Source organism: Tamandua tetradactyla, chromosome 12, assembly GCF_023851605.1.
Source record: "Tamandua tetradactyla isolate mTamTet1 chromosome 12, mTamTet1.pri, whole genome shotgun sequence".
In the NCBI taxonomy this organism is placed as follows: domain Eukaryota; kingdom Metazoa; phylum Chordata; class Mammalia; order Pilosa; family Myrmecophagidae; genus Tamandua; species Tamandua tetradactyla.
Window position 1 is genome coordinate 14,315,402 of NC_135338.1, and position 144,179 is coordinate 14,459,580.

General features: G+C 36.8%; 1 long non-coding RNA gene across 1 annotated transcript; it reads left to right on the forward strand.

The window, feature by feature from the left end:
* Nucleotides 1-17,328: 17,328 nt before the first annotated feature.
* LOC143651821 (uncharacterized) lies at nt 17,329-109,431 on the forward strand. The gene is made up of 3 exons (XR_013160234.1): nt 17,329-17,463; nt 106,528-106,652; nt 107,478-109,431. It is a non-coding gene; the product is annotated as an uncharacterized LOC143651821 (long non-coding RNA).
* The last annotated feature ends 34,748 nt before the right edge of the window (nt 109,432-144,179 follow it).

A 144,179-nucleotide genomic window follows, 5' to 3' on the forward strand; every position in this document is an offset into this window, starting at 1 on the left:
ATAAATCTGATGAATTGACACCTTCCTTAAGACATTTCCTAAAATTGAGCCACAGAGTGTTACTAATTTTACAGTTCCTGTGTGTGTGGCTGATATTTTTGGGGAACACCACTTGAGTCCCAAAACTGAAATTGAAAGTTTACAATTTTCATTTGCACATCCACAAACTCAAAGAAGACTGTGGAAGGTAAGTTACCTATGGTAGGTCATTCTTGAAGAGAAAATAAAGATAAACAAGGAAAAGAGTTGCACAGGGGAGAAAGCCAGTATGAACTCTTGTTTACAGTTTTATTTCTGTTATTTGGCCCATTCAAAAGTCTAATACAATTTTTTTTTAATTTTATGATTTCTATGTGTGTTTAAATACATTTTTTTTTTCCAAATTGAGTTCAAAGAACACCATCTGGGTCCTATGGTATCTGGCTTGTCTGAATCTGTAGTGGACCCCAGAAAAGCCATGCCCTTTGATCCTCATTCAATATTGCTGGGTGGGAGCATTTTGATTGTTTCTATGAAGATGTGACCCATCCAATTGTGGGTAGTAACTTTTGATTAGATGATTTCCATGGAGGTGTGTCTCCACCCACTGAAGGTGGAGTTGCTTGCAGGAATCCTTTAAAAGAGGAAACATTTTGAAGAGTCTTTTTGGTAGAGCTACGTGAAAGCCAGCAGATGCTGCCTTGTTCGCCATGTGCCCTTCCAGCCGAGAGAGAAACGTTGAACATCGTTGGCCTGCTTGAACCAAGGTATCTTTCCCCAGATGCCTTAAATTGGACATGTCTATAGACTTGTTTTAATTGGGACATTTTCTAGGCCTTAGAACTGTAAACTAGCAACTCATTAAATTCCCCTTATTAAAAGCCATTCCGTTTCTGGTATATTGCATTCCGGCAGCTAGCAAACTAGAACAGTATCCCAGACAAAGACTACACTACTTCATTGCAAATAACAGAAGCCGTTTAAATTGGTTTAAGAGAGAAAGAGAAAGTTTATTGGAAGGACACAGTGATAACCCACAGACTCTAAGGGCTGAAAGTTCACAAACAATATGATGGGCATCATTTGGGTCAGATGTTTCTTCTGCGAAAATGAGAAGAGTGGGGTGTGTTGATTGTGAAGTCTGAGGCAGCGTCTTTTCTTTTGGAGGGGGGTGGTGCATGGTCCAGGGATTGAACCTGGGTCTCCCACAGAGAAGGGAAGCATTCTACTACTGGCCCACCCATGCACCCTGAGACAGCATCCTACAGCCAAGGGAAGTGAATATTTTATTTTTATTTTACTTTGTAACAAACTTTCTGTTCTGGAACAAAGTTAGATTTACAGAAAATGTGTAAAGGTATTTCAAAGAGTTCCCACATCACTGCGCCTTGTTTCCCCCATTATTAATAGCTTACATTGGTGTTGTATGTTTTGTCACAATTAATGAACCAATGTTGTTGGATACATTATTGTTAATTAAAGTCCATGCTTGATTTGGGTTTGCGTCGTTTGTACCTGTTGTCCTTTTTCTGTTTCAGGATCCCATCCAGGATACAACATGACATTTAGTAGTTGTAGCTCCTTAGGCCGCTCTTGGCTATAAGAGTTTCCCAGACTTTTCTTGTTTTTGATGACCTTGACAGTTTTGAGGGGTACTGGTCAGGTATTTTGTAAAATGTCCCTCAATGGGGATTTGTCGGGGTTTTTTTTTTCACAATTAGATTGGGGATTTGGGTTTTGGGGAAGAAGGGGTGCCATTTCCATCACATCATATTTTGTTGTTTTACGTGCACACTATTAACATGACGTATCACTGCTGATGTTGAACTTGATCACCTGGCTGAGGCAGAATTGTCAAGTTCCTCCACTGTAAAGTTAAGCTTTCTTTCAGCTTTTCCATATGTCCTATTAGGGTCACTATGTGCAGCCCATATTTAAGGAGTGGAGAGTTTTGCTGCATCTCCCCGAGGGCAGAGTTATCTACATAAATTATAAAGCATTCTTCTGTAGAGGAGTTTTGCCTGTTCTGGGGTAGCAGACTTTTTTTTTTAACTTTTTATTTTGAAATAATTTCAAATTTAAAAGAAAGGTGCAAAAATAATGTAATCCCTATACGGTGAACTCCAACATACCCCAGATACCTGGATACACTAATTTTAATATTTTGTCACCTTTACCCTTTCTCTTTCTCTTTCCCTTTTTCCTTCCCTTCCTTCCTTTCTCCCTTCCTCCCTCCCCCTCACTCTCCCCCTTTCTTTCTACCGGACAGTTATTTATTTTTGGAACTTTTGAGAACAGCTTACACACATTGCACTCCTTAAATATATAATACGTGTCCTTTAAACAGGGATATTCACTTATGTAATCACCTTAAATGCAGTTACCAAGTTCAGGAAATAGAACACTGATAATCAAGTTTACATTCTACATTCAAATTTTTTTATGAGCCAATGATGTCCTTTTGAGCTTTTTTCTCCTCCATTCTTAGATCCTATCCAGTATCATGTATTGCATTTAATTGTCATTATCTCTTTACCTTCTCTTTCTTTCTGTTTTTAATTGTGGAAACATATATACAACATAAATCTTCCTATTACAGCCTCTCCTACCATTCAATGGGATTAATCGTATTCACGATATTGCGGTACCATCACCACCATCCATTACTAGAGCTTTCCCTTCCCTCTAAACGGAACCCTACACTCATACTGCATTAAGCCCTCATTGCCCCTGCTCCCACCCCCTTGTAACCTGTACTCTAAATTCTGTCTGTATGAATTTCCTAATTCTATGATATATTCTTTGTAGTTACCATGGGACTTAAATTTAACATTTTGAGTCTGTAACAATCTTTGCTTTGATAGCAACTTAAATTCAATAGTATATATAAACTATGTTCTGATACCCCTCTGTCTCCCCACCTTTATGTATTTCTTGTCAAAAATTATACATTTATATTATAAGTCCAAAATCACTTATTTAATTGTTACATTTTATGCATTTGCCTTTAGATCTTATAGGAAATAAAAAATGGAGTTACAAATAAAAAATACAAGAGCACCGTCATGTATATTTGCTTGTGTTGTTAACTTTACTGGACACACACAAGACAGTGGTTCAAAGCAGTATTAAGAAATAAAGACTGGCAGTAAAGGTAACCATTTGGGTAATTACAAATACCAATTATTGCATTGTTTTGTTTGGTCTGTAACTCCATTTCCTGCTTCTTACAGATGCTAAAATGCAAATGCATGCAAACTGATGATAAATCTAGTTTTTGGATATACAATTTACAAAGATGTAAGTTGCAGCAAGTACAAAACAATGGGGGCAGAGGTGTACAGGAAAAGCATATGTGCATGCTATTGAAGTTGTTGGTATCAAATATATATATCAAATTTAAATATATAGCAAATACAGTTGTTATATATTTAGGATGTTACATTTTAAACCCAATGTGACCATATGAAAAAAATATATGAAAAATATATCCAGATAGAAATGTTGTACAACACAAAGATCAAATAAATGTAAAAATAGGCATTAATGGAAGAATTGAGGGGTAAAAAGGGGCATAAGACTTAAAAAGTTTAAATAGCAAAATGGCAGAAGAAAGTGACTTTAAATCATTAGCAACATTAAATGTAAAGGAATTATAGTCTCCAGTCAAAAGGCAAAGATTGGCAGAATGGATAAAAAAGCATGGCCCGGGGTGTGCCATTCTACTTCCTGAATGGAATGCTGCTTGATTTGTGAATCACCAGATAAAGCTGGGTGGTCCTAAACTATATGAAAAGCTTTTTTTTTTAAACAGTTTTGGCAATGAGAATGGGATCTGACAACTCTGGAAAAAATTAGAAGACAGGTGATGGTGCCCATTGAACCTTTTGAGTTCTCTATCCTCCCCATTATCTCCAAGGGTTTTAGGTAGTTTTTATTCTGATGCTTCCCTGAAAATACTTATAATCAGCTACAAGCCAGAGTGCTCCATCTTCAACAAAGAGAACTGTCTCAGAGACCCAGGGAAAGGACTAAGCCAGGATTCTGTTCAAACTCCTTGTCATCAAGACTGATGGTTGCTCTTAAGATAGCTGATCAAAAGGAAAATGAGAGTTTTCATTTTAGCTCAGTCTAGTGGACTGAGACCAAAAATAAAAATAAAAATACTAGACACTATGACTTGGAGGCAGAGCTGTACCCATAATCCACTCCACTGAACTTACTAACTTTCCCAGTGTGAATAGCTTAAGTCATTTTTTCTACTCTTATGTCTACAGTTACTTTACTCACCAGTTCTGGAAGTGATACTGCTAATGCATTTCTAAATATTGACTTCCTGTGCTCTGCCTTCCTTGCAAAATGGAAGTTGGCTAAAATATGGAAAATAATGTGCAAATACACATGCTCCCTGGGTTCATGGAGAAAAAACACTACTCCGTGCAGACCTGTGCCTGATACATGGTTGTCACTGGCATGTCTACAAAGGAAAACTACAATGACTTTACACATTAAACTCATGTCATGGACTTTTACAACTATATAGGACTTGAGAAACCATGTGACTTCTTCATCTTATGGATCCAGCCCAAGTGACATTTCGACTTTCAAGTTAAAAGCCATTCCTCTCTACATCTTTTTGGTACTTTCTGTAATCAAGCCAAACTTTGCCATCACTAGACATAGAGCCAATTTTATAGCAGTTTACTATCTGATGAAGAAGAGTTGAAGTATTTAAAAAACTCAAGTGTTTCATCAAATCTCCAACAGAATGAGGATTCTATAATCTTGTAACAATGGATATGCAAAAGACTGCTCCTTTGCCTCCACAGTGGCTACTTTAAAATGTGATTTCATTTTTTTAGGAAAAAAAAATGAGTATACTAAGAGAAGTCGTGGCTACTGATATGAAACAGAAGTCAGAAAATTACAGCCCATGGGCCAAATCTAACTTATTTATTTGTTGAAAATAAAGTTTCATTGGAATATACACAAAAATAGCATGCTGTCTCCAGGAGGGGCATCTAAAGTCAAAGATATAAATAGGACAAAGGTAAAAGGATGGAAGAATATATACTATATAAGTTGTAGTCAAAAGAAAACTGGGATTGCTATCCTAATATTGGACAAAATAGAATCTACATTCGAACAGTTACAACTGACAAAGATGGTCATTATATGTTGATAAAGAGGATAATTCACCAAAAAATGTGATGATTATAAATAAATGTGCACCTTAAAGCAGAGCTACAATATATAAGGAGCGGACACACATATTTGAAGGAAGAAATTGACAGCTCTACATTAAGAGTAGGAGACTCTAACAGACCACTTTCAATAATGTATAGAATGTCTAGTCAAAAGATCAATAAGGAAGTACAGAACTCGAATGACACAGTAAATCAACTAGACCTAACAGACGTATATAGAATACTGCACCCAACGAAAACAGAACACACATTCTTCTTAAGTGTACAGCAGTCATTCTCCATTATAGTCCATATGTTGGGTCATTAAAAAAGTCTCAATAAATTCAAAAATACTGAAATCATAGGGTGCATATTCCCTTACCACAGCGGAATGAAGTTAGAAATCAATAACAGAGGGAGAAATGGAAAATCCCCAAATATGTTGATATTAAACAACATACTCTTAGACAACCAATGGGATAAAGAGGAAATCAGAGGCAAAAGTAGGAGATATCTTGAGGCAAATGAAAATGAAATGCAACATACCAAAGCCTGTGGGATGCAGTAAAGGCAGTGCTGAGAGGAAAATTTTTAGTTCTAAATGTTTACATTAAAAAAGAAGGAAGACTTCAAATCAGAGATGTAGTATCAAAACGGGAAGAACTGGATAAAGAAGAGCAAACTAAATCCAAGGTAAGCAGAAGGAAGGTAATAAGTAGAGATAAATGAAATAGAAAACAAACAAAAAGTAGAATCAGCAAAACCAAAAGTTGGTTCTTTGAAAAGATCAATCAAATCAACAAGCCTTTAGGTATACTGACAAAGAAAAAGAGAGAGAGGATACAAAGAAGAAAAATCAGAAAGAGAAGGGGTACATTACTACCGATCCCACTGAAATAAAAGGAACTATAAGAGGCTACTATGAAAAAATGTATGCCAGTAAGTTAGATACCCCAGATGAAATGGACAATTTCTTAAAAACACACAAACCATCTACACTGAATCAATAAAAAATAGAAGATGGCAACAAACCAATAACCAGTAAAGAGACTGAATTAGTAATGAAAAGTTCCTAACAAAGAAAAGTCCAAACCAGATGGCTTCACTGGGGTATTCTATCCCAAGAAGCTCACTCTTTCAAAAAACTGAAGAGGAGAAAACATTCCCTAACTCATTCTATGATGTCAACCTCACCTTCCAACCAAATATAGATAAAGATACTGCAAGTAATGAAAACTACAGACCAATAACGCTTATGAATATAGATACAAAATCCTCACCAAAGTACTAGCAAACATTATCCACAGCATAATAAAAGAGTTATATGTCATGATTAAGTAGGATTTATCTCTGGTATGCAAGGTTGGTACAACATAGGAAAATCAATTTTGTAATATGTAACATATTACATTAACAGAATGAAGGAAAAAGACCTCATGATTATTTCAATGGATGCAGAAAAAGCATTTGACAAAATACAGCTCCTTTCTTGTTAAAAACACTCATTAGACTAGGAACAGAAGGAAACTTCTGCAACATGATAAAGTGCGTCCATGGAAAGTCCACAGTTAACATCCTACTCAATGATAAAAGGCTGAAATCTTTTCCCCTAAGATCTGGAGCAAGACAAGAATGCCCACTGTCACCATTGTTTATTCAACATTGTACTGAAAGTCCTTGCCAGAGCAAAATTTTGCCAGGAAAGAAAAAGAAATAAAAGGCATCCAGGGCTGTCCACGGTGGCTCATCAGGCAGAGTTCTTGCCTGCCATGCCAGTGCCCATGTAAAACAAAAAGCAAAAAAAAAGGGGCATCCAAATTGGAGAGGAAAAAATAAAACTGCTCCTATTTGCAGATGATATGATTTTATATACAGAAAATCCTGAAAAATTCACAACAAAGCTCCTAGAGAAAATAAATGAATTCAACAAAGTAGCAGAGTACAAGATCAGCACCCCCAAAATCATTAGTGTTTCTACATAGAAGCAATGAACAATCAGAAGAAGAAATCAAGACAAAAATTCCATTCACAGTAGCAACTAAAAGAATCAAATATCTAGGAGTAAATCTGATCAAGGATGTAAAGGACTTGTTCAAAGAAAACTACAAAACATTGCTAAAAGAAATTAAAGAAGATCTAAACAATTGGAAAGCTAGTCCATGTTCATGAATTGGAAGACTAAATATCATTAAAACATAAGTACTACCCAAAGCAATTTATAGATTCAATGCAATTCCAATGAAAATTCCAACGACCTTCGTTGCAGAAATACACTGAAACAAGTAGCTACAGAACAGATTTCATAATTTGAAATAGGTTACCATTGCACAGTTTCAGGTTTTCCTTATAGCTACTCTAAAACATTGGAGGCTAAAGGAGATATCAATATAGTGATTTAGCGGTCATTCTCATTTGTTAAATCCTATCTTCTCTGTTATAACTCTTCCTTCTCCTTTGATCCTTCTCCCATTATGTAAGGATCTTTAGGCTATGCCCTTTCTAACTTTTTCATGTTGTAAAGGGGTAACAAGAATGCAGGATAAGGGGCTGAAATTAGTTGATATTCTTGGAGAGGCTGGCCCCTCTGGATTTCAGGGTTTATTGAACCTAGGAACGCTCTGGAGGTAATGGTTTTCAAGAAAGTAAACTTAATGCAAGAAACCTTTATAGAGTTTCAATTAGAGCCCTAGTTATTCTTTATAGTTAATAGGCATGATGTTGGTTGGGGTTTGACAAACCATAGCTGAAGCTTACATAAGAATAGCCCCAGGGTGGCCTCTGGTCAACTGATTTTTTTATAAGATGAGAAAAATCACTCTATCAGGAAAGAATAGTCTCTTCACAAATGATACAGGGAAACATGGATCTCCACCTGCAAAAAAAGAACAAAAGGGAAACAGGATCCCTCCTCATACCATATACAAACATCAACTCAAAGTGAATCAAAGATCTTAATTGAAGGGCTAGAATTATCAAACTCCTAGAAAATGAAGTAGAGGAGCATCTTCAGGACATTGAGTTAGGAAATGGTTTCTTAGACATTACATTCAAAGCACAGCAACGAAAGAAAAAATAGATAAATGGGACCACACTAAAATAAAAAAGTTGGTCCTCAAAAGTCTTCATCATGAAAGTAAAACAACAATCTACACAGTGGGAGAAAATATTTGGAAAGCACACATCTGATAAATGATTAATAGCTATAATATATAAATAAATCTTTCAGCTTAACAAAAAGACAACATAAAAATGGGCAATTTTCTATTTGTAAAGCAGAATTGGAATGCAAGTGATCTAACTGTTGTTGGAAATTTGTTCTGGAAACTTGTTAATAAGTTATATGTGAGAAGAGGAAATACAAATGGCCAAAAGACACATGAAGAGATGCTCAATGTCCCTGGCCATTAGAGAAATGCAAATCAAAGCCACAATGAGATATCATCTCACACCCACCAGAATGGCCATTATCAACAAAACAGAAAATGACAAGTGCTGGAGAGGATGCGGAGAAAGAGGCACACTTACCCACTGTTGGTGGGAATGTCAAAGGGTGCAACCACTGTGGAAGGCAGTTTGGCGGTTCCTCAAAAAACTGAATATAGAATTGCCATACAACCCAGCAATACCATTGCTGGGTATCTACTCAAAGGACTTAAGGGCAAAGACCCAAACAGACATTTGCACACCAATGTTTATAGCAGCATTATTTACAATTGCAAAGAGATGGAAACAGCCAAAATGTCCATCAACAGACGAGTGGCTAAACAAACTGTGGTATATACCTACGATGGAATATTATGCAGCTTTAAGACAGAATAAACTTATGAAGCATGTAATAACATGGATGGACCTAGAGAACATTATGCTGAGTGAGTCTAGCCAAAAACTAAAGGACAAATACTGTATGGTCCCACTGATGTGAACCAACATTCGAGAATAAACTTGGAATATGTCATTGGCAACAGAGTCCAGCAGGAGTTAGAAACAGGGTAAGATAATGGGGAATTGGAGCTGAAGGGATACAGACTGTGCAACAGGACTAGATATAAAAACTCAAAAATGGACAGCACAATACTACCTAATTGTAATGTAATTATGTTAAAACACTGAATGAAGCTGCATCTGAGCTATAGTTTTTTGTTTGTTTTTTTGTTTGTGTCTTTTGTTTTTTTTTCTTTTTCCTTTTTTATATATATTTTTTAATTTTTTATTATTATTATTATTTTTATTTTTTTTCTCTATATTAACATTCTATATCTTTTTCTGTTGTTTTGCTAGTTCTTTTCCTAAATCGATGCAAATGTACTAAGAAGTGATGATCATACATCTATGTGATGACATTAAGAATTACTGATTGCATATGTAGAATGGAATGATTTCTAAATGTTGTGTTAATTTCTTTTTTTATTTAATTAATAAAAAATGAGTCATATTTGAACATTCTTAAAGTAATAATAAAAGGGCAAAAGACTTGAATAGACATTTCTCCATAGAAGATATACAAGTGGTCAGAAAGTACATGAAAAGATGTTCAATATCATTAGCCATCAGGGAAATGCAAATCAAAACCACAATGAGATACCATTCCACACCCTTCAGAATGACTGCTATTAAAACAAAATAGCAAGTATTGGAGAGGCAGTGGAGTAATAATGATACTTATTTATTGCTGGTGGCAATGTAAAATGGGCAGCTGCCGTGGAAGACAGTTTTACCATTTCCTGTAAGGCTAAGTATAGAACTATCATATAGGACCTAGCAACCCAAAGGAATTGAAGGTAGAGACTTGAACAGATATTTGTCCATGAACGTTCACAGTGTCATTATTCACAATTGCCAAGAGATGGAAGCAACCCAGTGTCCATCAACTGATGAATAGATAAATGAAATGTGGTCTATAAATGCAATGGACTATTATTCAACCATAAAATAAATGAAGTCCTGATATGAGCAATAACGTGGTTGAAACTTGAAGACATCATGTTGAGTAAAATAAGCCAGACACAAAAGAAAAAATATTGCATTATTGTATTGCTATGAAACAATTAGAATAAGCAAACTCATAGAATCAGGATCTAAAATATAGGTTATCAGAAGATAAAAAGGATATATGAATGGAAAGTGAAGGTTTAAAATGTACAGGGTTCCTACTTGAAATGATGAAAATATTTTGGTAATGGATGGTGTTGATAGGAGCGTAACATCGTGAATGCAATTAGCATTACTGAAATATATATTTGAGGGGAAATGTTAGATTGTATATATAGTAACTGAATAATTTTTTTAAGTACCCAAAACTGTGGTACACAAACAATGAATCCTAAATTGAATTATGGATTTTAATTAATAGTATGATTATTGAAATGTACTATGATCAACTGTAACAAATGTTTTACACCAACGCAAGCTGTTGGTGGTGGAGTGGTACATGAATCCTCTATTTAATGTATGATTTGTCTGTAGACCCACAACTTCTCCAATAGAGAAAAAAACTGGGAGGGGGGGAGGGGACAGGGAAGAGTGAATGTGGATCCTACCTTTCACTATACACAATGATTAATCCAAAATGGATCAACAACCTAAATTTAAGAGCTGAAGCTATAAAATCCTTCTGATAAGGGTTAATATCCAGAATATGGAAAGAATTCTTACAATTCAACGACCAAAAGACGACCCAATTAAAAAATGGGCCTACTAAAAAAACAAATAAAAATGAAAAAAAAATTTAAATGGGCCTACTATTTGAATAGACATTTCTCCAAAGAAGATATTCAAATGGCCAGTAAGTATATGAGTAGATGAGCTCTATATCATTTGCTACTAAAGAAATGTAAATTAAAACTATAATGAGATGCCATTTCACACTCACTAAGATGTTTATTATTAAAAGAAACTGAAAATAATAAATGTTGACATGATGTGAAGAAGTTGAAAATCTTGTACATTGCTGGTGGGATGGTAAAATGGTGCATCTGCTGTCAAAAAATATTTGGCAGTTCCTCATAAAGTTGAACATACAATTTCCATATGACCTGGCAATTCTACTCCTAGGTATATACCCAAAAGAATGTAAACAGGGAAGTGGATGGATATTTTTACAACAATGTTCATGGCATCGTTATTCACAATAGCCAAAGGAGGGAAACAACCCAAGTGTCCATCAACAAATGACCAGATAAATAAAATGTAGCATATACATGTAAAGTGATATTTTTCAGCCACAAAAAGAAGTGAAATGCTGGTTCATGCTACAATGTGGAGGAATCTTGAAGACATTATTTTGAGTGAACTAAGCCACACACAGAGAGATAGGTATTGTATGATTTCTCTTATATGAAGTATTTAGAATTAAGCAAATTCAAAGAGAAAGCAGAATATTGGTTACTAGGAGGGGTGGGAAGGTAGAATGGGGATTATTACTAAATGAGTATAAGTTTTAGTTTGAGACGTTAAAAATAGTCTGGAAATAGATAGTGGTGAATGTTGCACAGTATTGTCAATGTATGTAATGTCAAAGAATTGTCCACTTAAATGGTTAAAATGATTTCTACATTAGTATATTTTATCACAATTAAAAATAAATGTATTATTTTTAAAAATTAAATACATAAAAATGTAGGTTCTCAGTTGCACTGAGTATATTGCAATTGTTAAATATACATGTGACTCGCTGGTGGATATCATATGGGCAGTACACATATAAAATAGACAATTCTATTGGACAGGGCTGCATTAGACTTACACAATTGTGGAAGGACAAAAAGGAGTCCGTGCAAGACTATTGGGTGTGGTTCTATTGTTTGGCCTAATGTCACCTGGGACAGCCAGAATGACAGCCAAAGGAGAAAACCAGAGATGGATGCGTTCAAGAACAGACTGGAATCTACAAGAACAAACTGGAATTTATGAGGACTACTGGAGTACTCAAAGACAGATAGGTTCTGCATATCTCTTACTATCTCCAGCCTCGATAATATAGGTGTCCTATAGGAAAAGCTGGTACCCTTCACCGTGGAGCTGTGCCATGGAGAAGCTGAAGGAGGAGATCTGGCAGGAGCCGGAGGATCTGTGAGACTGGGAAGTGCAGCACACCAGCAAGGTGAGCAAGCAGATCAGGGACCATGTATGAGAGCTGACACAGTGCCTGGAGGTCTGCATTGTCCTTCAGGGTACAAGATCTATGGCTGCTGTTTCACTGTTGGCATCCAAATCTCAGGCAACATTTCTCTAGCGATCAGTGAAACCATAAAAGGGTTCTAGGGAACATAGATGCATGGATGAATTGACCTACCACAAAGCCACCACACAGGTCTGGACATCAAAACTGCATCTAAGGAATGGACAAGGGAGAGAAAGCCCTGCTGAGCACTCACTTGCGTGCACTCTCACGCACCACCACCCTGTACCCTGTACCTGCTTCTTTCATCAGGAAAGCAAAAAGTCTCCCAGAAGTATCTAGTAGACTTCCTTGCATGCTTCATAAGCCAGAATTTGGTAATGTAGCCACTTCTTAACTCCAAAGGAGGCTGATAAAGGGGGATATTGAGGTTTTCCAGCCTTTTCTAGAATAGAGGCAGGCAAGGGAGAAGGGGCTAGGAAAGGCAGTTGGGTTAGTCAACCAAGAATGTCTGCTGTAGATCTGCAGAGTGCATTCTCCATCTCTGCCTCCATTCACCTGGAAAGGATGTTAGAGCACACCTGTTCCAGGTCCTTTATTTGCATTTGGAGAAACTGGGGCATATAGTGGTTAAGTGGCTAGGACATTCAGAGTTGATTCAATAAAGTTAGAAGTATGGAAGCCTGATCATCATTTTTACATTTCAGTAAAATGTTTCACATACACTGTCCATTTAAAGGCAGAAAGGAGCACATGGCAAGATAACTTCCATCAATGCTACATGGCACTTGTCAATCACTAAACAAAATTGTTATTTTTTTGTCTGACAGATTGGTAAGGTTTGAAAAGATTGGAAATGCCCAGTATGATCAAGGACACATAGAAGAGGACACACTCATAGACTATTGGTAGGAATGTGAGTGGGTGCAATCCTTCTGAATATTATGAATATTCTTCCACCCCCAAATCAGAGGTATAGAAATGTATGGTCCCAAGGAGAAATAACTGGACCAGTACACAAAATGTTACACACACACACATGCACACATATTCATGCACACATACATAAAGAAAGAATATTCATTATTGTAAGAATCTAGAAATAAATATCCTTCTATCAGAGATAGGCTTAATAAATAATGGTACACTTATGCAATGGAATATACAGTCATTAAAAAAGATTTGTATCTATGCTTATTGACAATGATCTTTACCACATATTGAGTAAAAAATATGTATATTATACTATAAACATAGATTATATTAATAAATATTTGCATATAACAGCATTTAGAAGGATGATCAGCAAAATATTAATGGTAATTTCTCCGGGTAGTTCTTTCCTCTTTACACTTCTTTGGTTAGATTTATTCATAGGTATGTATTATCTCTATGTTAGAAAATGCAAGGAAGCTACTTTTTGTTTAGAAAAAAATTAATCATTGGAAGAAACAATTTTTCCTTGCGTGATGGCAGGGAGCTACATGATAATGTTTTAGTCTTTTTTTAGTTCTGCTATTTAATGAAGGGGAAAGTCTTTCCAGTTGGTGGAGGCTGATCAAGAAGGATGGAGGAGCTAGCCTAATATTTTTCACAGAGGTTTTGCAATTGTCTTTCTTATTTGGAGAATGGAATCTTTCATTCTTCAGTGTGCACCATATCTGATGAGATGATATCTTTCTCTACTTCAAGCAGCTGCCTTGACATTAGAGTCTTGACATCCCTCAGCATCTTCTTTAAACCAATTCTGTGCTATTGTCACCAGGAAGTCCCTCTGTCATAAAGGTAGCAACAAAGTCAACCAAAGGGTCAAGGGGAAAAAAAAGTAGTTAATCGAAACTAACTTCGAGACATCCCAGCTTTGAACTTAACAAATATGTTCAAAGAATGAAAGCTCCATGAGCTCTAAGTGAGTTGACAGGTAGAGAATCTCAGTAGAGAAATGGTAACTATAAAAAAGAACCAAGTGGAAATTCTAAGAGTAAAATTAGATAGCAGTTTGGGGTTAGCAGAAGGAGTGATTGTGAAAACTAATCAGATCCGGTTACCCTTTCTATGTCCTCATTGCTGTTATGCTCATGGAAACATTCTCACTCTTTCCATAAGATAGAAGGCCTGCAGAACTCTGGCTTCCTGCTGCTAGCCTTGTTTCTTTCAAAGAATCATAGGCCAGATCTCCCAAACCTCAAAGAGGGGTACAAGCTGACATTGTCCAGGAAACCTGCATCAGCATCTACGTTCTCCTGTTTCTTTTGAAAATCTCCATCTCTCCTTGTAGAAATGGTGACACTTTGGTTTTCTTCATCTTCTCTCTTCTGGGTCTTTTCTGTGCCTATGCTTTCAAATGTCACAAGCCAGGAATGGATCCTTGTGTTCTTTAAGTTGTTACATTGTCCTTTCTCCAAGGCAATAAGCATAGCAGAATGCCCTAGCTGCTGATAAAACTGGGGAATGATCTGGAGTATCAGGAAGTCCTGGACAAAAAATTCATAGGTTACTACGTCACATTATTATCATCTGGCTACATTTGCGTTCATGTAGGTGTGTATGTGTGTATCCAAGGCTTGGTGGGACTTATTACAACCGCACCAAATTGTTTGAGAAACAACTTGATAAACTCATTACAAAACCCTGAGTCAATAAAAAGTGCTTTACAAATGGATGGACAAGTACAACTGTTCTCTTGTCCTCATGCAGGAAATATCAGAAAGGTAAATCTATAACACTGCTTATTAGCACCAGAAGTTAGATCAAATGAGTCACTCTAATAATGGCAGGAAGGCAAACTACCTGTGAGTCTAATTTCCTTTTTCAGATTGATAGAGAGCAAAGAATACAATTTAATCTTGAAAATTATCCTATTGTAGAAAGGTTTGCTTTCAAGGCCAGAGCCAACTGTAAGGTATAAAAGCATATACACCACAACAGCAAGGCTCTAAGTTATTTAGCTTGCTTGTATAAAATAAAAACTCATTACAGACACTTTGAAAAGACAGAAGGAAGAGAAAAAGGCGCCCATGAATGTGTTAATCAAAAGTAGCCATTCCTTTAATGTGTAAAGGGCCCAGGGTTTCTGTTTGGGGTGAAGGAAAAATTTTGGTAATAAGTGGTGTGGATGGTAGCACATTATGCATGTGATTAATGCCAATGAATTGTATGCTTGGGAAAAGTTGAGATGGGAAGTTTTCTGTTATGTAAAGGTTGCCACAATTTTAAAAGAGAGACTAAAGAGACAATGAACTGCAAAACATGATCGTGGACTGGATCTAATAATGGAGGAGAAAACGCTCAAAGAATAATAATAGGACAGTTAAAAAAAAAAGAATACGAACTGTGTTCTTCATAGCAGTGTTAAATTTCTGAACTTGAAAACTGTACTTAAGGTGGTTGCAAAACCCAATGTGTGTGTTCTCAGATAATGTACATGGAAGTGTTAAGTGTTAGAGAAACATGATGTTTGCAACCTACTCCCAAATGTTTAGAAGATAGAGCTAGAGCTACAGATACGGAGAGTGAAAGGAAAGAAGGAAGGTAGGAAGGTAGGAAGGAAGGAAGGAAAGAAACATGGCAAAATGATAATAGTTGGAAATCTGGGTATTTGTTGGAGTTCTGTGTACTGTATTATTTTTGCAACTGTCCTGTAAAACTGAAATTATTTCAAAATAAAATTTAAAGATAGTGACAACATTTTGATGTATTTTCTTTAATCTTTCTTCTATACACTATTTTTTGGGGGTGGTGGTGTTTTCTTTGTTTGTTTGTTTCCATAGTTGTGATCATGCTGTATATGAAATTCCATATACTGTTTTTTAAAACCTAACATTATAATAAATAGCTTACATGAGGATATACAGGAAAGGCCTTAAAACTACTCTGTACTGAGATCTAGAAATTGCATTTCTAGAAACCTATCACCCTTTATTTATTTACTTAACAACAGTTTATTAAGGCATCTATTTACTGAGGCAGCACAGTCTAGTTTTAAAGGCATGTGTTCTGAAGTTAGACTGTTTTGAATTCAGATTTTGGTTCTGTCCTTAGGCAAATTAACTCACCTCTATCTGCCTTAGGTTCCTCATCTGTAAAGTGAGGATAAAATAAAACCTACCTCATAGGATGTAGTTTATCTCAGGGCGTGACACATAGCAAGCATGCAGCAGATGTCAGCTATTTCATTATTGAGCACGTGTTATGTGCCAGATTCCGAATACTGGAATGGTGTAGATAACAGAACTTTCGGTCAGGTGATGATGACAATAACAAAAATATCTATAAGACTACAACTCACTAAGGGCTTACTGTGTCACTAAAACTGTTAAAGGCTTTAAATACTTTATCTCAGTATCTTTATAACAATTCTGTACGGGGGGGTCAAGAATATCTCCCATTTTACAGATGAAGAAACTGAGGCTCAAAAGATAAATGATCAAAGTGATAAATGTAAGGGAGTTCCTTGAAATATTTTTAATAATATGTTAGCATTGGGAATAATCCAAATGTCAATCAAAACCTGTAAATACATTGTATGTATCTGTTCAACGGAATACTATGGGACTATTTAAAAATATATCTCTACATTTGTTGACTTGGATAACTATGTACAATGCTAAATAAATGAAGTGGTTCAGGAAACACTATGTATAATATGATTTAATTTTTGTAAAACAAACGGAGATCTATGGCTAGTAGACATTTTGTAGAAAAATACATTCCAGTATTTATCCTCTTTTCATAAATATTAAATTTAATTATTTAAGTTCAGTTTATTAAAGATCAGTGCTCAATTTTAAAACAGTGACTTTTTTATTACTTTAATAAATAATACACATTTAATATCCATTTATCAATTATCTAATTCTATACAATAAGCCACCACCAAATTTAATGGTTGAAGGCAATCATTTCATTTTTTCATGATTAGTGGTTCCATAATTTTGATCTGGACTCAGCTGGGTGGTTCCTGGGATTGAGTTTGCTGGGGCAGTCATGTGGTGGCTTGACTGGGGTGTGGCTGTTGTATGAGGCCTCAGCTAGCAGGACTAGCTGCTAGCTAGTCTTTCCAGCAGGCAAGTCTGAGCTTCATCCCTGGGGCATGGTTTCCTGAGAGGGCTCAAGTGGACACTGTAAGGCTCAGAATCGAAAATTTCCCACCATCCTTTCTGCTGTCTTCTGCCAGTCAAAGTAAGTTACCAGGCCTACCTAGGGTGGGGAGAGAGGCTCCATTTTTTGTGTGTGAAGTATAGTTTATATATAAAAAGACAATAAATTTCCAGGTACATTTTAACAAGTAGTTATAGAACAGATTTTAAAGTGTTTTTTTTATTGTTGTTTCCAGAATTTTACTTCAGATGTTGCTTAAACTAATGACTTATAAATAGAATACATAAACATGTCCCACATAAAGATATGTTGTTATAAACAGTATTGTTATAACAAGATGTATTCTAAGGGACAATAATTTGCTGTCTTTGTACAGGAAGGTTCCACTAGCCTACCATTAATAAATCATATTTCTTGAGGATTTTTTCTTCAGAGCAGTGATAAATTTCCCTGCATCTACCACTTTTATTTCATCTTTTATTTTATTTGAGCTGCTGCCTGGGATCTGATGCGAGAGACTTGGTTGTAGACTGGGCAAAGCTAACTGGAGATGGGAGTATTTTCTGATGCTTTGCTCGAAAGTACCCAACTGATTAAATTAGTCATAGATGGTGTCTTAGTTTCTTGGGGCTGCCACAGCAAATCATCACAAATGTGGTAGCTTAAAACAACAGATGTGTGTTGTACCTTAGCTCTGGAGGCTAGAAATCCAAATTCAAAGTGTTGGCAGGGCTGTGCTCCTAGAGGAACCTCTAGGGGAGAATACTTTACTTCTTTTTTTAAAAATTTTTTAATTTTTTAAAACATAGCAACATACATACATGAACTTTCTTACCATACAATCATTCCAATCTTGGTATATAATCAATTACTCACCATATCATCATATAGTTGCATATTTATCACCATGATCATTTCTTAGAACATTTGCATCAATTCAGAGAAAGAAATAAAAAGGAAAAAAGAAAAAGAAAACTCATACATAGCATACCCCTACCCCTCCCTCTCATTGACTGCTAGTATTTCCATCTCCCCAATATATTTTAGCCTTTGTTTCCCCTATTTTTCCTATACCTTTTAACACTCCCTTTCACTGATCACTAGCATTTCAATCTACTAAATTTATTTTAACATTTTCCCCCATTATTTATTTATTTTAATCCATATGTTTTACTCATCTGTCCATACCATAGATAAAAGGAGCATCAGACACAAGGTTTTCACAATTACACAGTCACACTGTGAAAGTTATATCATTATACAAACATCTTCAAGAAACATGGCTACTGGAACACAGCTCCACCTTTTCAGGCACTTCCCTCCAGCCTCTCTATTACACTTTAACAAAAAAGTGCTATCTATTTAATGCGTAAGAATCACCTCTAGGATATCCTCTGGTCTGTGTTTGGAATCTCTCAGCCACTGACACTTTATTTTGTCTCATTTCTCACTTTCCCCTTTTGGTTGAGAAGGCTTTCTCGATCCCTTGATGCTGGAGACTCCACTTCTTGATGGGAGAAGTGTGCACACAGGGAGGGGAAGAACTGCAGTGGTAGAATCTGTTATTCCTACATGAAATTCATAATTATTGCAATTATTATATTTGACACAATACTTTTATTTCCTTTAAGATGAAAATAAAAAATTATTGCCCACAGAAAATTCCACTTTTGGACTATACTGTAATCATATTTTGAGTTCCTGATTTATTCCTTATTGTTATAAAATAGCAATCACTTCACATAATTTAAAAATGGTGAAAAGGAGTCCTTTTATGTCCTGGAGTTTGAACGCTTCCATTTCTGTTGCCTGTCCCCAGGATTCAACATGTAGGATTACAACTAAGAAATACAAAATCTTCACTTTATCTTATCCTGAGCTTCCACTTTTCCTTCTTTCTTTTTTCCAGTCCTCACATCAAATCCAGGAGAAGGAGGGAAAAGGGCACTGGTTTAAGAAAAGCAACAGATAAAAATGTAATTCATTTTATTATTTGGAAATACAGATATATATCCCATAATTTAGTTTGCTTTGTATATATGTTGTACTATACAATAAGAAGTTAATAAAATAAAAAAATTGAACATTTGAAGGAAATTGTGGTTCCATTCACATACATAAAATTTTCTGAGTGAAAAACTGCATTTTCACAGAAAACTTTCCTAGTGCTCACTGAAAATTGTATGTATGTCCATATTGAAATCTGAGCAAAACACTGGCTCCATTCATTTTAACGACCATTTTTCAGTGAAAAACAGCATTTTCATAGAACACTTACCCAGTGCTCTGTAAAACTAGTAACTCAGATTTGAAAACTGAGGGAAATTATGGTTATATTCACATCCATGCACTTTGTTGAGTGAAAAAAGCATTTTTGCAGAACACTCACCTAGTGCTCTGTGAAAATTTTATGGAAATCCATTTTGAAAACTGAGTAAAATACTGGCTCTATTCACATTCATGCAGCTTTTTTGAGTGAAAACATCATTTTCACTAACACTCATGTAATGCTCTGTGAAATCAGTAGGTGAATCTGCTTTTAAAACTGAGTGATATACCCACTCCATTCACTCCTATGCACTTTTTTTTTTTACTTCCTTGTACTTTTATAAGTGAAAAGCCACATTTACACAGAACACTCACCTAATGCTCTCTGAAACTGGTTATTATGTCTGTTTGAGAAACGAGTCAATTACTGGCTTCTCTCACTTCCACGCATTTTTTTAAAAATGAAAAACAGCATTTTCACAGAACACTCACTGAGTGCTCCCTGGGACTGTCACGTAATTTCTTTTTGAGATCTGAGGAAATACTAGCTCCATTCACTTCCATGCACTTTTGTTGAGTGGAAAAAAGCATTTTTGCAAAATACGCACCCAATGCTCTGTGAAAATTTTGTGGAAGTTCACTTTGAAAACTGAGTGAAATACTGACTCCATTCCCTTTCATGCACTTTTTGAGTGAAAAATAGCATTTTCACAGTACACCGAACTAGTACTCTGTGAAAATGTGATTTAAGAAACTGTTGAAAACTGAGTCAAACAATGACTCATTCACTTCCTTACAATTTTTTGAGTGAAAATCTGTAATTTCACTGAACACTCACCTAATGCTCTGTGAAACTTGCAGGTTAATCAGCTTTTAAAACTGGGTGATACACTGGCTCCATTCAATTCCAAGCAGTTTTTTACATGAAAAACAGCACTGTCACAAAAAAAACTCATCTTGTCATCTCTGAAACTGGTATGTAAGTTCATCTTGAAAACAGAGCCATATACTGGCTCCACTCACTTCCATGCAAATAATGAGTGAAAAACAGCATTTTCACTGAACCTACACTGAATGCTCAGTGAAACAGAGATGTAACTCAGTTTGGAAAGCTGAGTGAAATAATTGCTCATTCACATTTATGAATTTTTTTGAGTAAAAAATGGCATTTTCTTTGCACACTCACCTAGTATCTCTGAAATTGGTTTGTAAGTCCATATTGACAACAGTTTAATACTCAATCCATTCACTCCCATGCAATTTTTTGAGAGGGAAGCATTTTCACAGAATACTCAGTGAGTGCTATGTGAAACTGGTTTTGAACTCGGTTTCGAAAACTGAGTGAAATACTGGGTCCATTCACACCCAAGCACTTTTTTTTTGGGTGAAAAACAGCCTTTTCACAGAACATTCACCTTGTGATCTGTAAAAATGGCAAGTAAGACATATTTGAAAACTAGTGAAATTCTGGTTCCATTCACATCCACACACTCTTTGGAGCGAAAACCCCATTTTCACAGACCACTCACCTGATGTTCCCTGAAACAAGTTATTAAGGCTGCTTGGTAAAATGAGTGAAATACTGGTCACTCTCACCTCCATGAATTTTTTTTTCAGTGGAAAACAGCATTTTCACAGAGCACTGATCTATTACTCTGTGAAATCATGATTTAAGAAATTTTGCAACCTGAGTGAAATATTGACTCCGTTCACTACCATGCAATTTTTTGAGTTAAAATCAGCATTTTCATGGGACACTCACCTAATGCTGTTAGAAACCTGCAGGCAAGTCAGTTTTTTAAAACCGAATGATATGCTGGCTCCATTCACTTGCATGCACTTTTTTTTTTTTTAGTGAAAGCAGCATTGTCACAGAAAACTCATCTTGTACTTTCTGAAACAGGTGTTTAATTTCACTTTGAAAACAGAGTCAAATACTGGCTCCATTCACTTCCATGCAAATATTGAGTGAAAAACTGCATTTTCACAGAAGCTTCACTGAATGCTCTGTGAAACAAGTATTTTACGTATTGTCATACTTTTCTCCAGTCCCTAATAAAAGACTTTATTGTGGCTGCTATCAGGCTTATGCCATACTAAACACTGTAAGAAAAGGGTAGCTTTTAATTTACTTTCATTGGTGATTTCAATGTTTTTTTATTTTATTAACTTCTTATTGTATAATACAACATATATACAAAGCAGAGAAATAAAAAAGCAATAGTTTTCAAAGCGCTCTTCAACAAGTAGTTACAGGGCAGATCCCAGAGTTTGTCATGGACTACCATATGACCTTCTCATATTATCCTTCTAGCTGCTCCAGAACAAAGGAGACTAGAGGGCTTAAATATTTTTTTTATCATGACAATTGACTTTTTACCTTCTTTTCTGTGAAGAATAACATATATGCAAAAAAGCTATAAATTTCAAAGCACAGCACTGCAATTAGTTGTAGGACATATTTCAGAGTTCGACATGTGTTACAATTCCACAATTTCAGGTTTTTACTTCTAGCTGTTCTAAAATACTGGAGACTAAAAGAGATATCAATTTAATGATTCAGCATTCACGTTCATTTGTTAAATCCTATCTTCTATGTATAACTCCACCATCAGCTTTGATCTTTCTATCCCTCTCTTTAGGGGTGTTTGGGCTACAGCAATTATAAATTTTTCATATTGGAAGGATCGTCACTAATGTGGGGTAGGGAGATGGAACTATCTGATGTTCTGGAAAGGCTAGGCTAGGGTTCAGGATGAGGGACCCCTCTGGAGGTTGTAGATTTCTTGAAAGTTACTCTTCCATGCTCAATTATTGAAAAGACTATTTTGTTCCAGTTCTGAGGATTTGGGGGCCTTGTCTAAAAGGATTTGACCATAGATTTGGTGGCCTATTTTTGCACTCTGAATTCGAATCCATTGGTCAATGCTTCTATCTTTGTGTCAGTACTATGCGGTTTTGACCACTATGGCTTTATAATAGGTTTTAAAGTCAGGGAGTGTTAATCCTACCACTTAGTTCTCTTAAAAGATGCTTTTAGCTATTCAGGGTCTCTTTCCCTTCCAGATGAACTGGGTAATGAGCTTTTCCAAATCTTCAAAGTAGTTTGGAATTTTGATCGGTACTGTGTTGAATCTGCAGATCAATTTGGGGAGAATTGATATCCTAACTATATTTAGCCTTCCTACCCATGAACAAGGAATGTCTTTCCACCCATTTAGATCTCCTTTGATTTCTTTTAGCAATGTTATGTAGTTTGTGTACAAGTCCTTTACATCCCTAGTTAAGTTCATTCCTAAGTACGTGATTCTTTTAGTTGCTATTTTGAATGGAATATTTTCCTTGACCGAATCCTCAGGTAGCTCAGTGCTTGTGTATAGAAATGTTACTGATTTTTTTCACATTAATTTTATATGCCACCACCTTGCTGAATTTGTTTATTAGTGCAAGTAATATTGCTGTAGATTTCTCAGGGTTTTCCAAGTGTAGTATCATGTCATCTGCAAATAATGGGAGTTTTACTTCTTCCTTTCCTATTTGGATGCTTTTTATTTCTTTGTCCTGACTGACTGCTCTAGCTAGAACTTCTAGGACAATGTTGAATAATAGTGGTGACAGTGGGCATCCTTGTCTTGTTCCTGATCCTAAGATCAGGAAGGGGGGAAGCTTTCAGTCTCTCTCCATTGAGTACGATGCTGGCTATTGGTTTTTCACATATTCCCTTAATCATATTGAGGTAGTTACCATTGATTTCTATCTTTTGGAATGTTTTTATAAGAAAAGGATGCTGAATTTTGTTGAATGCTTTTTCAACACGAATCGAGAAGATCATGTGATTTTTCCCTTTTGATTTGTTAATGTGCTGTATTACATTAATTGATTTTCTTGTGTTGAACCATCCTTGCATTCCTGGTATAAACTCCACTTGGTCATGGTGTATAATTCTTTTAATGTGTTGTTGGACTCAGTTTGCCAATATTTTATTGAGATTTTTTGCATCTATGTTCATTAAGAAGATTACCTGTAGTTTTCCTTTCTTATAGCATCTTTACCATTTTTGGTATTAAAATGTTATTAGCTACATAAAGTGAGTTAGGTAGAGTTCCTTTTTTCCTCAACTTTTTGGAAAAGTTTGAGCAGAATTGTTGTTAGTTCTTTCTGGAATATTTGATAAAATTCTGCTGTGCAGCCATCTGGCCCTGGGCTTTTCTTTGGAGGAAGATTTTTGATGATTGATTGAATCTCTTTATTTGTGATTGGTTTGTTGAGATCTTCTATTTCTTTCTGAGTCAGTGTAGCTTGTTTGTGTGTCTTCTGGAATTTGTCCTTTCATCTAAGTTTTTTAGTTTGTTGGTGTATAGTTGTTCATATTATCCTCTTATGATTTCTTTCATTTCTTCAGGGTCTATGGTAATGCACCCCTTCTCATTTCTGATTTTGTTTATTTGCATCTTCTCTCTCTTTTTTTTTCAGTCTTGCTAGTGGCCCATCAATTTTAATGATTTTTGCAGAGAACCATCTTTTGGTTTTATTGATTCTTTCTGTTGTTCTTTTGTTCTTCCATTCTTTTATCTCTGCTTTAATCTTCGTTATTTCTCTTCTATTTGCTTTGGGGTTAGTTTGCTCTTCTTTCTCAAGTTCCTCCAAGTGTGCTGTTCAGCCCTCTTTTTTTGTTATTTTTTATTTTTTTAATATAGTAATTTAAGGCAATAAATTTCCCTCTCAACACAAGTTATCCCATAAGTTCTGATAAGTTGTATCCTCATTTTCCTTAATCTCCAGATAGCTGCTGATTTCTCTAGTGATTTCTTCTTTGACCCACTGGTTGTTTAAGAGTGTGTTATTTAATCTCCATATATTTGTGAATGTTCTCATTCTTTGGTGGCTTTTGAGATCCAGCTTCATCCCATTGTGATCAGAGGAAGTTCTTTGAATACTTTCAGTATTTTTAAATTTATAAAGACCTGTTTTGTGCCCCAGCATACGATTTATCCAGGAGAATGTTCGTTAGCACTAGAGAGGAATGCATATCCTTGTGCTTTGGGATGCAATGACTTATTATATCTGTGAGGTCTAATTCATTTATCAACTTATTTAACTTCTCTATTTCCGTTGTTGATCTTCTATCTGGTTGTTCTATCTATAGAGGAGAGTGGTGTATTAATGTCTCCTACTATTATTGTTCAAACATCTATTGCTCCCTTCAGTTTTGCCAATGTCTATCTCATGTACTTTGGAGCGCCTTGATTGGGAGCATAAACATTTGTGATTGTTATATCTTCTTGGTGAATTGATGCTTTAATTAGTATATATTGTTGTGCTGGTTTGAAAAGATGTATGCTCCCTAGAAAAGCCATGTTTTAATCAAAATCCCATTTCATAAAAGTAGAATAATCCCTGTTCAATGCTGTATGTTTGAAACTGTTGATTAGATCATCTCCCTGGATGATGTGATTTAGTCAAGAGTGGTTGTTAAACTGGATTAACTGATAACATGTCTCCACCCATTTGGGTGGTCTTGATTGATTTATTGGAGTCCTATAAAAGAGGAAACATTTTAGAGAATGAAAGATTCAGAGAGAGATTTAGAGAGAGCAGCCCCACCATGAAGCAGAGAGTCCATGAGCCAGCGACTTTTGGAGATGAAGAAGAAAAACACCTCCCAGGGAGCTTCATGAAAACAGAAGTCAAGAGAGAAAGCTAGCGGATGATGCTGTGTTTCCATGTGCCCTTCCAGCCGAGAGAGAAGCCCTGACTGTGTTCGCCATGTGCTTTCTCACTTGAAAGAGAAACCCTGAACTTTATTGGCCTTCTTGAACCAAGGTATCTTTCCCTGGATGCCTTAGATTGGACATTTATATAGACTTATTTAAATTGGGACATTTTCTCTGCCTTAGAACTGTAAACTAGCAACTCATTAAATTCCCCCTTTTAAAAGCCATTCCGTTTCTGGTATATTTCATTCTGGCAGCTAGCAAACTAGAACAATTGTCCTTCTTTGTCTCTTATGATGGCTTTACACTTAAAGTTTAATTTGTCTGATATTAATACTTTCTTTTGGTTACAACTTGCATGAAATATCTTTTTCCATCCTTTCACTTTCAATCTATTTGTATCCTTATGTAAGATGAGTCTCTTTTAAACAGCATATAGCTGGATTATGTTTCTTAATCCATTCTGCCAATCTGTATCTTTTAATTGGTAAATTTAGTCCATTAACTTTCAAATTTATTATTGAAAAGAAAATTTTGAATCCACCATCTTATCTTTTTAATTTAATTGTTTGATCTATATATTCTTGTCCCTCATTCTCTTTGTATTATTTAAATTACCCTTAGTGGTACTCTTCAACTCTGTGTCCTTCTCCAGACCTCCTTCTCCTGTCTTTTTGTTTCAGCTGGCAGACTCCTTTCAATATTTCTTGTTGGGCCAGTCTCTTGTTGACAAATTCTCTCAGGACTCTTTTGTCTGTGAAAATTTTAATTTCTCCCTCAGTTTTGAAGGACAATTTGGCTGGGTACAGAATTCGTGGCTGGAATTCTTTCTCTTTCAGGATCTTGAATATATCATACCACTGCTTTCTTGCCTTCAGGGTGTTAGTTGAGTAGTCTGAACTCAGTCTTATTTGGTTTCTCTTGCACGTAGTAGGTTGTTTTTCTCATGCCACTTTAAGGATTTTCTGCTTCTCTTCAGCATTTGACAGACTGATTAGTATGTGCCTTGGGGAAGGCCTATTTGGATTTATTCTGTTTGGAGTTTGTTGAGCTTCTTTGACTTGTATATTTATGTCCTTTATGAGGGTTGAGAAGTTTTCGCCCATTATATCCTCAACTACACTTCCTAGACATTTGTTCCTCTCTTCTCCTTCTGGACACCAATGATTCTGATATTTGAGTACTTTTTTTTTGCCTATCCTTTCTGTGAGATTCAGTTCATTTTTTTCCATCTTTTTGTCATTTGTTTGGAGTCTTCAAAGTCAGTTTTCCTGTCCTCTGCATCACTTATTCTTTCTTCTGTCTCTGCAAATATGGTGTTGTGTGCTTGCTGTATGTTTTTTATTTTGTCAACAGTCTTTAATCTCCATGAATCTGCTTTTTCCTATATATTCTTTCAAATCCCTGTCTATACTCTTCTACTGTCTTCTTTATCTTCTTTACGTCATTTGCTGTCCCATTTATTTTATTAAGTAGAGTTGCATGAACATCTTTGATTAGTTGTTCCAATGTCTATGTCTCCTCTGGTGTTTTAATTTGGTCATTAAGCAGGGCTATATCTGTCTACATTGTGATATGCTTAATGATCTTCTGCTGTCTTCATGGCACATAACTATCTTGATTGATTTACTTTGGAAGTTTATTTCTTTCAGTAGTGTAAGGTTTTGTATTTGCTAGATGGTTGTACAGCAGGGAACATGGTACAGGGTGGGGCACTTAGTGCTTTGATTTTTTTCAGGGCAGGTATAGGTGCAGGTTGGGGATGTTAGGCTGATACTTGTGAACGTGGGTGCACAACATCCAGGGAGGATATAGTTGTGTGGGTGTACCAGTCTGGGTGGCATAATCCTGATGTGTGCTGTCCTGAGGCGTGGGGCTCTTTGTGCACATATATGGAGCTGTGGCAACAGGTTGGCATTATGCCTTCATGGATTGGGGGCAGATGTGACCCAGTTGCACAGGTCAGCACTTTCTCAGACCTGGGAAATGTGACTGAGGGCTGAGTGAATGCGTGGTTCTAGGACTGCTGTCAAGTGCGGTTCCCAGAGCTGAATGACATGACTGGGCCTAGTAGTGCTGTAAACTGATGTGCAGAGCTTGGAGGGGGTCAGTGTGAGGCTGTGCGATGCCATTTGCAGGGGTCATGAGTAGCCTGGGTATGGAGGTTAGTGGCTGCAGCATTTATTTGCTGGCAGCAGACTGCATGGAACAGGGAGGGGAAGGTAGGGCAGGAGAGTTGGGTTGGGCTGCTTTTGGGGTTGAGGTGTGGGGCAGGTATGTGCACTGGGGTTGGTGGGTTGGAGTTGTCTGGAGCACCAGGAATGGGAGCAGGTGACAAGGTTTGGGTGTGTCACTGTCAGGTGAGTCTCCAGTCATGGGGTTGCACTGGTGAAGGTAGTGCTCCCAAGGAACACAGCCAGGCTTTCTGCTTACTCCTGCCTCCTGTCTGTGAACTCCTGAAGGCTCTGCACTTCCATGCCAGGCTCCAACTTTCTGCCTCTCAGTTCAGTGCAGAAGGCTCTCCCAGGTCAACCACACTCCCAAATTACTGCCTCAGTCATCCTCCTGTCCCTTCTCTAACTTTTCCATGGAGCAGGGCTAATATCTAGCTAATCTATTTTGCAATCTTCCCAGAATTTCCTCTCAATGTTTCTTAAGTTATGTCATGGTCAGTTTCATGTGTCAACTTGGCCAAGTGGTGGTACCTACTTGTCTGGTTGGGCAAGTGCTGGCTTGTCTGTTGCAATGAGAACATTTCATAGAATTAAATCATGATCATGTCAGCTGCATCCACAGCTGATTCCATTTGTAATCAGCCAAAGGGGAGCATCTTCTGCAATGAGTGATGCTTAATCTAATCACTGAAAGCCTTTTAAGGAAGAGTCAGAAGAGACAGGTTTTCTTCCTGCTTCAGTTGGTGAGCCTCTCCTGTGGAGTTCATCCAGACCCTCCATCGGAATCATTGGCTTCACAGCTTGCCCTGCAGATTTTGGACTCTGCGTTCCCATGGTCATGTGAGACACTTTTATAAATTTTATATTTGCAAGTGTTTCCTGTTGATTCTGTTTCTCTGGAGAACCCTAACTAATACAATTTACAACTCTTAAAAACAAAGATTAGATGTAGGTGGTAGAGAAGGAAACCATAGTTGAAATGTTCCATAAATACCAATAAAGAGGGGGAACAGTGCTCTGCCTCTATTACCCCTGGACAAAAGACATCATAACAGTTGACTACAGCTCTTTTCTGTCTCTCATTACTTTCAATGATACAGAGGTCTTAATTTGTCTGAGCAATCATTATGCAGCATTTGGAAATTAACATATAGCTGCAAAATTAATACCTATTCTTCTCATCCTCAGGTAAAAGGGCAGAAATCAAATAATTACATGACATAATATTCTCCATACAAAAGCCGTACATGTAGGATAAGAAGTATCAGCACCTTTTGAAAATACAAGAGATTGTGCTAACCCTTTTACATCTTAAGAATTATACAGAAGAAATAAAATTAAATTATATCTCTACAAGAAACTATTCTCAAGATTTATCTGAATTGGCATCTATAGAGTTCAAAAGTATAAGAAAAAACCGCAATTGTATTTATATAAATCAAATAGTGATAAAACATTATTTGGAGGGAAAAAAACTTTCACTAAACATAATGGACTATATAAGAGAGATCAAACATAAAATAGTTTCTTTTAAAACTTCCATATCAGAATGGCACAAAGTTAGAAAAGTAGTATTCAAGGCAAATTAAATAATAAGCAGTCTTATTTAAAATAAGAGGCATATAATTCCATAAACAGCAACAAAATAATTATTCTAAAAAATGTCCCTATTACAGTCTGGAGAATATGAATGGAAGCAAAAACAATAGCAGTGGTCAAAATTTATACTTTTAAGTCTGAATAATATTATACAAAATAACATGAATAATTCCAATTTAATATACACTTGAATCATTTGCCACTTAGTTGTCATGCAGAAATGAACAAACAAAATGCTCACAGGAATCTATGAAATGCCAAAGTTTTTTAAAAAGTGGAAATTTTCAGACTATAAGTGCAGGACAAAAAAGGAAAAACAATCATACATGAGGGCAAAAAAGTATCATTTCAGATACTTTGGCCCATGTTGTTTAAAATATGCATCAAAATGTGCACCATTTCCCTATGAGAATTCTGTTACGGTAAACTGTTGCGCTTTAAAGGCTAGGGAGAGGAGATTGATCATGAGTTGAAAGAAGTAGTGCTTTTAAAGAATATTCAGTACACATTTTTAAATTAACCATGTCTTCTTCAAAAAACAGAATAATCAAGTCTTTATCATTAAGTTAAATGCACATGAACCTCCACCTTATAAATGTGATATATCAAATTGTGCTATAAATATATTTATATGTACATTTTGAGAACTATGGTATATGAAATAATATGATCATGACAAGGATTTTTCATCTACTTCAATGATACCATGTCTTTTTAGAAAAAGGAAAAGACTCAAGAAAATTATAAAATCCACAGGATTCATTGAAGGTATTCAATTTTTTTTTTTTTTTTTTTTTTTACATGGGCAGGCACGGGGAAACGAACCCGGGTCCTCGAGCGTGGCAGGCAAACACTCTTACCTGCTGAGCCACCATGGCCTGCCCGAAGGTATTCAATTTAAAGAAAGTATAATCTCTTCTTAACAACAAGCTAAAAAGAGAGGAAAAGTCTCAGTATCCTAGATAAGTTTTCTCTCATGTGGTCTTAGCTGATAGATGCTGTTTATACATGCCTGATATTGCTTTGGCTGCACTATATATCATCTGTTGATGAGACATGCCAATAAAGGCCATGTGCCAATAAGTCTGGCTGACATTGAACAAACTCTTTTCCAGGACTTTGCCCACTGTTACCAAAGTTGTAAGATATCAAGATTAAAATGAATATTACCCAAGTACTTGCACCGTATTCTGGAGAGATTTAATGTGTTTCCAGTTATATGCAGGACAGTTGAGTTCTGTTAGGTGAAAGAAAAAATGTGTGTTTTAGTGTTTTTTATTTAGAAATTAGGTTTTAAGCTGATATGTATAGCTGCCACATTGACAAGAGTGGACTGTCATGGTTAGGTTCATGTGTCAACTTGGCCAAGTGGTGATACCAGTTTGTCTGGATGGCAAGTGCTGATCCTTCTGTTGCAATGAGGACATTTCATAGAATTAAATCATGATCATGTCAGCTGTATCCACAGCTGATTCCATTTATAACAGCCAAGGGGAGTGTCTTCTGCAATGAGTGATGCATAATCAAATCACTGGAGGCCTTTTAAGGAGGATTCAGAAGAGACAGGCTCTCTTTCTGCTTTGGTCAGTGAACCTCTCCTGTGGCGTTCATCCAGACCTTCCATCGGAATCATCAGCTTCACAACCTGCCCTGTGGATTTTGGACTCTGCGTTCCCACGTTTACATGAGACACTTTTATAAATTTATTATTTGTGAGTGTTTCCTGTTGATTCTGTTTCTCTATGGAACGCTAACTAATACACTAATTAAGGAAACTAAATGCCTAGACACCAGCAAAAAAATAATGCATCATACTAGGAAAATTGAAGATATGACCCAGTCACAGGAACAGACCAATAATTCAAATAAGATATGGAGTTGAAACAATTTGTTCAGAATATTAAAACAGATGTGGAAATACTCACCAAAAATCAAATCAACAAATTGAGGAGGGATATAAAGAATGCAAGGGATGGACAAAAAGAAGAAATCAAAAGTCTGAAAAAACAAATAACAGAACTTATGGGAATAAAAGGCACAGTAATCATGGAGGTGAGAAGACAGTGGTATGATAAATTTAAGATACTAAATGAGAAAAACTGCCAACCAAGAATTCTAAATGCTGCAAAAATGTCCTTCAAAAATGAGGGGAAATTAAAACATTTTCAGACAAAAAAATCACTGAGGGAATTTATGACCAAGAGAGCAGCTCTGTAAGAAATACGAAAGGGAGCAGTAGAGACAGATAGGAAAAGATAGGAGAGAGAGGTGTGGAGAAGATTGTAGGAATGAACACTATCAGTAAAGGTAAAATGGGAAAAATTAGATATGTGATACAAAACCCAAAAGGCAAAATGGTAGAAGAAAATACTGCCTTTACAGTACTAAAACTAAATTTTAATGGATTGAACTCCCCAATCATAGGACTGGCAGATTGGATTAAAGAACAGGACACATCTATGTGCTGTCTACAGGAGATGAATTTTAGACCCAAGGACAAACATAGATTGAAAGTGAAAGGTTGGGGAAAGATATTTCAAGCAAACAACAATCAGAAAAGAACATGAGTAGCTATACTAATATCCAACAAACTAGAATTCAAATGTAAAACAATTAAAAGGGACAAAAGGACACTATGTATTAATAATAGGAGCAAATCAACAAGAAGAAATAACAGTCATAAATATTTATGTGCCAAGCCAGAGTGCCCCAAAATGCATGAAGCAAACACTGGACAGAGAAATAGACACATCTGCCATAATAATTGGAGACTTCAATTCCCTGCTCTCATCAATGGACAGAACATCCAGACAGAGGATCAACAGAGAAACAGAGAATTTAAATAATGCAATAAATGAACTAGAGTTAACAGACATTTATAGAACATTACAACCCACAACAACAGGATACCCCTTTTTCTCAAGTGCTCATGGATCATTCTCAAGGATAGACTATATGCTGGGTCACAAATCAAGTGTCAATAAATTTAAAAAGATTGAAATCATACAAAACACTTTCTCGGATCATAAAGAAATGAAGTTGGAAATCAATAACAGGCAGAGGGCCAGAAAATTCACAAATATATAGAGGCTCAACAACACACTGTTAAACAACCATTGGGTTAAAGAAGGAATTACAAGATAAATCACTAAATATCTTGAGGCAAATGAAAATGAAAACACGGCATGCCAAAATTTATGGGATGCAGCAAAGGCAGTTCTAAGAGGGAAATTTTTGCCCTAAATGTCTATATCAAAAAAAAAGAGAGTAAAAGTCAAGGAATAAACTGTTCACTTGGAAGAACTAGAGAAAGAACAGCAAAGTAACCCCAAAGCAAGCAAAAGGAAGGAAATAATAAAGATTAGAGCAGAAATAAATGAAGTTAAGAACATGAAAACAATCAAGAAAATCAACAAAACCAGAAATTGGTTCTATGAGTAAATCAATAAAATTGATGGGCCCTTATCAGGGTTGACAAAAAGAAGAGAAAGAATGCAAATAAATAAAATCATAAAAGGATGAGGAGACATAACTACTGATCCCACAGAAATAAAGGAGTTAATGAGAGGATACTATGAACAACTTTATGCTAATAAAGTAGACAATGTAGATGAAATGGACAACTTCCTGGAAAGGCATGAACAGCCAACATTGACTCAAGAAAAAATAGACGACCTCAACAAAGCAATCACAAGTAAAGAAATTGAATCAGTCATTAAGAAACTCCCCAAAAAGAAAAGTCCAGGACCAGATGACTTCACATGTGAATTCTACCAAACTTTCAAAACAGAATTAGTATCAATCCTATTCAAACTCTTCAAAAAAATTTATAGAGCAGGGAAAGTTACCTATCTCATTCTATGAAGCCAACATCACCACCTTACCAAAGCTAGACAAAGATACTTTAAGAAAAGAAAATTACAGACCAATCTTGTTAAAGAATATATATGCAAAACTCTCAACAAAATTCTTGCACATCGAATCCAGCAGCATATTAAAAGAATTATACACCGTGATCAAGTAGGACTCATCCCAGGTATGCAAGGATGATTCAAACATAAGAAAATCAATTAATGTAATGCACTATGTCAACAAATCAAAGCAGAAAAACCACACGATCATCTTGATTGATGCAGAAAAGGCATTTGACAAAATTCAACATCCTTTCTTATTGAAAACTCTTCAAAGGACAGGAAAAGAAGGGAACTTTCTCAACATGATAAAGGGAATATATGAAAAACCCACAGTCAACATCATCCTCAATGGGGAAAAACTGAAAGCATTCACCCAAAGATAAGGAATAAGACAAGGATGTACACTATCACCACTACTATACGACATTGTGTTGGAAGTTCTAGCCAGAGCAATTAGACAGGAAAGAGAAGTACAAGACATCAAAACTGGAAAATAAGAAGAAAAACTCTGACTGTTTGCTGATGCTATGATACTATATGTCAAAAACCCTGAAAAACCCACAGCAAAACTACTAGAGCTAATAATTGAGTAAAACAAAGTGCCATGTTATAAGACCAACACTCAAAAATCTGTAGTGTGTCTATACACTAGTAAAGAGCAATCTGAGGGGGAAATAAAAAAAATTCCATTAAAATTGCAACCAAAAGAATAAAATATTTAGGAATAAATTTAACTAAGGATACAAAAGACCTATACAAAGAAAACTACAAGAAATTACTAAAAGAAATCACAGATCTAAATAAATGGAAGGGCATACCATGTTCATGGATTGGAAGACTAAACATAATTAAGATGTCAGTTCTACCTAAATTGATTTATAGATTCAATGCAATACCAATTAAAATCCCAAAAGCTTACTTTTCAGAAATAGGAAAAACAAAACCCAAATTTATCTGGAGGGTCAGAGTGCCCCGAATAGCCAAAAATACCCTGAAAGAAAAATGAAGTTGGAGGTCTCATGCTACCTGACTTTAAGGCATATTATGAGCTACAGTAGTCAAGACAGTATGGTACTGGCATAAAGATAGATATACTGACCAATGGAATAGAATAGAGTGTTCAATATAGACCCTCTCATCTATGGACAATTGATCTTTGATAAGGCAGTCAAGCAAACTCACCTGGGACAGAACATTCTCTTCAATAAATGGTGCCTAGAGAACTGGATATCCACTTGCAAAAGAATGAAAGAGGATCCATATCTCACACCCTATACAAAAATTAACTCAAAATGGATCAAAGACCTAAATATTAGATATAAAACTATAGAAGTTTTAGAAGAAAATGCAGGGAAATATCTTATCAATCTTATAATAGGAGGCGATTTCCTAGACCTTACACCCAAAGCTTGAGTATTGCAGAAAGAAATAAATAAGTGGGAACTCCTCAAAATTAAACACTTTTGCACATCAAAGATCTTCACCAAGAAAGTAAAATGACAGCCTACACAATGGGAGACAATATTTGAAATGATATATCAGATAAAGGTCTAGTATTCATAATATATAAAGAGATTGTTCAACTCAACAACAAAAAGACAGACACCAAATTACAAAATGGACAACAGACATGAACAGACACTTCTCAGAAGAGGAAATACAAATGGTCAAAAGGCACATGAAAAGGTGCTCAACTTCCCTGGCTATTAGGTAAATGCAAATCAAAAGTAAAATGAGATATCATCTCACACCCACCAGAATGGCCATTATCAATAAAACAGAAAATGACAAGTGCTGGAGAGGATGTTGAGAAAGATGCACACTTATCCACTGTTGGTGGGAATGTCAAATGGGACAACCACTATGGAAGGCAGCATCATAGTCAGGTTCTTGTGTCCACTTGGCCAAGTGGTGGTATCTGTTTGTCTGGTTATGCAAGTGCTGGCCTGTCTGTTGCAATAAGGACATTTCATAGAATTAAATCATGATCATGTCAGCTGTATCCACAGTGTCTTCTGCAATGGGTGATGCTTAATCTAATCACTGGGAGCCTTTTAAGGAGGATTCAGAACAGACAGGCTGTCTTCCTTCTTTGGTTGGTGAGTCTCATGTGGAGTTCGTCCAGATCCTCCATCGGAATCGTTGGTCTCACAGCCTGCCCTGAAGATTTTGGACTCTGCATTCCCATGGTTGCATGAGACGCTTTTATAAATTTTATATTTGTGAGTGTTCCCTGTTGATTCTGTTTCTCTGAAGAACCCTAACTAACACAACTTGGTACCAGAAGTGGTTTTTCAGAAACAGAATCTTAAAAATGGGTTTTTATGAATGGTTTTCTACTCTGACTGGACTCAAAGGTACTAAGGACTCTGATTCCCATAATTAGAATGACACTCCCAATCTATGGAGTGAGTTGGAAAAAAAGATAGTCAAAATATCACATTTGATTCTCACAATGCTTCACTTGTACGAAGTCAGGCTCTGGGGGATACTGTTTTTGACACCTTTGCAGAGTTTTGTGGAAATAAGAAGTGTCATGGTTAGGGACACGTGTCAACTTGGCCAAGTTGTGGTACCTGTTTATCTGATTGGGCAAGTGCTGGCCTGTCTGTTGCAATGAGGACATTTCATAGGATTAGGTCATGATCACGTCAGCTGCATCCACAGCTGATTCCATTTGCAATCAGCCAAAGGGGAGTGTCTTCTGCAATTAGTGATGCTAAATCTAATCATGGGAAGCCTTTTAAGGAGGACTCAAAGGAGACAGGTTCCATTCCTGCTTTGGTTGGTGAGCCTCTCCTGCAGAGTTCATCCAGGCCATCCATCAGAGTCGTCGGCTTTGCAGCCTACCCTGTGGATTTTGGACTCTGCATTACTGTGGTCACGTGAGACACTTTTATAAATTTTATATTTGCAAGTGTTCCCTGTTGATTCTGTTTCTCTAGAGAACTCTAACTAATACAAGAGGTATAGTGATGTTGGCTGGTTGTTGTTAGATACACTGGATACATTAAGGAGTGAAAGGGATGGGCTTAAGGCTACAAATGAGACTCTTAAGTGCCGTCTGACAGATGTAGAAGTTTCTGCGAGTATCCTGAAGGAAAATCTTATTTCCTGTAGCCATACACTTGAGATCTCTGAAAATCAGACTCAGAATCTCATTGTTAGAGTAGCAACTTTATAACATAAACTGAAATCTCAATGTTGCATGGTGTCTGCCGATAAAGTAAGGACATTGATTGGAAAGGAGTGGGATCCTGAAAAATGGATGGTGACATATGGATAGATAATGATGTCAGGGGTGAGGTTGAAACCCTAGGTCATGCTGAGTCTTCTCTAGATAACCCTGTAATAGTTTGCCCTGAGGACATAGCCACCCCACCTCCAGCCTGCCTTGAGGAGTTGGCCACCCAACCTCTTCCTGAAGGGATTAGCCCTAGAGTAATTAATCCTGTTTCACCTAATGAAACTGTAAATGAATGCACTGAAGCCAGTGGCTTGGAAGATATTTCTAATTCATTCCATGACCCTCCTCCACAATCCCTCATTTCTTCCAGACCTATAACTAGACTAAAGTCCCAACAGGCCCCTAAAGGTAAGGTACAAATTCACACATGAGTAGATACATTATACTCCAAAAGAACTGTGTGAGAGTTCCAATTTATATAGACAGAAATCAGGGGAATATGTATGGCAATAGATTTTAAGGGTGTGGGATAATGGTGAGAGGAATATAAGGCTGGATCAGGCTGAATTTATTGATATGGGTCCACTAGGCAGAGATTCTTATTAAATGTTATAGCTCAAGGGGTTAGAAAAGGTATTAACAGTTTGTTTGGATGGCTGGTTGAAACATGGATCAAAAGGGGGCTGACATTACCTGAGACTGAAATGCCAGACCTGCCCTGGTGTAATGTAGATGAGGCGATCAAGAGGCTTAAAGAGATTGGAATGTTAGAGTGGATTTATCATGCAAAGTCTGCTCTTACACCCCAGGAATGTCCAGAGGATGCACCTTTTACCAGAAGAGTGAGAAATGAATTTGTGAGACTAGCACCATCATCCCTGAAGAGCCCTGTAGTTGCACTTCTCTGTAGGTCAGATACTACTGTGGGAACTGCTGTCACTGAGCTGGAATCCTTAAACACAATGGGGATGACAGGATCCTGAGTTGACAGAAGCCAGGTGGCAGCACTTAATTACCAAAGACAGGGTAGATGTGGCTATTATAATAGACAGCAAAATCAAAGCAGGAGCCAAAATTAAATGACTCTCAGAAATTTGTGGCATTGGCTAGTAAATCATGGGGTACCTAGAAATACAACAGAGGGGCACTCTACTAAATTCTTGCTTGAGCTGTATAAACAATAGGGTTTTAGGTCAAATGAGCAGAAGTCTGAACTAAATTACAAAGACACAGAGTCACGGCCCCTTAATCAATTTCCAGACTTGAGACAGTTTACAGACCCAGAGCCCCTTGAATGAAGGGGATACCAGGTCCTTTTGGGGGAGAACCCTGTTACACTGCCACAAATTTATACTGTTAATCTTCCTCCAAGTCTTCCCCAAGAAGACCGATGGCCTTTTACCAGGGTAACTGTACACTGAGGAAAAGGAAATGATCAGATATTTGGGGGATTATTAGACACTGGTTCAGAAGTGACATTAATTCCAGGGGACCCAAAGCATTACTCTGGTCCACCAGTCAGAGTGGAGGCTTTTGGAGGTCAGATGATCAATGGATTTTAGCTCAGGTCCATCTCACAGTGGGTCCATGGGCCCCCGGATCCATTCTGTAGTTATTTCCCCAGTTCCAGAATGTATAATTGGTATAGACATACTGAACAAGTGACAGAATCCCCATATTGGCTCTCTAAATCATGCAGTGAGGGCTATTATGGTGGGAAAGGTCAAGTGGAAGCCACTAGAACTGCCCCTACCTAGCAAAATAGTAAATCAGAAGAAATACCGGATTCCTGGAGGGATTGCAGAGATTACTGCCACTCTTAAGGACTTGAAGGAAGCAGGGGTGGTGATTCCCACCACATCCCCATTCAATTCTCCTATTTGGCCTGTGCAGAAAACAGATGGGCCTGGGAGGATGACACTGGATTATTGTAAGCTCTACCAGATGATAACTCCAATTGCAGTTGTTGTTCCAGATGTGGTATCATTGCTTGAGCAAATCAATACATCCCCTGGTACCTGGCATGCAGCTATTGATCTGGCAAATGCTTTTTCTTCAATAACTATTAGCAAGGATCACCAGAAACGGTTTGCTTTCAGCTGACAAGGTCAGCAATATACTTCTCTGTCCTACCTCGGGGGTATATCAACTCTCCAGCCTTATGTCATAATCTTGTCTGCTGGGACCTTGATCATTTCTCCCTCCCACAAGACATCACACTGGTCCATTATATTGATGAACAACATTATAATGTTGTTGGACCTAGTGAGCAAGAAGTTGCAGCTACTCTAGACTTGCTGCTAAGGCATTTGCATGTCAGAGGATGGGAAATATATTTTACAAAAATACAGGGGCCTTCCACCTCAGTGAAATTTCTTGGTGTCCAATGGTGTGGGGCATGTCGAGATATCCTTTCTAAGGTGAAGGATAAGTTGCTGCATCTGGTCCCACCTAAGACCAAAAAAAGAGGCACAATGCCTAGTTGGTCTCTTTGGATTTTGGCAACAACACATTCCTCATTAAGGTGTGCTACTCCAGCCCATTTATCAAGTGACCAGAAAAGCTGTTAATTTTGAGTGGGAACCTGAACAAGAGGAGGCTCTGTGACAGGTCCAGACTGCTGTACAAGCTGCTCTGCCACTTGAGCCGTATGATCCAGAGATCCAATGGTGCTGAAAGTGTCAGTGGCAGAGATGCTGTTTGAAGCTTTTGGCAGGCCCCTATAGGAGAATCACAATGCAGACCCTTAGGATTTTGGAGCAAAGCCTTACTATCTGCTGCAGATAACTACTCTCTTTTTGAAAAACAACTTTTGGCTTGATACTGGACCTTAGTAGAGACTGAACGCTTAACTATGGGCCACCAAGTTAACATGAGATCTGAGTTTCCTATTATGAAGTAGGTGTTGTCTGACCCATGAGGCCATAAAGTTGGGTGTGCATAGCACCACTCTATTGTGAAATGGAAATGGTATATATGAGATAGGGCAAGAGCAGGTCCTGAAGGCACAAGTAAGCTACGTGAAGAAGTGGCTCAAATGCCCATGGTCTCCACTCCTGCCACATTACCTTCTCTTTCCCAGACCAGAGCTATGGCCTCTTGGGGAGTTCCTTACAGTGAATTGACTGAGGAAGAGAAAACTCTGGCCTGGTTTACAGATGGTTCAGTACGATATGCTGGACAGCTGTGGCACTATAACCCCTTTCTGGGGTGTCCTTGAAGGACAGTGGTGAGGGGAAATCCTCCCAGTGGGCAGACTTTGAGCAGTGCACCTGGTTGTTCATTTTGCTTGGAAGGAGAACTGACCAGAGGTGCATTTGTATACTGACTCATGGGCTATTCTAATGGTTTGGCTGGATGGTCAGGGACTTAGAAAGACCATAATTGGAAAATTGGTAACAAAGAGGTCTGGGGAAGAAGTATGTGGATAGATCTTTCTGAGTGGGTTAAAGACATGAAAATATTTGTGTGCCATGTGAATGCACAACAGTGGGTGACTTCAGCAGAGGAAGGTTTTAATAATCACGTGGATAAGATGACTCTTTCTGTGGATACCAGTCAGCCTCTTTCCCCAGTAACTCTTGTCATTACCCAATGGGCTCATGAACAAAGTGGTCATGGTGGTAGGGATGGAGGTTATGCATGGGCTCAGAAACATGGACTTCCACTCACCAAGGCTGACTTGGCTACAGCCACTGCTGAGTGCCCAATCTGCCAGCAGCAGAGACCCACACTTAGCCTGTGATATGGCACCATTCTCCGAGGTGACCAGCCAGCTACACGGTGGCAGGTTGATTACATTGGACCACTCCTTTCATGGAAGGGGCAGTGATTTGTTCTAACTGAATAGACACATACTCTGGATATGGGTTTGCTTTCCTTGCATGCAATGCTTCTGCCTAAATTACCATCTGTGGGCTTACAGAATGCCTTATCCATTGTCATGGTATTCCACAAAGCATTGCTTCTGATTAAAGAACACACTTCACATCAAATGAAGTGTGGGAATGGGCACATGCTCATGGAATTCTCTGGTCTTAACATGTTCCCCATCATCCAGAAGCAGCTGGACTGATAGAACAGTGGAATGACCTGTTGAAAACTCAATTACGGTGCCAACTAGGTGTCAATACCTTGAAAGGCTGGGGTTATATCCTCCAGGAAGTGTATGTGCTCTGAATCAGTGTCTGCTGTATGGTGCTATTTCTCCCACAGCCAGGATCTATGGGTCCAGGAACCAAGGGATGGAAATGGGAGTGATTCCACTCACTATTACCCCTTGTGATCCTCTAGGAAAATTTTTGCTTCCTGTCCCCACAACCCTAAGCTCTGCTAGTCTGTAGGTTTTAGTTCCAAAAGGAGGTGTGCTTCCACCAGGAGAAACATCAATGCTTTAACTGAACTGGAATCTAAGACTACTATTTGGTCACTTTGGGCTACTGATGCCTCTGGATCAACAAGTCAAGAAGGGGATTGCATTATTGTCTGGGGTGATTGACCCTGACTATCAGTGGGAAATAGGACTTCAACTACACAATGGAGATAAAGAAGAGTTTTCCTGGAATATAGGCGATCCCCTAGGGCATCTTTTAGTACTACTATGCCCTGTTATTAAAATCAATGGAAACTGCAACAACCCAATCCAGGCAGGACTACCAATGGGTCTGAAACTTCAGGAATGAAGGTTTGGGTAACCCCACTAGACAAAGAACCAAGGCCAACTGAAGTGCTTGCTAAAGGTAAAGGGAACATGGAATGGGCAGTGGATGAAGGTAGTGATAAATATGAACTATGACCATGTGATCAGTTACAAAAATGAAGATTGTGATGCTGTTTTGTTCCTGTTATACTATTAAGTTGTAAGACATCAAGTTTAAGAAAGAATATTACCCAAGGACTTGCACCGTATTCTGAAGAGATTTAATATGTTTCCAGTTATATGCAGGACAGTTGAGTATTGTTAGGTAAAAAAACCAATGTGTGTTTTATTGTTTTTTTATTTAGAAATTAGGTATGGTTTAAGGTGATAAGTATAGCTGCCCAGTTGACAAGGGGTAGACTGTCATGGTCAGGCTCATGTATCCACTTGGTCAAGATTTGGTACCTGTTTGTCTGGTTAGACAAGTGCCGGCCTGACTGCTGTGATGAGGACATTTCATAGAATTAAATCATGACCACATCAGCTGTATCCACAGCTGATTCCATTTGTAATCAGCCAAGGGGAGTATCTTCTGCAATGAGTGATGCTTAATCTAATCACTGGAAGCCTTTTAAGGAGAATTCAGAAGAGACAGGCTGTCTTCCTGCTTCGGTTGATGAACCTCTCCTGTGGAGTTCGTCCAGACCCTCCATTTGAATCGTTGGCTTCACAGCCTGCCATGTGGATTTTGGGCTCTGCGTTTCCACGGTCATGTGAGACACTTTTATAAATTTTATATTTGTGTGTGTTCCCTGTTGATTCTGTTTCTCTAGAGAACCTTAACTAATACAGGCAGTGTGGTGGTTCCTCAGGAAGCTAAGTATATAATTGCCATATGATGCAGGAATACCATTGCTGGGTATCTACTCAGAGGACGTGAGGGCAAGAACACAAATGGACATTTTTGCACACCAATGTTTATTGCAGCATTATTTACAATTGCCAAGAGATGGAAACAACCAAAATGTCCATCAACAGAAGAGTGGCTAAGCAAGCTGTGGTATATACATACGATAGAATATTATGCAGCTGTGAGACAGAAAGTTATGAAGAATGTAACAACATGGATGGACCTTAAGGACATTATGCTGAATGAGAGTAGCCAGAAACAAAAGGACAAATACTGTATGGTATCACTGATATGAACTAACATTAATGAATGAACTTGGAGAATTTCAGCTAAGAACAGAAGCCATCAGGAGATCAAAATAGGGTAGTTATTGGGTAATTGGAGCTGAAGGTATACAGATTGTGCAACAGAACTGATTGTAAAAATTCAGAAATGGATAGCATAGTACTAGCTGATTGTACACAATAATGTAAGTATACTGGTTGAAGCTGAATGTGAGAATGGTAGAGGGATGAGGACTGTGGGTGCATACTAAACCAGGAGAAAAGATAGATGATAAAGACTGAGATGGTATAATCTAGGAATGCTTAGAGTGTACAATGATAGTGACTAAATGTACAAATTGAAAAATGTTTTTGCATGAAGAAGAACAAAGGAATGTCAATATTGCAGGGTGTTGAAAATAGATGGTAATTCATATTTTAAAACTTTAACTTTTGTGTGAGACTAAAGCAAAAGATGTTTATTTGGTACAAAATTTATATTTTGACTAGTGCATTTTCTAATACAACTTATATGAACAGGTTAATTGAACACCATAAGTACATGGAGCCTTGAATAGGGCATGGGATTTTGTAGTTTTGTCCAGTGTGATGCCCCGAGAAATCCCAGAGTGATTTAAACAATGAATAAAGAAGTATTTGCAAAGTCCCCTTGGGGGAATGGCAAGAAAGGGGGAAAATTCAACTTCCCTATTTGGAGAATTCCTGACATTCTTTCCAGCAATACAGACAACCAAATCAATAGGTTGAGCCCTCAATCTTAGGGTTTGTTCATATGAAACTTATCCCTGCAAAGGATAGGCTAAGCCTACTTCAAATTAGGCCCAAGAGTCACCTCCAGAGAACCTCTTTTGTTACTTAGATGTGGCCCCAGGGACTCTCTCAGCCAATACAGTAAGCAAACTCACCGCTCTCCCTTCTCTATATGGGACATGACTCCCATGTGTATAAACCTCCCTGGCAATGTGGGACAGAAATCCTAGAATGAGCTGGGACTCAGCATCAGGGGATTTAGGCAACCTTCTTGACTGAGGGGGTGAAAAGAGAAATGAGACAAAATAAAGTTTCAGTGGTTGAGAGATTTCAAACAGAGTTGAGAGGTTATCCTGGAGGTTATTCTTATGCATTATATAGATATCCCCTTTTTAGTTTAAACTATATTAGAGAAGCTTGAGGGAAGTGCCTGAAACTGTAAAGCTGTATTCCAGTAGCCACGTTTCTTGAAGATGATTGTATAATGAGATAGCTTTTGCAATGTGATTGTGTGATTGTGAAAACCTTGTGTCTGATACTCCTTTTAGTGGTGGTATGGACAGATGAGTAAAATATGGATTAAAAATAAATAAATAACATGGGGAACAAATGTTAAAATCAGTTGAGTAGATTGAAATACTAGTGATCAATGAAAGAAAGTGGTAAGGGGTATAGAAAAGAATAGAGGGAACAAAGGTTAAAATATATTGGGTAGATGGAAATATTAGTGGTCAATGAGAGGGAGGGGTAAGGGGTGTGGTATGTATGAGTTTTTCTTTTCATTTCTTTTTCTGGAGTAATGCAAATATTCTAATGATCATGGTGAGGAACATACAACTATGTAATGATATTGTGAGCCATTGATTGCACACCAAGTATGGAATGTTCATATATGAAGAATGTTTTTTTTGTATGTTGTTTTGTTTTGTCAGTACAAATAGAAAAAAAGACATATGTGCTGAGTATTTGTATATGTGAAGCTTTGTACCAGATGCTTTAAATAGCAATCACTGCCTCCAAAATGCTGGTATTGGAGATTAGGACAGTGATGGTGATATTCAGAGACTGGGAAAATCAGTTATTTTGAACCTGCCTTCAGATGGGTGAGCATCATTCAGGCCAGTGTATATTCATTTCCTTATAATCCCTGATAATCTATCTATCCTACAGACCCTGGGCATAAACTATCTTCTAAACTATGTGTCACAATTTCTTTGTAAATCAAAAATTATGGCTCAATCATATACTTAGTACCATAGGAAAAAATGATGTCCAGTTTCTGTTCTCTCTTTAAAGGAAACCGCTTTCAGGATTACTCATGCATACATATACAAGAGTAAAATTTGTACTTACATAAGAAAATCTCTGAAAAATATACAGGAACTGTGAACTGTGATTCATTTGAGTTGGAGGTAGAAAAAAGGTGGTGTAGAGATTACATGTAGCATATTTTATTTTGTTAAAAGCAGCTAAGTGCTTGATATTTATAATAGTATATAACTATATAATAGTGAAAATGATCACAAAAATTTAATAACTGTGAGAAGAAATTTATACAAACTTGGAGGAAGAAGTATGATACCAATGAAGAAGCTCAAAGGACAGGCAAGTCAGTATAAAATGAAAGATTCTTCAGGCAAGTAGTATTTGTGTAATAAGGTAAATTCACAAAATGGAATATCTGGCAGCACAGAAGTTCATATGTATACATTATATTATGATATCTTTCATAATCAATATCTATATAAATAAAAATCTCATGCAATATGTGCTTGTATATGCACAGTATATGTGTGTATATCTGTAACTCTTTCCATACATGGTCCAACACACAATAAGAGTAGGTATGAGATTACAAAATATAGAACATAAACATTAAAAGAACTGACAAGACTATGAAAAGTGAGAAAGATGAGAATAGCATCTCACAACTAGGAAGTGGCCTGGCCCTTGTTGCTCAGCCTTGTGAATAATCGCTACACTGCAGGGCTGTTGGAAAGACCAATGCAATGTTCATGTGATGCACATGATAAGAGCACGTAGACTAATAACTCAGTAAGTGGAAAATATTATTAGCTAACAAATTGGCAAAAATATTGGGATAAGTAATGATGGTGAACATTTTCCAGGCTTCACATCAAAGGCATACACAGTCAGGACCATTCAACAACTTTCCTGAATGAATGAGCTGTCAATGAATGGAATGTCAAGTAGCCATTGTGCATATAAATATACAGATCCTGAGAAAGATCTGGTCTGAAGGTACAGAGACACTGGATGTCACTACCTGGGTAGTAGCCCAAACTATGTGCTGTGGATGAGATTCCCAAGGGGTTTACAAAATGCCAGAATCACTAAGACAACTTATGTAAAGTACATGCTTGCTCGCCCCCCCCCCCAAAGAAGCCTACTTCTGTCCCTGCCCCCCAAATGCCCCATCATACCTGTTCCTCCTTCCCTCTCCCCACTTCCTCAAAAATCCAAAAGAGCCCCTACTTCCAGAATGAGCACAGAAAAGGAAGGATGTTGCTGAGAGGAACTTGTCTACTTCTTATAAGCCTGTAGAAGTTGAGAGAATCAGAATGAGTAGGTGAATCTGGGAAAAGGAACCAATGATCAACTCTGATATGCCTCCTTGAAGGGACTGAAAGAATTAAAACAGCCTGAGAAGGAGCTGGTCACAGGTGGGAAGAGTGACACATCTAAAACCTTGAGAAGCAGAAGATTAATACTCTTAGAAATGTTCAGTGGGTCCAGAAACTTGATCTCTGATTAAGTTAGACAAAATTTCACTGGAGGACTGGAAGGAGGTGGTAACAGAGAGCAAAGAGTCATATCTCCAAGTCCCTGGGAGCAGAAGGTGCACTCAGAGATAAAGATGGGAAATGCCATCAGGAGCCTATCAGTTTCCTGCAGCAGATTTCATCTTGGTTCTGCCCAATGAGACAAAGAAAAGGAAAATTCCCACAGGTTTATAAAGCCAAATCCAACCCTGTAATGACCATAAGACTGAACCCAGAGGCTGTGCCATGTTGTGTCTTGGGATCCGGATCTATTGAAGGAATCCAGTCTGCTCTGCAGGGTTATGTGTGTGAAATTCATGCTTATTTATGAGGTTAGAAGTTTATTTTTGTTACTGAATGGCATCCATTTGTTTGAATATACTACTGTTTATTAATCCATTTTATTCTATTGTTTGGGTTGTCTCCATGCTTGATTATTAGGAATAATTTTGCTAGAATCATTCTCATACAACTGTTTTGCTGCGCATTTGTATACATTGTGTTGAGTAAATAGCTAAGAACATAATGGCTAAGCCATAGGATATGTTATATTCAACTTTATTAGGTATTGCCAAAGAGGTGTCCTAAGGGTTTTTTCAATTTGCATTTTCTTCTGTAGAAAGAGACTGTTTTTGACAAGCTTCACAGAAGATTATTTTCTGTACACCCATTTTTGAAGGACGTGATAGTCAGCCATGTCTAAATGACCAATACTCAATAAAACCTCAGGACACCAAAGCACACCAAAGCACAATTGGATCCTCTGGGATTGGAAATATTTTATGCAATTCATACACAGTTCAAAGAGAATAATGTGCTGTCCTCATGACTTCCTCGGGCTACATCAACTAAAAGCCCCAAACCTGGTCTCTGATTGAACACGCCTTATGAGTCTTTACCCATTTCTGATTTTAATCCATATCTGTGCTCTAGGATAAACCATAACTATGAGTATAACAGCTCCATTGAATTCTCTGTGTCCTTCTGGTGGACTATGAAACTGAATGTGGTCTAGGGGACCACCTAATCCTAAAGTGCTGATTAGAAAGCTTTTATTTCCCATCACACTAGTCTGAGATTGGGAAAAAGGAATGCGACAGATTTTGCAGATAATATTGATACAGATTTATGTGAGTCAGGCACTCAGGTCAAGTTCAACATAGTTCCTTTTTAAAAATAAAATGCTTTTAAATGTATATAATGTCCTTACCTTTTCTTTTAAACGTTCAGGCTTATATAGAAAATTTACAGAATAATTTAAAGATAAGCAGAAAAAATTCACACATTATTGCATTCCTGAGACAAAAATTTTTCAATATTTTGGTGCAGCAGTGTTTGGCCTTTGGCCTGAGGAATTTTTATAAACATATTTGTTATCATATCCTGTGAAGTATTTTTCACCCTGATGTTTTATCACTTATTCATATTATTAGAGTCTCTTTTAATATGTCATGCTAACGTTTTTGTACTAGTCTGAGTGGATATCCAGTAAATAACCTGAAGTATTGGATTGGTAAGATGTTTATAGCTTTTTCTTTTCTTTGGTATTATATATAATGCTATTTCAAGCTGGATGCCACAGAGTTTTTTCTTTATAAGAAATATGACTAAATGGAGAACCCTTAAATAGAATAAAGATAAGAGTTATAATATATATTCCCATGTAATTTCCCAAAAGGGTACATTGTTACTGCCTCATAAGTGATTATTTCTCAACAGCCTATCAAGTTTTGGGAACTTGCTTAATTTAATTAGTAAATAAACAAAATGTTACTTTATTTGAATTTTGGTGATTATTACAGGTATTGTAGAATATTTCACAGTTTTTTCCCTCTTTGGGGGTTTTTCATTCCTGTTTTTTTGCCACTTCTCCCAGCACCCCTTTTTCTGAGAAAAAGCTCAATTTACATCTACCCTTTATAAATTTTAAAACAAACATTTTTTCATATTTGTGGGAAATATTTTTCTTCATGTTTTTATTTTATATCATTGGTTGTAGGATTTATATTTTGAGAAAAAAAATCTTTTTGATGTTTTTATTTTCCTTTGTGGTTGATTTCATTTTTCTCCTTCAAAGATGTTTAGGCTTTATTTTCTTTTAAAAGAACTTTCTTATAGTAACACACTTCAACATAATATTTCCCATTTTAAACATTTTCTCGTGAGCAATTCACGGTACTAATTTAATTTACAGTATTGTATTACCAGATGAATATCATTTTCCCAACTTTTTTTTTTTTTTTTTTTTACCTCCCTGGAAGTTGCAGTCAGTTCAGCTCTGCTCCAAGACTCTGTTCTGTCTCTCTCACTCCAGCTTTCAGGCCTGGATCCACTGCTGAGCTTTCCCTTTCCATGTCACTTTTCTCCCCCAGTCCCTTCTGGGTTAGGAGATTAAGGACCACACCCTGATTCTGTTTTCCAAAGAGTCAGTTAGGGTTGATGTTCTAAAACATCCAGTAGTTACATTTAGATGCACCGACAATCAGGCCCCAGGGACCCACACTGGAAGTGCATGTGGGTTGCCAACCCAATTCATAAATGCAGGTGGATTCGGTCCCAGGAAGCTGTACTTGTGTGCACGTGGGCTGCTGAGCTACCACTGAGAGTCTCACACACTGCCACACGTGTGCAAGCGTTGGGGAATGATTGGACCAGTGTTTTTGTCCTATTGCTCTCTTGATGTTTGCATTCTTTGAGTAGTTCTCTAGTCTGAATCATCCTCCAGAGTTTTGAGAAAGTTTATTCTACCCTTTTGTTGCTGTTTGTAAGACACGCTCACAAATATTTGACACCACTATTTTTTTTTTTTACTTTTTTTTTTTTTTACATGGGCAGGCATCGGGAATCAAACCCGGGTTCTCGGGCATGGCAGCGAGCATTCTTACCTGCTGAGCCACCGTGGCCCACCCTGACACTGCTATTTTTATGATACCATACCTCTATCATGAGAGTTTTGTACCTTAACTTGCCTTTTTTCTTGATTTGGCACTCACGCATTATTGCAGCCCACTCACTGTTTTCTGGAGCTCTGAAAAAAATGACTCTGTTTTTGCTAGTTATCAAGATGTTTTGTGGGTTCCTGAACACTAGTGTTTCTTATTTTGTGGTCTCAGTCAGCAGAAACCATCACATACTACTTTTTCATTAAAAAGTGGATATTACCTTTGTAGCGGAGATGTCTCCCAGGCTCTACGTGAACCAAGGGATCAAACTGACATTATGTTTCTTCTAATGTGAGACAATGGAAAGAATAAAACCATGACTGTAATATTTTGATCAAAAATATTTTATATATTTCTAATCATGAGGAAACAATTAGGTAAACTTAGATTGTAGGAGTCAACAAAATAACTAGTCTTAAGATTTTGTATTCGTAAAAGTCATTGCCATAAAAAAACAAAAAGGAGGCAGGGCAGGAGTAAAGATCTAGATTAAAGGTAACTTGATAGGGCAGGCATCGATATTTTCACTATCTTGATTACACAGACACTTTCATGAATATGCATATGTTAAAACTCATCAAAATGTACATATTAATTTATCATGTATTATACATGAATTATACTCAATAAAGCTGTTAAAAAATCTGGAGGACTTTCTTGAACTGTATCCTTAACAAATACAAATTGATAACTGTGCAAATTTGGAAATATGTAACCCAGAAAAGCCATGTTTTAAACCTGGTCTAATCCTGTGGGGCCAGCCATTTCTTTTAATCTTAACTCAGCATTGTAAGGCAGAAACATGATTAGATTATCTCCACAGAGATGTTCCATTCCCAATTTTGGGCCTTTTATTAGATCTAAATGAGATTACACCCATTCAAGGTGGGTCTTGATTAATTTTCTAGAGTCCTTCAAAAGGAGAAATATTTTGGAGAAACTTCAGAGCTGATGCAGATGCTTGGAGGTCAGTTTCTTCAGAGGTGACAAAGACATGAATGTTTGGAGATGCTTGGAGTGCTGGCAGAGAATCTCAGCAGACATTGTCCTGCAGAAGTTGCCATGTGCCTTTCCATGAGGTGCTACGCAAGCTAGAACCTGAAGAGAGCTGAGGGAAGGCAAGAGTTGAAAGCCAGGCTTGGAGAAGCAAACTGAACATAGGAACAGAGTCTGAAGGCAATGGAGAAGCCAGCCACATGCCTTCCCAGCTGACAGAGTTGTTCCAGACAGAATCAGGCATTCTTGAGTGAAGGTAACCGCTTGTTCGTGCCTTACTTTGACATTTTCTTGGCCTTAGAACTGCAAACTTTAACTTAATAAATTCCCATGATAAAAGTCATTTTATCTCTGGTGTCTTACATTCCAGCAGCATAACAAACTAATACAAAAATGCATGCATCTTAGTTAGAAACTGATTTTTGAACAAAAGATTGGAGAAATTAAAGGATGGGTATTAAATATTATTAAAAATTGTATTTCTTGAATTTAATAATGATACTGTGATTATATTGGATAGATCCTTATTTTTAGGTCATTAAAACTAACATAGTTAACAGGAAGGACCCATGGATTCTGAATTTTCTATTAAACCATTTCTATTTAAATGGTTTAGCAAAACAAATGAAAAATAAACAAAATGAATATATATAGAGAAAGAAAAATAAGGCAATATGGAAAATACATTGAATTGGACAATCTAAGGACTGGATATATAGGTTTTACTTATACTATTCTTTAAATTTTACTGCATGTTTGAAATTAAAAAAGAAAAAGAATTGGAAGGCAAATGTGTTTGCTCCTGGAGAGATGAATTGGTAGAGTTAAGTGAGATGTGAGTTGAGTTGGGACAGACTTAAAGACACTGCCAATTATTGTTATACCTTTATATATTGTGTACATTACTTTGTAAAAAAAACCATTAAATATATAGTGTAAAATCATGCAGAACAGGTAATTTTCCCTGCCTTTGCCACCACGCTCCTTCCTCAAAACATGAGATTGGATAAGATTTTACAACATAATATTTCTTGAGAGCATGTGAAAACTCTAAGTAATTTCTAGTATTTCTTATCAATCTTTAATAGGGTAACACACTTTAAATAAAATAACTAGAAGTGATATCATCAACATGACAACATAAGACATCCCCTCCTCTCAGAATTAACAAATAAAACGACAAATCCTACATGCTTAGATCTCTGGATTATGGCAGACTAGAGAATTATTCTGTGTTCTAGTTTGCTAGCTGCTGGAATATAATATACCAGAAACGGAATGGCTTTTAAAAAGGGGAATTTAATAAATTGCTAGTTTACAGTTCTAACGCCGAGAAAATGTCCCAATTAAAGCAAGTCTATAGAAATGTCCAATCAAAGGCATCCAGAGAAAGACACCTTGGTTCAAGAAGGCTGATGAAGTTCAGGGTTTCTCTCTCAAGTGAGAAGGTACATGGTGAACATAGTCAGAGCTTCTCTCTGTCAGCTGGAAGGGCTCATGGTGAACACGGTCAGGGTTCCTCTCTCATCTGGAAGGGCACATGGCGGACATGGCATCATCTGCTAGCTTCTTCTCCTGGCTTCCTGTTTCATGAAGCTCCCCAGGAGGCATATTCCTTCTTCATCTCCAAACGTTGCTGGCTGGTGGACTCTCTGCTTCATTGTACTGTGGCATTCTCTGCTCTCTCATATTCTCTCACTTTCTCCAAAATGTTTCCACTTTTATAGGATTCCAATAAACTAATCAAGACCCACCCCAATGGGTGGAGACATGTCTCCCCTAATCCAGCTTAACAACCACTCTTGATGAAGTCACATCTCCAGGAAGATGATCTAATTATAGTCTCAAACATACAGTGCTGAATAAGGATTAGAAGAAATGGCTGCCTTTACGAAATGGGATTAGGATTAAAACATGGCTTTTCTAGGGTACATACATCCTCTCAAACCAGCACAGTCTCTAAGCACTGAATCAAATAAAAAGAAAAGAAAAACACCAAATCACCTAGGAGATATGCTTTCTAGACACATCAGTACAAACAACTCCCCCTCTCTTTGTCCCAAGCACTTTGGGAGATGCACAGAGGCAGCCTGGAGCACTCTTGCCACACATGAGCACCACAGAGCCACACAAAGCAGAAATTATAACCACACAAGTATCCAGGCAAAGGGGCCCAGGCCCACAGTGACCCAGGGTGGAATAGAAGCATATGAGGATGCAAAAGTGCCCCCAGGGAAGAAAACACAGCAGCAATGTTTGTAAAAGGTGCACACACTCAGTGCAGCCCCTGTTTATTAAAACATGTAAGTGTGTAACAGATATTTCTGGATCCCCAGGGTGTGATTCCAAGTATAGTGGGTGTGAAGTACTGTTGGATATGATGAGTCTCAGAACAGACAAGTGTAAGGAAAATGGGACACCAATTGAGAGCAGGAATTCAAATCAGGCATAGGTACTTATGAGAAAATTATGCACAAAAACAAAACAGATAAAAATTCTTGGGAAGGATCAGAGGAAAGGAAGCTTTTTACGGGAGGTGAAACAGTTGCATTGAAGAGTGCAGTCTTAAAAAATTTATGGCAATTCCAGGGTAAGAATCAGGAGCATAAAAGCTGAGAAAATCTGAACAGATGAGCAAGCCTACTCTAAAAGAACAGAATAAGCTTTACTAAACATCAAAAAAAGAGTGAAAGCACAAGCCCAAACAACAATATAACCATACATTGGCTGACAAAAGAAGTCTCAATGAATTTTAAAAGATTGAAATCATAAAGATTTAAAAGATTGAAATTATACAGATTGTGCATCAGGACAGATTTAAAAAATTCAGAAATGGATAGCACAATACTTCCTGAATGGAGCACAATAATATAAGTACGCTGAATGAAGCTGAATGTGATTATGATTAAGGGAGAAAGGCTGGGGGCACATATGAAACCAGAAGGAGAGATAGAGGATAAAGACTGAGACAGTATAATTTAGGAATGCCAGGAATGGGCAATGATGGTGATTAAATATACAAATAAAAAATATTTAAGCATGAGGGAGAACAAATAAATGTTAATATTGCAGGATGTCAAAAATAGATGGTGTAAAGGAAAAAGGACAATCAATGCAAGCTAGGGTCTATAGTCAACAGTAATAAGTAATAGGTTTCCACTGAATGATACAAAGGCATTATGTCAAAACTAAATGTCAACAAGTGAGGGGGCATGGGGAAGGGGTTCTTTGTGGAAGAAAAGGAAACATCATATAGATTATGGTAGTGAAGGATGTCTAAACACTTAGGTTGGATTGCATGGTGTGTGAATACAACTGTTTAAAAATGAACAAACAGAAACAAGTCCTAGAGAGAATGCAAAGAAAGAGATGTTACTTATTCACTGTCAGTAGGGAAACTGGGAGATGCAAACCCTTGGAGGGCAGTGTGGTGGTTGCACAGGAAGCTAGGAGTGGGGTCACCATATGTTCCTGAAATCCCACTGCTCGGTATATTCCTGGAGAAACTTAGTGTGGAGACACAAATGAACATTTGCATACCGGTGCTTATGGCAGCAGTGTTTGTGATCCACAGTGGAGGAGGTGGCCTAAGGGTACAAAGACTGAGGGGAAACTATGGTGTATACATACAATGCACTACTGAGTGACTGCAAGAAGAAATGAAGTTGTGAGGCATGCAACTAGGTATATGAACCTTGAGGACTGTACATTAATTGAAATATCAGGAACAAAAAGACAAATATTGTCATGCCTCAATCATATGGAGGAACTATAATATAAAAGCATGGTGAACTGAAGTCAAGAACATGGGTGATCAGTTTGGGGCCTATTGTAAAGGATCCTAGATTTTAGCTCTTACAGCAGTCACATATATTCAGTAGGTGTAACTGTTATTTCTAAATTCTGAGATACTGAGCTGTTTGTTTATTAGAATACAGTGTAAAGGAAGATATCATCCATATTTTAAACTTTCAATTTCATGTGAGACAAAGGGAAAGATGCTTATTTGGTGCAAAATTTATATTTTAGGTAGTGCATTTCCTAATTTAACTTGCATGGCCAGTTCAGTTGAACACCATGAGTGGGATTTCATTGGTTTGTCCAGTAGGCTAAGCCTACTTAAAATTAGGCCTAAAAGTCACTTCCAGAGAACCTCTTTTACTGTTCAGATGTGGACTTTCTGTCTAAGCCAAATCAGCAGATGAACTCACTGCCCTCTCCCCTGCATTAGACATGACTCCCAGGGGTGTGAATCTCCTTGGAAACGTGGGACAGAACTCCCAGGATGAGCTGGGACCTGGCATTAGGCATTAAGAAACACTTCCTCACAAAAGAGGGAAGAGAGAAATGAGGTTATTCTTACACATTACATAGATATCCCTTTTTAGTTTATGGTGTATTGAAGTGGCTGGAAGGAATTACCTGAAACTGTTGAGCTGTGTTCCAGTAGCCTTGAGTTTGGAAGATAATTGTATAATGATATAACTTTTACAATGTGACGGTGTGATTGTGAAAACTCTTTATCTGATGCTCCTTTTATCCAGGTTATGGACAAATGAGGAAAAAATGGATAAAAAATAAATATTAGGGGGGAAAAGGGTAAAATAAATTGGGTAGATAGTAATACTAGTGGCCAATGAGAAGGAGGGCTAAGGGGTATGGTGTGATGAATTTTTTCTTTTTTCTTTCTCTTCCTGGAGTAATGCAAATGTTTGAAAAAATGATCATGGTGATGAATACACAACAATGTGATTATATTGTGAGCCATCAATTGCACACCATGTATGGAATGCATGTGTGTGAAGATCTCTCAAAAAAATAAAAGAAGTGAGTCAAGGACTGATGTGGTTTGGGTTGCCAGGAAAATACAGAATTCCTAAGTATATTTGAATTTCACATGAACAATGAACAACATTTTAAGTTAACTGTATTATCTCAACACTTCAAATTAAATTAGGTCTCATCTTGTTTTATAAAATTGTTTTGTAGTTGTAGGTTTACAGAAAAATCATGCAGAAATAAAGATTTCCAATATAACCCCCCCCATATATTCACTTTTCCTTGTTACTGAACTGTTTGCATTAGTACAGTACATTTGTTACAATTGATGAACCAAAATTAATATGATTATATAATTAACTAAAGTTCCTAGTTTACATTAGGGATCACTATTTGTTTTGTACAATTCTATTTTTTTTAAAGCCATTTTGTTGTGGTAACATATCTAAAACATATAATTTTCCATTATAACCATTTTCAAATAACTCAGTGATATGGTTTCCTCATTTTTCATTGCTAACTCTACCTAGTCTAGTACTGATAAACAAATTTAGAATTAGGGGAGATGAGGACAATCTGTGGAAGAGGCTAGAAGTATTGGGCAAAAGGAAAGTTAGTGGTGGGGTCTACAAGACTAGGAAAAAAAGTATTTCAGGAGACTCTTACCAGCTAAGTCAAATGCTGCTCATAGATCAGGTATGTTGGAGATTGAAAATACCTGTTGCATTTAGCCAAGCAGATTATCATTGATAAACTTCAGAAAAGAGGTGTTCATGGGTGTTCTAGTTTGCTAGTTGCCGGAATGCAACACACCAGAGACAGATTGGCTTTTAATAAAAGGGGATTTATTTTGTTAGTTCTTCAGAGGAAAGGCAGCTAACTTTCCACTGAGGTTCTTTCTTACGTGGGAAGGCACAGGATGGTTTCTGCTGGTCTTCTCTCCAGGCCCCTGGGTTCCAACAGCTTTCCCTGGGGTGACTTCTTTCTGCATCTCCACAGGCCTGGGCTGAGCTGCGAGTGCTGAGATGAGGTATGTTGAGCTGCTTAGGCTGTGCTACATTGCATTCTTTCATTTAAGCACCAGCCAATTAAGTCAAATGCCACTCATTGCAGCAGACACGCCTCCTAGCTGACTGCAGATGTAATTAGCAACAGATGAGGTTCACGTACCATTGGGTTATGTCCGCAGCAACAAAACTAGGTTTGCTTACCTGGCCAAGTTGACAACTGAATCTAACTAACACATGTCCATCCCTTATCAACTTGGCAACTTCAAGCATCACCTTAAACAGGTGCAAAAAATTCTCTTCTTGCTGTGGACCTGTGAATCTCAAAACAAGTTGTCTGGTGCCAAGATGCAAAGGAGGATATTCACAGGATATAGGTTTTCATTTCCATAGGGAGAAATTGGAAGAATACAGATGTAAAACCTGCAGGGCAAACACCACTGGATTTCGAAGTCTGAAAGTCATTCATCCTTCGGTTATAGAAAGTGGCAGTCCCACCCTTTCCGAGGGCCTATGCAGTGGCCCACCTCTTTCCAAATCAACCTCGGGGAACATCGAGGAGACCACCTCTCGGCTCCACTCTCTCCAGGCATCAGGGCCACCCCTGGGCTCTCTGCCATTTCTGGGGCACACGCTCAACCCCTCCATGTGGTGGCAGCCAGGCTCTCCCAGTCCCCCAAGGAGCATGCTCTGTCTTCTCCAAGGCCTGAGGCTACACAACTCTTCCACTGCAATAAGATGAGAGGCTCATCCTCACCCTTCAGGGTAAACTCACCCTATCCATGTATATGGGTGGGTCCACTCTCCTGGCCGAGGTTTCTTGGCTTCAGACCCGAGCTTCCATGGTTCTCACTCTGCAAACTCCAATCTCTCCCTTTTGTGTCCTCCTTTGTCAAGATTGGCAGTGGTTCCATTTACACCAACAGTCCCTTCATGCACGCCAGGACTTCATCATTCTCTTCACAATTCCTCCAAAGTCTTCCTCTTAGGCACCTAAAACACTGTTCCAACATATCTGGTATTTGCAAACTGCAGCAGCACCCCACTCTCTGGTACCAAATCTGTTCTAGTTTGCTAGCTGCCGGAATGCAACACACCAGAGACAGATTGGCTTTTAATAAAAGGGGATTCATTTTGTTAGTTCTTCAAAGGAAAGGCAACTAACTTTCCACTGAGGTTCTTTCTTACGTGGAAGGCACAAGATGGTCTCTGCTGGTCTTCTCTCCAGACCCCTGGGTTCCAACAGCTTTCCCTGGGGTGACTTCTTTCTGCATCTCCAAAGGCCTGGGCTGAGCTGTGAGTGCTGAGATGAGGAATGCCGAGCTGCTTAGGCTGTGCTACATTGGGTTCTCTCATTTAAGCACCAGCCAATTAAGTCAAATGCCACTCATTGCAGCAGACACGCCTCCTAGCTGACTGCAGATGTAATTAGCAGCAGATGAGGTTCATGTACCATTGGGTTATGTCCGCAACAACAAAATTAGCTATGCTCACCTGGCCAAGTTGATAACTGAATCTAACTAACACAATGGGGTTTTGACTATGAAAACTTGATTTGTAGTGGGTTCAAGAGAGATTGGAGAGGCCTCTCACCTTCCTCACCTCTGTGGCCTCTTGTGTTCCTCACCTCAGTGTTTGAGAGCATGCCCACATGTCCTCTTACATGTGTTCTCAATAAATTTCCTATCCAATTACACTTTGGGCTGTACCCCTAATTTTTTTCTCATGGCAATGGCCCAAAACTTGGAAGCCAAAATATGGCAACAAATATTGGTGAGTGGTAACATTACTACTGAGTCCACAGAAATAAAATAGATTAGAAGAGAAGGAACTACTGTAGGCCAACAAATTAGGCAATCTAGATTAAATGAGTAAACTCCTAGAAAAAAATGGAACAACGTACACTCACCGAACACGAAATAGGAGATTTCAAAAGATGAATTACAATTAAAGACATTGAATCAGTCATCAAAAACCTCCTAGAGAAAAAACAGGACCACAGGTAAAAACCATCAACGATTCATGAAAAATTAATACCAATCCTATTCAAACTCTTCCAAAAAAGTGAACAGAATGGAAGACTCTCTAACTCATTCTGTGAGGCTAACATCACCGTAAAAGCAAAGCTAGTGACACAACACTACATGAGGGAATTGCAGACCAATTTCTCTCATGAATATATAAGCAAAATCCTCAACAGAAAACTAGCAAACTAAATCCAAAAGCACATCAAAGGAATCATTCACCATCATCAAGTGGATTTTATTCAGGGTATACCTGGGCATTTCAACAAGGAAACCAATTAATGTAATTGGTTTACAAAATGAAAGGAAAAACCACATGACAATCTTTACTGATGCAGAAAAGGCATTTAACAGATTTCAGCATCCTCATTTGATAAAAAAATATATAAAAAAATAGGAATAGATGAAATTTCTTCAACATGATAAAGGGCACATATGAAAAAACTACTGCTGACAATTACAGTCAATGGTGAAAGCCTGAAAGCCTTCCCTCTAACATCTGGAACAATACAAGGATGGCCACTGTCACCACTGTTATACAAAATTGCACTGGAAGTGTTAGCAGAGCAAGTAGGCAAGTGTGATGGTTAGTTTCTGTTGTCAGCTTAGCAAGGTGATGGTGCTCAGTGGTCTGGTCAGGCAAGCACTGGCCTAACTGTTGCTGCAAGGATATTTCATGGCTGGTTGAAAAGCCAGCTGACAATTATTAAATTGTCAGTTGATTGCAGATGTGGCTGATTACATCTACAATCAGCTAAGGGCATGTGGCTGGCAAATGAGACAATCCAATCCATTTGGGTTTGATCCAATCAGTTGAACATTGATTGAATCAAACCAGTGCTTCTTCAGCCAATGAGACTCTCCTGTGAAGTTTGTGAGAAACTTTATTGGAAATGCCAGCTTCACAGACTGACCTACAGATTATAGACTCTTCCATTCCCATGGTTGTGTGGCACACCTTAATAAATCTCATATTTACAGATGTCTCTTGTTGGTTCTATTTCTCTGGAGAACCCAGACTAATACAGCTTCGTAACAGGAGTATGGCACTTCTTGAGGAAAAGACTCTTAAAAATGGATTTTTTTTTTAAATGACTGTATTTCAAATAATCAAGAATGCACTCACAGGCCATGGGGTAAGTTGGCAATAGAAATGAAATATGCAAAATAACATCATCTGATTCTGCTAATTGTATGCTTATATGAGGCAAGGTTCTGGGTGAGAGTGGTTTTGACACCTTAATTGAGTTTTGTGGAATTAAGCTCTATAATGATGTTGGCTTGTTACTGTCAGATTTGCTAGATATATTATGAGGGAAAGTGATGAGCTGAAGCCTTCAAATCTGCAACTTGATTCCTATATGAAGTGTGTGTTCTGAAAGAAAATCTCATTTTCTACGATCTCAGACTTGAGACGTCTGAAAACCAGATGTACAGGCTCAGTGTGCAAGTAGCTGATTTACAAGATAAACTAAAATCTCAAACTTGCAGGGTGTCTGCTGTTAAAGTAAGGAATTTGAATGGGATCCTGAAACTTTTGATTGGGAAATATGGCTTGAAAATGATTGCAAGGAAGATGTGGAAACCCTGGGATCTGTGAGCCTTTCCTAGGTAGACTTTAATGACTTAATCTCCAGCTTGCCTTGAGGAAACAGTTTCTCTGCCTCCAGTCTGCCCAGAGGAATCTGCCAGCCAACCTCTACCTAAGCATGTTAATTCTTCAGTGACTGCTCAGCCTGTAACCACCTTCCCTACAGAAACAGCCCTCACTCCTCTGGAGCAATTAATCCTGTTTCACCAGATGAAACCACAATGGAATGCCTTATACATACGTCATTGCTTCTGATAAAGGAACCCACTTCATAGCAAACAAAGTGTGGGAATGGGCACATGCTTATGGAATTCTCTGGTCTTACCATGCTCTCTATCATCTAGAGGCAGCTGGGTTGATAGAATGGTAGAATGGTATTTTGGAGAAACTATTACAGCACCAACTAGATGGCAATTCCGTTGCTGAGGTAGGGAAACGTTCTCTAGGAGGCTGTGTACGCTCTGAATCAGTGTCCACTGTATGATGCTGTTTCTCCCATAGCCAGGATTCATGAATCCAGGAACCAAGGAGTTGAAATGAAAGTGGCACCACTCGCTATCACTCTTAGTGACCCACTAGAAAAACTGTTGCCTCCTGTACCTGAAACCTGAAGTTCTGCTTGTCTTAGTTTCAAAATAAGGAGTGCTCCTACCAGGAGACACAACAATGATTCCATTTAAGTGGAAGCTAAGACTGACACCCGACCACTTTAGGCTTCTCATGCCTCTAAATCAACAGGCAAGAAAGGGGATAACTGTATTGTCTGGGGTGATCGATCCTGACTATCAAGGGGGAAATAAGACTGTGACAACACAATGGAGGTAAATAAGGGTTTTCCTGGAATACAGGAGATACCCTAGGGTATCTCTTAGTACCATAATGCCTAAACTCAATGGAAAACCCAATCCAGGCAGCAATACCAATGGCCCAGAAACTTTATGAATGAATGTTTGGGTCAATCCACCAGGCAAAGAACCATGGCTGGCCAAAGTGCTTGCTGAAGGTATAAAGGGAACATAGAATGGGTAATGAAAGATGGTAGTGATAAATATGACCATGTGACTAGTTATAGAAATGAGGACTGTGATGGTATGAATATTTCCTTCTTGTTTTGCTATGAGTATGTTTGTATTTGTATATAAAGCAAATATCTTGTTTTACTCTTGTCATATGACACAAATTGTATATTTTATGTTATAGTATTTAAGTTATAGGATATATATGTTACCTAAGGAATTGCACACTATCCTGGAGAGATTTAGAGCATTTCTGGTTGTATGTAAGACAGGTATTATTAAGTATACATATGTTTGTTATTATGTTCTATTTAGAAGTTAAGAATGTCTCCAGGTGATATAGCTGCCAAGCTGACAAGGAGTAGAATGTGATGGCTAAGTTCTGGTGTCAACTTGACCAGGTGATGGTGCCCAGTTGTGTAATCATGCAAGCACTGAACTGACCACTGCTGCAAGAATATTTTGTGGCTGCTTAATAAGCCAGAAGGCTGCTTTATTAAATCACCAGCCCGTTGATTGAGCTATGGCTGATTACATAAAAAATCAATGAAGAGCATGTCTTTGGCAAATGAGGAAATCCAATCATCTTGGTTTAATCCAATCAGTTAAAGACTTTTAAGGAAGAAGAGAGAATTTTCACTGCTTTTTCAGCCAGTGAGCTTCCCCTGTGGAGTTCATCCAGTCACCTCATTGGAATTGCCAGCTTCATTAGCCTTTCCTACAGACTTTGGACTCTTCCATTTCCATGGTTGCATGAAACATCTTTATTAATCTCATATGTACAGATATCACCTGCTGGTTCTGTTTCTCTAGAGAATCCAGACTAATACAGCAAGGAAAATAAATAAAAAGAAACAAAATTAGAAAGGAAGAAGTTAAACTTTCACTATTAGCAGATGACACGATTCTGTATACAGAAAGTCCCCAGAACTACAATAAAGCATCTAGAGCCAATAAATGAATTCAGAAAACTGTTGGGATACAAATTCAACATGCAAAAGTCAGTCATGTTTCTGTATACTAGTAGTGAATAATCTGGGGAGGATGTAAAAAAAATTAATTTACAATAGTAATTAAAAGAATAAAATATTCAATTCCATTAATCAATATATCTATCTTTATGCCAGAACTATGCTGTTTTGACCACTGTAGCTTTGTAATATGCTTTAAAGTCAGGTAGTGTGAGACCTCCCACTTCATTTTTATTTCTCAAGATAGTTTTAGCTATTTGGGGCACCCTTCCCTTCCAAATAAATTTGGTTATTGGTTTTTCTATTGCTGCAAAAAATGTTTTTCAGATTTTAATTGGTATTGCATTGAATCTACAAATCAATTTGGGTAGAAAGGACATCCTAACTATATTTAGTCTTCTAATCTATGAGATGTCATCTGACACCCACTAGAATGGCCATTATCAGAAGACAGAAAATGACAAGTGCCAGAAAGGATGCAGAGAAAGATTCATAATTATCCACTCGGTGGGAATGTAAAATGTTACAACTACTACGGAAAGCATTTGGACAGCTCCTCAGGAAGCTAAGTATAGAATTGCCATATGATCCAGCAATCCTATTATGAGGTATATATTCAGAGGACCTTAGGGCAAAGATATTTGCACACCAAAGTCTATAGCAGCATTATTTACAATTTCCAAGAGATGGAAACAGCCAAAGTGTCCATCAATGGATGAGTGGTTAAACAAGCTGTGGTACATACACATGTGTAATATTACACAGGTGTGAGAAAGAATAAAGTCATGAAGGACATTATAACATGGATGAACATTGAGGACATTTTGCTGAGCGAAAACAGCCAGAAAAAAAAAAAAGACAAGTGCTGTATGGTCTCATTAATATGAACTAACATTAATGAGCAAACTTTGAGAATTGAATTTAAGAACACAGGTCAAGAGGTAGAAACAGGATAGCGACTGGGCATTTGGTGCTAAAGGAATACAGACTGTGTAACAGTACTGATTGTAAAAATTCAAAAATGGATAGCACAATGCTACCTGATTGTAGCAAAAAAGTATAAATGCACTGAATACAGGTGAATATGAGCATGATTGAGGGAGAAGGGTTGGGGGAAAGTATGAAACCAGAGGAAAAGATAGAGGATAAAGCCTGAGATGGTATAATTTAGGAATGCCTGATGTGGACAATGATGGAGATTAAATGTACAAACAAAAATACTTTTTTGCATGAGTGGGGACAAATGAATGTCAATATTGCAGTGTGTTGAAAATAGAGGGTATATGGGAAAAAGTACAATCAATTCAAGCTAGGGTCTATAGTCAACTGTAACATTGTAATATGCTTCCACTAAATGTAACAAAAGCATTATGCTAAAACTAAATGTCAAAAGGCAGGCAGCATGGGGCATTGGAATGGATTTTTTGTGGAAGAAAAGAAAATGTCTTCATATAGATTATAGTGGCAAGGATCTGTCTATACACTTAGGTTGGATTGTATGATGTGTGAATAAAACTGTTTTCAAAGGAACATAAGGAAACATGTGCCAGGGAAAATGTGGATAAAGATATGTACCAATTCACTGTTGGTAGGGAAACTGAGAGGTGCAGCCCTTGGAGGGCAGTGTGGTGGTTCCACAGAGACTAGGGGTGGGTTTGTCATATGATCCTGAAACCCTGTTGCTCAGTATATATCTGGAGGAACTGAAAGTGGGGACAAGAATGGACATTTGCACATGGGTGTCTCTTGTGGTAGTGTTCATGATCCACAGTGGAGGAGATGACCTAAGGGTACAATGAGTGAAAGTGGGAAATATGGTGTACGCATGCAATGGGCTACTGAGCGGCCACAAGAAGGAATGAAATTGTGAGACATGTAACTAGGTGTATGAACCTTAAGGACCGTATGTTGTATGAAATATCAGGAACAAAAAGGCAAATGTTATCATGCTTTAATCATATGGACTAACTATGATATAAAATCTCAGTGGGGTGGTGTGATGGTGGCTCAGTGGCAGAATTCTTGTCTGCCATGCCAGAAACCAGAGTCTGATTCTTGGTGCCTGCCTATGCAAGCAAAACAAAACAAAAACAAAAACAAAAAACCACAACAACTCAGTGAACTGAAGTTGAGAACATGGGTTATCAGGTTGAGGCCTTTTTTAAAGGGTCTTAGATTGTGAGCTCTTCCAGCAGTCACATGTATTCAGGAGTTGTAACTGTTGTTTCTAATTTCTGAGATACTGAGCTGTTTGTTTATAGCCTGGTCACTCCCAAAAAATGTGGGTATTTATATGACATATGAGACCCAGAGTTAGATGTCTGAAGTTTTGAAAGGCAGCAGTACTCCATATAGGAACAATTTAAAAAGTTGAATAAGTGATCGTGTTTTGAGTACAGATATTAAGGAAGCTGATCTGGACAGGACTAAGATAAATCAGAATCCATATTTTAAAGCTTCAGCTTCTGTGTGAGACCAAATGGAGAGGTGTTTAATTGGTGCAAAATTTATATTTTGGGTAATGCATTTGCTAATTTAACTTGTAGGGTCAGTTTAGTTGAACACCATCAGGGCATGGAATTTTGAACAGGGCATGATGAGATTTTGTTGGTTTGTCCATGTTAGTTTGGTGCCCAAATATATCCCAGAGTAATTTGGGCAGTGAATAAAGAAATATTTGCAAAGTCCCCTTGCAGGACTGGGGAGAAACGAGGAAATAGTCAACTTCCCTATTTGGAGGATTTCTGATATTCTTGGAAGCAGTGGGGACAAGCAAATCAATAAGCCCAGTCTTTGATCTTGGGGTTTGTCCCTATGAAACTTATTGCTGCCAAGGATAAGCTAAGCCTACTTAAAATTAGGCCTAAAAAGTCACCCCTAGATAACTTCTTTTGTTGCTCAGTTGTGGCCTCTCTCTCTAAGCCAACAAATCAGGTGAACTCACTACCCTCTCCCTTACATCAGGCATGACTCCCAGGAATATAATCTCCCTGGCAATGTGGGACAGAAATCCCAGGATTTGCTGGGACCTGGCAATCAGGCATTGAGAAAGCCTTCTTGACCAACAGGGGGAAGAGAAAAATGAGACAAAATAAAGTTTCAGTGGCTGAGAGATTTCAGAATTGAGAGGTTATCCTGGAGGCTATTCTTATGCATCATGTGTGCATATATAGATATCCCTTTAGTACCTGAAAGCTGTATTTCAGTAGCCTTGATTCTTAAAGATGATTGTATAAAGACATAACTTTTACAATATGACAGTGTGATTGTGAAAGCCTTTTGCCTGATGCTCCTTTTAACCGGGGTATGGACTGATCAGTAAAAAAAAAAATGGTTGCAAAAATAAATAAATAATAGGGGGACAAAGGGTAAAATAAATTGGGTAGATGAAAATACTAGTGGCCAATGAGAGAGAAGGATAAGGTGTATGCTATGGTAAGACTTTTTTTCTTTTTATTTCTTTTTCTGGAGTGATGCAAAAGTTCTAAAAAAATGATCATGATGTAATCACACCCAACTATGTGATGACATTGTAAGCCATTGATTGTACATCAAGTACGGGAGGTACATATGTAAAGGTTTCTCAATAAAAAAATATTTTTAAAAATTCTAATCAGATAAATGATTAGCAAATATTCTTTCCCATTGAGTTTCTGTCTCCTCACCTCTTTGACAAAGTCTTCTGAAGCACAAAAGTGTTTAATCTTGAGGAGCTCCAGTTTATCTATTTTTTTCTTCCACTGCATGTGCTTTGGGTATAAGTTCTAAGAATCTACCTCTTATCACTAGGTCTTAAGGATGTTTCCCTATATATATTTTTAGGTGTTTTGCAGTACTGCCTCTTAAATTTAGGTCATTTATCCACTTTTAGTTACATTTTGTTTAGGTTGTAACATAGGAGTCCTGTTTCTTTGGTTGTGGATATCCAGTTCTCCAGGCCACATTTATTGAAGAAACTATTCTGTCCTAGATCAGTCAGTTTGGGGGCCTTGTCAAAAATCAATTGATCTTAGGTCTGAGAGTCTATTTCTGAACTCTCAGTTTGATTCCATTTATTAAGATGTCTATATTTGTGTAAATGCCATATACATACGTACACACATATATACATACATGTATATATATATATTTGTTTATCTCTGTGGCTTTATACTAAGCTTTAAAATCAGAAAGTGTAAGTCCTCCCACTTTGTTCTTTTTTAGGTGGTTTTGACTGTTTGAGGCCCCTTTCCCTTCCAAATAAATATGATAACTAGATTTTCCAATTCTGCAAATAGATTGTTGGAATTATGGTTGGTATTGCCTTGGATTGACATCTTAACATCATTTAGCCTTCTTATCCATGAACATGGAATGTGTTTCCAAATAGTCACATCCTCTTTGACTTCTTTTAGCAATGTTTCACATTTTTTTTTGTGCAGGTTCTTTACATCCTTGGTTAGATTTATTACTAACTAGATACTTGATTCTTTTAGTTGCTATTGTGAATACATTTTTTTCTTATTTGCCTCTTCAGTTCCATCATTACTAGTGTATATAAACACTACTGATTTACGCACATTAATCTTCTATCTCACCAAGTTTCCCAATTTTTTATGAACTCAAGTAACTTTGTCACAGATTTCTTGGGATTTTCCAAATGTAGGATCATGTCATCACAAATAATAAGAGTTTTACTTCTTCCTTTCCAATTTGGATGCATTTCTTTCTTTTATCTTGCCTAATTCCTCTAGGTAAAACTTCTAGTACAATTTTGAATGACAGTGGTGAAAGTAGGCATTCTTGTCTTACTCCTGATCTTAGGGAGAAGGCCTTCAGTCTCTCACCATCAAATATTCTGGCTGTGGGGTTTTCACACATGCCATTTAACATATTGTGGAACTTTCTCTTTTGATTCCTGTCTTTTGAAGTGTTTATCAAGAAATGATGCTGAATTTTGTCAAGTGCCTTTTCCACATCAATCAAGATGATCATTCTATCATTTCCCTTCAATTTGTTAAAGTGTTGTAGTACATTGATAGATTTTCTTGTGTTGACCCACCCTTGAATGCCTGTGACAAGCCCCACTTTGTCATAATGTATACTTTTAATGTGCTGTTGGATTCCTTTTGCAAGTATTTTGTTAGAATTTTTTCATCAACATTCATTAGAGAGATTGGTCTGTAGTTTTCCTTTCTTGTAGTATCTTTATAAAGTTTTAATTTGGAGTGAATGCTTGCTTCATAGAATTTGTTATGCAGTGTTGCTTTTCTTCAGTTTTTTGAAGAGTTTGAGTAGGACTGATGCTAGTTCTTCTTGAAATGTTCAGTAAAATTCCCCTGTGAATCCATCTTGCCCTGGGATTTTCTTTGTGTGTGGGGTGGGGTGGGGTGGGTTGATGACTAATTTAATCTCTTTACATGTGAATGGCTTTTGATGGTTTCTATTTCTTTTTGAGTTAGTACATATTGGTTGTGTGTTTGTTGGAAAATGTCCATTTCACATGTTTTCTAGTTTGTTGGCATGTGTTTTTTTCTATTCTTGTATGATTTTCTATTATTTCTATAATCACTTTTTTTTGACTGATTTCTGTCACAATTTCTTTGAACCACTGATTACTTAAGTTGGTTTATTTTTGTGTTTTTTTAAACCTCCATGTATTTGTGAAAGTTCTGGGTCTTTATGGTTATTGATTTCTAGCTTCATTCCATCATGATCAGAAAGAGTGCTTTCAATAATTTCAGTCTTTTTAAAATTATTAAAACCTATTTTATTCTCCAGCATATGATCTATCCTGGAGAATGTTCCATGAGCCCTTGAGAAAATGTATATCCTGGTGCTTTGAGGTCCAACAATCTATATGTTAGGTCTAATTCATTTACGATATTATTTATGTTTTCTGTTTCCTTATTGATCTTCTGGTTGTTCTATCTATAGGAGAGAGTGGTGTGTTGAGGTGTCCAAGTATTATTGTAGAAATGTCTATCACTTCTTTTAGTTTTGCCAGTGTGTGCCTCATATTTTGGAGCTCTTTGATTGGATTCATAAATATTTATTGTTGTTATTTCTTCTGAATGAACTGCCCCTTCTATTAACATATAGTGTCTTTCCTTGTCTCTTCTAACATCTTGACATTTAAAGTCTATTTTGTCTGATATTAGTAGAGCTACCCAAGCTTTCTTTTGGTTACTATTTGCATACAGTAACATTTCTATCCTTTAACTTTCAACCTATATTTAACTTTGTCTAAGATGGGTCTCTTTTAAATAGCATATAGATGGAACATATTTTTTAACCACTCTGCCAACCTATATATTTTTTAATGTTCAAACCTATTACTGTAAAGGCAGCTTTTGATTCAACAATCTTATCCTTTGGTTTCTATTTGTCAGACTATTTTTATCTCACTTTTTATTCTTTAAGTTGCCCTTACTAATACTCCTCAATTATGTGCCCTCCTCCAGACCATTCTCTCCTTCTTTTCAGATGCTGCAGGGTTGGTCTCTTGTTCACTATTTCTTGCAACATTTGTTAAATCTGTGAAAATTTTTAAACTCTCCCTCATAGCTAAAGGACAGTTTTGTAGGATAAAGTCTTCTTGGCTGACAATTTTTCTCTTTCAGAATCTTATCACCTCACTGCCTTCTCTCCTCCATGATGCCCAGATAAGTAGTCAGTGCTTACTCTTACGTGGCTTCCATTTTATGTGGTGATCTGCTTTTCTCTGGCTGTTTTCAGGACTCTCTCCTTCTCTACAGCATTTGACAGACTGATTAATACGTGTCTTGGAGTGGGTCTGTTTGTATTTATACTGTGGAGTTTGTTGGTCTTCTTGTATTTGCATATTTATATTTTTTATAAGGACTGTGACATTGTTTTGGCTTGCTAATGCTGCCAGCATACAAGAAATAGGTTGGCTTTTATAAAGGGGATTTATTAAGTTGCAAGTGTACAGTTTTAAGGCCATAAAAATATTCAAAGAAAGAAATATAACTTGATTTGAGAAAAGCCAATGTCTGTCACATGGGAAGGCACATAGCTGGCATCTGTCAGTTCTTCTTACCAATTCCTTTGCTTCCACCTTCTGATTCTAGTGGCTTCCTCTCTAAGCATCTTTAGGTCCATACTTTGTAGTTCTGGGGCAAAACTTAGAGTTTCATCTCCAACTTGTCATCTCCCGGGGCTGGAGATTTCTTCTCTTCAGTTTTTGGCTATTTCTGGGAGTCTTTTCTTAGTGCCTGGGCTATTTCTGTCTCAATATCCAAATGTCTTTGTTGGCATTCCCAGCATCTCCAAATGTCAGCACCTATGTTAGCTCTGAGGTTTTTCTCTTTCCACAGGTTCTCTTAAAGACTCCATTAAACTAATTAAGACCCAGCTTGAATGAATGGAGTCATATCTCCATCTAATCAAAAGGTCCAACCCACAATTGGGTATTCACATCTCCGTGGAAACAATCCAAAGATTCCACCCTAAACAATTGGTCTGCCCCCATGAGATTGGGTTAGGAAAATGAACATGGCTTTTTTTGGGTATATAACATCTTCAAGCCAGCACAGGAGTTTTTTTCAATGATCTCCTCAAATAATCTTCCTAGCCCTGCACTATTCTCTACTTCTTCTGGGAAACCAATGAGTCTTACATTTGCATGTTTCCTGTTGGCAATCCTTTCCTTGAGATCCAATCCACATTTTTCTAACTTTTTCGCCGTATGCTCTATGTGTTCAAATTTAGTTGCTCTGTGCTTTAAGTAGCTTAATCTTTCTTCTTCCTCTTCAAATCTGCTGTTGTGTCTCTAGTATATATATATTTAGGTGCATCTGGGAATTGAACTCAGGTCTCCTGCACGAAAGGCAAGCATTCCAGCACTGAAACACCACCCATGCATCTTCTAGTATATTTTTAATTTTATCTTCATTAACTTTAATTTCTGTATGATCTGCTATTTTTCTATTTATTCTTTCAAATTCTTTAAGTTCTTTCAGTGTTTTCTTGATACCTTTATATCTTTAGCGAACTCACTGAAGTTATTTAGAGCATTTATATTAACTTCTTTGATTAATTGTTCCAAATTGTGTGTCTTTTCTGGCTTCTTAATGTTGTCATCTGGCTTGGCCATAACTTATTGTTTCTTCATGTGCTTTGTGATTTTTTTGTTGGTTCCTTGACATTTATATGGATAAGGATTTTTTGAAGTTGATTTCCCTCACTTTTCTAAGATTTTGTAGTTGCTTGAGTTTACATTAAATGTTTGACACTCAGTTTGCCAGTTATATTCCCAGCCCACCCAGGGCTGCAACCTCCCACAGGAGATGCAACCTTTTCAGAAGTGTGTTAGCACTGGGTGGAATAGCTGTTTGCCAGACGGCAGTTTCACCATCTTACCAGAAGATGGCACTGTTGGGTCACCTCTTCCTCGCAACCCTGCTTCTCATTGAACGTGGCAGCCCACTCGGCTGGCGTCTAACCAGGCAGTAATTCAGTGAAGGCTGTAGTTCTCTGTGTGTGCTGGAAGTTGCCAACGTTGGGGTAAGCAGTGGCACTGTGTACCTTGACTGAGACCCACCTATGGGTGCAATGTCTTGATTCCCAGGCTCCTGCTTGGAAAGACCTTAGATTGGGGACAGAAAGGTTCAACTTTCCCAGGCAGCAGCAAGACAAGGAGTGCTCAGCTTTTCGCTTCCAGCAAGACCTGGGTTTGTTTCAGGGCACTGCTGAAACAGTGGGTTGCCAGTTGGATTGTCTGTGTTTCTTAGCCAAAACAGTCGGTTTCCCAAAAACTGGGTGTAGACTGGCTCCCATGGTCTTAGAATAAGGATTGCAGTGGCTGTGTAAAGCCCTGTCATATACTCTTGCACATTCCAGCCTGCCCAGCAGTTGGTGCTGTTCAGTGACTTAATCGTCCTCAGAAGCTGTTTGCATCCAGAAGTCTAGGCTGGTGTCTAATTCAGTAGGACAGAAACCAAAATCTGGCTCAACTGTGAGGCTGTTTCCCTCATTTAACTTGTGGTGTGGAGGACTTCTATCTGTCCCAGTCGGTAGCTGTCCCCCAGGCAAGGATCAGGCTGCCCACTGCTGTTTCCCTCAAGAATAGGGGCTGGGCACCAGGACCCAGGGCTGGAAACACAGCCTCTGTCCCTCTTCTCAGTCTCCTAATCTCTCACTGGCTTTGCCCTTGCAATGTCCTCCTCTGTCTCCCAGGTCCCCCAAAGAGCTGATTTGGGTATTTTCTGCCTGTCTACTTGGCTGCTTCATCTGTACAGTTCCTGAGCTGTGTGAGACCAAGTGATGGGGAGGGGAGAGGACAAGCCAGTCCAGAATCTGATTTTTCTCTTTCTTCAATTGAGCATTTGTGGGTTCCTTCTCCAGTCTTTGCCTTCTTCCAGAGTTCTGAATAAGTGTGAATTTTCCTTTGTTTTTCACTGAATCTCTAAGGAGAGGTTTTCCGTAGCTCTTTACATAGCCATGCTGAAGCCATCACTTGATCTCTTTAGATTTTGAAATCTCCCGTCCATTTCTCCTTCCTTAAAGTTCTCACAGCTGCATCAATCCAATAAATCCTTCTTATTTTTAAAGTAAGACCACTGAACAACCTAGAGAACACAGCAGTATGCATTTCTTTCTATTAAAACACTTTCAATTCTAACCTTATAATGAACTTCGTTAAACTTTTGAAGTTTGTCTCTGTCTGATTATTTCCAACTTTACTTCGTCACCTTTTCTCCCTGTTTTCCCAGCACCAGGCATATTGATGAACACCTTGCTCTCAGAAGAAGTATTACATTTTCTTTACATACTTTAATTAAAGGGACCCTATGTCCTTACCTGTAGGCAGCATCAATTATGCTGTTTAGACATTGCCATAATTATTCTGCAATATCTCTTTCACGGCAACCATCTTAATCTATCATTTTCACTGATTTATGTGATCATGATATCTTAAGGGCAGGGCTTTGATTTTTTCATTGCATCCCTTATGTATAACTACATATAGTACATAGATGGTGTAAATTGTTCTTATAGAAGCAAGTAATGAATGAAAAATTCTAGAGCTGTCATTTGATTGTGATTACCTATCATTTTAAATGGCAATTTCATGATTTATAGAAGATATTTCCTATTATATTTTCTCATTTACAGTGTATCATAATTCCTGGACTTTATTTCTCAACAAGCACTTTTAAATTCACTCTGCCATTGAAATATTTAACAGTGTCATTAATGTAATATTTTATGTGCTACAATGCATAGAATTAGATTAGATATCTCCTCTAAAAAATAAAGAAAAAAGGTGACTTTTGACAGCTATAATGTTCTTGTCCTTCAAATATTTGATCACAAAAATATAAAAAGGCTTGTGCATTTATTCATATTTCTAGATAAAGCCTTAAAATACAAGGTAGAATGAAATATGGACAAATGGGTTCTTCTCTACTGAGAATAATAATGAACACCCTTGGAAGTAGTTACTTTTATACTGTTAACATAAACATCCAGACTTGAAGACTGACATGGTTTTATCTCTTGAGCTCAGCACCCTAGAGGGCATAGAGTGTGCTGAATTTATCTTCTAATATTTTTGTCTTATTTGTGAAGTTGTTTCTCTCTTATTTTGAGGAGAAGGCAAACAGAGGGTGACATATTGAATATAAGGGGAAAGTGTGAAAACTCGTAGAAGTTCTTATATAAATTATCTTTTCCTTTTTAACGTAATTATTGCTTGGTAAAATGAACAATAGTAAAAGATAGAAAACAGAAACTAAAAACCCACAAACGTGTCTATTCCATCTCCATAATGCTCAGCATTACCGCTCCTTCCAGTGATGGGAAACGTTGCATCAGTGATGTAAAGGATACATTTCAGATTAAGACAATTTTGTGTACAAACTTTCATTTGTAAATTGATAATTATTGCCTTGCACAAGGAATTTTATATTTTCATACTTTACCTTTCTCATCTATACAAAGACAAATACTATGTACCTCATTTGGTTGTTACAATAACTAAGCAATTCATGTAAAACTTGAGTATTGTACCCATCTGAAGACGGTATATTGAAGCTGCTCTGTAACTAAGAGATCAACTTTTGCTCCTTTTTTTGAAAAGTATTTATGGATGCCGAGAGAGAGAGAGAGAGAGAGAGAGAGAGAGAGAGAGAGAGAGAGAGAGAATATGTTTTTCTGAATGAAACTGATGCTCTATACACCTCAGGGTCTTTCTAGATTATCTCAAATGTAGACATAATCAGTCTCCTGGTTATCTCATTCACTTATTGAGCTTACTTATGCAGATGCAAAACCACAAAAAAATAGTCCTTGCCAAATATTTTTTAAATTGTGCCCAGGTAAATCTAACTATTCTCAGTTAAGTGATTTTAAAATTATTCAGAGAGAAGCAGTGGATTTTTTTTGAGCCTGTGGATTAAATATTCTCATAGGAAACATCAATAATTAATGATGGCAAAATTATTTAGTAGAATATATCATCATTTAGATATTATGCTAGCTCTTTCCAACAATGTTGTGTACTGCCATACTGCTCTGTTCCCGGAGATCTTATCACTGGAGTGCAGTAGGTGCTCAGTAAATGTTTGTTAAAGGAATAACTTCTGAATACATTTTGTAAGTAATTTTACCTGAATACATATTAAGATCTGCTTCTGCCCACAAATGAAATGTTCTGCAGCTCCTTCATTGATATTCTTTCAAAATCCAATTTGTGGCCTAGTAACAACAGTGTTTTCATATTTCCTAGCTAAAGTACTGTGAATATTGCCTCTATGCAGTTATCAGAATATCTTTTTTTTTTGTATTTTTACTGTTGTTTTTCTGTTAAGTATCAATTTTTCAAAGTTATGTGTACTGGTCAATAGTGTACAGTTCAATAAGTTTCAGCAATTGTAGTAGCATCTTGTTTAGCTCATTGCCACTATCAAGCCACAGGATATTTTCACTGTTCTGGAAATTTCTCCTGACCCCTTCCTGTTTAACACCTCTACTTGAAAAGAAACCACTCATCTAATTTCAAGTTATTTAGACAAGTTTTCTTATTAAAGAACTTCAAATAGTATGCAATTATTTCTACCTGACTTTTTCATAGTATCTATCATATATCCTTCTATCTCTCTCTCTCTTTCTCTTTAATTTGTGATACATCATGTTGTCAGATTCAGTAGTTTATTCCTTTTTGTTGATAAGTAGTTTTCATTTGTATGGCTATGACATTTTATTTATCCATTCTCTTAACAATTGATATTGGAACTATTTCTGGTTCTTTACTGTTGTTAACAAAGGTATATGAACATACTCTTACAAAGTTTTCTGTGAAAATGTTTTCATTTATTTTTGGTAAATACTTAGATGTGGCATTGTTGGGTCATAGCATAGATGTTTAATGTTTTGGTAAGCAAATAATTAGGAAGTAACATTGAACCATTTTTACTTTTACTTTCTTACAGGCAGTATATGAGAGCTGCAATAGTTCACAAACAGTCCAAACTTGTTGCTTAAGGAATGTGCTTTTGTACCTTTCTGATTATAAATGATATGAGCGTTATTTCATGTACTTACTGGATATTGTATATCATTTTTTGTCAAGTGTATGTCCATGTTTTGCCTATTTTTTAACTGGATTTTCTGTTTTAATACTGACTTACAATTCATTAAATATTCATAACAAATTTTTATTAAATAAATACATGTGCATAATATTCTCATATTTATTTGCCTTTCCATTTTCTTAATGATGTGTATTACATAAGTTTTCAATTTTAAGTCAGTTTTATCATTTTGTTTATGATATTGTGTCCTGGCTGAGATATTCTGCCTGCGCCAATGCTTTCATCTAGAATGTTTACAGTTTTAAATTTCCTAACAATCACCTCATATGTATTAAATGAGGTCATGTAAATAAAGTGGTTAGGACCCTGCCTGGCATAGAAAATGTATTCAATCCATTTCGTTATGGAACATTCACTACAAAGCATGTTGTTTAATGTTTTTAAATGGGATATTGGTAGAATAGGAACCAGAGACATATTTTTGGCTTTGGAGGTCATGCACCCTCCATAATAACATGTTGATTTTTCACAGCCTCATTTCCTTAATTATTCCTTAATAGTTGAGTATTGTGACATCCATGGATAAGGTTTCATCAGATTTTTCCGTCTTATTTCCAGACACAAGGAACTCAAGTATGATACACTGGAAAAACTAAAAGGAAATCAGATACTATTACAATGAATTCATCTACACAATCATCTATTTCAAGCTCTATGTTAGATGTACCAGGTAATAGAAGTGAGAAAACTTACACATCAGTATCTGACTTTCACAATACTTAATATTGACCTAAACAGAATAACACACCATGGCTGATCACAGTCATTTCATACTGCACCATGCTGCCTCTCAAGGTGGTGGAATTCTAATTAGTATAGTGAATGTTTTGCAGCAATGGGTAATAGTCCAGCAACAATGGGTGTGCCACTGCTAGTGTCACTTATCTAGACATGAGTGCCTGGATTAAAGGTATCAACAAATCAAGGTGGGAGCCAAGAGAATAGGTCCTGGAGTCAGACAGAAAGGATCATACGCATAATAACCAGAAGATGTGCCAGCTGCTTAATGTCCCTCTGTAAAACTAATATTGTCATGTGCCCTTTGGGTCTTCTGTGAGAGCTGAATAAAATAAAGCGAATTTGGATGTTTTTTTTTAAAGATCAGTTGGGCTTTACAGTGATTGTCCAATAAATGTTAGTAATTATTTTCAGGAGTTTTGTTTTAGAATCAGCACTGGGAAATTGTTTGTACGGCTCTTATGTCAATAAAAATTCAGACACATAATTTTACATCAGTTGTTGGTGAGAATTCTTTCTTTATATGGGGTTCTGTGTTACTAATTCTTCAAGGAAAACTAGTGTCCTTTCATAAGACAAAGACATTTGCTGGCTTTTTGGGGGAATTATATCTCATGAATTACACCTCCTTCTAAGATAAAATAATATCTGCACATAATTATTCTACTTAGCTCAGAGTTATGCAGCAATGTATGTTCATGGCCATAATTTTTAAATTTTGAATATCAAAATTACTCTTTTGTACAAACTGACTTATATTGCTCTCCTTTAAACTCGAGACATCTTTCTGATTTGACTCTCCATGTTCAAGGCATGAGTTCCTTGTTTATGTTAACTACACTTACAGTATTTTAAACCCTAATATTAAAACTAAGAAATAATGTTATACTCTGTCCATTGTGAAAGACGTGAAATCGAGCAAATTCAGACCATGGTACAAAGGACATTCATTTGTTCACTCATTCTTTCATTCAGTACATTTATTTTCATCTGTATTCTCAGTCAAGTGTGGTTTAATTGCTCAAATTAAAACAGTGAAGCACACAGCAGTCTTTCATGTCCTGAAAACTGGAGCTTTCATAGAAACAAAAATTGTCCCCCTCTATATAATTGGGATATTTCTAAAGAAAAGGAAAAGTCAGAAAAGTCATAGATTATAGTTTCATAAAATATCGAAGTGCCAGAAAATTGAGATGTGGTAATGATTTTAGATACAGGCTCTGAGACCTCACAGAGAAAAAATAGTTATCAATTGGTAGTACATATTTTCAAAGAATAATAGTGAGTCCATACATTTTAATTTTAATATTTAATATCCTTCTCTTGCTTGTTTTTTTTCTTTATTAGAGAAGCTCTAAGCTTACAAACCAATAATGCATAAAACACAGGAGTCACATATAGTACCCTATTATCAACATATTAACACCTGGTATTGGTGACATAAGTTATAATTGATGTAGCACATTTTTATAACTGTACAATTAATTATAGTCCATGGTTCAACATAGGGTTCGTTGGTTACGTAGTGTAGGTCCACGGATTTTTTAAATTTTTATTCTGTTATTGTCTAACATTTGTCTTTTATTCACAGCTATACATTTCATTCCTTTTAATTACGTCCACAATGTTGTGCTACCATCACTGTCACCCATTATCAAAACATTTCTATCATTCCAAACAGGAACCCAGTACATTTTAACACTTAACTTCCCATTCTCTATCCCTACCTCATAGCCTGGTAACCTGTATCCAAGATTCTAACTCCATGTGTTTCCGTATTCTAATGATATCATGACAATTAGATTATATAATATTTCTCCTTTTGTGCCTGACTTATTTCACTCAACATGATGTCTTCAAGGTTAATCCATGTTGTCATACATATATAAGAACATAATTTATTTTTGTGACTGAATAATATTCCATTGTTTATATATTCATGTTTTTATCCATTCATTTGTTGATGGACACTTGTGTGGCTCCCTCTTCTGGCCATGTTGAATAATGCTGCTATGACCATTGGAGTGCAAAATCTGAGTCCCTGCTTTCAATTCTTTTAGGTGGTGAGATTGCCTCAGCAAATGATAGTTATATACTTAACTTTCTGAGAAAGTGCCAAACTGTCTTCCACAGTGGCTGCATCATTTTACATTCCCAAACAGCGATTGATGATGTTTACAAGTTTTCCACATTCTTTCCAACACTTGTCATTTTTAAATTTAATAGCAAGCATTCTAATGGGTGTGAAACAGTATATTATTGTGGTTTTGATTTACATTATCCTGATGGCTAATAATGTTGAGCATCATTTCATGTGCTTTCTGGTCATTTGTATATTTCCATTGGAGAGATCTCTGGTTAAACCTTTTGCTAATTTTTACCGTTATTTGTAATTTTTTCTTAAGTTGCAAGATGTCTTTACAAATCTGGATATGGAACTTTATCACATATGTGGTTCCAAATATTTTCTTCTATCGGTTAGGTGGCTGCTTAACTTTCATGATGAAGTCCTTTGAGGTTCAAAAACTTTTTATATTTTGATTTGGACACATTTCTCTATTCTGTCTTTTGTTACTTGAGATTTGGGTGTAAATTCTAAGAAAATATTGCCAAGCAAAATATACTGAATATATTTCCCTATGTTTTCTTCTAGGAATTTGATAGTTCTGTCTTTAATATTTAGATCTTTGATCCATGTTTTGTTCATTTAGTGTGAGTTAGGGATCATACTTGTTTTTGTTTGTTTGTTTGTTTGTTTTGCAAACGGAGATACAGTTTCTCCAGTACCAGTTATGGAAGATACTATGCAATGCCAATTTAGTGAGGCTTCCCCCTTGTCAAAAAAGCAGTTCCATAAATTTGAGGATTTTTTGTGAGCTCTCAAATCAATTTTATTAGTCTGTATGTTTGTTCTCATGCCAGTAGAATGATATTTTAATGACTGTGGCTTTGTAATAAGTTTTAAGATCAAGAAGTGTGAGCCTTCCAAGCTTATTCTTCTCATTAAAAATAGATTTAGCTATTCAGTGCCCCTTTCCCTTCCATAGAAATCTGATTATTGTTTTTTTCCATTTGTGCAAAGTAGGATGTTGGAATTTTGATTGGGATTGCCTTGAATCTCTAAATTGCTTTGGGTAGGATTGACATCTTAGTGATATTTAGCATTTAATCCATAACACAAAAAGTGCTCTCTCCAAAATGCTTCCTGTTTTAAAGGATTCCAGTAAACTAATCAAGGCCCACCTGGAATGGGTGGAGTCACATTTCCCATTAATGACATGTTAATACTCACAAGTGGGTGAGTCACATTTTGTGAAGACAATTAAGTTTCCAACCTACATTATTGAATAGGGATTAAAATAAATGTTGTCCCACAAGACTGATTAGGATCAAAATATGTTTTTTCTAGGGGTACATAAATCCTTTCAAACCAGCACAGTATGGAAACACTACTGATTTTGGGGTAATGATATTGCATCCTACCACTTTGCTGAATTCATTTCTTAGTTCTTGGATCTTTGTTTGGGGGTTTTTCAGGATTTTATGTATATAGTATCATGCCATCTGTAAACAGCAAAAGTTTCATTTTTCCTTTCCAATTTGGAAGCCTATTATTTCTTTTTCTTACCGTTTGCTTTGGCATGAACTTCCGGTCAAATGTGGAATATCATTGGTTAAATGAGCATTCTTATTTTGTTCCTGATCTTAGAGGGAAAACTCATTCTTTCATCATTAAGTAGAATGTTTGGCTTTTCTTATATGCCTTTTTCATATGTTTCTTTTATAATGTTGAGGAAGTTTGCTTTTATTCCTAATGCTCAAAGTGTTTTTTATCAATAAGGGGTGCCAGATTTGGCAAGTGCCTTTCCTGCATCAATTGAGAAGATCATGTTCTTTCTTTCTTCAGTGTGTTAATGTGGTGTGTTACATTGACTGATTTTCTTATGTTGAACCAACCTTACATCACAGAAATAAATCTCACATCATTTCGGTTTATGATTATTTTACTATGCTGGTGAATATAGTTGGCTAGTATTTTGTTGAGTATTTTTGCATCTATATTCATAAATATACTGATCTGTAGTTTTCTTTACTGCGGTATCTTTATATGGCATTGGTAAGAAGGTGATAATGCCCTTGTAGAATGTATTAGAGAATGTTCCCTTCTCTTCAATTTTTGAAGAGTTTGAGCAGAAATGGAGTTAAGACTTTTTGGAATATTTCTTAGAATTCACCCATAAAGCCGTCTGATACTGCAATTTTCTTTCTTGGAAGATTTTTGATAACTGAATCAATGTTGTTACTAGTATATGTTTTATCGAGTTCTATTTTTTCTTGAGTCAGTATTGATAGCTGTGTATTTCCAAGAAATTTCCCATTCCGTATAATTTATTAGCTTATAGTTGTGCATAATATCCCAAGGCTTCCCAGTTATGAATAAGCTTTCACCTCTTTCCCTAGTGTTAGAGGAACCCCTCCCAAGTTTCCTAGAGGATGCAAATCCTAAAGGAAATAGGAAATAACTGAGATAAAGAAACTACTGAATTTCTCCAGATCGCTATTGCTTGTCAACTCAAATGCTTACCTCTCTTTCTCACTGACAGGTATAAAAGCCAATTGAAAAATCACTATGTTGAGGCTGATTTTGAAAATCTCCAATGTTCTCCTGCCAACATAAACCTTTTTCCCCGTCAGCAATTTCTTGGGACTTTCATTGGCCACCTCGAGTAATGAACTCAGATTTGAAAGTGCCTGGTTTAAAAATGAATGACTCATCTCTGAGTTTATCAGTAGGACCCAGAAACAAAATGCATATGATACAATATCATGGAGGTGTACTTCCAGCCACTGAAAAAAGTCTCTGAGCTATTTTAACTAACAGAGGGGCAATATATGTTTCTACTGTAGTGGCACATAAGTGGATGAATTAACAGAGGGGCAATATATATATTTCTACTGTAGTGGCATGTAAGTGGATGAATTTGAGAAACAGCATTGTTGGTAACTGGATTAAGATGTGAGGTCATAAGCTCGAAGTGAATAGGAGGAATTTTGCAAATCATGAATAAATGGAATTAAGAGAAATTAGATGTGGGTGTATAGTAGAATTATCAATTAGGAATTGTATATAATGAGGTGTCAAATGAGGTGTCAAACATCCCAGTGGTTGAGAAAATGGCATTGTAAATGACATATGAAATAGACTTCTTGCAAGAAAAATTGCTATATCAATTGTCCTTTCTTTCCCAGAGATTTCACTTATGTCCCAATGCCCAGTTCCCAGTGATCTGAAACAGCAACAGCTGGTGGGGTATTCTTTACCAAAGCAAAGAGCAGATTGTGATTTTATAATAGTGTTAACTGATTTTTATCCACTGTCCCTTTGTGGCAAGAATGTTAATGCATATTTAAATAGATTATCTTTTTTCATTTGTAGAATATTAATGCATATTTAAGTAGATTATCTTTTTTCATTTGTTTCCAGCCTCATTTTATATGTTTTACTGACAAAGAAATTGAAGCTTCAAAGGTTAAGTAGTTTCTACTGCCACTGTGGAGGAGCCGACATACCCTCATTCTACAATTTTTTAAAATATGTGGTTTGGTTTGCTAAAACTGCCAGAATGCTTTATACCAGAAATAGATTGGCTTTTACAAAGAAGATGGACTAGATTATAAATTTACAGCTATGAAAGCAACCAAATTAAGGCACCAACAAGAGCATACTTTCTCTGAGGTGGAGCAGCTGCTGGTATCCAGGGTTTCTCTAACACATGGGAAGTCATGGTGACATATGCTATCCTCCTCTCCTTGCTTCTGGTTTCAAATGGTTCTCTAAGATCTTGTGGGTCCTTATGGCTCCTCATGAGGTATTTTCTTTCTGCATCTCCAAATGCCTGTGTTCTCTCCAAAATATCCCTTTCTTAAAGGACTACAGAAAGCTGATTTAGACCCAACTTGAATGGGTTGGATCACATCTCCATGGAAACAAAAATAGGTCTGCCCTCACAAGATTGAGCTAAAAGAATATGACTTTTCTGGGTTATGTAACAGTTTCAAACCAGCACAGCGCAGAAACCTAGATAATGCATTCATCAGAGTCTTTCTCTCTGAAGAAAATTGATGAATTAAAAGCCACTGACATATCAACACACTGGTAATTATTTCATGTGAAATCTTTCCCTGGTTTCATTGGCATTTTATATTCTGATTTCAATGAACTAAAAAGACATTCAAAGTTTTGTATTGAGTTCATAAATTTATAAAGGCAGTTTTCACCACAGGAAACAGCCACACCTACCTACATGTTTATCCTGACTTTAAGTAATTAAATTTATGTTATGAATAGATCAATATGTCTATGGCAAGCTTGAATGATTTATCAATAAATATCCAGGTTACTATTGTTAAAATATAGAACTTATAGTGTGCTGGCTTTGATGGTATTTCTCGCTGAAAACTATTTCAGCAAACCCAGAGATATAAGCCTCTCTTTTCTGTGCTTTGAGGTTATTTTCAGAAATCTGTCCATCTGCCTCTATCTATCTATCTATCTATCTATCTATCTATCTATCTATGTATCTATCTATCTGTCTGTCTAACTTTTTTATCTGTCTCTCTCTGTGTGTGATTGGGCATGTTTATGTGCCTATATGCAGTAGTAGAATATCACATATCTGATTGTGGTGCATTTAGAGGCAATCTCTTTCATGCTTCCTTTTAGTTCTCTGCTTGAATATCACTATAAGTAATAAACCTAATTATATTTAAGATTTTGAAATATATCCATGAATGTGTTAATTCTTAGATGGATATGGCACATGTGACCACTGTAACTTTCTACAGTGTCACTTTAAAATGATTCTTAAAAAGACATAATTCTTCCACCCCAAATAATATGTATCAAATGATCTGACATAAAGAGATCTCCCCCAGAATTAACTATGGCTTATGAAAATACAAATGATGGGAATGTCCCAAGTAACAAAGCTCTGGAAAAATTCTGACTAAAACAAAATATTAGAACTCCTGAGTATCTCACAGAACCATGTTCAGTTAGGATTATTTATTGCTACAGAACTGATAATCCTTCCTTGTAGTTCCCACCGTAAATGTACATAATATGCAATGATGGTAGCTATGCTGAGTCAATCTTTCCTGGGGAAGTAGGGATCACATTATGTCCTGGGGTTTTATATCAAATCTCTGCTTCCCTTCTCTGGCTTCTCCTCTGGAGAAATAATCTCTATTCTGCCACTAATTGTTTCCTTTGATTCTCTTTGTGTTCATTAATAATTGGCTTCCATTGGCTTTGCATGTTATGCCTCTTATAAGCTTCAGCCTTTTGTCACTATAAGGTCATTTTTGTTTCCCATCTATGAATGAATATTATTGTCAGTTGATCTGTTTGGAGTAAAAGCTTTAAAAATACTAATGAGGCAGATTTACTGTCATGCTATACTTTGTTTCATTTTGCTTTGTTGGGTGTTATGCCATGTATGTGTGTAGGGATTATTTGAACAATCTTGATTTGTATATAATTAATGTAGTTAAATGCATATTAAACATTCTCTTCTCTCTGCAAACTTCTAGTATGGAGTGGGAATAATAGACAGTGTAGGATAATATTGGGCATGATACACCTAATATTGTCCCCCAAGAATTAAACATATATATTCAGATATATAAATCTATTAATGAACAATGTAAACAAAAAATATTTATAGGAAGAATTCTGCAGGGAATTCCTATTCTAACCTTCTCAACACATTAAGACCTCGATTTTACATTGGCATGTTCTTTAAATGATTGAAAACCCCATGTAAAAAGAATAATCTAATTCAGATGTTAGAAATTCTGCCTATTAAATCAATGAATCATGTTCTCCCTTTAGCCTTACAATTTCACCAACATCTTCTGGCTCCCTCTTATTTCTTGGAGCCCTCCCCTTACAAGTGTTTTGGGACCTCTGATACTCTCAGTCCCAGACTTGCACTGACTTCTCAGCCTCTCAGAGGATCCCTATGTGCCTCAGATGTCTGATTTCTGAGTGCATCTCATGAGCCCCATGATGATTAATTTAGGTGGATACTCAGGAGGCACAACTTTGAAGATGAACTTAGTGAGTCCTGAATTAATGTGCAAATACTTCATCAAGAAAGGTTTATGTCATTCTAGAACTCTATCTCATTATTCCAGCCATTAAATCCTCTCTATGTTTCCCCAGCTGTCATGAGGCCTGCCTGTTTAGCATTTTAGCTATGCCTGGTGATGGGGAGGGGGAAGCAAGGATGAGTCTGTGCTTAGAATGGAAGTTGCCTACAGGACTGGAGCTGACATACAGTCATATGAGAATAATCTTCTGTGTCCAATATAAAATAAATTTGTTAGTGATTTACTCAGTTCTATTTAGAAAATCAAAATATCCTTTCAACTGTTTCAAATTAAGTGTCTGTTGGAATACACAAAGTCCAAAGATACCTGAAATATGGTGAAAAGGAGGCTGAACTATTTCTGACTATTCATTCACAGTTTTCAGTTTACATAAGGCACATCCAAAGATGAGGGCTTTTTATTAGATCAGTGTCGTAATTTTACCCCAGAGGAATATAAAACTAACTGCACAAGCTTTGCTAAGCTATCTCAATAAGGTCATTTGCATGTGAGGTTTAGATATACACAGAGAAAAATGAAAAAATAAGTGAAACTTATGGGCATGGATTCTCCCCTCCACCCTAATTTTGGGAGAGGTGTTGCAAATGCTGGATTGGGTTGAATATATACTTGAATAACTGACAGATATTGAAATTATACAGTGTGTCAGAAAATGATTAGATATAGTTTGTGTCATTAGAGGAAAAGAATGTTTAACATATTTGATAATTTTGCTTGTGGAAATATAAAGATGTTTTTATGAAATATTGCAATTCTGGAATGTGTAAGCTTTTACCATCTAAGTTTTGAGAAGATATAATATTAAAATCTAGCATGCATTAGCAGTGCATTATTACAATTAAGAATAAAGGTTGCCTATTACTATTAGTTAAATTTGTCCTAGCATGTAAGCACTAAATTATTAAATGAAATAAAGTATGCAAATATTGAAAAACAAAAAAAGTTAATTTTATGATTTAAGCATGAAATATTCTCATTTCTATATCATTCAAATCTTTAAAGTTTATTATTAATACCAGCAATACAGAAAATAAATATTACTGCAATTAATGACTGTCCAGTCCAAATATTACAGATATTCAAAGGAATGACCTCCAAATACATCATTCTCAATGATAAAACACAAAAAATACATTTAAAATATTCAAATAAGTAAGGAACATGGAAGAACGATCCATCACTGAGAGATTTAAAGGCTCTTCTTAAAGAAAATATCTATTAAGGGACATGCATCATTTGTTCCTGCAGGAAGACACTTATTTTCAATTTATTGCCTCTTCTCTAATTACTTTATAGTTTGAGTACATTCACAATCAGTATTTCTAACAAATTTGATATAGCGAATAAAATATTTCTAATGCATGTTTAGAAGAATGTAGGTATACAATGTACCTTGCTTAAACTTTGAAAAATCTTGTCCTAACACAAATAAACAAATGAACAAATTCTAAAATAATTGTTACTATATGAAGAAGCAATATGTTCATTAAATATACCTAAAACCAATGTGTAGACTATTATTAAAGTTTTTATTTTCATAATTTGAATTTGCATAAAATATTGAATTAGATCTTCTAATAGTTAGCTATACAAAAAAGTAAAAGTGGATTAAAAAATAAAACAATGAAAATATTAAAACTATAGGAAAATACTCAATTCACCTCAAAATGAGTAAATGCAGTCCAAATATAAGGAATGTATTGATTTGCTAATGTTGCTAGAAAGCAATATATCAGCAATGGAACAGCTTTTATAAGAGGAATTTATCATATTACAAGTTTACAGTTCTAAGGCCATAAATATGTCATAAGGCATCCAGAGAAAGATACCTTAGCCCAAGGAAGGCTGATCTGGGAAGACACATGGCTGGTGTCTGCTGGTCCTTGTTCCTGGGTCCATTGCTTCCAGCTTCTGTTGCCAGTTATTTCCACTCTAAGCATCTCTAAGCATCTCCAGGCCTTCACTTAGCTCTTCTCAGACTCAACTCTGGGTTCTGATTTGCCTGACATCTGTGTCTCTATCAGCTCTGAAGCAACTGTTCTCCAACAGTTGTCTGCCTCTGAGGCTTCTCCAAAATGTTTCCCCCTTTGAAGTACTCTAGTAAAATAATCAAGACCCACCCTGTATGGGCAGAATCACATCTGCATCTAATCAAAAGTTCAACCCACAATTAGATGTATCACATCTCCATGGAAGTAATCCAATCAAAGCATATATACCGTAAACAATAGGTCTGGCCCCACAAGATTGCATCAGGATTAGAACATGGCTTTTCTGGGGTACATAATATTTCAAACCAGCATGATGGAAAAAAATCATAGGTGTAGAAACATATGTATACTGAATTTAAAGTTTTGGAAATAACAGTAAGTAACAAAAATGTTTAAAATCAGTTAGCAATAAGAAAACTATTTTCCACAATAAAAATCCCACGAAAGTGTTTAATATATTTAATACATGGCAAGTTTTTAACAAGCTCATAAAGATAAAATCAATAGAATGATTAGCACAAAAAGCAATCAGAAGCTCACTGAGTAATTTAAAATGTCCAGTGAAGATATGGAAAAGTGAAGTTAAACATTACTTGCAATAAGCAACTTGAAAATAAATCAAAACAGAGGAAAAAACATGTCAACCCTCCCCCCACCTTTTTTTATCTAGGGGAATTTACTGGGCAGTCAGACCATGTTACCTGAAGTCTTCTCTACAAGGTTAGGGAGCATTTTCCTTCAATCTTTGCAACCCCAACCCTCTCACAAAGGAATACCAGAAAGCTTTTGGTTGGCCAGGAGAGTGGATTACAGCCCCTGGAATGGGAAAGAGAACCCTGCCCTCTCCCTTTTTCCTCTGCCCAAGAGAAATGAGTCATTAGATCTACTTTCTCAAGTTTGGTGGTGTAATTTTCCATGTTTTGCCCCACACCCCATTAACCCAGATCCCCAGTAGGTTAGGGCACTTTTTTCCTTTATGATCCAAATCCCCAGGAGATGCTTTTTGAAAGGGCAGATTCTGATTGAGAATATTATTTTTGTTACCTATGAGAAAATAACCAAGTCTCCATGAGACTTGCATTTGAGAATGTGTATCACTTCACATAGAGAAAGCGCTGCTTCCATAGTCAGAAAAACAAAACAAAATGACAAATTCACATGTTAAAAATACCTTAGGCTTCCAACAATGTACAGTGAAACCTAAAGTGTAGGGCCCACAGGTTTGTGGCTTTAAGTATCTTTGTTCCCCACTGTTTAGGTGAACTAAGCAGGGCCAGGGCAGTGGCTGTGAACTAATGTGGTATAGAGGGACCATGAAAGGAGCACACTTTTCTCATGGAGCACAGCTCTGCTTCTCAGCTACCACGGCCATCCCCAAAGCCTTCCTTGGCAAATGCCCTGGCACATCAAAAACCTGCTTCCTACTTTTATAACTACTCAGGGTTTGTTCTGCCCTCCAGGCTCCCCTTGGGCTTACATTTCAGTGGGAGATATAATCAATTTTCTGTTTTATTCTTTTTTCTTAAATATTCCCACACACCCTGACTTCATGTCATAAGCTGTGCAGTTTTCTCACTTGAGGCCCACAACCAGATATTTATTCACTCCAGCCCTCTGCTCTCTAATGGGTTACAGGTTTATACCTGCATCAAGGTAAATGTATGAATATTTAATGGGACAGTTTTCCATAGCAGCTAACACATGACACAGGCTCAATAAAAGTCAGCAGTGGCCTTTTTGATTTTCTGAAGGTAGTTTCACATCTTGCTGGCATTGTTACTACTTTATTCTACTCAGTAGCAGTCTGCATTGCAGACTGTGAATGTCAGATACTGTGCTTCTGAGAGACATTTATAAAAAATAATATACCTTGAACCAAAAGTCCTTGGAACCAAGAAATCTAAAGTCATATCAACTGCGGATATTGTTAAGAAGCAATTTAATGATGATACACTGTGGATATTCATCTGATTATTCATTGCATGTGTACAAGGAAAGATAAAAATCGATCTCTGTTGAATGAACCATTTCACACTGCTAATATTCTGAAAGTGACATTGAAATATTCAAACAACTATAGAACTAGAAATTAGTAGTGACTCTTCTTCCTGTATAAGGTTGTTAAAAAGAATCCAAATTTAATCATTGTACATAGCTGACTATCTAAATAGAAGTAGTAATAAAATTAAGCACACAACAGCTGTGATGTAAAAATACTCAATTCTGTTTATCAAAGATTCTGTCTAATTTCAGTTCTGTCCCTTTCTTAATAGAAATAGAGGTAGAGGCATAATAAATAAATAACACATAGTCAGGTACAAACAATATTTGTCTCCAGTATCGTGTCTCACCTGGTGAGTCCAGGGTTACTTTTTTACATCCAAGCTGATCCAGATGGTCAGATGGAGACCAGAACTTCTTCAATCGCCAGAGCCAGTGTGTCTATTGATGAGCGCGCAGGAGAGGTAGACACTGCTAGTTGCCTCTGCCCACAAGTCCATTAAGGATAGCTCAGGTGGAAACCTGCAGTCTCTTTTGGACCATAATGTGCAACCAGCTTTTTAAAGAGATTGCTCTGGGGATATTTTTGGTTCCTAATACTGGAGAGTTTTATTTGCAGGTACCATCATCTACGAACTTCCAAAGTTCCCTTCATGTTTTATTTGTGAGAGGTTGATAAAAAGATGTTTCTGAGGAGAGAAAAAGGTAAAAATTAGAGCAAATAATGTAAATTAGTTGAGTTATCATTATGGGGGATTTAGATTATGCCAGGACAAGAGTCCAGAAGGACAAGCTGATGGATCAAAGAGATGTCAGATGGAGTGACTATAAATATATAATTCAATTGGTGATCATTTTTCAGATATTGACATATAACTTAGTTTGTACCCTAATTTTTAAGTAAGCATTTTATGAAAATATAAAATACGCTAAGGTAGACAAATTATATGGTGAACCTCCATGAAATATAATAAGAAGGTTTTCATGTAATCACACTATGATCAAAAATATGAACAACACAGATAGTTTTCATGTTTCCTTTTTATCGCTATCTCTAAGGGCAATCACTACCCCAGCCACCATCATTTCTAGAGCTGAGGAGTTTTTCATTAAATTTATATTGATTGGATCTATTTACATATCTTCATTTATTTCTGCATTATAGCTCTCTATCTTCTCTCTCCTTCTCTTTCTATATATATCCATATGCAAGGCTGCTTAGGGTTGACATTTTCAGGCTCTTAGAATTCATTGTAAAGATCATTTTATAAGTATGGGCATTTCTGTGGAATGCAACTAACACTGGAATTGAATAGTTGTGCAATATACAGTTGTTTAGCTTTGAGAGAGAGTGCCAAACCACTTTTTTTCTCAAATGGTTGTAGAGAAATAAGAGATTGAGCAATGTGTTTAATTATTGAAAGGATGTCTGGAGCTAAAATAAAGTAGACAGCATAGTAGGCACACCTCCAGGAAAAAAAATGACCATAGGGATTCCAAAAGCTAGGTGTGTTTATGGGGACAAGTATAGGTTTTGTAAGTGTGTGCCTCAGTGATGATGTCCAAATGGAAAATAAGTAACAAAGTTCTAGGGGCACACCTTACCAACCTCAAGGAAACCAGCTGCCACATGCTCAGTTTCTTTCAAAAATACTTCAGTAAATGAACATGATATTTCATTGATTGATCTGTTTGCAAACTCTTACAAAGAAATACCAGTTGTGACAGTATGTCTAACAAATACATTACCTTCCCTTTACTTACACTCTAGCATTTTATGTTGGCACAGAGAGATAAAGAAAAATAAACTTGCTCAATTCTCAGTTGAAGGGAAAAGTTTAGATAAATGATCATACAAAGCAGAGGTTTCATTTTACTATGTTATGAAATAAAGGGGAGGGAGCTAAGAAATTGACCTTGGATTATAGATATTATTAACTTTCTTAATGTAACTTCACTCTCACCCAAAGAGCTTTGCACTCCGTGGAAAACTGGCAGGTGATCCAGGCATTCCAGAAATGGAGGAAAGTTTAGCAAACTTAATGAAATCTCAGTGAAGAATGGAGGTGTGCATTTAGCATTGTGTTGTCAATGCTCTCTTAATGAGGAGACCCTGCATGTGTTCACCTATGACAAATGCTCCTTTTGGAGAGGCCTGAGTGCTGACACCATTCAATGATGTTGTAGAAACCAGCATTCTGCTGATTGCAAGTTGAAGTTTTGAAATAAATACTAAATTCCTAGAGACAACAAGAGTGTGAAGGAGACAGTTGGGGCAATAAAAATTGTTGTAGTTTTACAGAATAATTTTCAAGAAGGGTAAAATTGTCAGATATAATTAGATGACAGAGCATTATGATTTGAATAACTTCATTTTGAACAGATGGAAATATCTCATATTATTAACAGGGATAAATTGAGATACATATGTTGGGAGCGATTGTTCCATAATATGGTTACACAAGTTCTCAACTAATGATGTTACAACCAGAGTATAATAATAAGAATTGCTTAATAATGACATTGGCTCAAAATGGACACTTCTGGAGGCCCAGAAATGAGTTAAGCTAAGGTTATACTGAATTTTGCTTGAATGTATAACATAATTTACATCATGACTCCTTTCCTCAGAAATATGCATAGAAAAAGTCACCAAAACATGTCAACTCTGAGTACTGGGGCAAAAGGGTAAGAACAACTGACTCAGTTTGTCAAAAAAAAATCTTTCTTTTCTTAAGTAGTTCTTATATGCTTCTGAGATCTCAAATGTTGTTTGCATTCGTGAAAATGAAGGGAAATGAAAATATGCCATGCTTTTAAATGGATTCATTGTTCAGAGTGTCCAATTGGCAATGAAGTAGGAAATCAAAGGTGTTATAAACAGATGAACATACACACATAAATTCACAGAAACTTATGGGACAGATTTACTGAAAAGATTTCACCTGGCTAAATCTCATTAAAGCATTGAAACACAAATGTGTCCGTAGATTTGGAATTAGGATTAAAACATGGCTTTTCTAGGGTTCATACATTCTTTCAAATTGGTACAGCATCTATGAACACATATTAACTCCTGTCCCTTTTGGCTGTGGAGCGTCTCCAGAGCTTCCCAATTGATTTGTTCTCTGTAATAATTTAAGTGATAGACAAAATGTCAGCTAAAAATAATAATCAGAAGGGCTGCAGGGAGATATTAAACCTGGATAAAGAGAACAATAGACCAAGAGCACAAAATGAATTTTTGCGCAGAAAATAGTTCTAATAAGAAATGTTCAAAACAAACGACAAACTTTAAAAAATATTTTAAAAGAATCATTGAGATTCACACTGTGCCAGTTTGAAAGGATTTATGTACCCTAGAAAAGCCATGTTTTACTCCTAATCAATCTTGTGGGAGCAACTATTTCTTTTAATCCCTATTCAGTACTATAGGTTGGAAACTTGATTAGGTTATCTCCATGGAGAGGTGACTCGCCCACTTGTGGGTATCAGCTTTTGAATAGAGGGAGATATGACTCCACCCTTTCCAGGCAGATCTTGATTACTTTCCTGGAATCCTTTAAAAGAGGAGGCATTTTGGAGAAAGCTTCAGAATGACAGGAGAGCAACAGAGCAGAGTCACAAGAATGATGTCTCAGCAGAGACATGAGAAGTACAGAGTCCACCAGCCAGCAAACTTTGGAGATGAAGGAGAATGCCCCTGGGGGAGCTTCATGAAGTAAGAGGCCTAGAGAGGAAACTAGAAGACATCACCATGTCCTCCATGTGCCTTTCCAGTTGAGAGAGAACCCCTGAACTTCACTGGCCTTTCTTCAGTGAAGGCAACCTCTTGATAGTGCCTTAATTTGTATGTTTTTATAGACTTGCTTTAATTTGGAGATTTTCACAGCCTTAGAACTGTAAACTTGCAACTTATTAAATTCCCCTTTTTAAAAAGCCATTCTGTTTCTGGTATATTGCATTGTCATGGTTAGCAAACTAGAACATACACCAACAAATAAAAAGATAAATTTTCAGGAAACTGAAGATCTACAAGAAACATAAAAACACATTATTTCTAATGTGTATGGTTATTGAAAACTTCATATTATATACAAAGTTATAGAAGTCTCAATAATTTCCAATTTTATATGTTCTTTGCAAGTTTTAAAAATCCCACTTAAATGACTAATTGGGTAACAGAATCTGTTCAGAATCATAGGTTTTATGTATATTTAGAGTTTAGAAGAACGGAGAGAACTGTATTTCAAAAGTTTGAACTTGATACTTGGAATCTCAGGTAGCTCATGAGATTTTGTTGGTTTGTCCAGAGTGATGCCCCGATGAATCCCAGAATGATTTGATCAGTGAATGAAAAAGTATTTTCAAGCCCCCTTCGGGGAATGGTGAGAGTGGGGAGAAATTCAACTTCCCCAAGTTGAATTCTTGATATTCTCACAAGCAGTGTGGACAACCAAAGCTATAGGCTGAGCCCCCAGTCTTGGGGTTCGTGCATATGAAACTTAACTCTACAAAGGATAGGTCAAGTCTACTTAAAATTTAGGCCTAAGAGTCACCCCCAAGAGAGCCTCTTTTGTTGCTCAGATGTGGCCCCTCTCTCCAGCCAACACGACGAGCAGTCTCACCACCCTCCCCCTTTCTGCATGGGACATGACTTCCAGGGGTGTGGACCTTCCTGGCAATGTGGGACAGAGATCCTGGAATGAGCTGAGACTCAGCATCAAGGGACTGAGAAAAACCCTAGAATGAGCTGAGAATTAACATCAAGGGATTGAGAGAACCTTCTCGACCAAAAGGGGGAAGAGTAAAATGAGACAAAATGTCAATGGCTGAGAGATACCAGAGTCGAGAGGTTATCCTGGAGGTTATTCTTATGCATTAAGTATATATCACCTTGTTCTTCAAGATGTAGTGGAGAGGCTGAAGGGAATTGCCTGAAAATGTATTGCTGTGTTCCAGTAGCCATGTTTCTTGATGATGATTGAACAATGATATAGCTTTCACAATGAGACTCTGTGAATATGAAAACCTTATGTCTGATGCCCCCTTTAGCTACTATATCAACAGAAGAATAGAACATATGGAATAAAAATAAATAATAGGAGGAACAAATGTTAAAATAAATTCAGTTTGAAATAGTGGTAAATGAAAGCGAGGGGTAAGGGGTATGGTATGTATAGTCTATTTTTCCTCTATTATCATTTTATTTCTTTTTCTGTTGTCTTTTTATTTCTTTTTCTAAATCAATGCAAATGTCCTAAGAAATGATGAATACGCAACTATGTGATGATATTAAGAATTACTGATTGTATATGTAGAATGGAATGATATCTAAATGTTTTGTTTGTTAATTTTTTTAATTAATAAAAAGAGTTTAAAAAAGAGTTTGAACTTGAGCTTATTGTGTTTTGTGTATATTATAGTAGCTTTCAAGAAAGTTTGGAATTAAATTCTCTTGGGATTTGATTTGAGATACTACAAAAAGTATAGCTGAGTAAACTAAATATTAAAAAGTAAGAAGAGAGAAATCAATGAAATAGAGTCAATAAGGAGAGGCAAATTCAAATTGAAAAGTTATTTATTTGAAGGAGATAATGCTCATTTACACCTCTGTCCACCATAAATTGAAGATTCTTTCAGAATGGAGAACTCCTGTGACAGAGTCTGAGTAGTGTTTCCAAATTGGGAAATTAGAGGAGGTTGTAGAGTTTTCTTTGCCTTTTATATCTCATTCTTACAGACTCTTATTTAATGGCTTAATGCTATTTATATGTAATGTTATTATTAATATCTTCATACTGAAAAATGCAATTTTTTATTGTTTTTTATTGTACTATTGTGGTAGTTAGATTCAGTTGCCAACTTGGTCAGGTGAAGGCACCTAGTTCTGTTGCTGTGGACATAAGTGAATCGTACATGAACCTCATCTGTTGTTAATTACATCTGCAGTCGGCTAAGAGGCATACCTGCTGCAATGAATGACGTGTTGACTTAATTGGCTGGTGCTTAAATGAGAGAGTGCAATGTAGCACAGCCCAAGCAACTCAGCCAGCACATCTCATCTCAGCACTCGCAGCTCAGCCCAGATCTTTGGAGATGCAGAAAGGAATCATCCTGGGGAAAGTTGTTGGAACCCAGAGGCCTGGAGAGAAGGCCAGCAGAGACCATCCTGTGCCTTCCCATGTAAGAAAGAACCTCAGTGGAAAGTAAGCTGCCTTTCATCTGAAGAACTAACAAAATAAATCCCCTTTTATTAAAAGCCAATCCATTTCTTATGTGTTGCATTCCAGCAGCTAGCAAACTAGAACAACTATCTATTGATTACTCTTTTAATTTTCTTTCTTCTTGAATTAGTTTTGATCATTCAACATTTTTTAGTATCCTATTTTACCTTTATTTTTTACCTATTAATTGTATGTAATTGTTATATTTCTTTCTGTGGCTACTCTAGCATTAACATTTTGAATTTTACCCTATATGTACATATAATAATATTACCAATTCATGTAAAATGTATATATTTCTATTTAATCTCTTGACTTTTGTGCTATGTTGTCATATGTTTAACTTCTACATTTCAAAATATTATTTGCTTCAGTGAATTATTTTTAATATTTAATGAGGGTATAGTTTTGTTTGTCTGAAGATATTTTATTCCCTATGTAACATGAAAATATTTTCACAGAATGTGGATTTATATCTTGATATATTTCATTGTTGTATGCTTCCATTTTTCTTTTACTCATTTTTAAGCAAGTCCATTTTCTCAGTTTGCACAGATATGAGGTGAAACTCAGTGTCATTCTTATCTTTGTTCATTTCTATATAATTTGGCCTTTTATTCTTAACTCTTTTATTTTTTTCCCTCTATACAACTTTCAACAATTTATCATGTAATTTGTGTGTGTGTGTATGTGTGTGTGTATAGATATGCATCTATTTTTACCTTGCAGGGGGTGATCAATGAATTGGGACATGCAACTTTATAGTTATCATAAAATTTAGAATACAAAAGTCTCTCTCTTCTAAAGGTTTTAATATACTTTTATCCAAGATTTTGATTTCATTATGTGTTTCATCTCATGAATTTTGTTTTTTCTAGATATATTTTCTTTTTCTCATTATAATCCTCTTTTAAGTACTTGAATATAATTAATATAGATAATTAAGAACCGCTATCTCTCAATTCCCTCGTTTCTGTTATTCCTGCTTAAGTTTCTATTGATGTTTTCTTCTTTTGAATGTCACAAAGCCCTGCCTGTTGAAATCTCTAGTCATTTGCCACTGCACATTGCACATTTGGAAATAATATTGTTGAGTGTTTGGACATTGTTGTTTTCATGTAAAGAGTGCTATATTTGTACTGGTCAGCTAGATTTAAAAGATCACTTTGGACTCTCTGAAATATGCTTTTAAGTTTTTCAAGGTGCACAGAAGGTATTCTTCCCTCAAAGAAGAGCTCAGCTCCACTATTCCATACTGTTTTAATATCTCCATACTCTACCCCAGTGTGTCACATAATCACAAACACTTTTGACTATGTAAGGATGAGGTTTGTTTTTTGGCATGAACAGGCACTGGGAATCGAACCTGGTCTCCAGTATGGAGACGGAAGAGGTTTTAATAAATCTCTGCCATGCCTGACTGGACAGATTTTGTCATCTTAAAACTACAGGGTTGGGCAGGCCACGGTGGCTCAGTAGGTAGAGTTCTCATCTGCCACGCTGGAGGCCCGGATTCAATTTCCGGTGCCTGCCCATGCAAACAAAATAAAAACTAAAGGGTCATTTTTATTCTACACTGTGAAGTTTTATCCTATGCATGGGAAGCTTACACATTAACAAAAGTTCAACAAGACCCCTATGTGGAATTCTGAAGGGTTTAGTTTTGTTTGTTAATCTAACCCTGCTAACTGTAAACTGCCCCACAACTCCCAGTTGCCTTGACTTCCATAAATGTCAATCTTCTCAAATCAGTGGCATTTTTGGTCTCTTTTTCCATTCCACTTCTCTGTCCCTATAATCAAGAATTTGACTGAAGAGAAAATCAAGGGTAATCATAAGATACAACTAGTTTTTCTTTCTTTACTCACATAACTCATTTTTGTGCATTTTTTAACCTAATATCAGACATTGTGGCATATATTATGTACATCTTTTTAGCCATTGATGGGGGAAGGTTAAATCCATTTATTATTTCACCACCATTAGCAAGACTGAAAGTTACATTATTGTATTTTACAAAAACTAAGTATTAATTATATTTGAAGTGTCATCTTTTTGAGGGGGAAGGGTATAACCTTCAAGAGAATAACATTGGAAATAAACTCAAGGACAGGATAGAAAGTAATCCTTGGCCATCTCGCATGGTAGAAGGAAGAAAACAAAGGAGATGTGCTGGGTCTGAAATGGAAAGTGTGCTTCAGTCTTCTAAATAAACAGATATCTTTAATATTTTTAATTTGTTGCCTTTAAGTTGAAATGTCTCCAGTTTTAATTTTTCAACTCAGAAATATTTATTTATGAGATTTAATGTACTTTTTTTGGTTTGTATTCTACCTTTCCTTGCTTTCTAAATTAGAACCATGAGAAAATTACTTAGATTCTCCTTGACTCTATTTACACAAACATTTTTGTGGGAAATTGCGGTTACACTGTAGTTGTTTGTTAGGAAAAGATGAATTTGTCTGCATGCAGTTTTGTAAACTTTGCCTTCAATGCAAATTATGCTCAGTAAATGTATCCTTTCTGCTAATGCTAATCCAATTATTATTGATTCTAGTGATTTCAAGTGGTTTTTATTGGGCATAAAATATGGACTAGATAATCTTCTCTATGCAGAAATAACTAATTCTATTTCAAAGTGTGTATAGAATTCAGGAAAGAAAAAGTGACAATTATTTCTGAGTCCCCAAGAGTTGACAACATGATTCTTTGTACATAGTTGCATCTGAACTAAATATATCTTTTCTTTTTGTCATTTCATTCTTTGTCAATTAGGTGACCAATCAGAGCACAGTGGCATGATTGATCCTACCAGACATCCCCATTGTTAATGCTTTCAGTAGAGGTGTTTTCTAATAATTTACATCTTTGGACTCATGGAGAATATCTCTATCATCACAGTGATTATCAAAGATTGCCAATGCCACACACCCATTTATTTCTTCCTGTAGAACTTTTCCTTCTTGAATATACTTTGTCCTTCTTGGAAATACCTTGTGCTATACCTCAGTCACCATGCCCAAAGCCATTGGGAATGCCATCTTTGGTTTCAAGGATATTTCCGTTGCAGAATGAGTTGCCCAACTCTGTGTGTTCTTCACCATGGCTGCCTCTGAGTGCCTTCTGCTCTCTGCCATGGCCTATGACAGCTGTATGCTCAACAAAGATCCCTTTACTGTGAGGTCATAATGAGCATAAATCTCTGCTAGGAGCTTGTATTCACTTCCTGGATTTGTGGTGCCCTCCATTTTCTATGCTGTTTTACACCTTCTGCTTCCCCTTCTGTTGACTGAATGCCATTGATCGCTTTTTCTTTGATATCCCCCCTGTCATGAGGCTTTCTAGTGCTGACTACCAAGTAAATGAACAACTGATCTTTATGTACAGAAGTTACATTATTCTGGGGGCCTTTGTCCTCACCTTGCTCTCAGTCTGCCTCATCTCTACCATCCTCAAGAACAATCACGTTCGACACCACTGGAAAGCTTCCGCAACCAGCTCCTCTCGCCTGTTTTATGGGACTGGGAATTCTATGTACCTAAGATCTATAACCAATTATTCCCCAATCCAAGGAAGGTTGATTCCTCTATTTTATTCCATCATCACACCCACTTTGAACCCTGTTTTCAACTGTCTGAATAATAAAGAAGTGGACGCAGCCCTTTACAAGTGTGTCATCAAATACAGAGAAAAAAAATGAAAACCACTCATTGTAAAGTACATTCTTTGGCAGTGTCCTATTAAATTCATCTTTTTGAAATGTGTATACATATATATACACATACAAACATATATATATATATATATATATATATATATATATACATACAAGTACTTGTTAGATATAAAATGCGTATATGTTTCTTCAAGAAATATGGATTCTTTAAGATATTTTAACATTTTCTGTCTAATAAAACAGGTAGATAAATTTATACATTAATTTTAATGTATAACTCATAAAGTACTTAAATAATCAGGTACAGAGATTAATTTTGGTTTAAAACATTGCAACCCAATTTCTTTTCTAAATCTGATAGACTGAAGTAACTGGATATAAGTAGAAAATCTGACTTTTAAATGTCATTGTTTTCAAATGAGCACACAAAAACTCCCAACAGTTCATTTCTATTACCTCAAAATTGTGAAATCAATAAGCTAAAGTAGCCAACATGAACATTTTATTAAATTAATCTGATATTTACTGTATCATTGGCTTGTAATGTAGCTGAGACATTTTAAAATGTTATATTTGTTAGTTGATCCCAAATTAAGTCACAATTAAATCATAAAAAGGATATTTTAATTTCAGTGAAAATTTAAAGCATTCTAGTAGAATGTCATGAAGTAGTTGACAAAATGGTATTAGAATTATCTCAGAAACTTTAGTATGACTAATACATAAAGTTTTTGTGGCTTTATTTAATACTTTTCTGTTTTTAAATTGCTCTAAAATTATTGTAATCTCCTTTTATATGTGATAAATTTCATTTTAATCCCTGTAAGCCTTCAAACACAACTACACTTTTAGAAAAATTTGTGAAAAGCAAAAACTTTTTTTTAAAAAAGCAAGAGAATGTATACTTATCCCAGTCTGTAACATAACTACTTTAATTTTTACGTAATATTTATTAGTAGTGACTGGTTATTTATTAGTTATATTGGTAATGCATTAGGGCATTTATGTCAAGTTTATTAAAATAACCATAATTATCAACATCCCCTGCAACTTTTCATCTGCTTCCAAATTAGATTTAATGGTAATATAATGCTATCCTTATTTGTGTATCTTAATATACTTGAAGTTTTCAATATTTAACAGCAAGATTCTTTTCAGTATCATTACTCTTCTTTATGGAATTTGGCAGTAGATATGTACTTTCATGTAATGTTATTTATTTATTGATTTGATTGTGTCCTTGCTGTTTTTTGAATTAAATTCTAAAATGAATTTTCATCTTTGGATTATTTTATATGTAGGGATGCAGCAGTGTTTGTCTTTTCCCTTGGTATTCTGCCAAAGTAGAGCCTTTGGTTTCCACTTCAAACTCAGCTTTTGGATGTATTAGCTATTTGATATTTCTTGCAATACCGAACTTGTGTGCATCTCTCATAAGAGTCCTTAGACAACAAGGTATCAGAGATAATTTACAATTTGGCAATGAAATATAGCTGATCATTTGGCTGCACTGTTAATTCTCACTTATAAATATAGGTAAGCATGAACCTGGAGAGAAATCTCCTCTGAACTGTTATGGTCTCAAATTCTAATTTCTCATCATTAATTATTGTTAAAGAAAAGTGTAGCAATCATTAATGATGATTGAAGGTTATAACTATGTCCAAAACAATTATTGAGCATTTACAAATACTTAAAGAATTTTGAAAATATATTTCTGTGAACATTAATATTAAGAGAAAAAGTATTAAGTAACTTTGCAAAAAGCCTATGTTTATGTTTTGATGATCCATGCTAATAAAAACACAAATAATAACAAAAGATGGAGAAGCAAAGATTAAATCATATTCTATTCTTTGAACAATTAACCAAACTTTCCAATTTGGGATAGCCTCAAAATTCAAGAAGATGAATGTTAAGCTTAATTTTAATATTGCCATTGCAAAATATTTCAGGGATATGCTAAGATACTCTACAATAATGTTTATTATGTCATCATAAATGCATGCAAGATAAAATTGAAGAAACAGTATAAGAACAATAGTGAGAAAAAAATGATCTACCCAAAATATGTACTACTCTTATTAACTTAAGTTGAAAGAGAACAAATTATCACACATGAAATTTGCATTATAGGAATGTAGAAGAAATAAAGGCATGATGAGTACTTGGAAATTTGTGTTATAATCCAATTATATCAAATATAAAAATTTCAAACCTACAATATTTAGTAATAAGATTAGAACAACCATTGGATTATTTTCATCATTTTTAAAATATACTTATGAAGTTTAGCTCACATTAATTGGATTCAGTCAATGTTTGCATACCAAGTCTATTTGATGCCAAATAAGAACTGCTGTTAAATTTTGCAAAAAGAAAGAACCTAATAACTATGGAACAAAGTATACAGAAATAATTAAGTTTTTAAATAATTATTTAATGATTTTAAATTCTACCAATTTTACTCAATTAAAGCTAATGTTGCATTTTAAATTTATTTTAGTAATTTAATATTAAGCAATGAAAAAAGTAAAGAAAACAATATTAAACAACAAAATTTTTTATGCTTTTAATAAATTTTAATTGGACACTAATGCAAATTGACATTACATTCTTATGCATAGAATTCTCTGACCTGCTTTAAATAACACTTGCAATAGGCATGCTTTACTTCCCTGTGATAAACAATGTTGGAACCAAGCAATAAAAACATAGATCCAGGTGGTATCTGTTCTTGGAAGATACAAGGGAGGCACAGACAACTTACTTTGAAAGGTTAGCAATTTGCTCATTTAAATTTGCCATGATTAACAAATTGTTGTATATACCAATTCAAAGCTTTTGTTTCATACTCTCTGCACAAACTAAACTTTTTACCTGTCTAAAAAAATCACCTGTCCTGGAAACTAAAACCATATAAGCATTTTCCTGACTTGCCATTTGGAGGCTGTGAGTTGTGTGTCATAGCACTGCTTTCTTTTGATCAATAAATCTAGCAGTCTTAGCCTTCCTTAATGGAGTCCACCTGGTGGTCCATTCTGTATGATACCATATCCTATTGATGGAAACGCATTGAACTGTGAACACAAAGAGTTAGCACTAATATAAACAATGGACTTTGTATATATTCAATGCTATAATCTTACCTCTATGTGTTGTTTTGGCTGTATCCACAAATTTTAATTGTCTTTTTTCGGTCATTTCTACTACTATCTTTTCCATTTAAGTTTTTGAAGTAGTTATGTTTTATATACTGTCAATCTTCCTTATTTTATAATAAATGTGCCTTGTGACAAACATTATGAACATATTCTACAGATTGTGACAGTGTTGCTCTAATTTTTCCCTATAATATAGCCTGTAATTAATAATTTAATATGTCTTTAATACATGGGTTATGGGTGAGTGAGCTTTTAAAATTCATCTTACAGGGTGGGCCATGGTGGCTCAGCAGGCAGAGTTCTCGCCGGTGGTGCCAGAGACCCAGGTTTAATTCCCAGTGCCTGCCCATGCAAAAAAATAATAATTTAGTCTGACAATGCAATTCTTTTTTCTTTTGCATCTTGCTTGAATCCAGAGGATATCTTGAAAGATAAAAAAAATTAAAATGCCCTGAATTTAAGATTAATCAACTTGTACTTTCTTAAATATTTTATATTAATATAAATGAATATGTGTTCTCCCTTCAGGAAGTATAAATTTTCTATTTCCTAAATTTTTTATCTATTCACATGTTCTTTCTGAAATTATCATGCTTAGTGTTCTGATATCAACATCTTTTTTTAATTTTTAACTTTTTTGTGAAAATATATACAAAAAAGCATGTTTTAACAAGTAGTTATAGAACATATTTTAAATTTTGGTATGGGTTACAGATCCACAATTTTTCGTTTTTTTCTTCTAGCTGCTCCAAGACACTGGAGACCAACAAAAATATTAATATAATGATTTACCAGCGATATGCATTTTGTTAAATCCTATCTTCTCTGTTATACTCCTTCTCTTTAAATAGCATCTATACATAAAGGCAATAAATTTCAAAGCCCATCAAAACAATTAGTTGTAGAACAGATTTCAGAGTTTGGTATGGGTGGCAGTTCCACAATTTTTTATTTTTATTTCTAGCTGCTCTAAGGTACTGGAGGCTAAAAGAAAGATCGCGTGGTTATTCAGCACCCATGCTCATTTGATCAACCTGCTTTTGACTATTCTATCTCATTGCTTTTCCCTCCCATGAACATATACAGGTTACAGAATATAGATGACATGCATATAGATACAGTTAGAGATGTCACAGATATAGATATTATCTAGCTGTAGATACAGATAAGGATGTGGATACAGAAACAAATATGAATGCAGATATAGATATATAGATATAGATACACTATTATTAAAAGTAAAACATTTATTTCCGGGAAGATGGCAGCATAGGATAGATCAAATTCAGCCGTGCTCCATGGAAAAGTCAGAGAAGGGATGGGAGGGCAACTGAGATGACAATTCCAGAGTGTAACTGACCTGGGAGAGTCTTGTGTACCAGAGACGGTGGCCCCGGTTGTGAAAGCTGAGGAACTGAGGAGAGAACCAGAGCCTAATGCCGAAGATTGGAGTCCTCAGGAGTGCACAGACATGGAGACGGGGACTAAGAAGTAAACCAAGCCATGTTCCTTGAATGTGCTACCCTCCCTAGCACAGCCCCACAGCTCGTGGCTCACACCCCACCCCACGCACCTGAACCCCATCACCGCCCCCACTCCGCCCATTCCAAGCTCCCCTGCTCCACCAGCCCCTTGTGCACATACCTTCCCCACCCACTGAAGTGCAGCCCAACCCAGCTTTCCTGTACCCCTCCCAAGCACTAACTCCCCCTCCCTGCTCCCTGCATGCTGTCACCGAACATAAAGGCTGAAGGCAATTACCTCCATACCCAGGCTACACCCACCCCCAGCCCACACAGTCACACTGCACCAACCCCACCTGAGCTCTCTGCACACATGTGTTTATGGCACACCTCGACCCAAACATGCTCACAGTCACCAGTCATGCCCCCAACTCTGCGAAAGCACTGACCTGTGCTCCCAGCCCATGCAGGCATAATGCTGATGCACTGCCATAGCTCTGCACATGCACACAAAGACCAGCACACACCAGGGCCACACCCTCCCCCAAGACTTGTGTACCCACATGGCCACAGCCTCCCCAGCCACTGGGCACCCATGTTCACAGGCACCAGTGAAACATCCCCATCCTGCACCTATGTCTGCACTGCAACACATCACTGAACTGCTGTGCCCTGCCCCATGCCCTACATCCTGCTACACATCCATCCCACAAACACAAGGCTTTAGACTACTGAAAGAAATCAACTTCTGAAGTAAATCAGTCAAGATATCTACACGTGGTGAAAACAACAGAAGATCACTAAGCATATCACACTGTAGACAGATATATCCCAGCCTAATGACCAAATTAAAACACCAGAGGAGACACAGACATTGGAACAAGTAATCAAAGATGTTCATAAAGCTTTATTAATAAACTAAATGGGATGACTAATAAAGGTGATCAAGAAGACACTAGAAGAGTTTAAAGAGGCATTTGAAAGAATAAATAGAAAAATAGCTTCTATCACAGAGATTAAAGATTCTGCAGACCAAAAAAAAGCATACAAGAGGTACACAATGGCAGATTTGAAGAGGCAGAGAAAGAATAAATGAGCTAGAGGACAGGATAACTGATTTCAGAACACTCAAAACAGGAAATGGTGAAAATGGAAAAATTTGAATTGGATTTCAGGAAAATCATGGACAAAACAAAGCATGAAAATAAAAAAATCCTTGGTGTCCCAGAAGGAGAAGAAAGGAGCAAAGGGCTAGGAAGAGTAGTTGAGGATATTATGGGGAAAAACATCCAAATTCTTATAAAGGACATAAATACACAAGTCAAGGAAATGCAATGAACTCCAAATAAAATAAATTCAAAAAGGCCTTCCACAAGAGACACACTAATCAGCCTGTCAAATGTTGAAGAGAAGCAGAAAATTTTGAAAGCAGCAAGAGAAAAGCAATCTACTGCATACAAGGGAAACCCAGTAAGATTGAACTCAGACTACTCAACTGGCACCATGGCGGTTAGAAGGCAGTGGTATGATATATTTAAGATCCTGAAAGATAATGACCTCCAGCCAAGAATTCTCTACCTAGCCAAATTGTCCTTCAAAACTGAAGGAAAGATTAAAATTTTCATAGACAAACAAATCCTGAAAGAATTTGTCAGCAAAAAACTGGTCCTACAAGAAATACTAAAAGGAGTTCTGCCATTTGTAAAAAAAAAGACAGGTGAGGGAGGTCTGGAGGAGTGGACAGAATTGAAAAGTACCAGTAAGGTAACTTAAGGGATAAAAAGAGAAAGAAGAAAAAGAATATAGAGATCTAACAAGATAAAAAAGATAAGATGGTAGATTCAAGAAATGCCTTTTCAGTAATAATTTTGAATGTTAACAGACTAAATTTACCAATTAAAAGATACAGATTGGCAGAATGGATTAAGAAATATAATCCAGCTATATGTTGCTTACAAGAGATTCATCTTAGACACAAGGACACAAATAGATTGAAAGTGAAAGGATGGAAAAAGATTTTTGACACAAGTTGTAACCAAAAGAAAGCAGGAGTAGTTATAATAATATCAGACAAAATGGACTTTAAATGTAAAGATGTCATAAAAGACAAAGAAGGACACTATATATTAATAAGAGGGACAATTCACCAAGAAGAAATAACAATCATAAATGTTTATGCTCTCAATTAAGGACCTTCAAAGTATAAGACAGACATTTGCAAAACTGAAGGGAGTGATAGATGTTTAAACATTAATAGTAAGAGACTTCAATGCATCACTCCCCTTTATAGATAGAACAACCGGACAAGATCAACAAGGAAATAGAGAAGCTAAACAACTTGATAAATGAATTAGACCTTACAGACATATATAGGTAATTGCACCCCAAAACACCAGATACACCTTCTTTAGTGCTCATGGAATGTTCTCCAGGATAGATCATATGCTTGGGCACAAAACAGGTCTTTATAATTTTAAAAATATTGAAACTATTCAAAGCACTTGTTCTAGTTTTCTAGCTGCTGGAATGCAACATAACAGAAATGCAATGACTTTTAAAAAGGGGGATTTAATAAGTCGCTAGTTTATAGTTCTAGGGCCAAGAACATGACCCAATTAAAACAAGTCTATAGGAATGTCCAATCAAAGGCATCCAGGGAAAGATACCTTGGCTCAAGAAGGCTGATGAAGTTCAGGGTTTCTCTCTCAAGTGAGAAGGCACATGGCAAACACAGTCAGGGTTTCTCTTTCATCTGGAAAGGTACATGGCAAACATGGCATCATCTGTTAGCTTTTTATTGTGGTTTTCAGTTTTCTGAAGCTCCCTGGGAGGCATTTTCCTCCATCTCCAAATGCTGCTGGCTGATGGACTCTCTGCTTCTTGTGGCTATGTCATTCTGCTCTCTCAGAATCTTCCTTATTCTCCAAAATGTTTCTGCTTTTATAATATTCAAGTAAACTAATCAAGACCCATCCAAATGGATGGAGACACGGCTCCACCTAATCCATTTTAACAACTACTCTTGATTGAGTCACATCTCCTGGGAGATGTTTAATTAACGTTTCAAACATACAGTACTGAATAGGGATTAGAAGAAATGGCTTCCTTTACAAAATGGGATTAGCGTTAAAACATGGCTTTTCTAGGGTACATACATCCCTTCAAACTAGCACAGGACTTTTTCTGACCACACTGGAAGGTAGCTGTATCTCTCAATAATCACCAAGGAATGAGAGCATTCACAAATAATGGAGGTTAAATAACACACTCTTAAACAACCAGTGGGTCAAAGAAGGAATTGCTAGAGAAATCAGTAACTATCTGGAGATGAATTAAAATGAGAATACTACATATCAAAACTTATGGGATGTGGCAAAGGCTGTGCTGAGAGGGGTATTTATTGCCCTAAATGCCTATTCTAAAAAACAAGAGAGAAAAAAAGGAGTAAAAATCGAGGACATAACTGCTCATCTGGAGGAACTTGAGAAAGAACAGCAAACTAACCCCAAAGCAAGTAGGAGAGAAATAGCAAATATTAAAGCAGAGTTAAATGAGTGGGAGAATAAAAGAACAATAGAAACAATCAATAAAACCAAAAGTTGGTTCTTTGAGCAAATCAATAAAAATGATGAGCCACTAGCAAGACTGACAAAGAAAAAAAGACAGGATGCAAATAAACAAAATCAGAAATGAGAAGGTGTGTGTTACCACAGACCCTGAAGAAATAAAATAAATCATAATTGAATACTTTGAACAACTATATGCCAACAAATTAGACAACTTAGATGAAATGGACAAATTCCTGGAAACACACAAACAAGCTACACTAACTCAGGGAGAAATAGAAGATCTCAACAAATCAATCACAAGTAAAGAGATTCAATCAGCCATCAAAAATCTTCCTACAAAGAAAAGCACAGGGCCAGATGGGTTTACAAAGGAATTTTATCAAACATTCTGAAAGAACTAACACCAATCCTCCTCAAACATTTCCAAAAAATTGAGGAAAAAGAAACACTACCTAGCTCGTTTTATGATGCTAATATCATTTTAATACCAAAACTGGATAAAGATGATGTAAGAAAGAAAAGCTCCCTAAAGAACATAGATGCAAAAATTCTCAGCAAAATATTAGATTATTGAACCCAACAGCACATTAAAAGAATTATACATCATGACCAAGTGGGGTTTATACCAGGAATGCAGGGATGGTTCAACACAAGAAAATCAATGAATGTAATACAGCACATTAACAAATCGAAAGGGAAAAAAATCACATGATCATCTCGATTGATGCTGAAAAAGCATTTGACAAAATTCAACATCCTTTTCTGATGACACTATTATCCTATTCAAAAGATAGGACTCAAAGGTAAATTCTTCAACATGATAAAATGAATATATGAAAAAACAATAGCCAGCATTGTACTCAATGGAGAGAGACTGAATGCTTTCTCCCTAAGATCAGGAATGAGACAAGGATGCCCACTGTCACCACTATTATTCAATATTGTGATAGAAGCTCCAGCTAGAGCAATCAGGCAGCAGAAATAAATAAAAGGCATCCAAATTGGAAAGGAAGAAGTAAAACTCTCATTATTTGCAGATGTCCTGATACTACACTTGGAATATCCTGAGAAATCTACAGCAAAGTTATCTGAGCTAATAAATCAATTCACCAAGGTGATGGGATATAAAATTAATTTGAAAAAATCAGTAACATTTGTATACATAAGGAATGACCTAACTGAAGAGTCAATTAAGGAAAAAAATCCATTCAAAATAGCAAGTAAATGAATCAAGTACACATGTATATATACACTCATATATATTATACTGCATATACATGTGGTACAGGTGTAATCTTGTATGTATTTTCTTATACTTATTAGGTTTTAGAGATAGGTTCAGATAGGCAAATATACCTCTGTCTCATTGTATTTTTCCCATTATTTTTAATTGCCATATAATACTTCGTATGAGCAGCTATAATATACTGACGCATTCCCAAGTGATAGCTGAGCAAAAATTAATTATTTGAGAATAATCTTTTTTTTGTAACTCTTTCAAGAAATGTTGGGGAAATTTGGTCAGTGAGTTTTACTTTGATTAATAGTGAGTCTTAAAATACAAGAACTTTAAGCAAAAGAGAAGTTAGCTTCGTACAGTTGAAAAATGTACTCCTGACTGATGCCTGAGAAATTTATTAACTTGTAATGAAAACCAGAGAGAGGTTTGGTGCCAGCTTAAGCTTTTGTGACTCTCCCACCTTTATGCCTGCTCTACATCATTCCCTAATCACAAAATATTGAAAAGCAAATAAATGAAATAGAATTTCAAAACTTTAAAGTTTAATTATTATAAATGAACCTAGCAATGTCCTACAATGACCAGGGGTGGGACTGGGTCATGTTAACTCCATGAGGAGAAATGATGATGCCTTGATAGGCCTGGTACGGTTTTCTGGATTAAGAGGGGGAGAAATTCATGAGGTTTTTAGATTTTGCTTCATGTCCACTTAATTTACTTTCACATTTCCCTTTGGATATCTTCATAATAATAGGATAATGACCTCCCAAGCCATCCCAATTCAAGTGGAGAGGGAAGAAACAAATCTGGGCATTGTATCTAAGAACTGCTGAAATTGATGCTCCTGTAAAGCACAGAGACACCATGGCTTACCTTGAGGTAAGACAGTTACATGTTCAAATACTGTGGGTGGAAAGTTAAATACTGTGGGTTGGAACCCACAGTATGTAGTTTAGAGACACCCAAAAAACTGTACTCTTAAACTTAATCCATTCCTGTGGGTGATAACCCATGGTAACTAGAACTCTGTGGTGTGGAAAGTACAGTTGAGGAATATGCTGGTTTGAAAAGACATATGCCTCCTAGAAAAGCCATGCTTTAATCAAAATCTCATTTTATAAAAGTAGAATAATCCCTGTTCAATACTGTATATTTGAAACTGTGATTGGATCGTCTCCCTGGATGATGTGATTTAGTCAAGAGTGGTTGTTAAACTGGATTAGATGATGACATGTCTCCACCCATTTGGGTGGTCTTGATTGGTTTACTGGAGTCCTATAAAAGAGGAAACATTTTGGAGAAAGAGATTCAGAAAGAGCAGAGAATGCTGCAGCACCACTAAGCAGAGAGTCCATGAACCAGAGACCTTTGGAGATAAAGAAGGAAAATGCCTCCCGGGGAGCTTCATGAAACCAGAAGCCAGGAGAGAAGAAGCTAGCAGATGATGCTGTGTTCACCATGTGCCTTTCCAGATGAGAGAGAAACTCTGACTGTGCTCACCATGTGCCCTTCCACTTAAGAGAGAAACCCTGAACTTCATCGGCCTTCTTGAACCAAGGAATCATTCCCTGGATGCCTTTGATTGGACATTTCTATAGATTTGCTTTAATTGGGACATTTTCTTGGCCTTAGAACTGTAAACTAGCAACTCATTAAATTCCCCTTTTAAAAGTCATTCTGTGTTTCTGGTATATTGCATTGCAGCAGATAGCAAACTAGAACAAGGAGTCACCAGCCTCAATCAGGATGAGTCTTAATCCTATTACTGCTATCCTTCAGAAGAGAATGAAATTCAAATAAAGAAAAATCCATATGGAGGCATCCAGAGGGTGAACATCAATGGAACCTGGAAGAGAAGGGAGAGACCAAGACACACCACCATGTGCCTTTGCATGTGACAAGCCTAGGACCAAGGAACACCAGCAGTGAGTCCCAGAATGCCAAAGTCTTCAGCTTTGCCTTGATGATACCTTGATTTGTTTTTTTCCTTCTCCTCAAAGCCATAGGCTAATTAATCCTTATTGTTTAAGCCAACCCACTGCATGGAATTTGAGCAGGCAAGACCATGAAAACATCCACTTTCTAGGTTTGAACACTTTCCTGATTTCAGGTTATCTCTACATGGTGGTGAGCAGTCATTTAAATTGAAGGGCATTGCAGTGCAACTTTAATCTTAATGGGAGTATGGACAGAATGATAAACATAATATTTCAGGGTAGAATCTCATCCTTAAAGCTCTGTAATTCAAGATCCCAAAAATATAAATCTTAAAAAAGTGCACTGTAGATATGGTCAATAGGGAAGCAAATTCAGAGATAGTACTTTTTCTCTTTTAATATGGGAATTGGAGATTCTTGAAACAATAGAGTGAAATGATGGAAAGATTGTATGTGAGATAATTTGGGAACTGGCACAGTTACTGTTATCTAATCCCAGTATCTAATACTGTGAGTATGTGCTCCTCCTGTCTGGGATATGATAGGATCCTTTTCTCTCCAATGTAAATTGAGTGGTCTGGGGGGTCACTTCTCTCTGAAGACAAGTGTGGTACATCAACTAATAAAGCATTTCATATTATTGATAAAGCACATACCTTTGAAATAGATTAAATGCAAAAATGCTAGGTTATGGCATGGAAGATTAAGTAATATAATCTTGATTCAGTACATTTTCAAAACAATTGATAAACCTCACCAGATTCACCTCATAGGACATCTAAATTTTATTTCTAGGAAATGAAGACTGGGAAAAGCACAGAAAGCCCCAGATTCAAATCAAATTTAGAGTCTGAATTTTGCATATCCTTGGAAATGTTTCTCAAATTTATAGTGTTTGCTGCCAAAACAATTTTCTTTGAGCTTCACATAAGCTGAGGTAAACACAAGATAATAAAAAGGAAGTGAAAAAAAAAATCTGAGACAGGCATTTTTATTTGTTTTCTGGGATATATGACAAGCAGTGCTCAAGTGGAAACAAATATTTGAAAACTCAATTTTTATGTTTCATAGTTCCATATGTTATTAAAGCTCTTATTATGCAATTTTATGTTTCTGTAAACAGACAGATGGGTGTGACAAACATTGTACTTAGATCCCCATTCTTAGAGTCTTATTAACAGAGATGTGGGAAAATATGCATTATTGTTGCCTTAATGAAGCTTAAAGTTGAGTGCAAGAGAATGCTACCAAACAAATAAGTACAACCAAGTACATATCCTCATAAATTAAGATATGTGATACTAAATAAAGCCATTTTGGGGACCTGTCATAGGATGGGTGGTCATCGACCATCTTGCTGAAATTCAGTAGTTAAGATTAGCTTTAAAGGATGAGAACCTGCTGGCAGCCTGAAGAAGGCAGATGAAAACTCTTCTATCCACAGTTGATTAAGCATGGACAGCTCTCAAAACTTGGATTACTGGAAGATCTAGAAGAGGGCGAATATGTCTGATTCATGGGTTTAGGGCAAGAGTGCTGTGTGCTGAAGTTGAAGATGTTGATCAGAGACAGAAATAGAGAGATAAATATTTGATTTTGTATTTAAGTATGAAAAGATAAATTACTTTTTTTTTTCATGGGCAGGCACTCGGAATTGAACCCGGGTCTCCAGCATGGCAGGTGAGAACTCTGCCTACTGAGCCATCGTGGCCCACCCTACTCATTGTCCTTAAACATGTAATTGATGTGTTCTCGTTCATATTTTTATAAATACCCTTTATAGGGGATATGAATGCATTTAAACATCAATTAACTTTGGAATGGAAGAAGCAACAGAGTAAAGATATCAGTACTCCTTTTATTTCATACACAGGTTTTAGACAATTCCCATTAAAATTCCAATAAGATAGTTTTGGAAAATTTAGAAAACAATATTTTAAAATTTATTGTATTTGGAATGAAAAATGAACTGGAATAGCAAATACTATTTTGTAAAAGAAGAATAAAGAAGGAACCCAACTCCTTGATTTCAACACTTAATATGTAACTAATCAAGACTGTTGGTCATTGGTGCCAGATACAGACATGGATCAATGGAACATAATGGAAAACGCAGAACTACACCCACATAAATATGTCCAAGTGATTTTTGACAGAGGGACACAAACAATTCAATGGACTTAGGCTTTTAAAATAGTTGTACCTGGAGAAACTGGGAAAAAATGAATTTAGACATACAGCTTACAACTTATGCAAACATTATCTCAAAACAGATTATGAAATTTAAATGTAAATCATAAAGTTAAAAAAATAGAAAAAATACTAGGAATGGATTTTTGTGATCTAGTGTTAGGCAGAGTTTTTGCCTTCCCCAATACTCTTTAGAACAAGAAACATGTTGACCACAAGATGGCACTCTTGAGTAATAAATGGTCTGAAAGTTCCTCTTCCCAAACTTTTAACAATTTTATTACTGCATTGCTTTGCATCTTTCATAAAAAAACCTTTTAAGCCTCCTACTCCTCCAAACACTTCTAAAGTGGTGTCGTAAGTGCTTCATGTCTGTTTAATGGCTAATTAGCATGTTAAATATTTAATGCCTGTTTGTTAGCTAATGTGTTCAGCTAATTAATAATTGGTATGTTACTACATTTATATTAGTCAAATGTTCATAGCTGGTCACTAATTACAGAAATTCTTTTAAAAAGGGAATCTTTAGGCTGTGTTAAAAATTGAAAAATTTTGGTTATGAGCATATAAAAAGGTTTCATTCCAGTAATATAATCTGGCCTCACTATAATTTAACATAAGAATGCTACTATTATAGCTAAAGTTAAAAATATTACAGTTAAAATCATTCTGCAAACAGTAGAAATGTAATCAATCCTTTACTTGTCCCTCTCAATAATATTTAAAAAAATGAATCTAATAGTTAAAAATAGTTGAGGGAAAAGCATAGGAACTTTCAAAATTCCATGGCCTTACCTAAAGCTTTCAAACCCCAAAAGCCTAATATCTTCCTGTCTCTGCAACCAATTAAAAAGTTTTCCTAGATTTAAACTTGGACAAATTTAATGAGCTTAATGTATTTCCCAGAACTTAATAGTCACTGTACTTTAAAAGTTCTCCATAATTTTAAAATATTATAAAAACAATAGAAGAAGCTGAATTAAAATGATTTTTTAAATTTAACAAATGCAATTTTATCATACTTAGGTGTATTCTTCTTAAAGAATCAATTAAGTTTAATAAAAGCATAAATGAAGTTTTTATAACTTTAATTACCTAAATTTAAAAAAAATCTGACTTTTCTTACTTAGCCATTTGTTACTCCAATATTGTAAGAATTTGAGAATTTTGCCACGCAAAGGAGGACTCCAAGAGACGTTCTCTCATGCAACACGCAAGGGGTTTATTTTCCACACATGTGTGGGGCTCGCTGAACACGCAGGAACAGAGAGCCCCGAACCTAAGTCTGCAAAAGCTTTTTAAAGGGTAAGATGAGGGGGGTGGGGGTTGAGCATGGGTCACAGGTGCTGTTTTGCAAAAAAGCAGATAAGAACAGTTTTACAATAAGCATTTCTTAACAGTTTTACAACCAGTAACCTTGGTGCCAGGATTGTTTATCTTCAGCCTGATGGGGCCCATAACTTTTTTCTTTATAATTCTTAACTCACACTAAATGCATAGCCGTGAATATAAAATGACACAAATGCTTTTGCTGGATATTTCAGAAGCTAAAATATATGTAAATAGCTAAATTAAGCAGGAAAAATTAGCTACTGTTAAGCTTTATAAAATTCCCTTTTACATTTGCATAAAAATTTAAAGTTATAATAACTTTGTAATGCCAGTCTGTCATAAAAAAAGACATAAATCTTAGCTTCTAAGGATTCATATTCTAGTTAAAATATACACCTATTAAGACTTTATATAAAACAGTTGTAACAAAAGAATAAAAAGGCTGAAAGAATTTAAAAAGCAAAGAAATAAAAAATAACCTAAGAAGTCTTCATAGAAATGACATGTGTAAAACCTTTTTAAAAAAGTAATTTATATTGTTAAGAAAAAATTTGAGCTTTTTGTTGAATTGAACTGAGAGATTTTAAATATATTATAAAATACTCTGAGTGTAAAGTATATAAATGCCCAGCCATGTTCTAAACCCAAACATAATTTTTTCCCCTCCTTCATTATTTTATAGAGATCTGGCTCTTCTTCCCTTCATCAATACTATTATTAAGAGGGAGCATACAGGTTCAGAAGCTTTACAAATGTATTATCAAATTTATTTCTAATTATATGCAGTTTACATAAATAAAAACTATTGGTGAAATGAATACAAAAAGTAATAAAGAGTTTAAAGAAATTGATTTTTTTGTTACCATCATCGTGGATTACAAGCCCTAAATGGATAAAGACAGTAATAAAAAGTTGGAGGAGATAAATTTTATTTGTTTATACTCATTTTTAATTATAAGTTCTGTATGATTGTAAAAAGTTATAAGGAAGAAGTTAATGAAAATGAATTCTGTCTCTCATAGAATGATTGTAAAGAGTTATAAAAAAAGGAGTTTATTAAAGTGAATTCTGTCATAATCAGTACAAGCCAAAATTTGATAGGTCTGTTTATCATATAGTTCAAAAAAAAAGAAAAAATTTTGTGTTGAGTATTCATGCAAAACTAAAGTTAAGTTTTCTCTGTGTTCTATTAACATGGATGGTTAATATGCTCTTAATATAAAGTATTTAAAAAAATTTTTTTTCTAATCATCCCAATACTGTGTCTAAAATATTTTCCATCAAAATGATATTCTTATTAATGTTTATGTTGACATTATCCTTTATTTCAGAAGACAAATCTTCTCACTGTTGCAAAGAAACTATTACAAATAATTTATTCTTTCACCTTCTTTGGCTAACAGGTAATCAAGAATCAACTGATTCTGATAGATGGCTGTTCCAAATTTTGTTTGTTGTCATGCCAACAGATTCAGAGCATGGGCAGTTTCATTTGTGATCAGTTCCATCACTGCCTGGAGCTGAGTGATGTGGTTTAGTATGTAAATTGGGGGTTGGTATCCCCATAACCGATCCTCTGTGCATGTTGCCAACCCATAATGCTGGCTAATGTGCTCTGCCGCCACTCGTCGTCTTCCCTATTTGTATGCCTCTTTTTTGGACCCAGCTATTTTCTGATGCATAGACAAGGTATCCTAATAGCTCCCCTTGCATTAGGGGAATTAGGAAGAAGGAAGGGTGGATGGCTCCTAACACACAGGCTCCTGGCCATCCTTCAGGCAATTCAGAATAAGCTGCTCTGCCACAGATCCCATACAATGCTTCGGGGGCTTCCCAAACACCTGCAGCTGATATATCACTCCAGAAACTTTTTTGGGTGGGGGGAGAGGTTAATGGTGATGGATCAGGAATTGTGTGAATTTTATTTGATCCCCAACATAAGGTGGCCTTTTTACTCTGATTATAGTACTGCTGCCCCGGACAGACAAGGCTTCCAACAGGAACCAGGAAGTTGCTTCCCCATCTGGCTCTACAGTTTTTTCCAATTATAGAAGTTGTTAGGTCCCATTTGGTGGGTCCAGGCTGGGAGGTGATTACATTTATTTTTTCTGTTGGCATTAGTTCCCTTGTCTCCCACAGCCATTGGTCCCCCATATTTTTTCCTCCACAGACATAACAGGAAGAAACATTTAGGGAGGAGTCCACCTGCTCCGCTAGTTGAAAGAACAGATTTTGCTTGCTAATGGGAATGCCTGGGGGCTGTTCTTATCTTTCCTTATAGAAGGAATGGAATACTTAAATTTTTCTCAGTTGTAAGAATTCATGGTTCTTTGTATATAAAGGATGGGACCATAGGTAGATTTTTATTTTACCGAGAGTACCAGGACTTCTTTGTCCCACCAGGTATCATGAATATTTAGAATTCTAAAATTGATGAGATTTAATTTTCTTTGCAGGAGGGTACCCAGGGGCTCCCCACTTGGTTTAATTCACAGTCTCTGGCTGAGTCGGGATCAGGGCAAACCATTTGAGTATAAAAAAGTAAAGATGCTGCTTGTTGGCTTTTTGGAACAGTGGTTTTACTTACTGCTGCTTCTAGTTTGAGTTTTTCTTCCTAGAATTTTAATTCCACCATAGTTATGTGCTCAGGCTTGCTAGGGTCATGGCAGATGTATTGATGGTCATCCCAGGGTCACAGACTGAGTAAATGCTTTGATTGTAGGGACAGAAGCCCTTGGGGACCCCTGACAAGTGTAATTGGTGTGGAACACCAGGGTAGAGGTAATGGTGCTTCCAGTTTGGGTTGTATGGATGCACTCATAGCAGGAATCTGGGGCAGCAATCCTGAAGGGACAATGGGAAAGGGGAAACAGGATTAAGTATAAAGCAACATTTCTTTTCATTTATATAGGAAGGGAGAAGTTGCCTGGGTATCAAGGATCCCACCAAATTAGGGTAAAGTTAGTTCTTGGGAAGAATTCCAGGCAACCTGCTTCTAGGAGGGCTAATACTGCTAAGTGAAACACAAACACAAAGAGTAAGATAAAGACAGTTCACAGACCTGACAGGCCTGGATGTTCATGTATCGATTCCTCAGTCTTCAGCCATGCATAGAGCAGTCAGTTTCTGGGGTCACTGAACCAGTACTTGAAGATTTCCTCAGGCTTCGGCCATGTGTAGACCAGCCAGCTTCCGGAGTGGCTAGAGCAGTGCAGGTCTTTTATAAAGAGTCAGATGCAGCAGGCTCTCTGGGTCAGTTTGGCACTTCTAAGATGGAGTTGAGCCATTGCCAGGAGTGGGGGATCCAGGGGGTGATCCTGACAACATTTACAGCTGTAGGAGTAGAAAGGAGGACTGTCTGGGGCCCTAACCAAGCAGGTGTTAATGCATGATTTTTCCAATCTTTTACCCAGAATAGTGATCCTGGGGTAAAGGAATGCACAGGGGGTGTTAATTGTAGTGGGAATCTTTCATTTACCCAGCTGTGCAACTGAGACAGAGTGGAGCTTAGGCCTTGGAGCTGCCTTTTAAAGTTAATTCTTTGAATTTTGTAATATTTCCTCAGAGTTCTTTTATCAGTGGTGGAGGCTGTCTGAACAGAACTTCAAAAGGGGAAAATCCAGTTTGTTTTGTGGGGTTGCATCTTATGCTTAACAAGGTTCTAGGGAGAACATTAATCCATTTTATACTAGTTTCCTGACAGAGTTTTTCAGATGTGACTTCAGGGCACAGTTCATTTACTCCACTTTTCCTGAACTCTGCAGCCTATATGCTGTGTGGAGGTTCCACTTTATGCAGAGGGCTTTGCTGGGATTTTGTATGATCTGGGCCACAAATGCTGGTCTATTGTCAGAGCCCAGGGAGCTCAGCAGGCCATACCTCAGAGTGATTTCTTTGCACAAGAAATGGACCACTTCCTGGGCTTTTTCTGAGTGAGTGGGGATGGCTTCTACCCATGCTGAGAAAACACAGACTCCTACTAGCAAGTAGTGATACCCCCTTGCCTGGGAGAGTTCTGTGAAGTGTATTTGGATGTCATGGAATGGCATCTGTCCCATGACTTGAATTCCCAGGGGTAGGGGTTTGGCCCTTGTCAGGGGTTATTTTGAGCATAAGTCATGCATTTAGCACAGACTGCTCTGGCAAGCTGGTGCAGTTGAGAAATGTAAAAGTACTGTTGAAAAATTGCTCCAGGGCAGTTTTTCCATAATGACTATTTTCATGAACTTGTGAAACTACCGTTGGGTGGAGTGCTTCTGGGACTGCTAATTGACTGCCCTTGAATTACCACCATCCATTCAGCAAGAGGGCACTGCCCTCTTGGCTCAGTCACGTATGTTCAGTCTCAGAATATTTTGGCTGTCTGCCACTTATGGGTTCCAGTAGAACTGCTGCCATTAAGGAGGAGTGGGCTCCACTTAAGGCTGCAACCTTGACTTCCTTATCTGCCAGATGGTTCCCTTGGGCTACTGTTCTGTCCTCTGACTGATGCCCAGGGCAGTGGATGATGGCAGCCTTCCTGGGGGCCCCTACTGCCTCCAGGAAGGCCAGCATCTCTGGGCCATGCTTTATTTCCTTTCCTCTAGCATTGGTTAATCCTCTTTCTTTATATATGGCATCTGTCCCGTGACTTGAGTTCCCAGGGGTAAGGGTTTGGCCCTTGTCAGGGGTTATTTTGAGCATAAGTCATGCATATATACTGTGCACCTAAGCAGTGTTAAAGGCATACCTTGAGTCAGCGTAGATGTTGACAATAGAATTTTCCCTTAACAGCAGGGCTCTGGTGACCACTATGAGCTTGCTTTTTTGAACCAAGGTGCCTACCAGTAGGGGCCCAGATTCCACAATTGAGCCCAGGGTTACCACCACATAACCTGCTTTTCAGATCTTGCTGTGGACAAAACTGTTGCTGTCTGTATGGTATTCTGCATCAGAGTGGGAGACAGGCTGGTCCTTTAAATCTGGTCTGCTGGACAACACTTCTAAGGTTTCTGTACATTTACGTTTGGGCAGGCCTTCTCCCATCAGCAGGAGAGTAGCTGGGTTTAGGTTGCATACAGCTTACACTTAAATAGTCATGTTGTCACATAAGAGGGCCTGATATTTTAGTAGCCAGGAAGTGGAAAGCCAGTGATGCCCTTTTTGCTGGAGAACTGCCTTGATTTGGTGTGGGATGTGAAGACTTAGCTGCTGGCTGAAGGTTAACTTTTCAGCATTGTGAGTTAATGTGACAGCAATAGCCTAGCTGGCAGACAGAGGGCCACCCAGTGGCTACCAAATTCAACTGCTTTGACAAGTAAGCCAGTGGGTGGTCCCAAGAGTCTAGCTTCTAAACAAGGACCCCCATAGCCATTCCCTGTCATTCATGAATGTATAGGGTGAAAGGTTTGTCAAAGGAAACCCAATGCTGGGGCTTGGATGAGTTCCTTTTTTAGAGTTTCAATGGCTTTTTGTTGTTTGGCTCCCCAGGGCAGAAGTGAACTTTCAGCTCTTTGCATAGCCTCATACTGGAGCTTGGCAACTGCAGTGAAGTTGGGGATCCAGATGTGGCAGAATCCTGCAGCCCCAATGAAATCACGGACTTGTCGCCAAGATGTGTGTAGGAATCTGACAGACGATTTGTTTTCTTTCAACCCCCCAGAGCCAGGTGCCTTGAGCAATGTGAAATCTGAGGAATTTCTTGCAAATCTGGGACTTTTTCTTAGAGACTTGTAACCTCTTTAAGTGGGTCAGGAGTACCTTAGCCTTCTAGACAGTTTCGTGAGGTTGTACTGGCTAAGGGTAGATCATCCACATATTTGAACAAAGCACTATTATACTTTTTATTGTGAAATTTCTGCAGGTCCTTTCCTTGGGTCTGGCTAAATATAGTGGGAGAATTTTTGAACCCTTGAGGCAGGTGCATCCAGGTGAATTGTCTTTTTCTTCCAGTGTGTGGATATTTCCATTCAAAGGCAAAAATGGGTTGGCTGACTGGTGCCAGACAAATACAGAAGAAATTGTCTTTCAGGTCAAGGCAGAAGAAAAGTGATGCTGCTACAGGAATTAGGCTCAATAGAGTGTATGGATTTGGCACTGTGGGGTGTTGGGCAACAGTCACTTTGTTGGTGGCCCACAAATTTTGAACAGGGTGGTAGTTATTTGTGCCAGGTTTTCATACCGGTTGCAGAGGAGTGTTCCATGGGGGCTGACATTCCCATAGTATACCATGAACCAGTAGGCAGTCGATGTGTGCCTGAATTCACACCTGGGCTTCCTGGGGGACTGGATATTGTTTAAGATGCACTGGAGCAACTCCAGATGGAGTTCTATGAAGACCAGAGGGGCATTTGCTGCTATCCCCGGTGGACTGTTTTCTGCCCACACAGAAGAATTAGCTTCTGGTATGTGTGGGCAGGCAGGCTGGTTTCAGTTTTCTTTGGTGATAAAGAGGCACCACTCTTCCATCTGGGGGCCTTTCAGGTTCACCATGATTTTTCTCTTTGGGTTTTTCAGTGTCAGGAAACATTCCCCTTCTGCACTGAAACTTATCTGGACCTGGAGCTTTGTCAGGAGGTCTTGGCCTGGTAGGGGTACTGGGCAGTCAGGAAGGTAAAGAAATTAATGAGAAATTTCATGAGACCCCAGCAGACACTTGCAGCCTATTAAGAAGGATGTTCAGCTGAGACACTGGTTGCCCCAATGATGGTGGTTTGTCTTTTAGTTTTAGGCCCAATTTTCTGCATGACAACAGAATGTTCTGTGCTGGTGTATACCATAAAGCCCAGTTTTTGGCCCCATATTGTCATCATAACCATAGGCCCCCTGGGGCTGAGTATGAAGGGGCCTGGTCTGTCTCAGTCCAAATTGTCTTCAAAGCCTGCTAGGTCTACAAAATCAGTAGCTATGGGCTCCTCATAGATAGTGGGGTGCTTTCTTTACCTTTCCCATTTTTTATTGGGGTATTCTGTTTCCAGTGTCCCTCCTCTTTGCAGTAAGCACACTGGCTTCTTCCCAGTGCTTACTGGGAAGGAGGTGCTGCTCTCCTCCATTCTCTGGGTAGCCCCCAATAAGTGGGTGTTTTATTTTCTGACCCTGGATGTTTGAAGGCTCCAGGTTTTGAGAATGGGGGCTTTCTCATGCCCTGGGGGAGTGCGGTAGCAAGTGGGTTTGCTTTTTTCTTTAGTCAATGGTTTGCTTCATGATCTCAGTTCATGTAGACTTTTGTAGCTTCTTCAGGGAGCTTGGATATATTCATTCCAGAAAACCCTTCTAATTTCTGGAGCTTTCTTTGGATGTCAGGCTGGGCTTGTCTGAAAAATGCTGAGTTAATAAGTTTTTGGGTTTCTGGCTCCTCAGGGTCAAAAGGAGTATACAGTCTAAAAGCTTCACTGAGGCACTCATGGAACTGGCTAGGGGCTCTGTCTGGCTGTTGCAGTACTTCAGTGGTTTTTGACTAATTTACTGTTTTTCTGGTCCTTTTTTTCATACCTTGAATGAGTGCATCTTGGTAGGGATTCAAATTATGTCTGCCAGCATTGGCATTCAGGTCCTACTGTGGGTCAGCATTTGGGAAGGAATTTTGAGCATATTGGGATGCATTCATCACCCCTTCAGGAATTTTTCTCTAACCACTTCAGGGTGTTTTCCTCTAACCACTTTAAGGGTGGCTTGTGAAATTCATCTGTTCTCTTCTGTGTTGAAGAGTGTGATGCAGAGCTGTGAGCAATCTTGCCACATTGGTCCGTGGGTGTGTATCATTGACTGGAGTAGGTCTATTTAATTTAACAAATAATTAAATTGTTATTGTGCTTAAAAATTGAGTCAGTGACTGCTTTTTGTAATGCATATATATTCAGTGAAATTAAATTTCTCCTGTTAAAAGTTCAAAGTATGAAAGTAACTAGTTGAATTTTTGCATCTCCATTTGAAAATTGAAATTAGGATATCCATAATCTCAGTATATGCATCTTTCCCATAATAATCATTTCTTTATCTGGTGATAAATCATCATCAAATTCTCTTTTCCTTGTACTTTCAAATTTGAAAACAATTCATGTGTGGTAAATTTCAATTAATGAATTCTTTCAAAGTTACTCTCTTTCACTTCTGGTAAGCAAGGGGAAAGGACTTCTAATAATCATTTACCTTTATATATTTCCAGGATTGTTTGTCAAGCTTTATTAACTAATTACTCTGTGTTCAATATAGCACCTCAGAAAAAGTTGTGTAAATATTTGTATTAATATTTGCATCAAGGAACTTTTACTCAAAAATAGTATATTTCTTCATCTACCATAGATACCTCAGAAACACCTAATATTATATATACATTTGATGAACATTCATTTGTGTGCAAAGTCACCTGATTACATTTGCTCCCATCCCAGGTTATCACCTAAAGTTAATTTCCAGCATCCTAGGAAACCCAAACGTTTCTCTATCCTGCAAATCCCTTTCATGATGAAGTTCTTGCCTCATGCTGCCTCCAGAGAGACCCCTAAGGAGAAAGAGACTGAAAATTACCATACTCTGTCCAGGTTTCTCTATTAATATCACCTGAAATGCCCATGAACACAATAACAAAAGATAGCCAAGCGCAGAAAATTGAAACTGAGATCTGAGCCACCTCCTGTGGCCATAGTTAGTGATCTCAGACAAGATTCTTCGGTAGCATGCCTCTGGCTTAGAGGAAGGAAGTTAGTAAATGTCTTTCTTCATGTCTTTTAGCTTGGGGCAAAGGATGTCACTCTTCAGAACATGCAGCAAAGTAAGGGATTCCTGTGAAAAAGTAGAATACAAATATCCTACTGTTTCCATAAACACCACAAAGCACTCAGGGCACAAAAGACCTAATGCTATTTATATATTCATGCATTTCCTCCTTAATAATCTCCAGATTCTTACAAGGGCAATTACTTTCACAGCTTTTGTCGAATTGCTTTTTATTTTTCCATGTCACAATGTAGTCTCAATATCATCTGTTTATATTGTCTGTAGGCTATTTTCAATATTATTGCTGTATCTCACGTTTTACTGTTTTTGTTGATTTATATTGAGATTCTTCACAGATACTTGATATAAATAATTGGTGTGAAAAATTCTCCTCTTAGTTTTTGTCCTGTTATTATACATTGAATATAATTATATGAAGTGATTCTCTCCTGCCTTTCCAATCCTAGTTCTTCATTTAGTTTTGGTCCTTATCATTTAAAAAATATGCTGTGTATTCATTTTTGCTCATCTCTGAGTGTTTTCTGATTTACATTATAATTTCTTCTATGACTCATTGTTGTCTAAGAATATTGTTTAATTTCTACATATTTGAATTTTCCAGTTTGTCTTCTGGTATTGATTTTTTATTTCATTCCATTTTCATCACAGAAGATACTTATGATTTTAGTGTTTTTAGAAATGTCATGGGGCTACATATGGGCTAACCTAGGGAATGTTAGGGTGCATTTGAGAAGAATGTGTATTTTATGGGGTCTGGTTGGTTTATGGTTTGTAAAGTCCTTTTCCTTATTGATCTATTTTGCTATCCATTTATGAAAGTGGGTAATTGGTATCTTTAACTATTATTGTGGAATGACTTCTCCCTTCAATGCAGTCATATATTTGTGTTCTTTTGTGTGTATATATGTTTATAATTATAATATCTTCTTGGTATATTTACCCTTTCATAGAGGTATAATTATTTGTGTCATACTAATATCTGATCTAATTTTGTCTGATATTTCTATAGCCAGCCCAGCTGTCTTTTGATCACTGTTTGCATGCATTATTATTAAATGTTTCCCATTTTTCCACTTTCAACCTATTTGTGCCTTTGTAACCAAAGTGGGTCTCATAGACAATGTTCTACCATCTTTTACACACTATGCAAGTCCCTGTGCTAATTAGAGTTTAATCCATTTTTTATTTTAAGTAATTACTTATAGGCAAGTGCTTATATTGTCCATTTTTGGTATTTGTTTTTTAAAAAGATTTCTGGTTACTTAATGCCTCCATTATTGCCTTTATTTTTGTCTGAGTTTTTGTAGAATAGATTTTAATCCCCTTCTCATTTCATAGATGCAAATATATTAATTTTTAGTTTGAAATATTTCTAAACTTAGCAAGTTGGAAAAATAATACAAACTCTATACAGAGAACTCCAATATATACAACTCTCCTAATAACCACATACATCAAATTTAACATTTTCCTACCTGTGCTGTTATCATTTTATCTATCACTTATTTTTAACTTTCTAACCGTTTGAGTGTAGGTTATGTATAGCATGCTCCTCTAGTATGGGATTTCCATGTATATTTTCTGAAAACAAGGTTATTCATTTATAATCACTTTAATTCATTTGTAATCACTTTAAGTACAATTTTGAACTTCAAGAAATTTAATACTGATATAAATGTACAGTCTATGTTCCAATTTTTTCATGTGTCCCACTAACTTTCTTTCTTTGAACTTTTTTTTTTTTTTTGGCATGGGCAGGCTCTGGGGATTGAACCTGGGTCTCTGATATGGCAGACGAGAATTCTGTCACTGAGCCACCATTACTTGGCCTCTTTCTTTTAAAGAGCAGTTTACTTGGAGAAAACAAAAAAAAACCATAACCTAAAGGATGGGGATTTTACACCTCCCAGGTCTTAAGAAGTTTACTAATTGCAGATCATTTCATAGAAGATATTTTTGTACAAATTTTTGCAAGTATTCAGGAGCTGGACATAAGTCAGTGCCTGTTTCTGCTTCAATGGGGGAGGAGTGTAGGGGAATGGGAAAGAACAGTGTTGGATACAACTGCTTGGAAGAGAGTAGACATGAAGTGAGCAAAACCTCTTCCTGAGGAACCACCACACTGTCTTCCACAGTAGTTGAACCATTTTATATTCCCACCAATAGTGGGTAAGTCTGCTTTTCTCTCCATATCCTCTCTAGCACTTTTGTTTTCTATTTTATTGATAATGGCCATTCTAGTGGGTGTGAAATGATATCTCATTGTGGTTTTGATTTACACTTCCCTAATAGCCAGTGAAGTTGACCATCTTTTCATATGTCTTTTGGGCCATTTTTATTTACTCTTCTGCGAACTATCTGTTCATGTCTTGTCCATTTCTTAATTGAGTTGTTCATCTTTTTGTTGTTGATTTGTAGAATCTGTTTATATATTCTGGATAGTAAACACTTACTGATATGAGCTTTCCAAATATTGTCTCTCTCTCATTGTATAAGCTGCATTTTTGCCTTACTGACAAAGTTCTATGATGCACAAAAGTGGTTAATTTTGAGGAGATTCCAATTATCTATTTCTTTTTTCATTGCTTGTGCTTTGGGTGCAAGTTCAAAACCACCTCCCATCACAAGGCTTATATTTCCCTAAATCTTAATTTTATATTGATGGTCTTTTTCTTTAATTGTGGAAACATATATACAATAAAAGTTTTCCCATCTCAACCACTCCCAAGGTTGTATTTCAGTAGAAATAGTCATATTCACAATGTTGTATATACCCTCACCAATATCCATTACCAGAATTTTCCCACTTCTGCAAACAGAAACCATAAACCCAGTATGCGTTATCTCCAGGTTCCCCTACCACCCCCCATAACTTCTACTCTACTTTCTGTAACCCATGAGTTTGCATACTCTAGCTAAGTTATATAAGTGGAGCACTGTCTCAATTATTTAACCAGTTCTCAATTATTACATTCACATGATGTTTTCAAGGTTCATCAATGTAGTGGCTTATATCAGAACCTCATTCCTTCTTTAGGGCTGAGTAATATTTCATTATATACATATCCTACACATACACGTATTATATATATATACACACACACATACCACATTTTGTTTATCTATTCACCTATTGATGGACATTTCAGATGCATCCATTTTTTTGGCTACTATCTTCATAATGCTGCTATAAACCCTGGAGTACAAATATCTCTCCAGTCCCCTGCTTTTAATTCTTTTTGGCATGTACTTAGTTAGAAGTGGATTACCAGGTCACACAGTAGTTCTATGTTTAACTTTTTGAGGAACTGCTAAACTTTTCCCCATAGCAGTTGTCCATTTTACATTCTCACCAACAATGTATGAGTGTTCCTGTTTCTCAGTATCCTTGTCATGAATGAATATTTTCTCTTTTTTAACTAATAGCCATGCTTATTGGTATGAGAGTGCTGGCTCATTGTGGTTCTGATTTCATTTCTCTAACAAATTTGATGATTGTATTTTCCTTTGCTACAAATACTATTGACATTTGACTGAGATTGCATTGAGTGCAAACTTTTTTGGATAAAACTGTTATATTAACAATATTTGTGAACATATTTATGAACAGAGATATTCTATTTTAGGTCTCATTTAATTCCTTTTAATGATGTTTTTTTAATGTGTCATATACAAGTCCTTTACATCCATGGTTAAATTTGATCATAGGTAGTTGATTATTTCTGTTGCTATAGCAAATGGAATATTTTCTTGTTTTCATTATCAGATTATTCTTTACTAGTATACAGAGCCACCACCAATTTTTGCATGTTGATAATTGTACACTGCCACTTTCCTGAATTCATTGTTTAGTCTAATAGCTTTGTTGTGAAATTTGCAGGATTTTCTGTATATAGTATCATGTCATCTGCAAATAAGAAAAGTTTTACTTTTTCCTTTCTAATTTGGATGCTTTTATTTCTATTACATGCAAAAGTACTCCAGCTAGAACTTCCAGTTCAGTGGTGAGTATTAGTGATGACATTGGGCATCCTTGTCTTATTCCTGATCTTACAAAGAACAGTTTCAATCTTAAGCCATTAAATATGATGTGAGCTGTGGTTTCTCTTAAATGCCTTTTATCATGTTGAGGAAGTTTATTTCTGTTTCTAGTTTTCTAAATGGTTTTATCAAGAAGGGTTGACATGGATCTTGCAAAATACCTTTCACCATCAGTTGAGGCAGTCATATATTTTTCTTATTTCTGTTATTTTGTAGTAGTAAATTAATTGATTTTCTTACATTGAAATATTCTTGCATGCCTGGGACAAAACCAACTTGGTGAGCGTATATAATTCTTTTGATGTGCTAGTATTTTGTTTAAGATTTTTGCATCCATATCCACAAGGGATATCAGTCTGTAATTTTATTTCATATGTTGTATTTACTGTCTTTGCTGTTAGGATCATACTGGTCTCAGATTGAGTTAGATGCTCTCCCTGATTTTTTGGATGCCTTTGAGGCATCCAATAACTTTTGGCAGGTTGAATTTTCTTTTTCATTCAACTCAAGATATATCCTAATTCTCCATGTGATTTCTTCTTTGAGCCATTCATTATATAAGAATGCGTGGTTTATTTTCACATATTTTGTATTTTCAATTCATTATTGAAAGTGTTGCACTGCAGTTTCCTACTATATTGTAGATTTCCCTTCAAATATGTCAATATTTTCTTTCACATATTTTGTGGTTCTGCTGTTGTTTAATAAATTTATAATTGTTACATCTTCTTTAATTGACTCTGCCTGTTTAGACTATTCTTCTTTGTCCCTGCAAGTGTTTTAAAGTTTACTTTATCTGATATTAATATTGTTGCTCCAGCTATCTTTAGGTAACTATTCCCATGGTATATTTTTCCCATCCTTTTTTCTTTCAACTTAACTTGCATCATTGAATTTAAGGTAAGTGTTTTGTGAACAGTGTATATTTATTATTTTTTATCCATTCTGCCAATCTTTGCTTTTTGAGTTTAAATCATTTACATTTGTGGTGACTACTGATGATGCAGAATGTTTTCTCATATTTTACTTTTGTTCTAAGTCATACTATTTTTTAAGGGAAATTATTAAGTAACAAGTTTCAGTTCTAAAGCCTCACAAAATGTCAAACTGAGACATCCAGAGAAAGAAAGACATCTTGACTCAAGAAAGAGCTGATGAAGTTTGGAGTTTTTCTGTCAGGTAGGAAGGCATATAGTGACAACTGCTAGCTTTCTCTCCTGGTTTCTTGTTTCAAAAGGCCTCCCTGAGGGTGTTTTCCTTCTCCATCTCCAAAGGTCTCCTCTGTGTCAGCTCTATTGGCTCTAAGATCTCTCCAAAATGTTCCCCTCTTTTTGAAAATGATTGTTTTTAGAACATTTACATCATTCCAGAAAAGAAATAAAAGAAAAAATAAAAAGAAAACACTCATACATCACATACTCCTCACCCCTCCTCGTTGACCACAGGTATTTTCATCTACCCAATATATTTTACTCCTTATCTCCCTCTATCATTTGTGTATTTTCTCCTTATTTCATTTTTTCTCCTTATTTCATTTTTTCTCCTTATTTCATTTATTTATCTTAAAATTACTATTGAGAAATATCCACATGCAGTCAAACTATATTATACAATCAATGGCTCACAATATCATCACATAGTTTGTAGATTTTTCTCATTATTCTGTCCACTCAATATTCTGTCATATACATATATATATCACAATTTGCTATTCCATTTGTCAGTTGATGTATCTTAGGTTATCTCTATCCATTGAAAATTGTGAATAATGCTGCCATGAACAGCAGTGTGCAAATGTTTGCTCATGTCCCTGCTTTATGTTCCTCCAGGGATATACCTAATAACGGTGATGCAGATTCATATTTCAGCCCTATTCCTAGCCTCCTGGGTAATGACTACACTGCCCTCCAGAGGACTTGCAGCATTCTACTTCCCTACCAACAATGAATAGTTATATCTCTCTCTCCACATCATCTCTGGTACTTGTATCTTTTTGTTTATGTATTTAATTATTTTTTATTTCAGGAATTTATTTTATCTAAGATTACTAAAATTGCCTATCTTTTAACCATTTTTGGTTATAAAATATTACATATATATACAAAGAAAAGAAAGAAGAAAAGCAACAATTTTCAAAGTGTACTTCAACAAGCAGCTACAGAACATTTCCCAGAGTTTATTATGGGCTACCATGCCCTCAACCCAGATTTTTCCTTCTATCTGCTTCAATACACTGGTGGTGTTATCAGAATCATAATAATGGAATCATACAGCATCTGTCCTTTTGCATCTGACTTATTTCACTCAGCGTTGTGTCCTCAAGATGCATCCATGTTGTCATATGTTTCAAGATATCACTTCATCTAAATGCTACATAATTTTCCATCATATGTATATACTACATTTTGTTTATCCACTCATCTGTTGGTGGGCACCTGGATTGTTTCCCTCTCCTGGCAATTGTGAATAGTGCTATTGTGAATATCAGTGTGCAAATGTCTGTTCAAGTCACTGCCTTCAACTCTTTTGGATATATACTGAGTATAGGTATGGCCGGGTCATAGGAGAACCCAATATTTAGTTTTCTGAGGAATTGCCAAACTGAATTCCACAGTAGCTGAACCATATTACATTCTCACCAGCAGTGGAAAAGTGTTCTAATTTATCCATGTGCTGTCCAACATTTATACCGTCCTGTTTGTTTAATAGCAGCCATTATTATAGTTATGAGGTGATATCTCATTGTCATCTTAATTTGCATTTCTCTTACAGCCAATGAAGATGAGCAGTTCTTCATGTGCTTTTTAGCCATCTGTATTTGATCTTCAGAAAAGTGCCTATTCATATATGTAGCCCATTTTATAATTGGGTTATTTGTTCTTTTGTTGGTGAGCTGTATAATTTCTTTATGTACACAGAATATCAAGCCTTTATCTGACATGTGGTTTCCAAATATTTTCTCCCATTGAGTTGGCTGCCTTTTCACCTTCTGAGCAAAGTCCTTTGAAGCACAGAAGGTCATGATCTTAAGGAGCTCCCCTTTGTCTATTTTTTCTTTCACAACTTGTGCTTTAGGTGTAAACTTTAAGAATCTACCTCAATTACAAGATATCGAAGATGTTTCCCTACATTTTTTTCAAGAAATTTTATGGTACAGCCTCTTACGTTTATGTCTTTGATCCATTTTTACTAAATTTTTGTGTAGGGTGTGAGGTAGGGGTCCTCTTTCATTCTTTTGTCTATTGAAAACCAGTTCTCCCATGCCCATTTATTGAAAATACTATTCTGTCCAAATTCAGTGGATTTGGGGGCCTTATTGAAGATCCAATGTCTATAAATTTGGTGATCAATCTCTGTACTCTTGATTCTACTCCACTGGTCAGTCTTTCTCTTTGTGCCAGTACCATGCTGTGTTGACCACTGTGGTTTTATAGTAAGCTTTAAATTCAGGAAGTGCTAGACCCCCAGTTTGCTCTTCTTTTTTAGAATACCTTTAACTATTCAAGATCTCTTTCCCTTTCATATAAATTTGATAACCAACTTTTTCCAAGTCTCAAAGAAGGTTGTTGAAATTTTTATTGGTATTTCATTGAATCTGTATATCAGTTTGAGTAGAATTGATATCTTGATGATCTTCAACCTTCTTATCCAAGAGCATGGAACATTTTTCCTTCTATTTAGGTCATTTTAAAATTATTTTAGCATTTTAAAAAAATTTTCCATGTATAAATCTTTGACATCCCTCATTCAGCTTATTCCTAGATACCTAATTCTTCTGAATGGAATTTTTCCTTAGTTGTCACCTCACATATGCCATTGCTTGTGTATAGAAATATTACTGATTTTTGTACATTAGTCTTGTATCCTGTCACATTTCTGAATTTGCTTATTAGCTCAGGCAGTTTTACTGTAGATTTCTCAGGGTTTTCTAAGCATAGGCTCATGCCATCTGCAAATAATGAAAGTTTTACTTCTTCCTTTCCTATTTGAATGCCTTTTATTTCTTTCTATTGTCTAGTTGCCCCAGCTAGTAGTTCTAATACAATGTTGAATAATAGTGGTGACAATAAGCATTCTTGTCTCATCCCTAACCTCAAAGGGAATACTTTCAACTTTTCACCATTAAGTATGATACTGGCTATGGGTTTTTCACTTATGCCATTTATGATATTGATAAAGTTTCCTTTGATGCCTAAATTTTGAAGTGTTTTTATCAGGAAAGGATACCGAATATTGTTGAATCCTTTTTCAGCATCAATCGATATGATCATGTGATTTTTCCCTTTTGATTTGTTAATGTGCTGTATTATGTTGATTGATTTTCTTATATTGCACCACCTTTACATTCCTGGCATGAATCCCACTTGATCATGACATATAATTCTTTCAATGTGATGTTGGATATGATTTGCTAGTATTTTGTTAAGAATTTTTACATCTATGTTCATTAAGGAGATTGGTCTGTAACTTTCTTTTCTTGTATTGTCTTTATCTAATTTTGGTATTAGTGTGATGTTAGTGTCATAATATGAGTTAGGTAGTGTTCTTTTGCTTCAATTTTTTTTGAAGAGTTTGAGCAGTATTGGTTTCAGTTCTTTTTGAAAAAAAATCTGATGAAATTCTCCTGTGAAGCCATCAGGTCCTGGGCTTTTCTTTGTGGGAAAAATTTTTGATGACTGATTGGATCTCTTTACCTGTAATTGGTTCGTGGAGATCTTCTATTTCTTCTTGAGTCAGTATAGGTTATTCATGTGTTTCTAGGAATTTGTCCACTTCATTTAAGTTATCTAGTTTGGTGGCATATAGTTGTTCATAAAATTCTCTTATGATTTTTTTAAATTTCTGCATTATCTGTAGTGACAAACTCTCTCTCATTTAGGATTTTATTTATTTATGTCCTCTCTCTTTTCCTCTTTGTTAAACTAGCTAGTGGGCCATCAATTTTTTTAAATTTCTCAAAGAACCAATGTTTAGTTTTGTTGGTTCTTTCTGTTGTTTTATTGCTCTCCAGCTTGTTTATTTTGTTTAGTCTTTATAATTTATCTTCATTTATATGCTTTGGGGTTAGTTTATCCCATTGTGATCAGAGAAAGGGTGTTGAATAATTTCATTCTTATCAAATTTATAGAGATTCAGTTTATGTCCCAGTTTATGATCTATCTTGGAGAATGTTCCATGTGCACTAGAGAAGAATGTGTATCCTTTTTAAGATATAATTATAATTCATGTAATTAAGTAATTCATAAAATGTGTTAGGAGGTATTTCCTTCTCCTCAACTAACACCTCAGGATTGATGTTAGTTCTTTCTGGAATGTTTGATAAAATTCCCCTGTGAAGCCATTGGACACTGGGATTTTCTTTGTAGGAAGATTTTTGATGACTGATTATATCTCTTTACTTGTGATTGGCTTGTTTGGATCTTCTATTTCTTCTTGAGTCAATGTAGTTGGTGTGTTTCTAGAAATTTGTCATTTCATTTATATTGTCTAGTTTGATGATGTATCATTGTTCAGAGTATCCTGTCATGCTTTTTAATTTCTTCAGGGTCCATGGTAATGATCCCCCATCATTTCTGATTTTGTTTATTTACATCCTCTCTCTTTTTTTCTTTGTCAGCCTAGCTAGGGCTTCATCCATCAACTTACTGATTTTCTCAAAGAGCCAACTTTGGTTCTATTAATTCATTCTATTGATTTTTTTAATTCCCCAATTCATTTACTTATGCCTTAATATTTTTATATTTTCTTCTATGTACTTTTGAGCTAGTTTCCTGTACTTTCTCTAATGCCACCAGGTGAACAGTTAAGGCCTCAATTTTTGCTATTTCTTCTTTTTTGATATAAGCATTTAGGGTAATATATTTCCCTCTCAGCACTATATTTGCAGCACCCCATATGTTCTGATATATTGTGCTGCATTTTCATTAGTCTCCAGATATTTCCAAATTTGTCTAGAAATGTCTTCTTTGACCTACTGATTGTTTGAGTGGACTATTTATTCTCCTTGTTTTTGAATGTTCTGGTTCTTTATTTATTGATTTCCAGCTTCATTCCATGGTGATCAGAGAAAATGCTTTGAATGATTTCAATCTTTTTAAATTTATGAAGATCTGTTTTGTGACTGAACATAAGATCTATCTTAGAAAACATTCCATGAGCAGTAGAGGAAAATGTCTATATGGTGTTTTGGGGTGTAAATGACCTATATATGTCAGTTAGGTCTAATTCATTTATCAAATTGTTTAAATTCTCTATTTCCTTGTTGATCCTCTCTCTAGTTGTTCTCTCTATGAAAGAGAATGATGTACTTAAATCTCATATTGTTGACGCATCAATTCCTCCTTTCAATTTTACCAATGTTTGCCTCATGTGTTTTGGAGCTTGTTGATAGGGAACATAAACATTTATGATTTTTCTTGATTAGTTGTCCCTTTTATTAATATATTGTATCCTTCTTTGTCTCTTATGATGCCTTTACATTGAAATTCTATTTTGTCTGCTATTTTAATCTGCTTCTCCTTCTTTGCTTTAGTTGTAACTTGCTTGGAAAATTTTCCATCCATTTAACCTTCAATCTATTTGTATCTTTGGGTCTAGGACACATATCTTATAAGCAGCATATAGATGGATCATATTTCCTAATCTATTATGTCAATATGTATCTTTTAATTGGTGAGTTTAGTCCATTAACATTCAAAGATATTACTGCAAAAGCATTTCTTGAATCTATCATTTTATCCTTTGTTTTTTATTTGTTAGATCTATATATTATTTTCCTTCTTTCTGTTTTTATCATTTAAGCTACACCTACTGGAAGCCTTCAATTCTGTGCTTTCCTCCAGACCTCCCTTTCCTATCTTTTTTTTTTCCTCAGCCCAAAGAAGTTTTAAAATTCCTTGTAGGGCTGGTCTCTTGTTGCCAACTTGTCTAGGGCTTTGCCTGTAAAAATTTTAATATCTCCCTCACTTTTAAAGGACAACTTAACTGGATAAAGAATTGTTGGCTGGATAAAGAATTCTTAACTGGATAAAGAATTCTTTATTTCTGAGGATCTTAAATATAGCATAACATTACCTTCCCACTTCCATGGTGCCTGTTGAGTAGATCATATGCAGTTTTAATTGGTTTCCCTAGTATTTGGTGAGTCAGTTTTCACGTGGCTCTTTCCAGAGTTTCTGCTTCTCTTCAGCATTTCACAGTCTGATTAGTATGTGTCTTGGAATAGACCTATTTGGCTTTATTTCATTTAGGGTATGTAGGGATTTCTTGGTTTGCATATTTATGCCTTTTATAATGGTTAGGATGTTTCCCCCCATGACCTCCTCAACTAATCTTCCTTACCTTTTACCTTTCCCTTCTACTTCTGGGACACCAATGATTCTTATATTTGTGTACTTCATGTTGACCCACATTTCTCTGAGATCGAATTCAAATTTTTCTTGCCATTTTTTCTTTTGTGCATTTGAATTCAATTGTCTTATCATCTAGTTCACTTATTCTTTCTTCCTCCTCTTCAAATCTGCTGTTATGTGTCTCTCATATATTTTTAATTTGCTATACAGTATCGTTCATCTCTGTGATATCTGTTATTTTTCTACTTATTCTTTCAAATTCTTCTTTATGGTCTTCTAGTGTTTTCTTGTTATATTTTATGTTATCAGGCAACCCACTGAATTTATTTAGGAGATTTTTATGAACATCTTTGATTAGTTGTTCTAAAGTCAGTTTCTCCTTAGGTGTTTTAATTTGGTCATTTGGCTGGGCCATATGTGCCTGCATTTTCATATGCTTTGTGATGTTTTTTGGCTTTGGCATGTTTGATTATCATGAGAAGGTTATTTTGAAAGTTGATTTCCATAAGTCATCTAATGTTTTGTATTTACTTGGGTTTGCATTGAAGGTATCATTTTGTACTTGGTTTGTAAGTATTTCCTATGAAACCAAGACCAGGATCTCCTGCAGGGGATGCAAATCTTCTTGAAGATCCTGTTTGAAGCTACACAGATAGGCTGTTTGCCAAATTGCACTCTCTATTGCACTCTCAAATTGCATCTGCTGTCTTCCCAGCAGATGGTGGTCTTGGCATCCTATTCCCTCAGGCGCACCTCTCCCCAAATTTGGCAGCCTGCTGAGCTGGGTGGAGGCCTGGTGCAATTCCAAACAGGTCAGCTGGTCCTGAAGCATACTGAAAGCCAACAACCCTGGGGCTAAGGAATGTGCAATGTACACCTCAGTGGAGATACTCTTTGTGGGCTTACTGGGTCTGGTAGCTCCCTAGCTTCTGCTTGGAATGACCATTGGATGTGGGACTGGGTATTTCATCTATCCCTGTCCACATCCCACCTGGAAATGCCTCCTGGTGAGGTACGGCATGGGACAAATGGTGCAGGGGTATGGCTCAGGTTCATGCTATTAGGAGCAGATTGCAAGGCTGTGCATGAGAACCTGAGTTGGTGCCATGGGGTCAGAGAGTGGAGGCATAGGGCAGATATATATGACTTGGGGGACATAAGGGCAGTGGTACAAGGTTCAGGACAGTGCACAGGGGTAGGGTCTGTATGCAGGGTGGGATGTGATGATGTGGGGTTGGGGCATTGAGGAAGGAGGACATGGGGCTCAGGACCATGGGGCATGGAGGCACAAGGATGCAGGGCATAGAGTTTCTGGCAAGGGGCATGTGTGGCTTTGACGCAGTGTGCAGTTCAAGGGCATGGGGTGGGACATAACACACGGGTGTGGGGTGTAGGGGCACAGGGTACCTGGGTGTGAGGCACGGGGAATTGGTTAGATTCTTGTAATTATTTCAAATAGTGAAATCATACAATATTTGTCCTATTGTTCCTGTCTTACTGCAACCAGTATTTCACTTAATTTGATGTCTTTAAGGTTCTTTCATGTTGCAGGAAGTACATTGGCTTCATTCCTTTTTACAGCTGAATAATTTCATTGTATTGTATGTAAATTAGTACCACTATGAACAACAGTGTGCAAATATCTGTTTCATCCCTTCTTTTAATTCTTTTGGCTATAGGCTTTGTATCTGAGGAATTACCAAACTGCTATCCACAGCAGCTGTACAATTTTATGATGCCACTCTTGATTAATGAGTATTTGTATTTCAGCACATCTTTTCCAATCCTTGGTATTTCCCTTTTATTTTGATAGCAGGCACTCTATTGGATATGAAATGGTACCTTATTTTGGTTTCAATTTGCATTTCCATGATGGTTAATGATATTTAGCACCTTTTCAGGTGCTTTCTGGCCATTTATATACTTTTTTTGGAGAGATGTCTATTCAAGACCCATTCCCATTGTAAAATTGGGCTGTTTGTCTTTTAGTTATTAAGTTGAAGTATTTATTTATATATTTTGTTTATTAAACATTTTTGTCAGATGTTTGGGTTATAAATATTTTCTCCCATTGTGTAGTTTACTCTGTTTCATATTTCCAATTACTTTGGATTCAAAAGAAAAGCTATATTAGATATGACCAAATAAATATTAGTGCATATTGAAAGGAATCAAAAATTATAAAAAGAAAGTGTCTGTAATTCTTTAAAAAAATTGATAATAGTAGTTAGACCTCTATAAATTAAAGAAGCATACATAAATACCATTTTAATAGAAGTTAAAAAAATCTCCAGATATCTAGGACTTAATGCTGAAACTCAACAAATTTTTCAAAGAAGTAGAAAATAATAAAAGCTGCCATTTATTGAGCCTTATATTAGTTTGTTAAACTGCAGGAATGCAACATAGCAGAATTGGAGAGGTTTTTAAAAAGCAGATTTATTCAGTTTCAAGTTTACACTTCCAAGGTCATAAATATGTCCCAACCAAGCCATCCAGAGACAGATACCTAGAATCAAGAATGGTGATCTGAGAGTTCATGTGGTTGGCATTTTTCATCCTTGTTCTTGGTTCCATTGCTTCCAGCTTCTGAGGCCAGTGGTTTTCTCTCTGAGTATCTGTATCATTTTTCTCTGTCAGCTTTGAACTTTCAAGACTCACCTTGAATGGGTGAAGTTGCATCTCGTCTAATTAAAAGGTCACATCCACAATTGGGCATGCCACATCTCTGTGGAGATAATCTATTCAAAATTTCCACCTTAGAAGTTTGAATCAGGATTAAAAGAAATGGCTGCCCTCATAAGATTGAATCATATTAAAACATTTCTTTTGGGGGCATATAATACAATAAACTCACAGCCCATTCTCTGGACCACAGAAAAGACATGTTCTTTCATATATAAGATACATCTACTCCATCATAATATCACAAAAGTCCTGAGCCATATTAGGAACAACTCAAATACCATACAGAGTCAAAAAGGTTACAAAATCTCACTGAAATCAGTTGCAGACATTTGTTCTTAGGTAAAACAGTTTTCTTCTGACTCTATGCCTGTGATGCTCAGAACAAATTTTCTGCTTCCATTAAACAAAGGAGGGCCAGTCATAACATAAATATTCCCTTAGGGTGATAGTGAATGGAAAACGGGGGTCAAAGGTCCAAAACAGTTTCTAAAATCTGCATGGCAAATGCCATTGGACTTCAAAGTCTGAGAGTCATTTATCTTCAGGGCTTTAGAAAGTGGAAGCCCCACCCTTTTTTTAGGGCCTATGTAGCAGCTTTGATCTCTCTCCAAATGCAAGGGTGAGTTGTAACCCAGGGGTGCATTGACAGACCACCATCTTCTCAGCTCCATCCTCTCCAAGGTTTGGGGCATCATTGAGGATCTCTTTCACTTCTGGGGCACATTCTCAACTCCTCCAGAAAAACGGGGTGGCAGCCAGATCCTCCCACATCTGCTGTTTATGTGCTCCACCCTCTCAGCATCCTGTGGAACCACCGCTCTTCCAGAACATGTAGGCAGAAACCCACCCTCTGCCTTTATGGCAAACTCACCCTCTCCATGTGTATGGCTAGGTCTGCCCTCCTCGCCTGAGATTTTCTGGATCCATACCTTAGCTTCCATGGTTTTACCTCTGAAGTCATTTTTCCTTTCATTTGTCCATTTTCTGTCAGTATAATTCATTATGACAGTGGGTCTATTCATATAGAACTTGCAAAAAATTTTTTTGATTTTCCATTAGTACACAAGGATCAAAGCCATCAGACAATATGTATTCTCAGAAATCCTTTTTGAATAACTCCATCTCCAATCTTCATTTGTTTTGTAAAGGCTAAATGCTTCCATGTTTGGATAAATCCTCATGTTGGGCCCTATTGACTGGGGTCTCATTTTTAGGAAGCCCAGAATTTTCCAGACCATAAATTTCTGATTTCTTTCACCCAAAAGTTCAGTTCTCAATTTATCTCTCTCTTCTAACATTTTAATATAAGCTACCAGGAACAGCCAGACTGCTTTTTCCACATTTAGTTTGGATATTTCTTTGGGTAATATCCATGTTTATAACTCATAGTCTTCTTTCCATCCATGAAAAATGTCTTCCTTCCAGTGTACAATGGCACATTCATATTTGTCTAAAGCCTCATGAGAGAAAACTTTACAATCCAACAGTTTCTTCAAAGCTTTCTAGGCCTTCTGCATCAATATTTTCAGAATCCCTTAAGAATCTTACCCTTATTCATTATTTTTGCGTGGGTAGCTCTGGGAATCGAACCTGGGTCTTCTATGTATAATTCCACCATTAACTTTGATCTTTTCATACCTCTCATTGGGGTAGTTTGGGTTATGGCAATTCTAAATTTTTGATATTGGAAGGGTCTGTCACTAATACGGGGTAGGGAGAAGGAACTATCTGATGTTCTGGAGAGGCTAGGCTAGGTTTCAGAACTTATCTGGACCAGAGACCCATCTGGGGGTTGTCAGTTTCTGGCAGGTGAGAACTCTGCCTCTGAGTCACAATTGCCCACCCTTACCCTTATTCATTTTTAAAAGCTGCTCCAACATACTTGGTATTTGCAAACTGCTGCAGCACCCCTCCTCTCTGGTGCCAAAATCTGTATACATTTGTAAGCTGCCAGAATACAGTATATCAGAATAGAATGCCTTTTTTAAAAAACTTTTTTATTGTATAGTATAACATATATCCAAAGCAAAGAAATAAAAAAGCAATAGTTTCCAAATGTTCTTCAAAAAGTGGTTACAGGCTGGATCTCAGAGTTTGTCATGGGCTACCATATGATCCTCTCATATTTTTCCTTCTAGCTGTTCCAGAGTATAGGAAGCTAGAGGGCTTAAATACCTTCTTATCATCACAATTGACTTTTTCCTTCTTTTTTTGTGAACAATAACATATATACAAAAAAGTTATAAATTTCCAAGCATGGCACCACAATTAGTTGTAGAACATATTTCAGAGTTTGTCATGGGTTACAATTTCACAGTTTTAGGTTTTTACTTATAGCTCTAAAATATTGGAAACTAAAAGAGATATCAATTTAATGATTCAGTATTCATATTCATTTGTTAAGTCCTATCTTCTATGTATAATTCCACCATTAACTTTGATCTTTTCATACCTCTCATTGGGGTAGTTTGGGTTATGGCAATTCTAAATTTTTGATATTGGAAGGGTCTGTCACTAATACGGGGTAGGGAGAAGGAACTATCTGATGTTCTGGAGAGGCTAGGCTAGGTTTCAGAACTTATCTGGACCAGAGACCCATCTGGGGGTTGTCAGTTTCTGGAAGGTTACTCTAGTGCCTGGAACCCTTGTGGAATCTTATAAATTGCCCTACATGTAGAATGGCTTTTAAAAAGGGTATTTATTCAGTTGCATTTTACAAGTCTAAGGCCATAAACATGTCTCAAGCAAAGCATTCAGAGAATTAAACCTTGCTCAAAGAAGGGTGATCTGGGAAGGCTTGTGGCTGACATTCTCTCTAAGCATCTGTATCATGTCTTTCTGTCAGCTCTGACCTTTCTCCAAAAATACTTACCCTTTTAAAGGATTGCAGTAAACTAATCAAGACTCATCTTGAATGGATGGAATCTCATCTCATCTAAATAAAATGTCACACGCACAACTGGCCATGAGATAATCTAATCAAAAATTTCTACTCACAAGGTTGAATCATAATTAAGACATTGCTTTTCTTGGGTACATAATACTTTCAAACCAGCACAAGACCTTGCTGCAGGAATGGAATTTTGTGTGCATTGTCCTATTTCACCTTTAGGCAACTCTCAAATATAATGCATGCCAGAGCTTTGGTTCAATTCCAGATTTCCTTTCATGTGCATGAATTCTTCACAATCAAACATTATTTTTTATTATAGCATGGCTTTAATTTTCCAACATCCCTTCTCTTCATAATTAAAGAAAAGAAACATGACTTTGGAAGTATGTAGATTTTTTTAAACCATGAAGACAAAAGAAGGTGAGTAGTAACCAAACAGACTTCCATTAAGAGACCTTGAAGCATTGTAATCTCTTATGGCTTTTAGCTTACGTAGCTAGCACAATAAGCTTAAAAGAATAATTGAATGTATTTCTTATTATTTTGAAATATAGACACTGGATAGTTGAAGTGTTGTTGCATCTATTGATAAATTTTCATGATCATTCATTCATAGAGACTACTTCCTTAATACTTATTTTAATGTAGACTAACTTTGAACAGGCTTATCTCTAAGATTTAAAGTAGCCTTACACTTTGAAAATATTTCAGGACTCTCATCAAAAGTTGAGAATGATTCATTGAACATGAAACTGGAAAAGGTATCTTGTCCCATTTATAACCTGCATCTGTACTCCTTTTGAAAGTCAGAATATCTGTCAGATTTAATCATGGGGAATTAAAGAATTCCAATTAAACTCCACATCACAGCATTTAAAGTGTAAAAGGAGAAATTGAGCCAAATAATATTTCAAAAACTTAAACTATGAGAGCATAAAAAGGCAGTAGAGCAAGCAAAGGAATATGATATATTAAATAACACATTTAATACATTTAATCTTATTTCCTGTAGCTATAGACTTGAGATCTCTGAAAATCAGACTCAGAATCTTATTGTTGGAGTAGAAACTTTCAACATAAACTGAACTCTCAATCTTGCATAGTGTCTGCTGTTAAAGTGAGGGCATTGATTGGAAAGGAACAGAGCCCTGAAAAATGGGATGGTGACATATGGATTGATAACGTTGGTGTAGAGTTTGAAACCCTAGGTCATACTGAGTCTTCTCTATTAACCCTGTAATAGTCTGCCCCATGGACAATAGCAGCCCCACTTTCAGCCTGCCCTGAGGAGTTGGCCACCCAACCTACACCTGAAGGGATTAGCTCTAGAGTAATTAATCTTCTTTCACCAAATGAAACTGCAAATGAATGCCCTGAAGCAAATGGCTTGGGAGATACTCCTAATTCCTTTCCTGACCCACCCCCACCACCCCTCATTTCTTCCAGACCTATGACTAGACTAAAGTCCCAACAGGCCCCAAAAGGTGTGGTACAAAGTATGTTATATTCCAAAAGAACTGTGTGAGTTTTCCATTTATATATGCAGAAATCAGGGAAATATGTATGGCCATGTGTTCTGGTTTGCTAGCTGCTGGAATGCAACACACCAGAGACGGATTGGCTTTTAATAAAAGGGGATTTATTTTGTTGGTTCTTCAGAGGAAAGGCAGCTAACTTTCCACTGAGGTTCTTTCTTATGTGGAAGGCACAAGATGGTCTCTGCTGGTCTTCTCTCCAGGCCCCTGGGTTCCAACAACTTTCCCCAGGGTGACTTCTTTCTGCATCTCCAAAGGCCCGGGCTGAGCTGCAAGTGCTGAGATGAGGAATGCCAAGCTGCTTAGCAGTGCTATGTTGCAATCTCTCATTTAAGCACCAGCCAATTAAGTCAAATGTCACTCATTGCAGCAGACACACCTCCTAGCTGACTGCAGATGTAATTGGCAACAGATGAGGTTCACGTACTGTTGGCTTATGTCTGCAGCAACAAGACTAGGTATGCTCACCTGGCCAAGTTGACAACTGAATCTAACTAACACACCATGGACTTTAAGGGTGTGGGATAATGGTGGGAGAAATATAAAGTTGAATCTGGCTAAATTTATTGATATGGGCCTACTCAACAGAGATTCTCATTCAATATTAAAGCTCAAGGGGTTAGAAAATGCATTAAGAGTTTGATGGTTGGCTGAAACATGGAACAAAAGGTGGCTAACATTACCTGAGGTTGAAATGCCAGAACTGCCCTGGTATAATGTAAATGACAGGATCATGAGGCTTAGAGAGATTGGAATGTTAGAGTGGATTTATCATGGAAAGCCTGCTCTTACACCTCAGGAATGTCTGGAGGATGGACCTTTTACCAGAACTGTGGGAAATAAATTTGTGAGACTAGTGCCATCACCCCTGAAGAGCCCTGTAGTTGCACTTCTCTGTAGGTCAGCTATTACTGTGAGAACAGCTGTCACTGAGCTGGAATCCTTAAACACAATGGGGATGACTGGATCCTGAGTTGGCAGAAGGCAGATGGCAGCACTTAATTGCCAAAGACAAGGTGGATGTGGCCAACATAATAGACCGCAGACTCAAAGCAGGAGTCAAAATAATCTGACTCTCAGAGACTTGAGGCATTGGTTAGTAGATCATGGGGTACCTAGAAGTACAGTAGATGGGCAGTCTATTAAATTCTTGTTTGAGCTGTATAAACAAAAGAGTTCTAGGTCAAGTGAACAGAAGTCTAATTTGAATTACAAAATCATAGAGTCATGGCCCCTTAATCAATTTCCAGACTTGAGACAGTTTACAGACCCAGAGCTCCTTGAATGAGGGGGAGGCCAGGTCTCTTTGTGGGAGAACCCTGTTACACTGACACCAATTTATACTGTTAATTTTCCTCCAAGCCTTCCCCAAGGAGACCAATGGCATTTAACAGGGTAACTGTGCATTGGGGAAAAGGAAATGATCAGATATTTCAGGGATTATTAAATACTGGTTCAGAAGTGACATTAATTTCAGGGGAGCCAAAATGTCCCTGGTCCACCGGTCAAAGTGGAGGCTTATGGAGGTCAGGTGATCTATTGAGTTTTAGCTCAGGTCCATCTCATAGTGGGTCCAGTGGAACCCTAGACACTTTCTGTAGGTATTTCTTCAGTTCCAGAATGCATAACTGGAATAGACATACTGGGCAAGAATCCCCACATTAGAACTCTAACTCATGGAGTGAGGACTATTATGGTAGGAAAGGCATGCCACTAGAACTGCCCCTACCTAGAAAAATAGTAAATCTGAAGCAATACCAGATTCCTGGAGGGATTGCAGAGATTACTGCCACTCTTAAGAACTTGACGGACGCAGGGGTGGTGATTCCCACCACATCTCCATTCAACTCCCCTATTTGGTTTGTGCAGAAAACAGATGGGTCTTGGAGGATGACAGTGGATTATTGTAAGCTCAACCAGGTGATAACTTCAATTGCAGCTGTTGTTCTGGATGTGGAATCATTGCTTGAGCAAATCAACACATCCTCCCTCATATGGGAATAGGTAATCAAGCCCCATCCTATATTGGGGTATGCTGTATATAATGGTTTAGAGTGGCTATCACAAAATGGAAATGGTATATATGAGATAAGGCCAGAGCAGGTCCTGAAGGAACAAGTAAGTTACATGAGGAAGTGGTGCAAATGCCTATGGTCTCCACTCTTGCCACATTACCTTCTCTTTCCCAGTACAGAGCTATGGCCTTTTGGAGAGTTTCTTACAATGAATTGCCTGAGGAAGAGAAAACTCAGGCCTGGTTTCCAGATGGTTCTGCATCTGTATGCAGGTACCACCAAAAAAGTGAACAGCTGCAGCACTATAACCCTTTTCTGGGATGTCCTTGAAGGACAGTGGTGAGAGGAAATCCTCCCAGTAGGCAGAGCTTCAAGCAATGCACCTTAATTGTTCATTTTGCTTGGAAGAACTGGTCAGAAGTGCATTTGTATACTGACTCATGGGCTGTTGCTAATGGTGTGGCTGGATGATCAGGGACTTGGAAAGACCACAATGGGAAAATTGGTGACAAAGAGGTCTGGGGAACAGGTATGTAGATAGCTCTTTCTGAGTGGGCTAAAAACACAAAGCTATTTGTGTCCCATGTAAATGCACACAAGCAGGTGAATTCAGTAGAGGTTTTAATAATCAAGTGGGTAAGGTCACGCGTTCTGTGGATACCAGTCAACCTCTTTCCCCAGCAACTCCTGTCATTGTCCAATGGGCTCATGAACAAAGTGGTCATGGTGGTATGGATGGAGGTTATGCATTTGCTCAGCAATGTGGACTTCCACTCAGCAAGGCTGACCTGGCTATGGCCACTGCTGAGTGCCCAATCTGCCAGCAGCAGAGACACACACTCAGCCCCTGATATGGCACCATTCCTCAAGGTGATGAGCTGGATACATTGGTTGATTACATTGGACCACTCCCTTCATGGAAGGGGCAGCAATTTGTTCTAGCTGGAATAGACACATACTCTGCATATGGGTTTGCTTTCCCTGCACACAATGTTTCTTCCAAAACTACCATCCATGGATTTGCAGAATGTCTTATCCATCATCATGGTATTCCACCCAGCATTGCTTCTGATTAAGGAACACACTTCACAGCAAATGAAGTGTGGGAATGGGCACATGCTTATGGTATTCTCTGGTCTTACCATGTTCCATATCATCCAGAGTCACTGGATTGATAGAATGGTGGAATGGCCTTTTGAAAACTCAATTACAGTGCCAACTATGTGGCAATTACTTGCAGGGCTGGAATAATGTTCTCCAGGAAGCTGTGTGTGGTCTGAATCAGCATCCACTGGACAGCTGAAGTGCTTCCTGAGGGGAAAGGGGACATGGGATGGGTAGTGGAAGAAGACAGTGATAAATATGAACTGTGACACATGATCAGTTACAGAAGCGGACTGTAATGCTGTTTTGTTAATGTTATGGGAGTCAAGTTTTGAGTTATCAAATTTAAGAACGAGTATTATTCAAGGACTTGTACTCTATTCTGGGGAGATTTAATGCTTTTTCAGTTGTGCATGGGACAGTTGAGTATTGTTTAGTGAGGGAAAAAATGTGTTCTTTATTTTTTCTATTTTGAGATTAAGTATGGTTTAAGGTAAGGTGTATAACTACCAAGCTGACAAGGGGTGAACTGTCATGCTCAGGTGTGTGTGTCAACTTGGCCAGGTGGGGGTGCCCATTTGTTTGGTAGGGCTAGTGCTGGCCTGTCAGTTGCTATAAGGATATTTCATAGAATTAAACCATGATTCATCAACTGCATCCACAGCTGATTGCATTTGTAATCAACCAAGGGGAGTGTCTTCTGCAATGAGTACCATTTAACCTAATCACTGGGAGGATTTTAAGGAGGAATCAGAAGAGACAGAGTCTCTTCCTGCTTCAGCTGGTGAGCTTCTCCTGTGGTGTTCATTCAGGCCCTTCACTGGAGTCGTCATCTTCACAGCCTGCCCTGTGGATTTTGGACTCTATGTTCCCACAGTTATGTGAGACACTTCTATAAATTTTATATTTATGGATATTTCTTGCTGATTCTGTTTCTCTAGAGAACCCTAGCTAATACAGACCCCTATGAACTTCTTGAAAAAACTGTAGGGTTTTAAAGAATATTGTTTGAGCAGATACACTGCCAGATTGGAAGGAAGGGGCCAGAGACAAGATAAAATGAAGTAAAAATGACATCCAATCAATGCCATAGAATCAGAGTTCTCTGCTGAGTAAAGGCTATCTCCCTGGGCCATGGGAGAATGGTTTTCTGCCAAACTTCTGGGTAGGGCAGGATATCTGACCCAAGATTTGGAGGGTTGTGCCCACTATCAAGATATCCTGGTGGTGTTCAGCAGCCACTGAAAAGAAAGAGGGTGTATTTTACATGCCAACCTTTAAGAAATCCCTGACCCAAGGCTTCAAGGTTGGGACCTAGTTTCTATTGTTTGCAGAGAACCAGACCATGACAAGTTGCATGGAAGAAGTGGGTCTGGGATTCAAGAAAGTCCTGAGGACAAAGCATTGATTTACAGATGATTCTCAGAAATTGAATCTAATGCAGATTCAGAACCTTGGACTCTTTTTCCTTCTAATTTCTGTTCTTTGGAGTGGGAATGTCTATTCTATTTCTGTCCCTCTATTATGTTTTCAAATAAGATCCACAGACAGAGGAATTTTGCCTCAGGATGGATGTTGCCCAAAACTGCATTTAATGTGTCTTTGGACTTAGAATCGTTACTGAAATGATTTAATGATTTTGGGATATTTGGAGGGATGAATGAATTTTGTGCATGGAAAGATGTTCTCTTTTTTCTTCCCAATAGAGGACTGAGACAGATTGAGTGATGTACCCAATTTTGACATGTTTTAAATCTTATTTTGCATACCAGTAACTATAAAATCTTTTGTAAATAGAAACTATCGAATATATTATTTCCATTTAAATCATGGTCTGCCAAAATTAGGATTAATATTGCCTTAATCAATATTACCAAGGACTTGATGAAGAAAAGATTCTGGAATAGAGAGCTTGGAGACACCCAACATAGATAAGCTGGAAGTCAGTTGAAACTTTAAAAGCAGGCAGAAGAATAAAGAGATCTCCATTTGATAGGCAACAGAGACACAAAGCCAAGGAACCTCACAGATTTCAGCAAGAGAGCACCTGATGGTTACATACTTTGGGAGAAAGCAAGCTGTGCTGGTTTAAAACCATTATACAGCCCATAAAAGCCATATTTGTTTAATCCAATCTTGTGGGGGAAGACCTATTGCTAGGTGGGAATTTTGATTAGGATAATTCCATGGAGATGTGATCCTGCACATTCAAGCTGGGTCTTAATCTGCTTACTGGAGTCCTCCTTTAAGATGGAGACATTTTGGAGATAGAAAACACCCTGGGAGATGCTATGCTAAGAGATGAAATCCAGGGTTTACCCCAGAGAAGTGAATAGAGGAAGCTGGAGTAAGAAGCTGAGGGCAATGACAAGGGAGCAAGGACTAACAGAATTGAGGCATGTACTTCCCAGCTGACAGAAGTGTTCTTGATGCTGGCAACCTTTCTTCAGTCTCCAGGTATCACCTTGTTCATGCCTTAATTCAGACATTTGCATGGTCCTAGAACTTTACATTTATAACTTATAAAATCTTCTTTGTAAGAGCCAACTGATTTCAGGTATATGAAATTCCAGCAGCTTTAGTGAACCAAAACAGGCTTTGGTA